Source organism: Patiria miniata, unplaced genomic scaffold (genome assembly GCF_015706575.1).
Source record: "Patiria miniata isolate m_02_andy unplaced genomic scaffold, ASM1570657v1 HiC_scaffold_20, whole genome shotgun sequence".
In the NCBI taxonomy this organism is placed as follows: Eukaryota; Metazoa; Echinodermata; class Asteroidea; order Valvatida; family Asterinidae; genus Patiria; species Patiria miniata.
Window position 1 is genome coordinate 29530528 of NW_024037059.1, and position 144179 is coordinate 29674706.

At 40.9% G+C, this 144179-nt stretch overlaps 6 protein-coding genes and 6 non-coding genes across 14 annotated transcripts; 4 read left to right on the plus strand and 8 right to left on the minus strand.

Moving 5' to 3' along the window:
• Positions 1–3061: 3061 nt before the first annotated feature.
• LOC119728543 (centromere protein W-like) lies at positions 3062–6547 on the minus strand. Its single transcript, XM_038200823.1, has 3 exons — positions 6358–6547; positions 4784–4897; positions 3062–3523 (listed from the first exon to the last, which is right to left on the minus strand). The coding sequence occupies exons 1-3, from the start codon at positions 6445–6447 to the stop codon at positions 3497–3499; spliced, it is 231 nt and encodes a 76-aa protein (XP_038056751.1). The 5' UTR covers positions 6448–6547; the 3' UTR covers positions 3062–3496.
• A 122-nt stretch (positions 6548–6669) lies between these two features.
• On the plus strand, positions 6670–26810 carry LOC119727993 (nucleolar GTP-binding protein 2-like). The gene is made up of 14 exons (XM_038200073.1): positions 6670–6879; positions 9506–9593; positions 10418–10512; positions 11631–11764; positions 12683–12781; positions 13159–13311; positions 14233–14391; positions 15218–15331; positions 15994–16227; positions 21453–21611; positions 22775–22873; positions 23063–23705; positions 25541–25689; positions 26667–26810. Exons 1-14 carry the CDS (start codon positions 6810–6812, stop codon positions 26808–26810), a joined length of 2340 nt encoding a protein of 779 aa, XP_038056001.1. The 5' UTR covers positions 6670–6809.
• Positions 26811–31213: 4403 nt separating this feature from the next.
• Positions 31214–34327, plus strand: LOC119728571 (zinc finger protein 420-like). 3 transcript variants are annotated; one of them, XM_038200861.1, is made up of 2 exons: positions 31214–32939; positions 32988–34327. In XM_038200861.1, the coding sequence occupies exons 1-2, from the start codon at positions 31369–31371 to the stop codon at positions 34162–34164; spliced, it is 2748 nt and encodes a 915-aa protein (XP_038056789.1). In that variant the 5' UTR covers positions 31214–31368; the 3' UTR covers positions 34165–34327. The 3 variants fall into 3 exon arrangements, with proteins under 3 accessions (XP_038056789.1, XP_038056788.1, XP_038056787.1); XM_038200860.1 differs by having other exon boundaries at positions 31214–32928; positions 32977–34327; XM_038200859.1 differs by having other exon boundaries at positions 31214–34326.
• A 9059-nt stretch (positions 34328–43386) lies between these two features.
• LOC119728544 (CAD protein-like) lies at positions 43387–93763 on the plus strand. Its single transcript, XM_038200825.1, has 39 exons — positions 43387–43931; positions 44809–45078; positions 46584–46642; positions 47071–47154; positions 48629–48770; positions 51217–51388; positions 52424–52717; positions 56536–56689; positions 57354–57485; positions 58151–58384; positions 59659–59880; positions 61038–61226; positions 62562–62795; positions 63261–63398; positions 64167–64411; positions 65948–66194; positions 67117–67317; positions 68281–68403; positions 69896–70078; positions 70527–70745; positions 71455–71625; positions 73682–73864; positions 75448–75552; positions 77221–77463; positions 78268–78516; positions 79401–79565; positions 80003–80134; positions 81134–81335; positions 82256–82371; positions 83259–83474; positions 84420–84654; positions 86066–86265; positions 86598–86675; positions 88362–88503; positions 89743–89939; positions 90952–91107; positions 91897–91998; positions 92325–92419; positions 93587–93763. The coding sequence occupies exons 1-39, from the start codon at positions 43847–43849 to the stop codon at positions 93687–93689; spliced, it is 6717 nt and encodes a 2238-aa protein (XP_038056753.1). The 5' UTR covers positions 43387–43846; the 3' UTR covers positions 93690–93763.
• A 5725-nt stretch (positions 93764–99488) lies between these two features.
• Positions 99489–99559, minus strand: Trnag-gcc. The gene has a single exon. It is a non-coding gene; the product is annotated as a tRNA-Gly (tRNA).
• Positions 99560–102133: 2574 nt separating this feature from the next.
• Positions 102134–102204, plus strand: Trnag-gcc. The gene has a single exon. It is a non-coding gene; the product is annotated as a tRNA-Gly (tRNA).
• Positions 102205–102799: 595 nt separating this feature from the next.
• Trnag-gcc lies at positions 102800–102870 on the minus strand. The gene has a single exon. It is a non-coding gene; the product is annotated as a tRNA-Gly (tRNA).
• Positions 102871–104247: 1377 nt separating this feature from the next.
• Trnag-gcc lies at positions 104248–104318 on the minus strand. The gene has a single exon. It is a non-coding gene; the product is annotated as a tRNA-Gly (tRNA).
• A 1166-nt stretch (positions 104319–105484) lies between these two features.
• Positions 105485–105555, minus strand: Trnag-gcc. The gene has a single exon. It is a non-coding gene; the product is annotated as a tRNA-Gly (tRNA).
• A 2917-nt stretch (positions 105556–108472) lies between these two features.
• LOC119727312 (lactose-binding lectin l-2-like) lies at positions 108473–110047 on the minus strand. The gene has a single exon (XM_038199165.1). The coding sequence runs from the start codon at positions 109917–109919 to the stop codon at positions 109122–109124; it is 798 nt and encodes a 265-aa protein (XP_038055093.1). The 5' UTR covers positions 109920–110047; the 3' UTR covers positions 108473–109121.
• A 3740-nt stretch (positions 110048–113787) lies between these two features.
• On the minus strand, positions 113788–123440 carry LOC119728618. The gene is made up of 2 exons (XM_038200921.1): positions 123219–123440; positions 113788–118031 (listed from the first exon to the last, which is right to left on the minus strand). The coding sequence occupies exon 2, from the start codon at positions 117949–117951 to the stop codon at positions 116089–116091; it is 1863 nt and encodes a 620-aa protein (XP_038056849.1). The 5' UTR covers positions 117952–118031; positions 123219–123440; the 3' UTR covers positions 113788–116088.
• A 15532-nt stretch (positions 123441–138972) lies between these two features.
• Trnay-gua lies at positions 138973–139061 on the minus strand. The gene is given in 2 exon segments: positions 138973–139008; positions 139025–139061. It is a non-coding gene; the product is annotated as a tRNA-Tyr (tRNA).
• Between the last annotated feature and the right edge of the window lie 5118 nt (positions 139062–144179).

Genomic DNA, 144179 nt, shown 5'->3' on the forward strand with positions numbered 1-144179 from the left:
TGGAGTTTTGTTTTATTGGTGCACTTAATGTTGTTAAGAGCTGTTCAGTTTATCCACAATGCTTGCTTCTAAAAACACAATAGAAACCTTGGTTTCTAAGAAGCCAGTTCAGTATCTTGGAAAAGTCCAGGCCAAAGGTCAGTTGGGATAAAATCGCTGACCAATGTTACGCAATGTTTATGTAAACGCCCTTTCAGCTCGTAACTAACACGCGAGCGTCGTGTGACTGTCTCTTTGCGCGTTCATGCGCCTTCGATGAGCGTTCGATTATCCCGAATGACATGTGACCCAAATCATTGTGCGCATGCGCAGTTGAAATACCGAGCTGGCTTATAGCTATGCCATTGTTTTTAGTTTTCTATTGGTTTAAGCATAACTATGGATGGACCATGTAGATTTTGTTCGATTCCATGCATTGTATAGTTAATATAGCTCTTGAAAAGGATGCATGCATGCTGTGTTACCATAAAAGACGTGGTGTTATTGCAAAACATCTGTACATAAGCGAACAGTTTAAGAGAAATCTTTTTGTTTCAACAAGGAAAAAGAAATGACCCAAAACATGCATAACTTAGCTGCAAGAATAGGATTAAGCTTGCGTACATTGATAGACAAAAAAAAGTGTTTTTTTTTCCGCGAAAATTTACAAGAATGATCCACTGTAAAGCTTTCAGAATTTGGATGTTTTAGTTTTTTTCTATGCAAAGAGTGCACAGAATTGCATGTACCGTTGATGAAAGTGGAACCGGTGGTAATTTTGACTTTTTTTCATCACATCTGCATTTTCCGTTTTCGTTATGGCATTCCAATCGTGGTTTCAAATGGCTTCAAAAAAGTCAGTTTAATTTCTACATCACCAGAAAAAACTCTGAGCAAACTTTTCCCTATGTACATCCTTTGCACTATCATTGTTTTGACGTGCTTTTGACATAAACCATAATCATATCGGTGTATGTAATTATAAAATGACGAAGAAAGTTCACTTTTGTATTCCTGAAGTTCACAAGAATAAAAAAAGGTCTGTTCGAAGCCTATAATTTCTTATGTCTTTCATCATGCTTCTGCTTCTTGTGTCGGGAGCTGAACCTAGTTCTTTAGAAATTTAAAGGGAATGTACAGGGAAATAACATTTGAATTTAAAGGGAAATAACATTTGCTTTTGCTGCAATTTTCAGAAATAATCCAAGTCCTGAGTTCAAGTTTTTGCCTGGCAGGGCCTTAGCTAGCCTGATAGAAGGGGAGGGTCGTTTTAACCATGAAGTGGACCTTTTCATGTCTACTAAACAGTTGATTACGCATCGAGATACATGTACACATTTGAGTAAAACTCAAAACTTCAAATTAAAACTCAAATGTTCAATCGCGGGGAAAAATTGGATCTGTGGCCGGGGTTGGGGGTGGAGGTGGGTGGTCGTAAAGTTTTGAAACCACATTCCGCATTGGTCAGCGTAATAACATACACAAATTACCAACAAGTTGAATTGAAATACAGAAGCAAACTCAAAACGTGTAACTTCTGAAATCAAAATCATTTTTATTAAAAAACAAGTATTACAATCATGCTAAAATCTGGTTTGAATAGTTGTAATTTTGGCCGGATTGTCTTGTACGAACTCACAAAAGCAACCCGAATCCTGCACAATTTTGCCAACGATATAGCTGTACATAACAACATTTGTAGCTGTTCTGTTCAATATAATGTACAAATTTAACACTTGTATTTTGCAAGTTAAAAATGGCTTTTTCGTATTTACATTGAACACAAATCCTGTATATACATTATTTCAGGAGGAAAAATCACATGACAAAACTCAATTTGTGAATATTTGATTCAATTATTCGAAAAAGAAATCTGATATTCTACATAAGGCAAAAAAAAAAACCGGGTTCCGGTTTCTGGTCTGCGCGCGTGTCGCCGTAGCCATGCGCGTCGGCAAAATTAAAAAGGTTTTTTTCAATGTAAGATGATGTCTCAAAACTGCCAAACTCAGTGGTTTGACTGGTGTTTTAAGATGGGGTTATGATCGAGTTTAAGCTTTATGTGGCCTCTCTGGGCTCCCATACATTTTGCACTAAATTTAGTCGGGCACCATTTGCAGTCATCAGGCGAAATTTGAAGAAAAAGTAAGTAAGAAAAAAAAAAAAGCCGCGACGACGCACCACTTTTGGTGCAAGCTCCATACCAGAAACTGGAGACTTTTTTTTTTCGGCCTAATATTCACGGCATTGCAGATGCATTCAACGGCCCTTATTCTTATCTTTTTTTTTCAACCCAATCTTACCACAAGCACAGTTACCCATGGTCAATAGAAACAGTCAACACTGTAGCCAACATTACACCTGTATTTAAATAAACAGGGAAACTGACTAGTTGCATAATAGGGGTGTGCATTTACGGGTAGAGCAGGAACCGGGTATCCGATTAAACCGATTAAAAAAAAAACACGGGTACCCGTTAAAGAAACCCAACGCCAAACATGCCAACATTCAACGGAAGTTGCTGTTGAGATTGTTTACAAAGGTCCGCACGATAATACTACCACATCGGTGCGGCAATACCGCACGATACAAGTGTGTACAGTAAGCTTTACAGCTTTACGGTGTAAACTCTAGCTTTCGCGAGCATCATAAATGTGAAATATGTTTTGTTTTCCCATGTGGCCTGGTTTTTATTTTGAAAATTCCCCACAAATGACTGCAAAACCTTTCTTTTGAATTGTCTGAGAAGTTACTAAGTAATTTGTAAAGCTGGTTACTGGTACCCGATCCCATAATCTTGAACTGGTTCCTGACATTAACGGTCGGGTACTCGGGTACTCTGTTCTGATTCACAGCCCTACATGATAATAATGTTTTTTAATTGACTGTGCGGGGTTTGAACCTGCGACCTCCGGATTGCCATTCCTGTGCTCTACCAACTGAGCCATCCAGCCCTATGTTGGCGGTTCCCCATTTTGTCAATGTCTTTGTTCAAGGGGCTCCAGCAGAAGCCACAAATCCGTATATGCCATGTAGCCAGGGATCACACCCAAAGTCACGATGCTAGCAACATTAACAATACTGCAAACCTGGGAAATAGCAAACAACGATCACTCAAAGCCTTCACCTGCATATATTTGACTGATAAATCAAAACAAGGAACAGAGTACTCTCCTTCTATTGCAAATCCAAACCGAGAAAAAGATTTGCTTAGGACTCATTTCGAAGGATCCAGTCACGCTTACAGCAGTGCGCAAACAGGTTGTTGTCGAAGTGGCTTCTCTGATTCCCTCTAAGATAGTATCCAGATATATTGCCTGCAAAAAAAACTCCTGTTCAAAGGCGTTTCTGATGATGCGATTTTCAGAACGAAGACCACTTTTCTACAAATGTCACACTTCTCGGCAGGAGAGATCCAGTGGTGCCTTGTTAGATTTCCCGTTGCCTCCTGCCCGTCTCATTATGAGATACCACATCTACGCCAGAAGACGTCAACGTGCAGAGTGTGGATTGTATGCTATCCTCGCATTCCTTTCAGTACGTCCTGATGAAAACAAAGAAAACAAAAGTCTCAATCAACAAATTGGCAGTTTAGCTTCTTTCAATTTAGTTTGTCTACACTCGGGCTCACTCAACCGACACAGCCTCAAAAAGTACTCAAAATTCAACTGGGCATTTCACACTAATGGGTACAATTGACGGCAAATTTGGATTTGAGAGGGGGCACTGGAGGTACAGCAAAGCAAGATAGTTTGATCAGTTTTTTTTTCCTGTACATTCCAAAGCCGTAATGATCATGCGTAGAAAAATATTGAGGACTCCCTCTGTACTTAAGAAATTGCAGGGGTCATTGTAAATAATTACGTAACATGGGCAGAAGTTTTGCTATAAATTGACAGGACACGAATTATCACGTGCATGAATTTACCCAAATGTCATCTCATTCATTCATAGCCTATTTAGGATTGGTAACGGCCAAAACAAACACAATTTTCTTGGTCTTTAAAACCCTAACAGAACTCAACCCATCAAACCCCAACAGCATGTTTTGTTGGAATCTGTCGGGATGGGTGCAGTACCCCTAAACTGACAGTCTTTTACATTGGGTTGGCACACCTCCAGAATCAAAGTCAGAAATATGTGTGTGCAGTTTCACATATGGTGTTGGAATTTGCCAGGATGGGTATGGTTCCTAGTAAATCATGCTAACAGTAATAGTGTTAAGACACTTATATGTGACGTACGTAACATGGACAAAAATTTTGTGACAAATTTCTGTCTCTGTAATACGTGCATAATATTCTGAACATAATACCAAATACACAGTACATTGTCTTGGTTTTTCAAGGTAACAATGCTGTAGTTCACGTTGGATGACGTGTATACACGCAAAGATTTGCGGTACTCAGAACGGATGACAGATAAACACACAACGAGCGAGGTCAGAAATATCTGTCAGTGACCCGCTTGCAGCGCATGAGGCCGGAAATATTAGGATGTGCTACCCGCAGATGACGGCCTGAACCCGTCTGGCATCGAGGTTCGTGAAAACAATCCCGCGCCTGGGTCCGGTCATGTCAAAATAATCCCAGCACAAACTGGTTATCAAACTTTCTGTCCATGCTACGTATGTAACATTCCGAGCATACATATCTTGTTTGCCTGGAAAGTTTTACATTCTTGATGGGGTGGGAATGTACGAGAAAAAAAAAAAAAAATGGTTTGCAATTATGCAAGTGCCTATGGAAGAGGCTGATCTATTAGACATGCATGCTATCGCCAGCAATTTGGATGCGCCTTTTACCTTGAGAACAGAATTGACGTGGGCTGCAGTGAGCGTGTTCTCTTTCTGCTCCTGGGCTGCGATGTTAGCTTCCGTCGCCAGCCGTTTTATAAACATCATGTAGTCCAGAAAGATCTGCCGCAAATGTGATATGAATAAAAAGGTTGATCAATAAAACCAGGCATTAAAACTTAATTTCATGAGAAAGTCGAATTGTCACATAGGTGAACTCTACGAGGAAACGAGTCGAATACTAACCATGTTTGTTTTTTTTGTTTTTTTCTGTAAAAAAGTAAATTCAAACAAAAATCGGAGAGATTCCCATATCTGGCCATCACTTGTCACCCTGTGCACAAACCCCATGAGACTGGTCTGAAATTTTTAAGTGTTTTCTCAGTAAACACGTCAATATTTTCCCTCAGGCATGCAACTGGGAAATCACAAAAAAGAGGAAATTCAAATTTGTCCCAGATTTTGTACAGTGTTTTTCTATTTTCAATGGCACACATGGGAAGTAAAAAAAGAGGAAATCAACTGATCCGAGGAAAAGTTGCATGCCTGTTCCCTGCTAATTTTGAATTTTTAGGACATATTATCACTTTCTGATGGCTGATAGGTCACTCAAGGGAAAAATTAGTCATGGCCAGATATGGAAATCTTACCCAAAAAGCTACAAACAAGAATAAAAATTCAATCAATGAAGCTACATCTAAATTCTAATACTACTGACACTAGCATTATGTTGATAATGGACCGATCCAGTAAGCACCGCCCCACGGTATTCTGACCAATTACAGCCGTGATTTATGTCCGACATGCGTGCACAAAAGTCCGACATGCGTGCACGCACGTATGACGCGCGGCAGGAAAATGCAGTGTGGCATTGGAGAGGAGCACGTGCTATTTTGCCCACGTGCGCATTAGGAGGGGCTTACTGGATCGGTCCATTGTATGAGTAGGCCCTATGTGATCCACAATAACCCCTGTTAGTTTACAAAGTTACACATTTTTTTCAAAGTTGAACAACAAAATAGGCTGGAGAGGGGTTTGAACCTACGACCTCCACTTGTGGTGTATTTGAAAATTCGGAAAATGTTACACTACGCTCCAACAAAAGCAATGGTCCCAACGGACCAACTATAGATGGGACGATGCTACCATTTTTAATACAGCTATGATGGAGCATTTAACACATAAAACATAAACACCTGACGAAGTCTAGACAGAAGCATTTTTTTTATGAACTGTTTTATCCTCTATCCTCCATAACGCTTTGCAACACGCGCGCATTGCCAATGCAAATTAAAGGCGAGTGCGTACAAACAGGATCGCGTAAATTTAAGGGGTCAGACGATATACCGATAGGTCCTAGGCCTACATGTATACCAGAATTGCCAATAATGTCTGATTCCCACTGTTACCATCTGAATACGAAGTGACAACGAAAGCGTAAGCGCGGAACAACACGAAGATTCGCCAAGGCAACCATTTCCAAAACATTCAATGTAGTGCAATGTTCAGCATGTTCAGTGCAGTGCCGGCAAACAGTGTAAACAATCGGGGACCGGTTCACGGTCAAATATAAAACTGCCTACCAATAAATCTGCATTTTTGCCCAAACGAACATTCGGCTGGGTCTTTTTGATGATTGTCTTCACCTTCGACCTCGGAAATTTTCTCTTCATCTTGATTTACAGACAAATTTTCGCAAAATTTTCAGCACTTCCGAACTGCACTTCCACTGTTTTGATTTTCGTTCGGTTTTGGTACATAGTCAGATCCCCGTCCCCTACGGACGAAAAGTATAGGTGAGGTGAGTCTGGGTGCCTGACGAACTTTTCGCAACTTTTTTTCGTTGGTACCCACTGTTCATTTTTGGTGGTTAATGATCACAAACTACAGAGCACCAGTGAGCTATTGGACATGCTGCACGTGTTGTGTACGTAGTGCATTTAATGCTGTGCAGTATTTCGTAGGCAACTGTTGACGGACTCGGTAGCTTTTTCTGCTTCAACTTTCCACCAGATCGAACTGCCAGAACTCCAAAATGGCAAAAACAATTAAAAAACAGAAACGGAAGGACAAGATCAGTACATCTGGATCCAGTTCCAATCCGGGTAAGATTAAGATAAGAATCATTTAAGAAGTGGCTATAGTTACGGCAGTCGTATTGAATAACGTTAAATTACATAGGCATAGCCGTCGAACTTAGACAGCTAGGCTAGGGTTTCACATTATTCATTACAAACTGCCGTAACTACTAGTAGTAGTATGGAACGCCGTATTATCGCGGTACTTATCACGTTTCTCGTTCGGAATAGAGATTGCCCACTAACCTTCCAGAATTGTCCTGTCTTATGTGTAGTATAACTCTTCCTTTTTATATTAATATAAAAAAATCTGACGGGTGGTGTGGTTTATTCCGTGTACGATGCCTGTGAAAATAGACATGCGCGGCGTGTGTGAACGGAGGTGGACTCCCTATTATCGCGGTATGCGGGAAGTGGTTTTTATAATGATCCCAACTTTTTTGTTCATAGTTTATCTTTGACCAAAACACCTACTCCTAGAACTATGAGGCTCCACGTAGTGGAGCCTCATAGGTTCAGAAGCCCGCAAAATTGTTGTCAGCACAAAACACTAATTAAGTACAAAAACGTCCATCCCAAGCAGGCCGTTTTCCACAGAACCGCTGCACAGTTTGCCCCTAAACTCCATACAATACCTCATGACATACTCACGTTATGTGCACCCAACAAACATCGGTGGATTCTGTCTGTTTTTCGGCAAAAATGATGAAAAATATGCCCTTTCTGCACTGAGCCAACCTAACACTTGAAACGAGCACGCGTGCAGAATGATCGCAGTTATTTTCGGTTCGATCGCTCGGAGCGCGCCGCGGGGGGTATGGTGTAGGAGCGGAACGATAGTATGCACATGCGTACAAGTGCAAGTACGTACCCCCCGCGGCGCGCTCCGAGCGATCGAACCGAAAATGACTGCGATCATTCTGCACGCGTGCTCGTTTCAAGTGTTAGGTTGGCTCAGTGCAGAAAGGGCATATTTTTCATCATTTTTGCCGAAAAACAGACAGAATCCACCGATGTTTGTTGGGTGCACATAACGTGAGTATGTCATGAGGTATTGTATGGAGTTTAGGGGCAAACTGTGCAGCGGTTCTGTGGAAAACGGCCTGCTTGGGATGGACGTTTTTGTACTTAATTAGTGTTTTGTGCTGACAACAATTTTGCGGGCTTCTGAACCTATGAGGCTCCACTACGTGGAGCCTCATAGTTCTAGGAGTACAAAACACCCCCTGAATAAAGTCTGATATTTTCCCTGTAACGTTCAAGTTGATTAAAGACAAAATGTCTGCAGGATGATTTCTTAAGACCCTGCCCTTCCCCCGAAAGGAGAACACAAATCCCTGAGGCAAGTCTACTGATCTGCGATTGAGGGCGCCATTCACTTTACATGGTGTGCCGTTTTATTTTCGCTAAAGCGCGGTGCTTATTTTGATCCCGTAAAAGTTGTTACGATTTCGCGCTGCAAATATCGTCGTTCGACTTCATTTTACATTTGCAGCTGAAGAATGGGAACCAGACAATGGAACTTTCATGGACAGAGCGCATTTAAAGAGTTATGTTAAAATATAAACGGTACCTTTTAGCAGACACGGTGAGGGAAAATTTTGCAAGTTTTGGAAAACGTTAATATTTATTAAAATCGTTAAAAGTCCCGAAAGACACAACATTTTTTAATCATTCTTTTTATACAACTCGGTAGAAAATCCTTGATGACTGGTGAACTGGATAAAAATCGCCACTTGAAGGAGTTTTGACACTGTAAAAAGAGAAATTTCCCATGCCGCGATAATAGGGATGCCGCGATAATAGGGAGTCCGACTATACTAAGCCGTCGTCCGAAAGAATGAAGTTGTTGGGCACAATTGGTCGATCTGCGTGTTTGGTCAATTGCGTTGCACGGTGGGTCGATTCTGAAGGATATCGCAGACTTAACTTAGTTTAAACAAAATCCCAGAATGACCAATCGCACCCAACACTTCTTTCTAGCATTGTTCCTACTATAGTCATAGTTGGCTCTGTGCGGCCCCCGCCCCTCCCCCACCAACCCCCTCCGAGTGTGAAGAAGCCCGAAGCCACCAACCATTTCTGTTTCGGTTAAAAAACCCATTGACTGTCTTCTTTCAGAAAATCAATCTCCCTAAATCATGTCCACCCCCCCCCCCCCCCCCCCCCCCCCGGCAGGTGACAGTACAGCTTGTGTGTAATCATCTGTAGACAATTGACTCTCGGCATTGTGAGAATGTCACGCGAGGAGGGCACGGCATCGGGCAACGGGGCAGTTTTCTAAGCCTTGACTTTATCTCATTTCTATAGTCAGTTCCAAACCTTTACTGTCACAACCAACATGAAGTTATACATGTACTTCAAACTTTGGGGTTGTGTTCCTGATGTTTGTCGATGTGTTCTTGATGTTTGTCGAGATATTTATATCTGAACACCAAGTGAAGTTTTCCTCAACAATTCTTTTCATTCGTTTGTGGTCTGCTTGTCTTTGAAAAAAAAAAGGTTTCAAAAATGTCATTTTTTTTTAGGCTACATGTCCAAAAGATGTTCAGATTATACCCCTTTGGCTGAAACCTTGCTTTTGATGTGTTTTTTTGTTAAAAAATTACAATTTTCAACAAAAAATGACATGTTAAGTCTGTATTTGTCGTAGATCGGCTGAAGGGGGCTGGAGGCCACAACATGCGTGACAGAGCGACAATCAAACGCCTGAAGATGTATAAAGGCGGCAAACCAACCAGGTAATACTGCATTGAAGTTTAGGTTTAGAGTAGATCATTTTTCATTTGTGCATTAGTTTCGTTTGAAGCAACAAAAGTGCTCAAAAGAATAAAGACAGGTGCTTAACAACTAACCTGATGATTTTTTATCTCAGTTAATGTTGTATATTCTTAGAAAACAATATTCTAGGATCTCAATTTCAATTCAAGAGTTGCCGAGTCGTGTTTTGAATTGCTCCCAAAATCAGCGTCCGGGACACGTTCTCATTCAGCCGATCGTCACGCACATCGTCACGCACTGAACCGATGAATAGCAACTGCGTGTGCGTCGTGCCAACGTTTGCCGCACCCATTCACGGATTTGCCCAATTACAAACCAACTACTAACAGAAATTTCCAAAAATGACTCATCTTTGCAAATTACCTTCTTTTATTGGTTTCTTCAAAATGACAGCATGCCAGAAGGAATAATTTCACAGAGAGTTTAGTACCGTTAACCCTAACCTCCCAACTATCAAAATCCATCCCCCATTTTGGTGGATTTTGGGGGACTTGGTCCTGCAGGCCTGGTGTGACTAAATATTGATGGAGTATGATGGACTTGGGCCTGGAGGCCTAAAGCAAAGCATGCATTGGAAGCAGTGTGATTGATGGATTTTGGCGGACTTGGTCCGGTTCTTAGTAAAATAGAGTAGGGAGTAATCTTTAAACCAAGTAAGAATTTTAACAATAATTTGGAAGGTTACTTTTTGGATAGCTGCAAGTGATCTATTCTACCTTTAATACTTATACTTTATCAAATATTTATTACTAATCATTGTTCCGAATTCATGATTGTCTTTTAGGAATGCCGCAGGGAAGATCATCAAGCCAGCTATATTTCAGTCCCGATTGCCGTCGGGATCTGTCGCCAGGGTGGATCCTAATCGCCGATGGTTTGGTAAGAACGGAGACATAGTTTGCGTTCAGCATTTTTACGCCTCATGCATATTTATAGGCCAAGTCTGCTTCTTTCATTGGTCGATGTTCCAACAGGTCGGGAAAGTAGCTAGATCCCAAACGCTCGAAGCATGTACTATCGCCCAACTGGTCAGCAGCTGATTTCATGAAACAGTGCGTAATTTACGCCCTGTGTAAGACTTGCGTAACCAATTTGTTGCGAAGCTGTGCAATCAACTAACGATTGATTTCACGAAAAGTGGCGAAGCTGCGTAACATTTTAAATAATATAAACATCTTGGATGAGGGTAATAACAGCATTTATGACAGCTGTTTGTGTATGAGTTTGTTAGGTCATGAAATAGTCGTTGAATCACCTCCGCTCGCCATTTTGAAAAGAGTTTTGCCACACTTTCTTTGGAATCGTGCAGCAGATCTGAAAATTCTGTCAAGAGCACAAAAGCGATTCGTTTATCGCAAACACAAAGCTATGAGTGTCTTGTATCAACCTTGATAACTTGTGTAATGACAGGCTCCACGACGATCGCGATTTGCTAGTAAAATAGTTCATTTTCAGTCGCTACACTACAACTAAAATGATTGCGATAAATTGAGGTGTAGTAAAACTAGTCTGCATGGGGCGTTCCTTTTCCCTCGGTTACTGCTTGGGCAAAACAGAACGCTCCAAGGATCACCTCGGGAGGCTAGTTTTACTACACCACTTGAAGCAGTCAATATGTGGATATTGTCATGACTATTAAACATCACAGAGGGAGTGTGGCATAGTGGTTAGGGTTCGTGACTCACGATCAGAGGGTCAGGGGTTCGAATCCAGCTGCTGGTCATATGTTGTGTCCTTGGGCAAGCCACTTCACCCCCCTCTCTCCACCCAGGAGTATAAATGGGTACTGGCATCAGCTGGGAGTAACCTGCGATGGACTAGCATCCCATCCAGGGGGAGTAGAAATATTCTCAGTCGTCTGATGTTACTGAAACTGGAGATAACGCTGGCCTGATGGGCCATTAGCTTGTGACATACTTTACTTTTTATTAATAAACATCACACAAATATTAGAAATCCTTGCATTTTTCTTACTTTGCATTTTGTTTTTGTCAAAGGCAACACCCGAGTCATCACACAGTCAGCATTGCAGACTTTTCAAGATGAGATGGGCAAAGTATTGAAGGATCCATATCGAGTTGTGATGAGACAAACCAAGCTTCCTATCACACTGCTACAGGAAAAAGCAAAGGTACTTCCAACCTGACCTGTGCGGGTGCAGACCAGTTAATCAATTCCCATAGGCACCAATGATAAATACCCCTTCTTTAAAAATTGAAAAAAAAATCAGGAAACATTTTCACAACTGTCTCAGGTGCACAAGTCATTCATCAAAGTAGTTTGTGGGGGTTTAACCCTAAAAGAGCCGGGCCAGGGGGATCCCTCAACTTTTTCGGCGATACCCTTGCAAAAAACTTCTTCACTTTTTAGCCTCGAGTCTTGCGCATCTTTTGATACCAAAAACATAAAATTCCGACCATGGGTTGGCGCGCAGCGAAAAAGTAAAATTGAATGTCCCCATAATATGTAGTGTACACAAAGCAGAATTACCATTGGTGCATATGAATAATTAATTAGTCGTAATTCCAGAACCCTTTAACCTATAGTCCTGAAATTTCTTGGGTATGTTTCATATTAAGTTGTTCTATGCATGCGCCGAGTTTCATAATTGTTCGTCACTCGATGGCTGAGATCTAAGTGGGGAATCCCCCTCCCCCCCCCAACAAAACTCCTTGTGAGAGAAATTTTTAGTATCTAATTTGGATTTGATCGGCTTAGGCAATTTTGGGCCTATTTCAGTGGTCTGCAACTGTATAGTGGTATATACCATTTGCTATTGCACCAAGTAACTGTAAGCCTTTGTGCCTTTGCTATTTAAGTGAAGTGTGACTTGCTATGTATAACACACTAAGCATCAGCAGTGGTTCAATGTGACCCGCGTCATCGAAAGTGATTCTTCTTTCTATTCATGTTGGGAAATCATTTTCATTTGTGGACTTACACATTCGTTAGTCACAGTAAATTTAGTATTGTAGTTCGTTGTGTTGAATACCTAGTCTGGAATCATTGCTGCTACATTTTTCATTTCATTTCTTTCTCTTCCGTGCAGAATGCAAGAGTTCACCTTCTAGACACAGAGAGCTTTGAATCAACATTTGGTCCCAAGAAACAAAGAAAGCGGCCCAATCTGAAAGTGTCAGATATGGAGGTACAAAGATCCCACATTTCTAAAGAAACTCTGTGTGGTTGTATATCTATTATGTCTACTAGTCCTACTAGTCTTTTGCACTCAAAAGTCATTTCAGTAGCATGAAACGACTGAGGATATTTCTATTCCCCCTGGATGGGATGGTAGTCCATCGCAGGTTACTCACCAGCTAATGCCGGTACCCATTTATACTTGCGGGTGGCGAGAGGCAAGTAGGGTGAAGTGGCTTGCCCAAGGACACATGTGGCCAGCAGCTGGATTCGAACCCCTGACCCTCTGATCATGAGTCACGAACCCTACCCACTACGCCACACTCCCCCAAATTACACCAAAAGAGCTAGCGCTAAACCACATCCATTTCTTTTTTTTTTGTGAAGGGTCTTCTCAAAACCGTGGAAGACTCAACTGATAAATATGACGAGGAGAAAGACAAAGACCTAGTAACGGAGGACGAAGGAATCAGGCCGGAGGTCAGAGAGTGGATCTTCGGAGCCGGACAGTCTAAGAGAATATGGAATGAGCTGTATAAGGTATAGTCCAGGGTGGCAGTGTAGCCACGCAAGGTTAAGATGTCTTTGGTAATGTGTAAAACCACAGCCATAAATCCTGCAGCCAATTCATGAAACAGTTCATGGCTGTGCGATGAACTTGCGATTGATTTTTTAGGGTAGGCAGCTTTGTCGCCAGTTGCCAGCATCGCGGGGGAGAGATGGCTCCGCTAGCCTTGGTCAAGTTTTTTCCAGCGACAACCTTGTATGCGAATAAACATGAGATGATTATGCAGTACTTGGCCATGGAGGCTCATGTTTTTGGACAGAGACCTGGATAGTGTAGCTACATTCTCCAACAAGTTTGGAGTCAGCAGACCAACTATAAGTGGATATAAATCCAGTGACAAAATAACAAAAATTGCCCATGGAAGTAATACAAAGCCGACTGTTAACTAAAGTACACTCAACCAAAAAAGAAAGTCCCCCCCCTTCCAATACTTTTTTGTCTAACTCGAAAACTACTGAGCACCTCTCGCTCAAATAACGACTAATCTGTACAGAAATTCCTTAGCAATCCAGCCATACTCTTTATTGGCCCAAAACAGTGATAATGTGTACGAATTTATGCAATTTATGACAAATGATACCGAAAACAGTTGCACTTTTGTATACGTGCAAGTTGTGGTTCACACTCACCTTGCACGAACACAAAAGTGAAACTTTTTTTTCGATACCCCTTGTCCTAAATTGCATAATTGTGTACACATTATCACTGTTTTAGGCCAAACAAAGAGTATGGCTGGATTGCTAAGGAATTTCTGTACTGATCAGTCGTAATTTGAGCAAGATGTGCCCAGTAGTTTTTTGAGTTAGACAAAAAAGTATTAAGGGGGACTTTCTTTGTTGGTTGAGTGTAGTTTGAACTGTCATGAAGATGTGTATAAATTCTATCTTGATCAGGTGATTGACTCGTCTGATATCTTGGTGCAAGTGCTGGACGCCAGGGACCCCATGGGTACCAGATCCAAGTTTGTGGAGACTTACTTGAAGAAAGAGAAGCCACATAAGCACCTGGTCTTCGCAATGAACAAGGTGGATCTTGTGCCGACATGGGTCACAGTAAGTTAAATATTACAATCTTGCATTACAGGTTTTCCTTTGTCTACAGGGTGAGTCAAAAAAAAAGTGACCTGGATTAATGATTTTTTTCCCCTTAAAAAGCATTCAAATTGAATACACAAATGAAGTATGTCTTAAAAGAACACTCTTCCACTCATTGGAAAAAAAATATAATTACTGAAATTGATCCATGCTATCAGAAGTCATGCATGTTTTACTAAAAGAATTTATTTTTAAAGCTGTCTATGTAATGCCATTGGAAGCTATAAGTGAGATTTTAATCATTTGAGTCAAGACCGAAACATTGTTTTTACTGTCAGATTTTGTGTTTTGAATATGAGGAACAAGTCATTTCTGTTTTTCTGAAATACTGATGGCAATTTTTGTCTGTTTTCCTTTGCAAGTTTTCATTCATTCATGGAGGTGGGAAAACATTTACGTATTTGATGGGTATTCATCAGTTCGTAGAACGATAAATGATCAGTGGTGGATAGCTGAAGTTTGTGATCTTTTTATTAAAATAGACATAACTTGGGAATAGAGTATGCAAATAAAGTGATATTTTCACAGTTACAAGTCAATAACATGTACTTTAACTTTGTTATTTTTATGTCACCTTCTTTTTGACTCTCCCTGTAGTGCTAATATATTTTTAACAAGTTGTTACATCATCTTCATTATAATCATACATTTTTTGCCAAATTTAAAAAAAAAAATTCTGATCTTTAATTATGTGTTACTACCACCGACAGCTTTACATATGCGAATTCTTTTCCCTAATTATTTTTTTAATAAAAACGAAATATTTGAATCGTTTTTCCCACAGAAACGTTGGGTGGCCATCCTCTCTGCCGAATATCCTACGCTTGCGTTTCACGCAAGCGTCAAGAACCCATTTGGCAAAGGCGCACTCATACAACTCCTGCGACAGTTTGGCAAGGTAGATATACATTTTTATCCCCCTGGCTTGCAAGCCAGGGTTGACTGGAATCCTGCTGCTGCACAATTTTAACGTGTTTTTAGATGGGGTTAAGATCGAGTATAAGCTTTATGTTGCCTCTCTGGGCTCCCATATATTTTTGCACTAAATTAAGTCGGGCACCATTTGTAGACGGTGTTGTAATTTTGTAATTGTGCGTCTCGAAGCCAAACTGACGGAGCGATGGTCGTGTATCTGGAACCTGTAAACGCTTTTTAATTAGCTCAGTATGCTTCTCAAGCCTTATGGTTTTACAGAGGTCACCTCAAGCTGCACTCTGAAGGATATTTTGAGAGTTTTAAGGGATCAACATTTTTTTTTTACCGACGCACATGGCTACAACTACGCGCACGCAGACCAGAAACCGGAGCGCTTTTTTTGGCCTTACATGGTTAAATTGTTTTTGTTATTGTAAACATGAATTTCACATTCAAGAATTGTTTCAAATGGAAAATGTGTGTTCAGTTTGTGAAATGGATACTACAATCTTATTGAGAATAGATATATGTTTTTCTGTTTAATACACAGACCTTTAAAAGACAAACTTTACATTTTTGGGATCTCCAGACAGATGTGTAACTTCAATGTCCTATTTATTTTATCTTTCAATTTGTCTTCAACAGCTCCATATTGACAAGAAACAGATCAGCGTGGGCTTCATCGGTTACCCAAACGTCGGCAAGAGCTCTGTTATCAACACACTGCGGGCCAAGAAGGTCTGCAAGGTAGCGCCGGTACCCGGCGAGACCAAAGTCTGGCAGTACATCACACTGATGAAGCGTATCTTTCTGATCGATTGCCCCGGGGTGGTCTATCCGACGGGGGACACCGATGCGGAGATTGTCTTGAAAGGAGTGGTGAGTTCCAGATGGCCGTTAATTATCCCCCTGGCGCCTGTTCTATGCGCACTACTTGCGCTAGCTATAATTCCTTTCACCACTCAATAATTATACATGCAAACATCACAATTAGTTGCATGTAGCCTGTCGCCATGGCTAGCGTCGGCTGATTTATTTTCAGTTCATTAATACAGTTCAAAAATCACATGTTTACATTCAAAATGCTGTATACATTGTTATAACAAAAACATTCGATGGAAGCTCTTTTTCCACGATTGAGGTCTTCGTATATGGCTCACTTTCAATGACGCTGCTGTAACTTAAATTTTAATTAATACTGTATTAGTATAGATCTACGATTTCGCTCTATAACCGACTTTGCCCAGGGTGAAAAACCAGATGTGAGGGGCCTTCTCTTGCGGGGACTTCAGGGAAGGGGGGCTCTGGTCTGGTTCTGGAGTAAGGGAAGAGGGGGGCACGCAGGTTCTTTGTTGGAGTGAGTGCTGACACGGAAACTGGATCTCCCTTGCTCTGACTGTTTATTCAGACTGAATCGGCCCAGGTGGGGCCACCTGTAAAGATCGGGCAGGCACTCATAAGTTTCATTTCAAAATACAAACAATGTACAAGTGTAACTCATGAAATAATAAGCGTACATGTATTAGAAAGATGTACACACATTACCCAGTTAATTACCAAGAGTGAAAAGCCTATATGCAAGTATGGTGACCGCATCGAGCACCCAAGGATGGAATCACAAACAGACAGGCCGGCCCTGCGCACTGACTGACCAACACTCGCACACACTACCACACACCGCAAGCACCCACATCCGTCCCTAAAATGCACAATATGATCACCAACTTACATGAACTTTCCAAAACTATATGACAGTGACAGTTGTAAGCATTTCTATAAACTGATCTCCAGACAATTAAGTGCCCAATAATGCAATATAGGCCTACGTCCAAATAAAATCACTCTTAAACCACAAACTACTGTAAGTTACATATCACAATACATGTACTGCTCACGCACGCGCACTGCACATGGTCACACTGTGTGTGCCATCAGTGCAAACATGGGTTGCTAACCCTCGTGCATTTGGTCACAGTGCTCCCTAAATCTTACAGCAAAAATCTCTCCAAAAACTTCATTACATTCTCCAAAACTACCACCATATTAATCTATAATAATTTGCTGATACAATAAAGGGCACATAGGTAATAATCATCTGGATTTTTGGTGAAATAATTGCATTCAAAAATGACCTAAAAAGTACAATACATTTACCTGTAAAGATCGGGCAGGCACTGCCTAGCCTAGGCCTTGCCGCGACCGCATGGTTTGGGAGCTGTGAATTAACAACGTGCAGTTCACGTCAAGTGAACAATCCACAAAAGTGATCTAAAGCCAAACCTATGATGACAAATAATTTGATAATACACATTTCTAATCAAGATAAGCATAATTCTTCTTTAAAATCTAAACATAATGTTCATTTTCCTTGACTAAGAAATATTCACAAAATACAAGTTCAAAATCACAGCTCCATAAATCAATACTATTTTTGGCTCCACTAGAAAAATCAATACTTTGTATTGCCTTGTCTCGAGTCACACTGAGTAGACTTCACTCAAGTCACATGAATAAGGTAAATGCAAGGTTTGTAGTGAATAAACAACCAGAGAAAGGGGTCATTATAGAGGAACAAGAAATACAATCAACACAACCATTACAACTCTTCCACGCCTAGTCATCATCGTCCTCGATGATGGGGATCTGAACAGAAGGGTCAGTAACCAAAGGCCAGAGAACCTGGATCAAACAGTGGACCACTAAGCTCTCCTTGGGGATGCACAGCATCAATAATCGAACAAGAGAAAATGCGAAAACGCTTTCCAACATAGCAACAAATTACTAAAAACGATCTGGCAACACTCCTCGTGTGCTCCGAACAGGATACCGCCTGGGCAGAGCTGCAGAAGTAGACCCATTCTGGGCAGTATCTACTGCTGAAGGTTCGGGACTCTCCTCTGGTACCACCTCTTCCTCCTCTTTAACCTGTGGTTGGGGTCGATCAGACTCATCGGAGGAAGGAGCATTTTCCACACCGATTGGCAGCTGACCTGGCTTGATGGTAGTAGCACGGGGACGGAGCATATAGGCCCTGGGGCAGGACGAAGAGTCGGTCTCAGAATCACTTGCTCTGTCTGATGACGACTCAACAGGTCGGTTTTCAGGGAGCCAAGGACAGTGTTTGAGCGCTGTTCTGTGTACGACTCTTTCTTGACCAAGGTGGCTCCGCACCACATACACTGGGCGATCTGGGAATGGCCGTTTGATTACCAGGTGTGGTTCGTCGAGCCAATGATCTGCAATCTTGGATCGGCCTCTGAGTCCATGTTGGCGCACCAGAACATAATGGCCCACTTCGAGTGGTTTCTCAAAACTGTGGCGAGCTTGTCGGGCCTGTCGAGCTGCCGCTGCAAGTTCAGTGTTGCGACTTGCAATTCTCCGAGCTTCCTTTAGGACCTTCTGGTGTCTTGAGACATAAGATCCAAGGGTTCTACCACTCTTGGGGGAGGCTTCCACGCCTAAGACCAAGCCATGTGGAAAACGGCCATTTCTACCGAACATCAAGAAAAATTGGCTCCACCCCTGTAGTGGAATTCTTAGAATTGTTGTAGGCATATACGAGCGCAGGCAGATACTCTGGCCACTTTTTCTTCTTCTTCTCAGGCAGGGCAGCAAGCATGTTGTGTAAGGTTCTGTTGAATCTCTCACATTAGAGCAAGGGAGATCCAGTAGCTCTCCTCAGTCTTATCAGGTGCTCAGCATGGGCTCAACTCCAACCATCCTGCCGACTACGCTTGTGAGGGGCCTTCTAACGCGGGGACTTCAGGGAAGGGGGGCTCTGGTCTGGTTCTGGAGTAAGGGAAGAGGGGGGCACGCAGGTTCTTTGTTGGAGTGAGTGCTGACACGGAAACTGGATCTCCCTTGCTCTGACTGTTTATTTAGACTGAATCGGCCCAGGTGGGGCCACCTGTAAAGATCGGGCAGGCACTCATAAGTTTCATTTCAAAATACAAACAATGTACATGTGTAACTCATGAAATAATAAGCGTACATGTATTAAAAAGATGTACACACATTACCCAGTTAATTACCAAGAGTGAAAAGCCTATATGCAAGTATGGTGACCGCATCGAGCACCCAAGGATGGAATCACAAACAGACAGGCCGGCCCTGCGCACTGACTGACCAACACTCGCACACACTACCACACACCGCAAGCACCCACATCCGTCCCTAAAATGCACAATATGATCACCAACTTACATGAACTTTCCAAAACTATATGACAGTGACAGTTGTAAGCATTTCTATAAACTGATCTCCAGACAATTAAGTGCCCAATAATGCAATATAGGCCTACGTCCAAATAAAATCACTCTTAAACCACAAACTACTGTAAGTTACATATCACAATACATGTACTGCTCACGCACGCGCACTGCACATGGTCACACTGTGTGTGCCATCAGTGCAAACATGGGTTGCTAACCCTCGTGCATTTGGTCACAGTGCTCCCTAAATCTTACAGCAAAAATCTCTCCAAAAACTTCATTACATTCTCCAAAACTACCACCATATTAATCTATAATAATTTGCTGATACAATAAAGGGCACATAGGTAATAATCATCTGGATTTTTGGTGAAATAATTGCATTCAAAAATGACCTAAAAAGTACAATACATTTACCTGTAAAGATCGGGCAGGCACTGCCTAGCCTGGGCCTTGCCGCGACCGCATGGTTTGGGAGCTGTGAATTAACAACGTGCAGTTCACGTCAAGTGAACAATCCACAAAAGTGATCTAAAGCCAAACCTATGATGACAAATAATTTGATAATACACATTTCTAATCAAGATAAGCATAATTCTTCTTTAAAATCTAAACATAATGTTCATTTTCCTTGACTAAGAAATATTCACAAAATACAAGTTCAAAATCACAGCTCCATAAATCAATACTATTTTTGGCTCCACTAGAAAAATCAATACTTTGTATAGCCTTGTCTCGAGTCACACTGAGTAGACTTCACTCAAGTCACATGAATAAATAACAAGGTAAATGCAAGGTTTGTAGTGAATAAACAACCAGAGAAAGGGGTCATTATAGAGGAACAAGAAATACAATCAACACAACCATTACACAGAGATAAAACTCTATGAGGTAAAACTCTGGAAAACCTTGTGGCCGGTCCCTTATACATTGTGTAATCCTTGAATGCATAACTTACTGGTACGTATACATACTCAAAGTGTCTCATCTTCTTTTAAATGAAATGTACCATGTATTATGGTCGTTATGAAAAATACCGACCTAGCGCATGGTGGACGCAGGCTAGAATGGCCATACCACGGCCACACACACGCCCTTTACTCTAGTACGTGCTCAATAACATTCTATTCAAATTAACCCTATTCTTCATCCTGTTCACTCAAGCGTCAAGCTTGTGAGTAACATACAGACAAATTTTTCCTGCTATACTTCGTACCGCAGGAAAATAAACTTCCAACCAGACAGGGGATAGTGCCATCACGTATTTCTGTGTTTGTCCGTGTGTGTGTGTTCCATTTGACTGTAAATCTCAACCAAACTTGAAAGATGGTCTGTGGAGAGAAGGCCGACGTCAAAAAAATCCTTTCCAATATGGATATTTACGAGGTCTCTGGAGAGCTCAGGTCTAGTACAATCTCAAACAAACTTGAAAGGTGGTCTGTGGAGAGAAAGCCTACATCAAAAAAATCCTTTCCAATATGGATATTTACGAGGTCTCTGGAGAGCTCAGCTCCAGTACAATCTCAACCAAACGTTAAAGGTGGTCTGGGGAGAGAAAGCCGATGTCTAAAAAAAAATCCTTTCCAATATGGATATTTACGAGGTCTCTGGGAGCTTAGCTCCAGTAGAATTAGGTCTACTATTGATGATTATACTTGCTGCAGTGGCTAGAGGAATGCATCAAGACTAGGCCCGCGTCTCATCCAAACTCCCCATTGAACCCAAACTCCCCATTCAACTGAGAACTGCCAGATGGACAATCAAGGCCGTCACTGAAAATTGTCCTTACTAACTGCCTGTACATGAATACAAACTGCCAGCATGCGTTAGTATTGTTATGTCTATTTTTGTACTTGAATCCTGAATAAAAATGCAGTCTCAATTTTTCCCAAGGTTCGTGTTGAGCGGTGCGAGTCCCCTGAAGATTACATCCCCGTCCTTCTCGATCGGGTCAAACTAGACTACATCAGGAAGACCTACCGACTGACCGACTGGACCGATCCCACCGACTTCCTGGAAAAAGTTGCCCAGAGAACTGGCAAGCTTCTAAAGGTCAGAACCCTGGGGTCGATTTCACGAAGCACTACGGTCGATCATAACTCAAGTTACGAAGAATTACCCATCGCAACTTACAATGCTTCTTAAATTCGATTTCACGAAACTTACGATGAGTTGAACTCATCGTAAGTACCTTGACAACGGCGTGTTAGTTAAGACGTGTCTGTGGGTCATCGTAAGTTATGAAGTGTCTTTTCGAAGTCAGTTTTATGGCATGACAAGTGAAAAAAAAAGACCAACATCATGTGATAATGTTTGTTAAATTATCTATGTAAATTACTGTTACGTTCATGTCACGTACCTTGACAATTAAGCAGAATCAAGTAGGGATCTCCTAAACGTATCAAATTCTTGAATATTTGATCATCAATACAGAGTGAGTCAACAAAAAGATAAAACCCAAATGTCGGGACTATTGTTTCAGTGAAGTTCTGCATGTAGCACTTTCAACATCTAGGATATGAAAGCCCAATTCACAAGTCTTCTTTTAGTGCAAGAATCATTCAAATCACTCATATAATTTTCAAGTTGCGGGATTTTAAACACAACCACCATTTTAAATTTCTGTCCACGGATCACAAAAAAGGTGCCTTTTTTCAGCAAAACGAAAACAATTCACACACATCCCTATGTTATTTGTTATCGTTTTGCTGAAAGAATGCTTAGCTTTCAGCCTGTGAAGTTGATGCAGTTTCCATGATGTTTTTGTTTGCATTATTTTAAGAAATTACACTGTCAAGTTTCATTATTGTCAATGATTTGACTTTTAAACCTTTGTAAGCCTTTAACAAGCTGAAAAAAAGTTGTGGATATGATACAATTTTGTGTGTTTTGTTTGGTCTTAAAGTTTTATCCTCCAATCGAATGACAAAGATCTACTTGGATGTTATATAAAACAAATAATGAATGTTTTGCATTCGTACAATGGTGAGAAATATTTCTATTCGTTGAAAGATGGAATGTTCCATTCAACTCAGCTTCGCCTCGTTGAATGGAACATTCAATCTTTCAACTCATGAAAATATTCTCACCAATGCACTCATAAACAGTCATTATTTGTAAATGGTTCAATTTAGATTGTGTAATTAGAGAGAAAAGGCATCACACAGCCTTTGTGCATCAATCATGATTTTTGTTATTTTCTTGCACGTTCCTAGGGTGCAGAGCCTGACATCCGTACCGTTGCCAAAATGGTTTTGAACGACTGGCAGCGAGGGAAAATCCCGTTCTTCGTCAAACCTCCAAATTGTGAAGTGGTGAGTATTCCAAAATCTGAGCCGTAAGACTTAGAGAGCCATGCAATGTTATTTTTGTAATGAAGTCCTTCAAAATGCACGTTTGTGTCCCAATTCTCCCTTTATAACCATTGAGGGCATGCAAGTGCAACGAGTCCAAACTTGAAGATGTAGGGACATATTGCTGATGATTTGTCTTTATTTTTACAGGATCCAGAAGTTGAGAAGAAAGAAGTGATTGATAAGGCTAAGGTGCAAGACGCCGATGATGCCTACAAGACTGTTGGACCTCCGGAAACGTACTCCAGCACAGAACCTACTTCAGGCGTGACAGTGAATGAAAACACCACAGCCGAACAATCCAAAGACATCACGGATAGTCAAACAGTCTCGTCAGTCCAGCAAGATTTCAGTGGCATCAGTGTAGGGGTCGACTTCACCGGCGACGATCTGCAGCCCGATGGCAGCAGAGCAGAGAGCCCTCTTGTGGCAGGTAGCGGAGAGGAGGCTGAGAGCCCCCTAGAGGCCAGCAGTGAAGAGGCTGACACGGAACATTCCGAACACGACCCGAGTGTCAAAGACTCCGAAGCGACTCCCTTGAACGACAGGAAAAAAGCTAAAGTGAGGAGCCGGAAACTCAAAATTCCCTCCATGGAGAAAATGATAGCCAAGTATAAGTCGAACGCGCCGAGCTCGGAGGCAGCGAATATCGGAGTGACCGCGTTCGGAGTGAATGCTTTCCTCAGCCGGGACAATCAAAGGATGCTGGCCAGCGTGCAGGCCGCGAAGAAACGCAAGGAGTCCGGAAAAGCAGGAGGGAGCGCCGAGAAAAAGACAAAGAAACGGAAACCAGGTAAACAGAATTGTGTTGTAATCAAAGTTTCGATAAGACTGGATTTTGGATGTTTACACGTTTAAAGGCATCTAGGATCCTTTGCTTTTCATGCATTTTGTGCGTTTCCAATAATGTCGCCACTCACAATCCAAAAGAAGAATGTTCAAAACCTAACCTGTTGAAGTTTCAGCTCAGTGGATATTACACTTTGTGACGTGAAAATCCATGCACACCCTTTGATCATGATCAATAGAAGTCCAAAAATCAGTCGACCGACTGATCATTAGCAATCCCCAACATTTCTTGATTTGTTTTAAATGACAGCAAGCCAGATGGAATAATTTCATGTGGTGTTTAGTACCAGTGCGATCTTTAATCTTAGTAAGCCTTTGATAATAAGTTGGTTGGTTACTTTTGGGATAAATGCAAATCATCGCGTCAGTACAACAAGGTCGTAACTCCATTCTGCAACAAAGTCGTATCTTGCACTAATACGCTCCATGCAACAAGGTTGTATCTTGCGTATCGCGATGTCCATTGACTTTGTGTGTACGTCCGGGTTATTTTAAGCAAGATACGACCTTTTGACATTGAAAACTCGCACATCACGCAGATGACGTCACACGCCATTTTAGGAGATACGACCTTGTTGTACGGACACGACAAAATGATCTATATGCCTTTAAATTAAACAGAAAAAAACCCAGAAAATCCGCTTGCAATTTTCCCAAAATATCAGAACACAAACTTTAAAATGAGACTTTGTTTTACTTTACAATGGTTGAGGATGCAAACTGTTTAATCTACAAATCCAGTTATTTCAATATTTGCCAAAAACGCGACTTACCAGTACCTATTTTTTTTTTTCACTGCCTTCCAATATCTACCACCGTGCCAAGTCTTATGTCCCGAACTCGCTGGCAGTAAACAGTTTAAAGTAAACAATTCTGAAGTGAGATCTACAGGCCCTCCCTTTCCCAAGTCAGTACCAATGCTGACTGGCAGATAAGATTTTAGTTGTGACAATTTCATGATAGTTTCATAGTGTATAAGTCTGTGACTTGCGCAATAAATTATGGCGTAACTTGCGCAATCATTTTAGGTGGTGTAAGTTGTGGCATAGCGCCTGAAAATGACCCATTTTACCAGCAAATCGTGATTGTCGTGGAGCCTGTAATTGCACAACTTATCAAGATTGATACAAGACACTCAGCTTTTTGGTTCAAGTAAATGAATTGCTAGTTTACCTGTGACAAAATTCCTTAGAATTGCCGCATGATTCTAAAGAAAGTCAGACAAAATTAATTTCAAAATGGCGGACGGAGGTGATTCAACGAGTGTTTCGTGAATGAACGAAATAGTAGACAAACAGCTGTTGAAAAAGCTGTTATTATCCTCATCCAAGACCTTTAAATTATGTAAAACATTGCGCGGCTACGCCAAGTTTCGTGAAATTGATCGTAAGTTTATTGCGCAGCTGCGCAACAAATTTGTTGCATAAGTGCTACGCATGGCGTAAGCTACGCACTGTTTTGTGAAATCGGCTGCTGGCATCTTTGGTTGGCACAAAGTGAAACCCCAGCCCAAAGACACATTGCCTTCAGGAATCACTTATGGACACTTTTTCGGGACAGAGTAATGTGGAATGACCTCGCAAGTCACCAGATTTGACTCGGTTTAACTCTCTTGAGTGTGGGTTACCGTTTTTGGGGACAACCTGTATTGTGCGGAGTTGAAGCATCCTCAAATGCGCTCTGCTACAGTGCATTGGTAAATTAAACTGACTTGCAGAAAATTACACCCAAAAAAGCAGCGTTAAAAAAATAAGTGGACCATTTTGTCAACTATTTCAGCTGGACGCTCCTTCCTCAGACTCGACAAATTTGAGGAGACGGAACTGGACAAGAAAGCCAAGATGAGGAAACGATACTTTGAAACGGCAGATGATGACGAGGAAGAAGGAAGGAAAGCCAAGAAGAATAAGGGTCTCGGTTCCAAAGAGGTAAGAAACAGAATTGTACTCATCTCCTCAAACCTCAAGTCCGTCCAAGTCCTTAACCCTAACCTCACCAAAAACTTCAAGATACTACTAGTAGTAATCTGTAGTATGCAGTACTTCAGCATATACGTCCAATTTTTGGTGTACAATCATATGGAGGCGTCTGTGTGTAGTCAAGGGTAAAATTCAGTCATTTAATTGATGGTTTTGGGTGTTTGTTTCTCATTTTAGGGTAGGGGCTGTCAGAAAAGGGTATTTAGGGCAACCGGAAGCAGAATTGTTTTATTTTAATTTTTTGGGTACTGCATACATAATTTTTGTAGTACTGTGTAAGCCTTAGGGGGTTAGGGTTAATGTTGGGTCTGAGTCCAAGTGGAGTCCAAGTACGAGTCACAAATGTAGAGTCTGAGTTCTTAAAAATTCAAGAAAAAGTCTGATAAAATAATCAATTGGAAACAGTTTTACTGTTACGCACGTAGAGAGTGGCGTAGTGGTTTTGCCTTGGTTGTGTAACTACAGAAAACGACGCATCAAAACTTTATATGTAAAAAAAAGAAAAATTCACAAAAAATAGGAAGAAGTCTTTAAGTTTCAATTATAAAAGAGTCTGAGTTACTTGCCATGCTTACATTGAGTCAAAGTTGCACGTGCGAGTCCGAAGCATCAAGTTCCAGTCCGAGTCCCAAGTTCTAGTCCGAGCCACCAAAAATGTGATTCAAAGTAAAAGTACCTATTTGTCCTTTTTTGGGGAGACACAATGCATGCACGCTAAGCACCATCGATATCAGAATTTTCAAAAATTTGATGTATCGGAAAACTAATATGGAGGAATATTCGATACATCGAATATCGCAGGTTTTTTAGGTAGATCTACATGCTGTATTTGTGCTTAATAAATCTACCCATTTTTACCTGATAAATTTCCTTCTGATGTTCCAAGCACCACCAAAGAAATTCATTTCCCTCTTCTTTACCACCAGCGGAGGCGAACTGAGAGGAGTGCGCAGCCTAAGAAGACCGGCCAGCACTACTACGCAACGGCTAACGTCAAAAACAAGAACCGAAGCAGGAGTAAAGACTCCAACGCTAGACCAAGGAAAGGGGCAAAACAGAAGACTAAGTAAAGTCTGTCACGAGCCAATGTGGCCATCAGGCCGGTATTCATCTCCGGTTTCAGCAGCATGAAACCACTGAGAATATTTCTATTCCCCCTGGATGGGATGCCAGTCCATCGCAGGTTACTCCCCAGCTAATGCCGGTACCATTTTACTCCTGGGTGGAGAGAGGCAAGTGGGGTGAAGTGGCTTGCCCAAGGACACAATTGGTCAGTGGCAGGATTCGTAGGAATATTTCTATTCCCCCTGGATGGGATGCTAGTCCATCCCAGGTTACTACCCTGCTAATGTCGGTACCCATTTATACTCCTGGGTGGAGAGAGGCAAGTGAGGGTGAAGTGGCTTGCCCAAGGACACAACGTATGGCCAGCAGCTGGATTTGAACCTCTGACCCTCTGATCATGAGTCACAAACTAGGCCACACTCCCCCACGGAGATGATGAATAGTCGCATCTATTTATTAGTTATTATTCTTTGACCTTTTGAATTTCAAAGTGATCACTGTCTGATGGAAGATAGTCGCCAATAAAATTTATTGTATAATTGGATTAAAAGATACATAGGATCAGTTGGTTTTTGTGCCTTTTTTTTGTTTAGGGCAACAAATTTTCCAAAATCTTTAAAGGTAGGGTAGATCATTTGTCAGTTGTGCATTATTTTGTTTGTAGCAACAAAAGTGCTCAAAATCTGAAGACGGGTGCTGAACAACTAACCTGATGAAGTTTTAGCTCAGTGAATGCTGTATATTCCTAGAAAACAATATTCTAGGATCTTGGTTTTATTCCATAAGTTGCTGAGTCATGTTTTGAATTGCGCCCCAAATCAGCATCTGGGACACGTTCTCATTCAGCCGATTGCATCTATGCAATGTCAGGCACAGAACCGACGAAAAATAGCAACCATGCGTGCAGCAAAGTTTTCAAAAATGTGTCACTTGACACATCTTTGGAAATACCTTTTTTTTTTTTTTACCGTTTTCATCAAAATGACAGCATGCCAGAAGGAATAATTTCACAGGGAGTTTATTGCCATCCCCATCTTTAAACCAAAGTAAGGTTTCCAACAATAATTTTGTCAGTTACTTTTTGGATGTAGATGCAAATGATCTATGTACACGTACTCTACCTTTCAGTAGCATGTTGCAGAACAACTAATCAGTGTGAAATATTTCGCTCAGTGATAACTATACATTTTGAGAAAACAGAAAACATAGGGTGAGGAAAAAACTTTTTTTTTTATTACAGTCAATTTTATCAGAAATAAAATAAGGGTGGTCGAGATGTATTTTATCACAATCATGTCATGGCTAATCTGAATAGATCATGCAAACTTCATTAACCCTTACTCTCTGAGGGTAGTTTACTGCATGTCAGTTGGTTATGCCAATGCCCTCCAGCTGCAGTTTATTGGCAGATAGTTTGTCTTAACAGTGAAGGCTCCAATTGGCAGGAGTTGGAGGCCCTGGAGGGTGCCTGATACTGACCAGCTGGGGGCACTCACTTTGTTATCAGAGGACTCTCATTGTTCTCTGTGGCATGTATTGGAGTGCCTGTCCAGTTGCCCTTGAAATGACATGGCAGATATTGGAGGGCCATGCAAAAAACATAGGAGATTTTCTTGAGGCACATATTGGCATGCGTTGGAGGGTCTAGTAGGGTAAGGGTTAATGTGGAGCTACCTAAGCATTGCGATTATGTAAGCACTTGTTCATGGTGTCCTCAATTTATTACCGTTCCAAGCTTTGGAATATACAATAACCAGCACAGCTCCTTCCTTGCATCCTGGTTGCCTGAAATCATTGCCTGGCTGCTCTTCCTTCAACTTGAAAGCCATGGATATGAGACAACAGGCCGAATTGTGTCTTCACCTCAAATGGCCTTCAAGTTGAAGGAAGTGCAGCCAGGCAATGATTTCAGGCAACCAGGATGCAAGGAGGTATAGCTGTGCTGGTTATTGTCTATTGCAAGAGCTTGGAACCTTAATAATTTGAGAACTTATCTTACTTGCGAGCTGGACACTCCATTTAGCTGGAGGGGTGTTTAGAAAAACAGACAGTAAAAGTGAACAAAATCATTGGTTTTTTTTAATTTTTGATTTGTTTTGACTTTTGGACTGAGCAGTTTTGATTTTTCTGACCAAAACGTATTTATGGATGGAATAAATATGTGCATGGTCAGTATTAAACACTGTGTTTAAGACCGGTTGGAGTATGGAATGCTGATAATTACCCTCAGCTTCGCCTTGGCTAATTATCAGCATTCCAGACCTCAACCAGTCTTAAACATGGTGTTTAACACCTCCCAATTAAGCACACATTTATTCCCTTTATAATTTCATTTTAGATTTTGTTGCAGAAAACAATATCCCAAATTTCTAACTCGGAAATAAAGTCAACCTAATTTAAGTAAAGCCTTTGTCAAACTGCACTTGTATCTTCCACATTAAGAAAAAAAAAATGTTTAATTAATCCTAAATCATTTATTCCTTTGAATTTCAAATAAATATTTTGAAGTCATTAAGAAATTATATTTGGAATCATTATTTTTCTTTGGTGTTTCTGTTTTACTATATTTGTTCAGATTCCTGTTTTTGTGTTAGAGTTTTTTGTTTTTGTTACATCATGTGTGAAAATATTAATTAATTTGCATGTGGTAGTGTGTTTTGTTTTGTTTGTTTTGATATGTATTATTTTGAAGTGTAAAAAAAGGTCATTTTTTTGGGGGGTGTCTTTTTAACACATTGTTTTTTATGGGAAGGAAAATAGAACTGTTCCAAGTTATTTGAAGCAACACCTTTAGTAAAACCCCAGGGATTTTGAAGTCCGTGACAAAAATACTGAATTAGGAAATTCGACAAAAATTGTACATTTGAAAAATTGATGAGACAACCATAGCCTGTTGAGAAATGAAAAATAGCGCCCTCAGTCGACAGCCAACGATGACGGAACAGAAGGACGGTACTAAATATTTCTGTGAACCAGGCCGGGTGAGCGAAATTGTTGTTTATTTCACCACATTGAGTGACATCTCTGGGATTTTCAACCAGCACCTAGGTACCTGATCATGTCAAGATAATACATATGAAATACTGGGGTGAAATGTTCGTGGCATTAATGTAAGGAATTACAAACGAAATTAAACCTTTTCCCACCGCCGTGTTCAACATCATGTTCAAGTTCAATGACAAGGCGGCCTTTGTGAGCTATTGTGTAGTTACGGCCGGACGGGCCCTGCAGCCAATTTCACGAAAAAGTGCGTTGCTTGCGCCATGCGTAAGACTTACGCAACAAAAAATGTTATAAGAACTTACGATGGATTTCACGAAACTTGGCGTAGCTGCACAACGTTTTAAGTATAAACACCTTGGACGAGAAAAACAATATTTACGATGGCTGTTTGTGTGTGAATTTGTTCTTTCACAAAACAGTCGTTGGATCACCTCAGCCCGCCATTTTGGAAATTATTTTGTCCGACTTTCTTCGGAATCATTCGGTAACTCTAAAAATTATGTTATGAGTAAAATAGAAATTCATTTACTTCAAACATAAAGTTGAGACTCTGTCTTGTATCAACCTTGATAAGTTGTGCAATAACGGGCCCCACGACAGTTCCGATTTGCTGCTAAAATATGTCATTTTCAGTTGCTACGCCACAACTTACCGGTACGCCACCTAATTTTAACATGTTTACCGTCCAGGTTTTTGAAAACAAAGGAGGAGGCGGGGCTTTTTTATTTTCAAGATAGCCGACAACCATTTTTTACACTGTTCAAAGGAAAGATACAAAAAATGAAACGGACATGCTGGACAAGAGAATTAAACATATTAGCAGTGTTTTTAACAGTTTTCAAGCACGGTTTTACAAGAATTACAAAACAAGGTTTAGCGTGCAAGTATTTGTTTTTGCGATGGATCGGTCAACATTTTTGCTTTTTTAAAAAAAACCCACTAAATCCAGCAACCGCCAAAATGGAAGCAGGTGGGGATGCTTAACATGTTATTTTTTTTACTGCGCCTAACAGAACAAACATCCACTTTTAGGCCCTCTTTAAAGTGATGGAAAAGTCCCACCTTTCTCAGATGTGTATTTTTCGGTTTTTGGTTGAAAAAGTCATTTTGGAATGATAAAAATGATAAAATACACCCTTGACTCAATGTGATCAAAACTAAAGAGGGGCCCTACACTACACAATCACCAAATAATTTAACCCTAATTTCACAGGACTCAAAAGTCTGCCAGCCAAATTTTGTTTCTAAATATTCTCGTCTGTAAATTTTTAGTTTTACTGATAATACTGATTCATTACAAAGTTAGAGGAATTTTTTTTATTTTACTCCAATTTTGTTGCAGTGATTTTTAAAAATGTTATTTGAATTCTGTCTCAGATTTTATTGTTTATATTTTTTTTGCAGAGAGTTATTGGATGATCTACCGACAGTTTGACTTGAGCCAGCAACCGACCGATTGAAATTTAGAGTGTCCCATTGAAGAACAAGCCAAACATTTCGTGAGTCTGCACAGCATTCTTCAGCCCAGACGAATGGTCCATACCTGAGAAGGACAACAACATGGCATCTCTTCCCGAAGGCAACTCGCAACAGAAGCAGCTGAACTCAAATGAAGGTAGTTCAACAGATGACAAGCAAACAACACATCAGAACGAGAGGGCAGCCGACGGCCAGCACCAAAAGAAACCCAGTGCCCAATCTAAGAAACGACTTTTCCTTTGCGAAGTGTGCTCCAAGTCCTTCAAGACACCCAGCCACCTCAAGTCGCACGAGACCAGCCACAGCGACGAACGACCATTTGCCTGCGACTTCTGTGATAAAAAATTTAAACTCAACAGTGCCTTGAAGACGCACAGTAGAATCCACACAGGCGAGAAGCCATTTGAGTGTGACATTTGCGATGAAACATTTAGATTTCGATCTACGCTTCGGAGGCATAAGATGGACCATGACAATGTCCGACCATTTCGCTGCGAAACTTGCAACAAAGGCTTCTACAATGCCGGTCATCTGAGAGAGCATGAACGAACTCATACAGGAGAGAGACCGTTTGTTTGCGACATTTGCGACAAAGCCTTCGCTGCCAAAAGCACGTTAACATGGCACAAGAGGGTCCACACCGGAGAGAAAAGTTTTGTCTGTGACATTTGCCAAAAAGGCTTCTGGCAAAGAAAGGACCTCACCAAACACGAAGGTTCTTGCAAAGTGACCAGCGAAACAAAACAAGGGATCAAGAAAGTTTGTTTGAGGGTGGGACACACAGAGAGATCAAACGTCTGCGATGGACCTGTTGGAGACTTCTCCAAGCAAGTCAGTCTAGATGGGAAGAAAGTTGACAATGAAGAACCAAGCTCGACATCTTCCTCGGGTGGTCTTGATGGAGACTTACCAAATAAGGAGTTGGAGAACTGCAGTGAAGATCGGGCACTGGATGATCTGGAAATGACATGCAAGCAAGAGAAGGACACAGACACTAACCAGCAAGCAGCAAATTCAAGAGTGCATTCTAAGGACAACGCATGGATTTGCAAATATTGCTCCAAGTCCTTCAAGACCGCAAGTCACCTCGAGTTGCACGAGCGAAGTCATACCGGTGAAAGACCATTTGCTTGTGACCTCTGCGATAACAAATTCAAGAGCAAACATACCTTGAAGACCCATCGGACTATCCACACGGGAGAGAAACCATACTCCTGCGATAGTTGTGATGAAAAGTTCAGATTTCGATCCACGCTTCGGGTGCATAAAATGCACCACGATAATATCATACCATACGTATGCAAATTTTGCAGCAAGGGTTTCTACATTTCAGGTCATCTCAGAGATCATGAGCGAACCCACACCAGAGAAAAACCTTTTGTTTGCACAGCTTGCGGTAAAGCTTTTGCCACGAACAGCTCTTTAACTTTGCACAAGAGGATCCACACTACAGAGAAAAGTTTTGTCTGTGACATTTGCCACAAGGGCTTCTCGCAAAGAAATGATCTCACTAAGCACGAATGTTCTTGCAAAGGGACCAGCGTAACAAAACAAGGGATCAGGAAAGTTTGTTTGAGGGTGGGACATACAGAGAGATCAAACGTCTGCGATGGACGTGTTGGAGACTCTTCTAAGCAAGTCAGTCTTGATGGGGAGAACGTTGACAATGAACAACCAAGCTCCTCCACTAGTCTTGATGGAGACTTACCAAGTAACGAGTTGAAGAACTGGAGTGAAGATCGAGCACTGGATGACCTTGAAATGACATGCAAGCAAGAGAGGGACACAGACACTAACCAGCAAGCAGCAAATTCAAGAGTGCATTCCAAGGACAATACATCGGCTTGCAAATATTGCTCCAAATTCTTCAAGACGGCTAGTCGCCTCGAGTTGCACGAGCGAAGCCATACCCGTGAAAGACCCTTTGCCTGTGACCTCTGCGATAAGAAATTCAAGACCAAGCAGACTTTGAAGACCCATCGGACAATCCACACAGGGGAGAATTTATTCTCCTGCGATATCTGTCATGAAAAGTTCAGATTTCGTTCTAGGCTTCGGGTGCATAAGATGCGCCACGATAACATCGTACCCTTCGTATGCAAAGTGTGCAACAAGGGCTTCTACAGTTCCGGTCATCTCCGAGAGCACGAGCGAACCCATACAGGAGAGAGACCGTTTCTTTGCATAACTTGCGGTAAAGCTTTCACTACGAAAAGCATTTTAACATTGCACAAGAGGGTACACACAGGGGTCAACAGGAGGGTCCGCAGAACCTCATTTCAGTGCGACAAATGTAACATAACCTTCCCCGGTAAAATTGAGTTCCGGGTTCATCAAGTGATCCACGCTAAACCTAAACAGTACGTCTGCAAAGATTGCTATGAGGTCCGCTCCAGCAGGGAGGCTTTGAAGGAACACCGGGCTGTTCATGAAGCATCAGCGAAGGTTCACAAACAAAAGACTTATTGTTGCGAGACCTGTGGCCGAACCTTTGCTCAGTTCAGCCACCTGTATGAACACCGAGTGATTCACACAAATCAAAAGTCTTCACTGTGCCACATCTGCGGCAGTGCCTTCCATAAGAGATCCCAGTTGACACGGCATCAGCTAGTTCACACTAAGGAGAAACTGCACCCCTGTGGAACTTGCGGCAAAGCGTTTGGTCTTCCTCAAACCCTGAAGACGCATTATCTTGAGGTCCACACCAAGCAAAGACCATTCAAGTGTGACTCTTGCGACAAAGGCTTTGTCACAAAATACAAATTGTCGTGTCATCAACGGGTGCACACAGGAGAGAAACCGTACGCCTGTAATGTTTGTTATAGAGCCTTCTCTCACAAAATCACATTAAGGAGGCACAACTGCGATACCTCATAAATTACTGTGTTACCAAGGGAATAAATGTCTGATTGGGTGGTGTTAAACACTGTTTAAGACTGGTTGTAGTCTGGAATGCCAATAATTACCCAAGGCGAAACCAAGGGTAATTATCAGCATTCCAGACTCCAACCAGTCTTAAACATAGTGTTTAATACCGACCAAACACATATTGATTCCCATTCATAAATACCTGTTCGGTAAAAAAATCGAAACTTTTTGATCCAAAAGTCAAAAATTTCGATCCAAAAGTCAAAACAAGTCAAAAATTTTAATTTTTCATCAATTTTGTTCAACAATTTTACTTTCCGTTTTGCGAAACCTCCCTCTAGCTATACGATTGAGTGTCCAGCTTGTGAGTTAGACATAAACAACTCCTTTTATGGAGATTGGTGGCGTGTGGTGTGTACTGTGCAATGACGTGCAGATGCAACTGTGGTGAGTGCGTTTTGAATTGAGGACTATGAAATACTGACTCACTGGTAGTATTGCGCATGCCAACGTGAGGATTGTGAACATTCAACTAATAAAACAGTAAAAGGCACTGGATTTCTTAAAGGGAATATACAACATTTGCAAACATCTAAAAACAAAACTACCAAATTTTTACAAAATACCTAACTAGGATGTTGGTAAATGACAGTCTAAAGCATCCTGTAAAATTATGGCACCTGTTGTGAAGTCGTTTTCAAGAAAAGTGGTATTTTTGTATGAATTTCCAACGGTGGTCGGACGACCACCGTTGGAAAAACCTGACTATTTTTTCAACTACTGCTCCAATTTACCATTTTTTTTTTCAGTCCAAATTTTGTTTACTATTGGTTATATGTTCATGAACGGGTGCAGGCCAGCTAGACTGGTTCCTTTACCATACAATTTTCCGGCATCTATAAATTGATCCATTTCATCTTTAGTGGAGTCAGGGAACAAGACTACTTGAACAATTTTGTTTTTCTTGGTTTTTCCAGCATTTTCGAACACAAAACTTTAAACATGTCAGTGTAACAATATTTGATCTATTATACTAACCCCTCATAAAGTTAATTTCTGAAAATTACAGCAAAAGCCAATGATGTACATTCCCTTTAAGGGTCCAAATTTCATGTGACACTGGAAAAGTATTTAAGACCAGCCAGCCAGTTTTTGTCATCCGTTTAAGACTGGCCATGTGACGGGCTCTTGACCAATGGGAACGGGTAAACTGTCTTAGGTATTTATTAGTAATTATTTAGCTGTAATAAATGTTTAACATGAACGTAGAAGAACGAAACATGGCTGTACCACTATAGAGCCTGAAAGTTTACCCCTGGTGGCGCGCTACCAGACCCCTCGAATAGGAAAGTTAGCGTGTAAAAGTCAAGAGTTTTTGAAATTATTTTTGGTAGATTGATTTCACCCTCGGAAAAGGCCTTTGTAAAATTGTTACTAGCATCGCAATTTATGGAAACTGAAAAAAAATGCATGACATGGAAGAGACATATCGTGCCAAAAATTGACCTCTCACTTCCAAAAAACTAAAATACATATGGACTACTGGAACAAAGAATACTAGAAAGATGAACATTTATGAAATCATTTTGTGGTGATCATACATTTGGTAAAAACTTAAACTTAATTTTTTTGAATACACTTGAAGGACTATACTCATAAAACAAATAAATTTAAATTAATTGGTGATAATAACTATATTAAAGTATGATTCAAACAAGCCTAGGTAGGTAAATCTTAAAAAGATCAAAACATAAATGTCTCAAAAGTTGATTAGTTTGTCAATTCATATGTGTACAAAATATAGAATAGATTTTCAAAATGGCTGTCATTTGGACAGTCAAAATGGCAAACCGAGGGGCGTTGGAAAAATGAAACCAAGCGATTTTGTTGGACTTGTTGAGTTGTCCATAGGTGATCCTCGAGTTTCAAAGAATGTATACATTGTACCTGCAATTATTAATGCATTATTAGCTCCCACAGCCTACTCTTGGAATATGCCACCTTTTGATGAAAAAGTGTGACACACCCCCAAAGGGGAACAGTTGTTATTTGATGATTTGACAGGTTAGCGTTAGCCCGTTTACTGTACTGATTGGAAACAAAAACCAAAAACACCATAAAATGTCCGTTACAGCTCGATTTTCTGTTAATTACATTTGCCCCCCACTTTTATAAAATGTGGCCCCACCCCCAAAGAGGTACAATTCTGGAAATTGTGTTTTCTCGAGATGTAGCTCTTGGTGGAGCTGTCGAAAATGCTGGAAAGAAAAGTGAAATTAATCAGTTTTGCAAAGGAGCCCCCACTTTTTAATGTCATGACCCCGCCCATAAAAGGGTCAGTAAAATTGGCATCAAGTGGTTTTCAACCCCTTTTGGTATCTATAAGTAAGGCCAAATGAAAAAAAGAAACATGTTTAGCATCCTGCCTGTTTGAGAAAAAAGAGGCCCATTTTCCAAAACGACCGGCTGGGCTATTTTTTAAAAGCCGCCACTTGGACTCGGGGGAAATAACATACCAGCTTTATATATATGGGCTAGATGCAATAGACAAAGAGGCCAAAATGATTTCGCTTTTTTTTAATTAAAAAAAAAGGAGGCCTCCAAAAAGGAAGCGGGCGGGGACGCTAAAAAAACTTTTTTTGGCCAAAACCTGACAGTTTCAAAGAATGTATCCCAAATGCATATGGCTACCACAATCCCATAGTTTGATGAGATATCTATTTACTTTAATGGTCAAATAAGCTCAATAAAACTTGCTACGAAGACCTTTTAAATAATTTTAGTGTCAAATACGCCTGTCTGAAAGTCAAAAAGTTGTCTTGGCCCTCTTTAAACCAACATGGGCGGCAGAACCGGGGGGGGGGGTAGATTTTCCCAGGCTAACCAAAATACCCCTCTCGCGATGGCCCCCTCTAGATGAAAGCGGAACTGGGGGGGGGGGGGGGGGGGGCACTAGCCCCCCCCCCCCCACCCCGATTTACCCAAGTGCCCTTCTTGCTGACATAGCCTAATGTGCCCCCTCGAGCATAAATTTGCCCCCTCGAGATGAAAACAAAACTGGCCCAAAAATTTCGGATAATTAGTTTTCAGTAACCATTTCCCAAAATGGTATAGAGAGGATCTGATATGAATGAAAACCAAGCCCCAAAACCCCAACATCGTCCCCAGGGTGTCGAGCAGTACGCGCCCACCACTACCTGCTCTTGGAAACGCGGTTGGAAATAAAGTAAGCACTGGGGACGAGGTTGCCAAAACCCTTACAATGCGCTCCGAGCCTCAGACTGGTTTTGAAGAGCGCCCCCGATTTTGGAAGGTAGTACCAGCCCCCCCCCCCCCCCCCCCCCCCACCCCCCACCCGACCACTGTTTGATGCCAAGTGTCCGGTGAAAAAAAAGTGTCGACATTTCAGCACGGATGTGCCCCCCCCCCAAAAAAAAAGCTGGATACGCTGCCGCACCGACAGAAGATGCCCATGAGCAAGTGCCCCTTTTTAGTGATTCTCCCCCCCCCCCTCCCCCAGTTTGAAAAAACCGTTCCGCCGCCGCTGCTTACAAGTACACGCATGCAAGCAGAATCGCAACAAATACAATTGTCTCCTCTCTTGTGAAATTGTAACTCCCTTGGGAAAACTGCCCCTCAAAAACACAAGTTTTACCCTCACATTAACAAGACTGTGCACCTCGAGATGGAAAACTACCCCTTAGCACAAACCCCTCTCGCAATACTAAATTCTGCCCCTCTCGAGATGGAAAATTATTGACCATCAAAAACGAAAGAGCGTCCCATAATAACATCTCGATATATCGAGATTGAAAACTGCGACCCTCGATGCTCAAGGCGGCTTATTCGGTGCCCTACGACCCGCTCGCAACATTAAAATTGTGCCCCTCTATGGAAAACTGCATCAGAAACGGTGCTAGTCAAATTCTTTGGCGGAGGGGTTAGGGCCCGTAAGATGCTCTGTGGTGCGATCTGAAGCAATTTCTGAAATTTATTTTGAGTGAAAGATGCCTGTGTACGCAGTGTCCGTCTTTATTACGACGTTACTGAAAACAAAATGGGTTCTTTTTTATGGGGGGGGGGGCATGGCCAGGTGCCCCGTTTTGGTGTTGCCCCCTAGTTTGAAAAGCTTCCTGCCGCCCCTGCGAAGTTGAACAAAATCCCAAATGATGATCGGAATAGTCGATCGTTAAAGTTGACAGAGCTAGGGCCTCAAGTTTTATATCCAATCGCCATATCCAACTACGTGTTTGTATTGAGAAAAAAAAAACACCATTTTTCTAGGGCAAATAAAAGTAACTAATAATTGAGTTTTCGTCAAAAATAACCTTTCTCTCAACTTGAGCTATGTTAAAGTTGGTTAATTTTCTGTTCCGATTGAAATTGAAAGGAATATAATGTCATGTAACAGTTACATTTGCTTGTTTGTTTTGGCAGGCCTTCTTACATTTTAAAAATTTGTTTTAAATGGCGCGCTCTGGTTCAAAAAATGGAGACTAACGGTTAATACTGATAAAACTAATGTTATGATCTTTAATAGTGATCTGTACCAAAAAAGTGATTCTAAGACTGATTTTTATTTTAATGGTGAGTGTGTCAATGTTGTTGATTTGCAATCATACTTGGGCATTATTTTCCAAACATCCGGATCGTTTAAATCCTCCATCAATAATCTGGTTAATAAGGCCTCCAAGGTTGCAGGTTTATATCGTAAGAGTGTTGGTTACGATTTAGCTCCTAAATTATTGTTGACAGTATTCGACATTTTGTTTAAACCTATTATTTCTTATGGTTCTGAAATTATATGGAAAGGAGCTTGTAGGCGAGCTGAGGTTTTTCAATTGAAATGGTTTAAATTTGTTTTAAACGTTAACAGACGAACTTCGAATGATGCTGTGTTAGCAGAAGTAGGTCGATTCCCCTTATATATTGAGCACAGTGTTAATACTCTTAGATATTGGTTTCACTTGTCTGAAAAACCCGAGAGTTCTATTTTATACAATGCGTTTTGTGAAGACTCAGCGTTAGGAATTCGCCGTAAAACCTCGCTCTCCTTAAGGTTACGTAAGTGTTTTGACACAGTTCATTGGAATGTTCCAATAACAAGTACTTGCGGTAGTAATAAAAGGTCTGTATTGAGCACTCTTACTAATCTTATGCAAGACAGCTATATTAAACAGTGGAACGACAGACTGCATTGTGACCTTAGAAAATAGTAACCAGAAAAACAAACTTCGTACTTACCGTATGTTTAAACAATTATATGAGAACAAGAGACAAGCAACAAACCAGTAGAGACCACCGACTAGAACACGAGGACTACAAATTTGTCTGAAGTCTAGCGGGACCTCTCCAACAAATGGTTTCAAAGCGAGTCTCCCTGAACAAACAAATCAACCTGCTAGAGAACGCCGTCAGAAACAAGAACCCACCGAAGTACCTCCTCAGCCAAGTTCCAGTACCTACTCCACCCAAAGGCCACCGAATTCAATCGAATTTGGCGACCGTGTGGAAGGAGGTAGCCGTGTCGGCTGCACTCGGGCGAGCCCGACTCAGCCTACGGCAACTACAGGACTGGAAGGAGCAAAACAACCGTTCTTTCGAAAGACAGCACCTCGAGGCCCTGGACCAGATCAAGGGCCATCTCCTGACCAAGGGGAACATCAACACAGCCAAGAAACTGCTCACCCACTTCCTACGTGAGCGGTCTACCAAGCAGCCAACCAAGCGGCGCCGCTAAAGCACCTCCGGTCTCCAATAAACACAAACGGCTCTTTTCAGAGCCACCACATCTTCCAAAAAGAGATTGATCAATGTGTTTACTCTTTATTTAGTATAATAATTAACAATTATTATTATTAAATAACCATGACTAGGAGAAACATTAGTACATTCCACAAAAAAGGAAAACTAAAGCATAAAGCCAAACGATTTGCCCATTCATGTTCAAATCTCCAACAGCTGTCCCAAGCAAACCAACGGAAAAAATTAGCCAACCAAAATGAACAATTCATAACCAACCTCTCAAAGCTATCACTCTCCCCTACCGAGAAAATAGCTTTAGGCAAAGGTTTAAACTTTGTTCCCAACCCGTCTCTCACTTATCCAAGATATAAACAAATATCAAAGACGAATGAGAATTGCATTCTTGATGCACAAAAAAGTTCTAAAGAAGAGGCCCTTCAAACCTCCATCCACCTGGCAACCCAAATCCACTCAAAACCCCACACTTGAGAATTATTTGGAAGCTATCAAGATGGAACTCGCCCATGTCAGACTGAGGAAACCTCAGACAAACATGTCCCAAGCTGAATTATCAGCAATACGCAAACTCAAAAACAACATCTGTTGTTATCAAGCCTTACGACAAAGGCCGAGGCATTTGCATCATGAACCGTGAGGACTACCTAAACGTTGGTTTCAAACACCTCAGCTCCCACCACTATGAAAAAGTGGACAGAGATTTGACTCACGAAACCGCACTCAAGGTACACAGCGCCCTCACCGACATGATAAGAAACAAACACATCGACAAACATACTTTTGCCTATCTTGACCCACTTGAACAACCCACGAACTGCCCTACCATGTATTTTCTTCCGAAAATACACAAGACTCCCCCACCGGGTGAGCCTTTTGTCGGTAGACCCATCATCAGCGGTTGCACGAGTCCAACAGCCAAGATATCTGAGTATGTGGATTACTTTCTCCTTCCAATAGTATCCGCCCAACCCACTTATGTCCGTGACACCACAGACATTTTGCGGAAACTAGAAAAGGAAACCTTCCCACCAAACTCACTCCTTGCAAGCATCGATGTAGTTTCCATGATACCAACATTCACCAGGCAGAAGCCATTGAATCAGTATGCAAAGCCTACGAAAAAAACAACCACAACTACGCCATATAACCAAACCCCCTTCAAAACACATCCGCACTCTCCTGGAACTCGTTCTGGGCCGCAACTATTTCCAGTTCGGAGGAAAATTCTTCCGACAAAAAATAGAATGTGCAATGGGATCTGTGGCTAGTCCAGAAATTTGCGACATTACGTTACATGATTTTGAGTTACAAATCTCAGCCCTCACAGACAGAATCCTGCTCTGGGCAAGATTTAGAGATGATATACTTATCGTCTACAACGGCCAACTCGAATCCTTCACCCAATTTGTTCACCAGTTGAGTCAATTGCATCCCACCCTCAAATTCACATTTGAGGCATCTGAAACTTCCATCACATACCTGGACCTTACCATCTTTAAAGGCCCGCGTTTCCTCTCCACGGGTACCCTAGACACACGAGTGTTCACGAAACCTACGGAAACATATCAGTACTTGGAAAGAACATCATCCCATCCAAACCATGTGTTCCACGGTTTTATCAAAGGAGAAATCCTATGCCAGAAACACAAACAATGAGGACGACTTCTTACAAAAAGTACAAAGTTTCGAAGAAAAACTACTGACTAAGAGAGGCTACAATCAAGCCGATATTCACAAGTGCAAGCAATCCATCGATTTCTCACAAAGGAAATCTATGATTCACACAGAACAAGTGAAAACCCAAAAAGAACTTCCCCTCGTCTTCACCACGACTTACAACCCCCATGTAACACATGGACATCAAGCGTGCTCTCTCCAGACACTGGCATCTTATCTCAAGCAACCCAACTTTGAAGGAAGTTTTCCCTAAACCTCCTCTAGTTGCCTATAAGATAGCTGAGAACATCAAGAAGAGACTTGTCAGAGCCAAACTCAGCCATACGGAAGACAACCAATCCTCCACAACTGAGAACGAAGATAACACACTTGATATCCTAATTTCACTATTGGATGAACAAATCCCATCCGAATGAAGTTGTAATCACAAATACCGGATAACTTAGACGCAATCGTTTCCGCAAAGTGAGCTCCATTCAACTCACTAACCCATAGGCCTACCTACAGATTCTTGGAATCTAGCGGCTGATGAGTCCCCGAAGGGACGAAATGCATTCCCGCAATTGCCCTCAGGTAAAACCTAACCCACCCCACTGCCTGGGTAAACTTGGCTACGGTCAAAACTTCCATTGATTTCTCCCTCTTATTTCTACCCAATTTTTAAGACCCCTTCATGTGTCTTAATTGAAGAAATGAACCACACAATATCACACCATCGAATAACTCAATGTGTTGTTCTTAATTACGCACATTCTTTATTCACAAGCCAATCTATAGGAGAGGCGTCTCTGAATGGGATAGAGCCATCATTTCTCTTATCAATTTAGATGTTCATCTCACAAGTTAATGATTGAAGTTGGTAGATACACTGGTTTAGCTCTACATGAAAGGTTATGTCCACATTGTCTACTTGATGTTAAAACAGAAATGCATTTTCTTTTAGAATGTCCATTATATAATGATCTTCGATCTAACTTTCTTACTGACATTTGTAAAATGGAGCCTGGCTTTAACGGTTTAACAAAATATGATAAATTCATTTTTCTGATGTCGTCGGCAGATAAACACACTATTATATGTGTGGCTAAATTTATTTCCCAATGTACAAATCTTAAAAAGAGGCAAAGCATGACGTAATTTCAAAGCATATTCTTTGTTAACCCACCCGCCAAATAATTCAATGTTTAATTTCACTGTTGTAACCCTTCCCCAGGGTCATGGGGTTTGTTCCTATTTGTGGAATAAAACATAACATAACATAACTATTCAGATGCAGAATTAAATGATCATCCCGCTCTTAATTCAATTCAATTTAAAAAGTTGTAATTAACTAATGGATTACTTGTTGTGGGCGTTTCTTTTCGTGCGAGCTTATTGGAAAGCGTATAACTAGTGTAATTCTAGAAAGTTATCAATTCAATTTGAAAATCTATGTTTTTCAAGGTGCCACACCCGAAAAGCACATAGGCCTACACCATCTTTAACTCAAGATTTGAAATGCAGGGAAGTGCGTATAGATAGATCCGAAAAAAAGCGCCGATTCGGGAGTGTCGGGTATCAAATGATTTATGGAATAAAACATTTTTTCACTTTCATACTAAATTTATGACGGCCGGGGGTTCAAAAAAGTGCTCAAAAAAGTTGTTGTCCCATTTAAATTCGGCGCCTTAGCTATAACGATCTTAGCTTTTGTTGTGACGCATGGAGTTCTGTCTTTTTTGGATGAGTTAATAATGACTGGTACCCAACCAACAGTTCGTAAATCCCACCGTACGGAACCAATGAAACCAACATGTATGGCGGCCTGCCAACCTGTCGCGTGTTTCTTCTAAGAGGTCCTAAAACTCATCGTTATTTCGGTCTTTAAATGCGGCGATTCTCTTCAGACTATTGCCAACTTGGAACAGAACAAATCGTCTTCATTTTGTGAAGTTTTGACAGTGTGTTGTTCTTGAGTTATCGAGTGAAACGCCAGAATCCGACGAGCTTTCTTTGTGCGTAGGCCACGTGTGTGCTGGGAGTTTCGTCATAGGATTAGGATTGTGCATGAGGATCAAGGTCATTCGGCAGTGGCAGTTTCGCGCGTGTTGATTCACCGCACGATCATCCCGCGGGAAATTCGACAGGCAGGCCGCGGTGACTCAGAACAACGTAATCAGCTGGTTTGATGGTCCTGTTTGCATACAAGAACTAGTCCACTCTAGCTCTCAGATCACCTTCACAGAAGACTGAGTGATAATCAGTTACTGCCATGGCTGCTACACTTTATTTGGAAGATGGAACTAGCTTTAGTGGAAAGCTTTTCGGGGCGAGTGTCAGCGTTCCTGGTGAAGTCGGTAAGCATGTTGCATGGCGTTGCCATTTGTAATTTGTCCATGATGAAGTCACTGAGAAATGAGTGAGTGATTATTTTTTTGAAATGTGGAATAATGTTTAGGAACCTTTTATCTGGGAAGAAGGAAAGAATGTTGCAACCTGACGCCACTTCAGCGGTTGTGTACAAAATCTATGGAGAGTCAAGAAAATGTTTCTTTATTTCCTAATTAAACAAAATTGGAAATGTTTCTCAGTCATGTCACTCTGTCAGTCTGTCAGTTCCAGATTCATGTTTTTTCCCCAACATCTTTGCAATGACTGACCTTCATTGAGATAATGTATGATTAACAAAAGTGGTGTCAGGATGCAACATTCTGAAAAGAATGTTGCAACCTGACGCTAAGTTCAGCGGCTGTGTACAAAGTCTATGGAGAGTCAAGAAAAGTATTTCTTAACAAAATTGGAAATATTTCTCAGCCCCAGATTCATGTCTTATCGTCATTTTTGCAATGACTGTCCTACATTGAGATGATACATGAAGAAAAATGCGGCGTCAGGTTGCATTATTCTTTCCAACATTCTTTCTCTAAAATCATCTGGCTACGTGGCCAAGTCCAAACCAGGTAGGCCTACACTGTTGCTGACTATGCATGGGAATCGGGGAAAAAAATTGAAGTCCGAACTAATTACCATGTTGCGCAGGTTTGGAGTGGGAATGCAGAGGAGTGTGACACGTGTACATACTGGTAGCGCTGAGAAGGTTTATTGAGGGCAATCAACCGTGACTCTGTAGCCGGCTACGAGGTGGATAGATGAGTTGCGGGGTATTCTGCAATTTGAATTAATCTCTGTACTAAATTTTACCCTCTTTTTCTCTTTTTAACCACCTTTTCCTAGTGTTCCAGACTGGAATGGTTGGCTATCCTGAATCCCTGACGGACCCGTCGTACAAGTCGCAGATTCTTGTCCTGACCTACCCGCTGATCGGCAACTACGGCGTCCCACCCCACGAGCGCGATGAGCTGGGCTTGCCCAAGTGGTTCGAGTCGGAGAAGGTCCACGTCTCGGCGTTGGTTGTGGGGGAGTTGTCGGACAAGTACAGCCACTGGGCAGCTCAGAAGTCGCTCAGCGATTGGCTGAAGGAGTACAACGTCCCAGGGATATCAGGTATCAGTCACATGTCCAGTCACATGTAAATCACAAGTCCATTTACAAGTAAGGCCGAGTAAAAAAATATGGAAAGAGTTCCATACTGGGCCACCACTCATATTATACAAATATTGAGTGGCTCAGCATGGAATGGGAGGAATATTATTGCAAGGTAAAATCGGGACTTTTCCATCTTACGAGGCGAAGCCGAGTGAACTGGAAAAGTCCAGATTTTACTGAGCGATAATATTCCTCCCATTTCACAATCAAAAGCCACTCAATATTTGTTTTATATAACTGACATATAGATCCTTGTCATTTGATATTTAAACTTTTTATTTCAAGACAAAATTGGTGGAAAATGTATTTCTCTCTTCCAAACCACCCCTTCACAAAAATGTTTGAACCCAATGCTGTAGCGCTGGCTCTTTTGAACAATACGCGCTACGCGCAACACTGAACGCGCACACCAGCATGCATTTGCACACAAATACCGCGTTATGGAACAAGAACGACCCTAACTGTTCAATAGTATTTCCCATTCCCTATGGGCGGATAGTACTTTTTGAGCCTCGGTGTGAATGGCAGTAATAACGATGTGAGTTCAACCAATCAAATGACAAGGATGTGTATGTCGGCTATATAATTCTTAATATGACCTGAAAGGTACGAAAAGTTGTAAATCTGATGAGGAAACACTATTTAATGAGTGCAAAAATTCTTTTATATACTTGAACTTTTTCTGTCATGGCCCATAGACTTTGTGCAGGAAGTCTGAGTGGTGGCCCAGTATGGAACTCTTTCCAAAATGAACTTGTCTCTCGTCTGGGCTTTTTGAAAACATGAAGGAGACAAGGGCTAGTTTTTTTTCTGTCAAGATGGCGGATGGATTCTTCAATTCTCTGGACTCTTTTGCTGATACAAAATATGTCCGAAGGAGCCTCAACCCTTCCTACACATCTACAATTTTGTTGGAAACAAATAATAAAAAGACAATATCTTGACAATGTACTGCAAAATAACGTAACTTTCCAAAAATGCGTCACTTGACTCATCTTTGGAAATGAACTTCTGTATATGTTTTCTTCAAAATGGCAGCTTGCCAGAAGGAACAATTTCACAGGGAGTTTTGTGCCATTACTATCTTTGAACCAAGTAAGCTTGTTAACAATGTGGTCAGTTACTTGTTATTGTATTTCTTTCTGGTAATGGAACCAAGGATTCCTTAAAAGTACCCTAAGCACTGTAGCTAGCTCGAAAGCCTGAAAAAACCTTTAGAGAGAAGACAATGAGAAGAAATTACAGTTTTAGAGGTCGGAGGAAAAGCCCAGAGGAATATTCTGGGGAAAACCCACTGAATCAGGCAGGGACTGAAAACCCAACCCACATATTGGCCCCTGCGGGATTTGAACCCGGGTCACAGCGGTGGAAGGCGAGGAAAGTACCGCTACGCCAACCTGACCCTCCTAAATGTTGGATAGCTACCAATGATCTTTTCTACTATTTCCATTTTTCATTTGAAGGTATTGACACGAGGGCGCTGACGAAAAAGATCCGGGAAAGCGGAACAATGCTTGGAAAGGTAATGCATCAAACGTTGTCTACCAAAGATTGTTACACGTGTGGCAATTGTGTAGTGTAGGGCCCCTCTGAGGCACTCGCCGGACGTCAAGTTGGCAGCCATGTTTATTGCATGGCCTTATGGGATACTTACCCAAGTAACCGGCTCCGCGAGTCCGTTACTTGGGCCAGGCTCGAGTAAGCGCGAGAAGTCACGTGAGAGGTAAATCGAACACTGTCGCACTTGCACGAGTAAGCGCGGGGGAAGTAATCGAGCGCACTCATAGAGTTATGTTGTTAACAGACAAACAAGCTAACCAACCGACCAACACACAAACCAACGCCAGTGAAAACATAACTCGTTGGCAGAGGTGATTCCTAACTTCGCACTCTTATAAAAAAAAAAGTTAAAGTTTTCATATTTTATTTCATTATTTACCTTTTTTCCAGATTGTTGTGGAAGGAACGAACCCAGAGTCAGTTCCTTTTGAAGATCCAAATCTTCGTAACTTGGTTGCTGAAGTTTCCTCAAAGGTAAACAAATAAAAGATCATTTTACAGACTTGAGAAAGTGAGATTTTCCCCAAGTTTTCACTGAACACTAATCTGAGTTTGCAGCTACGGTTTTGCCTTTGTCTGCCTTTACTGGGTTACTTTAGCCAATAGCACCCATTGCTTGTAGATTCTCTAAAGCTCTGAACATGTCATCACTAACGGTGCGAAATACAGTGGAATGCCGCTATAACGAACATCGTTGGATCCACAGAAAGTGTTTGTAATAACGATTGTTCGGTATAGCGATTTTGAACTGCCGGTACCTCTTTTGACCAATAGTGAACTGGCATTTCTCACGAGTGGTTTTCCCTTCTATTCCTTGGGGAAATAATAGCCAGCTATCGCTCTTCAACATTCAAACACGATGTAACTATGGGTCGTTTGATGCTCGGAAATTAAAAGTGGCCCAAATAGTGTTCAATACATGTACAACCGGTAGATTTTTTTGTTATGTTGACTTTTTTCAATAACATGTTCGGTACATTTTGTACATTAAAACCGGGAGCCAAGGATGATGTTCGGTATAGCCGAATGTTCGGTATAGCGGTGTTCGGTATAGCGGCGTTCCAATGTACCGCAGCAAGCTTTGGAGCGTCCCACTACTAGTGGAAAACTTGTCCAGTAACTACAAAAAGTGGGACATTTTATGTCATTTTATCTCACCAGTGAGCAGTTTCATTCACTCCCTAACTCCCATATCCATCAAAATCCATCACTCACTCTGCTTCACATAATGCTTCAGGACCAAATCCCTCAAAATCCACCACTGGTGCTGGTGGATTCTGATGGACTTGGTACACATGGCTTATCTGCCAACATCCCCGCAAATCCCCCCAAATTGGTGTTGGGTGGATTTTGATGGAGTTTAGGTTAACCCTAACCTTCCCAACTCCATCAAAATCCAGCCACCATTTTGGTGGATTTTGGGGGACTTGGTCCAGGAGGCCTGGGGTGACTAAATATTGATAGAGTATGATGGACTTGGGCCTAATGGCCTGAAGCAGTGCTAGGGGTATCCGATCGATTTTGCCTAGCTTCCTGTAATGCTATTGTGATAAAAGCCATGTGTAGCAAGTCCATGAATGTCAACCAGTGCGTCAGTGGTGGGTTCCATTATGTCGTGTACAGTTTTGTATTGGACACACAGTGATTGATGGATTTTGATGGAGTTGGTCCGGTTCCTAGTGAAAGACGCTAGGGACTTAGGGTTAAGGTTACAAAAAAACCTTTTCATAGCAAACATACTCCGCATGTTTTTTTTCGTTTAGCAAAAATCATCTTTGTACGGCAGTCTGTGAAATGTTCGCACAGCAAACAGTTAAAATAGCTCACCAGTTTCCTATACGTCAAGGAAAGTTGGTCAATGCACATACCTAAAAACTTCATCCCGTGTTGATTTCTTGACTGACATCTTACAGAGTACATCTTGGGATACTTGTTTCTTCCCTTTCAGGAGCCGAGAGTCTTGAATCCAAAGGGCACGGTCAAAATTGTTGCCTTGGACACTGGTATCAAGTTCAACCAGCTCCGACTGTTGGCCGAGTGTGGAGCATGCATCGAAGTTGTGCCGTGGAATCACGCACTCAAGAGTCAAGGTAGATGCTGTACATAGATTAATCCGATGAAAACAAAATTTCGAACCCATTACTGAGTAGGGGGAGTGGACTAGTGGTTAGGGTTCATGACTCTTGATCAGAGGGTCGGGGGTTCGAATCCAGCTGTCTTCTTCTGATAGCAAAGCAAGGTTGTTTAGTACGAACAGATAATATATTTTAACCCTTCTTTTGTTTGATAAGTCACAGACAGTCAAAAATTCAATCCTGTTCCCCTGCCATGCCTTTTACATAAGCTAGTCACCACCAGTCAGATCATATTTCAATAGGCATCGTGACTAGTTAAATTCCATCAACAGCCAAAACGAAGTAACTGGTAGGCACAGCTGGCTAAGGTCCCCTTTACACAGGGCTGCGACCTTTGTACTAACTACGAGCGACCAAAAAATGGCCAGGACGCTCAATGGTCGCCTAAACCAAGAAAATCCTGTTTCTATGTAACTGCTCCAGTGATCCTTGTGCCTCCCTTGAACCACCAAAACTGCAATTTTCGGGCATTTTCATTTCGAGCTACGAGCGACCTGTGTGCCACTGAGCCACTTGCCTGCCTCCCCTGTGCTTCACCTGTGCAACCTACGGCAACAAACACAATTATAGGCAACATAGGCGACCACCATGGGCATCGCCAGGATTTTTTCTAGAGGGGGACAAAAAAAATTTTTGCCAAAAAATGCTTGTATTTCTCAACACATTCTCGATTTATCAGTTTTAGAGGGGGGCAGGGACATTTTGCCCCCCCCCCCCCCAACTCATTAAATTTACACCACTTTGTCTTCGCGCCTCTTTTTCTTTTTTTTTCTTTTCTTTTTTTTCTTCCTTTTTTTTTTTATGCCCCGCGGCGAAGCCGAAGGGGCATACTGTTTCCGCCTTGTCCTTCCGTGGGTGGGTGGGTGGGTGGGTGGGTGGGTGGGTGGGTGTGTGGGTGTGTGTGTGGGTGGGTGGGTGAGTTTGTCTTACATACGCAGTGTGGACTTCCGAACAAAAGACGTCCACATAATGTAGGTAGCACCGACGTTGTGTGGACTTACCCCACGTCCACACAGTGTTTCCCCATTTCTGGAAAACAGGTTTAGAGGCATTTTTGGGTTAGGTTTATCTGTAGCAGAATGAAGAGAAACACTAAAGGGAATCATAGAAAAAAAATTGGGTTGAAAGAGTTTTCACAGTTTGAGAAAAATGAGTTTTTTCACTGGTTTTTCTTAACTACACGAAAGCAATGGAAAGTCCACACTAGTCATGTGAAACAAGTAGGTGTGTGTGGGTGTGTGTGTCCGGATAAATCTTGTCAGCGCGATAACTTGAGAAATACTTAACATATGAACTTCAAATTTGGTTTGTGGATTGTTCTTGGTAATCCTAAGAAGCCTATTGCATTTCGGGCCAAAAGGTCGAGGGTCAAGTTCACAGTGGCTAAAACAATAGAAATCTTGTCAGCGCGATAACTTGAGAAATACTTTACATGTGAACTTCAAATTTGGTTTGTGGATTGTTCTTGGCAATCCTAAGAAGCCTATTGCATTTGGGGCCAAAAGGTCAAGGGTCAAGTTCACAGTGGCTAAAACAATAGAAATCTTGTCAGCGCGATAACTTGAGAAATACTTTACATGTGAACTTCAAATTTGGTTTGTGGATTGTTCTTGGCAATCCTAAGAAGCCTATTGCATTTGGGGTCAACGGTCAAGTTCACAGTGGCTAAAACAATAGAAATCTTGTCAGCGCGATAACTTGAGAAATACTTAACATGTGAACTTCAAATTTGGTTTGTGGATTGTTCTTGGCAATCCTAAGAAGCCTATTGCATTTGGGGCCAAAAGGTCAAGGGTCAAGTTCACAGTGGCTAAAACAATAGAAATCTTGTCAGCGCGATAACTTGAGAAATACTTAACATGTGAACTTCAAATTTGGTTTGTGGATTGTTCTTGGTAATCCTAAGAAGCCTATTGCATTTGGGGCCAAAAGGTCAAGGGTCAAGTTCACAGTGGCTAAAACAATAGAAATCTTGTATTTATTTTGAGATCATAGGGATTAGGGATTAATTCATATAAAACCTACAGAAGACACTAATGCTGTCAATGAACGTTCCATGTGACCAAGGTACATGTAAGTTGATGTTAGAGTGGTGTTATGTCATGGAAACAGTCACGGTTGCGGGGCATTTGTGTTTGTAAACACACCTGACTTGTTTTTTTTTTTTTTTTGCTTTTCCAGGGGGGGGGGGCAAGTGCCCCCCCTTGCCCCCCCCCCCTCGCGACGCCCATGGCGACCACCGAGCAATGTTTGGGCAACCATTGAGCCTCCTCTGTGCCATCATCGGGGACCATAACCTGCACTGTTAGCTAAAAGTAGTTTTACCAATTGTTTTTGTTGTTTCACATTTGTATCATTACAACTCTCTGAAATCTTTGTACCACAATTTGTTTTTATCCAGACTACGATGGCCTTTTTCTGAGCAACGGACCTGGTAACCCTCAGATGTGCGCCGAGTCCATCCAGCACATCCGACGCATTCTCAACGAGCCGAATCCCAAACCGGTATTCGGCATCTGCTTAGGGCACCAGCTTATCTCCTTGGCTCTGGGAACCGGCTCCTTCAAGATGAAGTAAGGCCAGACTGGAAAGAAACGATAAAAAATGTTTTTTTGCCAAACTGTAGTAGCTTTTAGCCTGATGGACTTGAACATTTCAACAACAGTAATGGTTCAATCTTAAAGCCACATAGAATCATTTGCAATAATCTACCCATCTAGAGACATACATCTTGCTCAAAGTGAAGAAAGGACTGGTATCAAATACCCTGTGAAATTATTCTGCCTGAAATAGTGTCATTAGAAAGTAAACAGTCATTGAAGACATTGAAGGTTTTAACCCAAACAGAACTCAACCCATCAAACCCCAACAGCATGTTTTGTTGGAATCTGTCAGGATGGGTACAGTACCCCAAAACTGACAGTCTTTTACATTGGGCTGGCACAGCTCCAAAATCAAAAGTCAGAAATATGTGTGTGCAGTTTCCCATGGTGTTGGAATTTGCCAGGATGGCTATGGTTCCTAGTAAATCATGCTGGGGAGTTGGGGTTAAAAACATTAAACAGTTTTAATTATTTGTTTTCTGAATGTTGCACTTTTTTGGCACACTCTGTAGTGCGTAACTTTTCTCCTTTTTCTATAGCGTTAACCCTAACCGCCCTGAATCCTTCAAAATCCTTTTTGCCAAAGTGGAGGAATTTGGAGGATTGAGGTTACATGGCAAAAGTGCGTTACTGATTTTGTAGGATGCACTTTGTCAAGGCCTTGGGCCGGACATTGTGTTGTTTTTGCTTAGCCATGCATAAATATAGGCCTGGATTATGCTTGAAATCCTCCGTACTGCTCCATGATGTCACTGGCCAAGCCTCAACATATTGACTGTCACTGCTGCAGGATTTTGCAGGATTCAGGCAGTGGTCACCCCTCCACGGACCATATTCAAGAAATAATGGAGGAATTTGCAGGATTGAGGTTAAATGCTATTTTCCATGAGGCCCATTGGAGGATTTTGCAGGATTGAAGCTTCATCCCAGCAAAAAGGCCTAGGGAGTTAGGGTTAAAGAGATTTATGAATCACAATATTTATTTGTTTGACCTACCCCTCACAGATATGGCAATCGGGGCCACAATCAACCCTGCACGCACAGTGGTACAGACCGCTGCTACATCACGACCCAGAACCACGGCTTTGCCATCGACCCATCTAAGCTGCCTCCTGATTGGTCCATTCTGTTCACCAACGCCAACGATGGGACCAATGAGGGAATCGTTCACAACGCCAAACCGCTGTTTGCTGTGCAGTTTCACCCGGAGAATATGGGTGGGCCACGGGACCTGGAGTTTCTCTTCAATGTCTTTGTCGACACGGTTCGAGATCACAAGCAGGGATTGGCAAGCCAAAAGTAAGTTGAGAATGTTTTTCGTATGAAATTAAAGCCAGAGTCCATCATTTGCAGCTATCCAAAAAGTAACTGGCGTATTTATTGTTGAAAAACATACTTGGTTGAAAGATAGTAAGGGGACTAAACTCCCATTGAAATGATTCTTTCTGGCAAGCTGGCATTTTGAAGAAATCAACAAAAGAAGGCCTTTCCAATGGTGCTTCTTAAGAAGCACCGCAGGAAAATCAAATTAGTAGTTCGTTTTGTTATTCGGCGAAGCGCGCGTAAGCATTGGCACGATGCACACACATGCGCGGTTACTATAATTCGTTGGATCAGTGCGCGACATCGCGTAGCTGCGATCGGCTCAGTGAGAATGTGTCTCGGACGCTGAATTCAGGCCCAATTCAAAACATTTGAAATCGAGATCCTAGAATGTCGTTTTTCTCAAAATATACAGCTAAAGCTGAGCCGAAACTTCATCAGGTTAGTTGTTCAGCACCCTTCTTTAGATCTTGAGCACTTTTGTTGCTTCAAACGAACAAAATACACAAATTACAAATGATGGACTATACCTTTAAAATACATTATAACTAGTCAGGGTAATAAATAATAAACTGGCAGTAGGTATCGATCATCAAAACTTACATGAAATCTTTAGAATATTAAAACACCTTTTGAAAAATTGATAATGAGCTAAATGAAATATTAAGATCATCATGAGCTAAATAAAATATGCTGTAGCATATGTGAACTTAAAATAACATGAGACTAACATCAATGTTGATAATAAGCAGGACAAGTTCTTCTCAGAACTAATATCTTCTAAGCAGTAGTTATTACCACATGGTGTTACCGCAAACCGAAACGATATCAATGTTTTTCCTCATCTTGCTGATACCGCTCAGGTTGCTTATAAGAAAATCACAATTTTGCGTGGTCGTTTCATCTGACACACTCTTGATAATTTCGTATCAATATATGAAGATGCATAAAATACCCGCTCTGCAAAAATGAGTCTGATGTCGCATTATTTGAATTCAAGCTTTCGACATTTTGAAATGAAAAAAGTGAAAATTTTATCAAAATTTTGATTTTCGTGTTTGTTTTATTTCGGTTGTCTGATAGTTTTAGTTCAAATGTCTTACAAAGAAATTTAAATGTTGCACGAAAAAGACTGACAAAATTAGGATGTTTGTACTTTCCTTGGTTAGTTACAGCATATTTGTCATTTTTCAAACTTTTTTTCTCTATTGAGACGTTTCTAGCTTTGTAAAATATTTACTGATTGAAACAAGCACAACAAAGCAACCAAATTTCCTAGAAAGGTCTGTGATATATCAAATGAAAGCTTATTTCATTCCAATTTCATTGATGTAGTTAACTCAAAATGTGAGTTTTGCCATAACAGATTCATTTTTGCAGAGCGGTCACATATATATATATGGGTTAGGTGAAATATCACCCAAAACAATAATACAACAAGCTACCTTTTTTTCGTGTCACGTGCCCACACCATTTTTAATGGTTCCTACTTGAAATCAACCAGCACTGCAGGGCGAATAATTTTGCATTATTTTAAGTCATTATTACTATAAATACCGTTCCTTTTGAAGCATTCTTGTTAATGTAATCACTAGCAGCTGCTTAACCACGACTCAACAGCAAAATGAGTGACTCCTCATGGTGACGAAGAAGCCTAATTAGGCCTTGGATGATGGACGCGATCGTGTACATTGTACGGTTAATAAGTAAACATCGCTAACCAACATCATCTGTGTCGTGCCTTACTCATAATGCAACTTTTATGGTATTCCACTTTAATGTACTTTGGCATTTTGCCAGGAAAAAAGGAATTGTTTCTCTGTGAACAATCTTCTTTTCTGCGAACCCTAACAAATTTTTGATAGTTTGCTTTCTGATGAAATTTTTTGTGGTAAACGCAGTTTATATTTAATATCTGTATTTGTCTTACAAGAATTCAAACATTACTTCTTGTTATTTGTCAGTTTATATTTCTTGAGTTGTACACATTCTGAATTGAAAGAATGAAAAATGAAAATGAAAGGTAAGTTAAAGATAATATACAGCCTTTCCAAACACCCCCCCCCAAAAAAAAAACCACACACAAAACTACCACATTATTATGAAATTACCTTACTTGACTGTAAGTAAATTATAGTCTCAATCATCCTGTGAAAAGTGGAAGTTTTGTATCAATTTCCAACAATGGTTTGCTGACCATTGTTGGAAAAACTGACTTTATTTCAAACACTGCCCCCAATTTCCCAAATTTAGTTAGGCCACTTTTTGATTTGCATGAGAAACAACACTTTTCATTTGTGAGGCCAAAACTGGTTGTTACACATGGGGGACTTCCCATTTCAGTAGGGTTAGTGATCTAATTGCAGCCAGTCTCGTCAATTACTATCAGCAAAAGACACCCCCCCAAATGGTCCAGCTTTTGAATTGAATGAAAGCGGGCAGAATTGGTCACGAGAAACAACGTTTTTCATTGATGTGGCACAAATTAGTCATTTCTCATCGGGGGAGTTCTCATTTCTCATTGGGGGAGTTCCCTGCAAAGTTCTGTCTGTTTTCAATAAATTTGAAAGCTGGACCATTTATTTGGTGTGTTGCAGCTAGTAGATAGAGAACTGAATAAGGTGAGTATATTATTAGTCATCCTGCGAGCGCCACTTGAACATGTAATAATGTAGTGCATCTGTGTCCCACATACCACGAGGCCGAATTGCGATAAGTACTTTGGAAGCAAGACGCACTACATTTTCTTGTTCCACGAGCGTGAGTGGGAAACAATGTTAGCAGTAAAGTACATTATGTAGATAAGATTTAAAGTTTTGCATGGTTAACGATTAAGTAGACCATTGGTGCATTTCTTTTGTTTGAATCAACAAAAGCAGGGTTCGACTTCAGTGGTAGCCCGCTAGCCAAATGCTACTCAAAACAGTAGTCAAACTATTTCTTAAGTAGCCCAGCTGGCAAGTCAAAAATTGTTGAGAAACGGCAATGATGAAAGGACATGAAGAAATGAATCATTAAATTCAGAAAGCAAACCTGTATTAATTTGTGTCTAATTTTAATAAATTGTTCAGGATACATGTTTTGCATTTATGTGCATTGTTGTTTATAAGACACTCTTTAAGAGAAAAACATGCCAGCTAGTGAAAATGCCCACAGCTCGCTAGTCAAACAAAAAGATAATTTTGAACCCTGCAAAAGTGCTCAAAATCTAAAGACTAGTGTTTAACAAATAACTAGATGAACTTTCAGTTCAGTGAATGCTGTTATTCTGAGAAAATTGCAATATTCTGGATCTCGATTTTAAATCAAAAGTTGCTGAGTCATGACACAATCCCGAAATCAGCATTCGGGACATGATTCTCATTCAGCCAATTGTTGCTACGTGATGTCACACATTGAACCATCGATTCAATAATAGCAACCGCTTGTGTGTGTGCATCGTGCCAACGTGCTTGTACCATTCATGGATTCGCCCAACTACAAACCAACTGCCAACCGAAATTTCCAAAATTGTGTCAGTTGACGCATCTTTGGGAATGACCTTCTTTTAGTGGTTTCTTCAAAATAACAGCATGCCAGAAGGAATAATTTCACAGGGAGTTTAGTGCCAAAACTATCTTGAAACAAAGTAAGCTTTTTAACAATAATTTGGTCAGTTACTTTTTGGATAGATTTAAATGATCTACTCTACTTAGGTTAATAAGCGTATAGAATTTGAAAAATCTTCCCTTGGTCAAAAGAAGACAAAAATATGTCTTCAGTGCGTTTATAATTTGTTAATACTTCACATACAGGATGTCTGTTCGTGAACGCATCCACACGGCCATGATGTTCAAGCCAATGCCTGGTACCCCGACTGCTGATAACCCACCTAAGAAGGTCATGATCCTAGGCTCAGGGGGCCTGTCTATCGGCCAAGCAGGTGAATTTGACTACTCTGGGTCGCAGGTGAGCCGCAGTTTTTATCATAATTTGTTCATCTTTGGAAGACGGATTTCTTTGTACAATGTAATTTTGTTTTGGTTTGTGCCCTTTACTGAAAATTTGCAGTAAAGCACTCGTACTCGTACTCATGGAAAAAAATTGCCTTGTACTTGTACTCGTACTCAAGACAAAGTTCTCGAACTTATACTCGTACTCTTGGCATAGTGTTCGTACTCATGGCCATTTACTTGGCTACAACACTGCTGTAAAGACTGATTTATAGTCGGTTGCGCAGTGGTCGCGAGACTGAAACATTGAAGTGGATCATCTTACACACTGTTTATAGTGACTAGTCGCTGAATGACGCTGTCGACATCGCCACAGATTTCAAATAATTCAACTTTGATATTGTTGGTGTCTTGCTGACCTCGCTTTTCATTGGCAGACCATTGTACATGATTAATGCTGTGCATCATTTTTAAATATTCTAGTATTCGATTATTTGCATTTGGATTTGATCGAATTGTTAGATATTACAAAGAATGTTTGTCTGTTTACTATGTTATGCGATGTTACAACGTTCAACTATAAACTGCCCAGAAAGGCTTAGCGTTCAGTGATCATCAGACATTCATCATCGCGTCACTGACTATAAAAGCGGCTTTTTACTGTTGATTGATTTTTTCAGGCCATCAAAGCACTGAAGGAAGAAGGCGTACAGTCAGTGCTGATCAATCCTAACATTGCTACAGTGCAGACATCTAAAGGCATGGCCGACCGCGTCTATTTCCTGCCGATCACTCCAGAGTATGTCGAACAGGTAAGCAGCAACTTAAAGTAACTAGATGATTAAAGCAATTTGGAGAGGGGCGACAACAATGCATTGATACACCGAAACTCCCATAGTCCTGCACTTCACGACCCTTCAAGTTTGGCAGAACCACTTTTGTCCATAGAGTCTGCATGATACTTCAAATTCCTTTGAGGTAATCTTCTTTGGAGTTTGGATAACACCTCTAATTCCGTTGGATTTAAAGAAGCATTAGAACAAAACATTTGTCTTAAGACGCACCATTGGAAATTTCGTTAGTAGTTCGTTTTTTTATTTGGCCAAGCGCGCGCAAGCGTTGGCACGATGCACACCCGCGCGGTTTCTATTATTTGACGGTTCCGTGAGCGACATCACGTAGCTGCAATCGGCTCAGTGAGAACGTGTCTTGGACACTGAACTGAGGCCCAATTCAAAACATGATACACCAACTTTTGATTTGAAATTGAGATCCTAGAATGTTGTTTTTCTCGAAATATACAGCATTGACTGAGCTGAAACTTCATCAGGTTAGTTGTTCAGCACCCTTCTTTAGATTTTGAGCACTTTTGTTGCTTCAAACGAACAAAATGCACAAATTACAAATGATGGACAATACCTTTAACCTTAACTTTTAAGTTAACTGTTACCGTATGTAACAATTTAACAATTGACAGGTTATTGAGAGTGAACGGCCCGACGGTATTCTGTTGACATTTGGTGGTCAAACCGGCCTGAACTGTGGCGTCCAACTGACCAAGTCGGGCGTTCTGGACAAGTACAACGTCAAGGTCCTGGGCACGCCGGTCAAATCTATCATCAACACGGAGGACCGGAAGATATTTGCTGACAAGATGGAGGAAATTGGGGAACAAGTGGCGCCCAGCCAGGCGGCATATTCTGTGGATGAGGTAAGAAATTGCAAGAATTTTTATGGAATTTTTTTTTAGAAGTGAACAAAAGATTTTTATGGAAAATAGCTTTTGATTAATTTTGTTAAGGCGAGCCATCAGATAACAGACCGTTCGGGTACCGGGTCCGGTATGCTAATTTCTTTCACCCCAATCGGTACGAAGCCAGAAGCCACCCGGTCACTGAAGCGTGACACCCCAATCGGTCCAAACTGGTGACTCAGGGTTTTACAATAGGCAACATAAATTGAAGTCTGGCCATTGTTGGAGGATTATTCGGCCCGCTGGGATTACCAGCGGCAACTTCTATGAAGCTCATCACAGTCATTGTTGCCTACTGGAAGATTAGCGCGTCGCAAATTGGTTCCTTTGTGATGAGCCAGAGCCATGGTGCAGTAGCCTGGTGGAGTTAATCCAGGCAGATCGGTTCCATGCAAGGTCCCAATCCCTTCAACATACTGGGCGGGCTCAACCCCGAACGGTCCGGGGAGGGATTCTAATTTGAGGGCTCGCCTAAGACATTTTTGAACAAAGAAATGGACTGGAGCGGTGTTTGAACCTGCGACCTCCAGATTACCGTTCCGGTGCTCTACCAACTGAGCTATCCAGCCCTGTGTTGGCGGTTCTCCATTTTGTCAATATCTTTGTTCAAGGGGCGCTAGTCAGAAGCCATAAACCCGTATATGCCATGTAGCCTGGGATCACGCCCAAAGTCACAATGCTAGCAACATCAGCAATGATGCAAACCTGGGAAATAGCAAACAGGGATCACTCAGAAAGGATGCAACATTTTATTACAAATTTTCAAATGAACCACAAACGGAAACTGACTACGTGAATTCACGTAGTCAGTTGCCCTTTGTGGTTCATTTGAAAAATTTCAAATATTGCAAGATCAAATTTTTTGTGTACGGGGATGCAATTAAATACAGAGTTTTGGCTTACATGAAGTAATTCTATTATCATTATACTCAGTCCTGTCCAAAAGTTTTTGAGAAAAAAATAACAAGATTGTATGGATGGACTCAAACTCATGACTTCTTTAATGCTAGTGCGGATGTATTACACCTCGGCCGCAGAGCTTGCTGGGGTCAGCTGGCCAATTCGAATCCGATGTAGCAACAATAATCTTGTAAGATGGAATTGTGAGTTTGGGAAATGTAAATTAAATAGTGGGTTTTGCCCTTAACCAACGTTATTTTAAACACTTTACTGATCAAACTATCTACGCTATGTCTGTTTTACCTTTCTTTCTTCCTTTCAACTATTCACAGGCCGTTGAAGCAGCTGAAAAGATCGGCTATCCCGTCATGGTTCGTGCAGCATACGCCCTGGGTGGCCTCGGATCAGGCTTTGCTAACTCCAAGGCAGAGCTGGTCCCTCTAGTGACCGCCGCCTTTGCCCATACCAGCCAGGTACTCGTCGACAAGTCCATGCGCGGGTGGAAAGAGGTGGAATACGAAGTTGTCAGAGATGCCTTCGACAACTGCATCACGGTGAGTCACTGGACCGATCCTGTAGGCCTCCCCCACTGCGCACTCGGGCTAAAACATGCGCGCCTCTCTGGCTGTGCATGGCATTACATACGTTAATGTTATGGGCAATTCCATGGTTACTCATGTTACATTTTTGATGTACTTTTGAGTTTCCCTGGGCTGTAATTACCGTACTGAAGAGGTTTAATAATTGTTATCCCCATGGTAGATAGAGTTGACCTAGACCTACCTAAGCACCAAAGATGACATCCAGAAAAATGTGTTATGTATGATAAACAAGACGCACAAAACTGGTTACTCACATTACGAAAATGTAACGTGAGTAACCGATTCTGTGCGTCTTGTTTATCATACATAACACATTTTTCTGGATGTCATCTTTGGTGCTTAGGTAGGTCTAGGTCTACTCTACATACCACGGGGATATGTAACGTGATCAAAAATGTAACGTGAGTAACCGTGGAATTGCCCTTAAGCAAAGCTGAACCAAAACCAACCTGACCCAAAACCGACTTCAAAATAGGTTGGGTCAGTTTTTCCATCATTTCAGTCAAGTCGGGTCGGTTTCAGTTTTGCATTTTCGAAATTTCGGCTTGGGTCGGTTTAGCCATCTTGTGAAAAACCTGAAAATATACCAGAAAAAACTGAAACAGTCCGGAAATTCACGCGGTGCAATGTAATTGTAGAGTTACTGTGTCCAGTACGACCAACGTCAACCCACCACGCAAATGTGCATGTGGTTTGCGGTCTATCACGCACAGTCCACAATGTGTAGGCCCACCAGTAGGTAACATTATGAGTCTGCACCGTACCTTACGGTACGATTCTTTGCTGAGAGACGACAATTTTCACGTGACGCGGGTGAGTTTAGGCACAAAATGCAGACACAGTTGCCAAGCCAGATATTTGGAGGTTTTTCCAGTTTTGGTTTGGTTTTCGGGTCGGTTCACAGGTTTAAGGCTTCTGACTAGCGCCCCTTGAACAAGGATATTGACGAATTGGGAACTGCCAACATAGGGCTGGATAGCTCAGTTGGTAGAGCACTGAAACGGTACTCTGGAGATCGCAGGTTCAAACCCCGCTCCAGTCAATTTCTTCGTTCAACTTTTCAAAACTAATTTATATCCTTTCATATTTGGTGTTTTTTTTCTTCCCAGGTTTGTAACATGGAGAACGTGGACCCGTTGGGTATCCACACAGGTGAATCTATCGTGGTCGCCCCCAGCCAGACTCTGACAAACATCGAGTATAACATGCTGCGTACGGCGGCCATTAAAGTCATACGGCATCTGGGGGTGGTGGGAGAGTGCAACATACAGTACGCACTGAATCCGCAATCGCAGCAGGTGGGTTTTAGGAAGAACCATTCATACAGGGTGTCCCCAAAAAACTTTACCCTCAAAGCGCCCTCTGTTTAACAGCTTTTAAAAACATACATCACAAATATTGATACATATAGATACATAATTCATTAGCTTCTCAACAAAAAAAGACAAGTGCGACTTCACAATAAGCTCTGGCCATCTTGTATGAAAGTCTTGTATGAAATGATATAATTACTCACTTGGTCGTGATTGTCAATTAAAATAAGGATTTCCCATTTTGTTGAAAGTCACAATGCAAAATACTAGTGACCTTCATAATACAACTGTATCCTCACTCCTACGCCCTGAGACTCATTAAACTGACACAGGGCCAGAGGCAGGGGTGATGTATAGTGACAGGTGTGTAGAAGACCCCCAACTTCCTAAGTTCGTAGCAGACAGAAACACCACGTGACTAAAACATTACCACACATTATCTTGCCTCTACTCTGAAAAAATTTCATAAACATTGTCACGAATTGTATTCAATGTATTTTGTTTGTTCCTTTTTGGATAGTTACGATTTAGTACTTACAGTTTTATGGGTGAGTTAGGGGGTTCGTTTTTGGTCAGTTTTTGGGGGGGACGGACCAATGGACTGACACACAAATGATTTGAAGAAGCTCTGTTGCCAGAGCTTAAAAATGTCCAATCAGGTAGATATTTATTGAGTTACGGCCAATTAAAAAGTGCCGATTTCTCAATCTGTCCACGGTCTTAACTGTCACTTATTAGGAATGTAATGGATTTAGGGTGAGGGTAGTTTTGCTTTCTTCAATATTTAAATCTTTCTTTATTTGTTTTTTTTTCGCAAGAAAGGTAATTTCTCCTTTTAGAAGAAATGGTAGTCCTAAAAAGACTGATTGGTTTAACTTCTTAGATGTTTTCTGTGCTGCTCTGCCCTCTTTCACGGAAGTTTCGGTCCGTGTTCTTATTCTTGCAGTCAGATATCAGTCACCGTGGACAAAACGAAAAAGTGGCACTTGTTTTCTTTTGTCCATAACTCAATTAACAGTTATCAGATTGTAAAGATTTTGTTGTTGAAAAGCATGTGAACTATACTCTCCAAATATGTATCGATATTTGCCATCGAATTGAGTTTCTTGGCAATGGTTACAGTTAGTGCAGTACATAGGTCATCAGCTTATGTGGTCGTGTGACCACACAAGCTGATGAAAAAGCTGTTCAAAAAATGTGTTGGGTTATGTTGGTGATTATTTTTTCGATGAATGAAGAAGTCTCTTTAGTTTTGAGTTGTGCCCACCAACACTGAGAAACAACTGATAATTTTCATGAACATTCTTTCTGTCTTGACAGTATTACATCATCGAGGTCAACGCTCGTCTGTCGCGTAGCTCCGCCCTCGCCAGCAAGGCCACCGGTTACCCGCTGGCCTACATTGCCGCCAAGCTGGCGCTCGGTATCCCGCTTCCCAAACTGACCAACTCGGTGACGGACTCGACGACGGCGTGCTTTGAGCCCAGCTTGGATTACTTGGTGGTGAAAATCCCTCGTTGGGATCTCAAGAAATTCAGCAAAGTCAGCAAAAAGGTGAGAAGCTTTCCTAAAGAACTGTGTTTTGCCCGGTTCGATTCCCACCTAGGACTGCGTGATTGGGTTTTCTGTCCTTAACTTATTCCATGGGTTTCCCCAAGAATATTTCTTCATTGTTGTCCCTTTTTCTGAGCAAGTGCCCCTTTTTGTGTGTTGGCCCCCCCCCCCCCAGTTTGAAAAGCGTTCCCTCGCGGTATTTTCCTCACCTTTCACCACTGTGACCCAGGTTCGAATCCCGCCTGGGCCAATATGCGGATTGGGTTTTCAGTCCCTGCCTGATTCCTTGGGTTTTCCCTGGAATATCATTCAGGGGTTTTCCTCCCACCTCTACAACTGTAATTTCTTCTCATTGTCTTCTCTCTACGGGTTTCTTCAGGCTTGCAAGCTACAGTGCCTAGGGCTTTGTTTTAGGAATCCTTGGTCTCGTTACCAGAAATAAAATAATAACAATTGTAATTTCAGATTGGAAGCTCTATGAAGAGTGTAGGTGAGGTGATGGCGGTAGGACGTTGCTTCGAGGAAGCGTTCCAGAAAGCCCTGCGGATGGTGAATGAGAACGTCAATGGCTTCGATTGGGACATCCAACAAGTTTCAGATGAGGTAATTGCATTTTTAAAGAGCAATTTTAGTCAGATTTTATCAACATTTTCACGATTTTTAAAGAACCTTTTTTTTTTGGAGATGTACATTCTAAAGAGGTTTTAAAAATACGTGAAGATGTTACGTTTTCTGATGAAGTTAAAAAAAAAGAATTGTTTATTTAAGATGTAAAAGCTGAATAGATATATCTTAAATGGAAATTAAATTTTGAGCGTATGGGCGTTATGCACGAGTTGGTCATTTTTGTGACGTACCCTTGATTGACTTGTGATGGATTCGAACACAACACTAGCCCCAGCCACCGTTAGACACTGCGATACTCATTCCAGTTGACAAGTCAGAGTTGTAATAAGTTTATGATTTTTGTGACTCAAGTTGCGGCGAGTCATTTTAAAGAAGTGACTCGAGTTGAGTTGAGTCATTAGGTCAAGAAGGTCGAGTCGAGTTGAGTCGAGTCACAGTGTGTAGTCAAGTCGAGTCGAGTTGATTCAAGTATTTAGCTCGAGTCAATTTGAGTCACAAATATTTGAACATTATACAGTAAATAAACACAAGAGAGAAGGCTACTACATGTGGTGATTGACACCACATTTGACTCAATGCAAATAAAAAGGGGTGCCAGCTGATCGCCATTCAACTAATGGGAACACTCGATATTCGAGTTCTGATATTCGAGTCGAGTCACCAAAAATTGTGACTGGAGTCGGACTCGAGTCGAGTCATTGATTTGAGTTATTACTCTGGTTGACCTGTTTGATTTCTCATCAGATTCTACAAACTCCCACCGACGAGCGCATCTTCGTCTTGGCGGCTGCCCTCAAGGCAGGCTATTCCATCGACCGCCTCTACTCCCTCACCAAGATTGACCACTGGTTCCTGCACAAGTTCCGCAAGATCGTTGACTGCGGGGAGCGTCTTGAGTCTCTGAGGGGCGCAACGCTTACCCGCGACACACTCTTGGAAGCCAAGCAGTTAGGCTACTCGGACAAGCAGATTGCTAAGATCATTGAGATGTGAGTTTTTCCTCAGATTCAGATTGGAGAATGATTGTTCTTGAAATGAAGAAGGCCCGAAATTTGGGGAAATTGTTTTTAACCCTGAGGTGATTCCTTGTCAACTTAGGGAAAACAAGCAGCGTGGAAAATGTGAAGGGGGGGGGGGCCCTAGGTCAAGACGCTACCTTACTTCTAGGGGGCACTAATCAAACGTGAATATACATCCGTGGGCATGTTCGGTCAAGGACCATAATTAACCGTAGTTCGACTAACTCTGATTGAATGCACACTAGTCGATGATGGTTGGACTAGTCTAGTCGACTATTCAGGACCAGCCTACCGCGGCTGGTCACGCCACAAATTGTAGCTGGTTATTTTTTCATAGCACAGTGCAGAGGGGACCAACTATTAACAAATGGCTGAGAAAAAAACTGAGCGCCAAATTTCATTTTACATTGCAGACTTTCCATGTTAGTTTATGATTCTGTCACTTTTGTCACAATTGTACAATAATAATGGCGATTACGTAAAGTGTCCTAAACTATACAATAACTAATATTTGTGTAAGTGAACAGAAACATCAGTGTTGAATAATTGTGCGACCGCCATTTTCTGACGGTCGTTGACATGAGTGTAGTTCGACTAGAGTCGTTCGCACTTCAACTTCAGTGCGCATGCGCTAGGTACGTCACGAACCAACCACTAGTTAACCATTGGTCCTTGCTCCAACTTGCCCTATGTACGTACCTATGCACGTTGGTGCTTTCAATGTCAAAAAGAACTACGTAGTCTTAGGAAGTACCCAGAACTTAGTTTTGGTCAAGCGAACTTCATGTGTTATTTTTTCCAGTGACTAGACACTGAAATTGTTCCGAACTACAGTCGATCTTGTGCCATAGTCACTTGAAGCATTAACCTTAAGCTTCCTCAATCCTCCAAAGTCCTCCGGGTGGTTTAAGTGGATTTTGCAAGAATGAGGGTGAATGCAACATACAATTTTGGAGGATTGTGGAGGATTGAGGCTGAATGCATTTTGAGAGGCAGGACTGTTGGAGGATTTGGAAGGATTGAGGCAGTGGGCATTCTTCATTTGAATTACATACAGAGGATGATTTTAGAGGATTGAGGATGGTTACCAGCAAAAAGGGCCTAGGGGTTAGGGTTAAACCTTTGTCCATGTACTTAATTAAAATGTTTGGAATAAGGTGGCTTGGCATATTCTATTAATCATTTCTGGTACTGAAACCAAGCATTCCTCAAACGCGTCACAGGCACTGTAGCTCGCAAGCGTGAAGAAACCTGTGGAGAGAAGACAATGAGAAGAATTACAGTTTTAGAGGTGGGAGGAAAACCCCAGCAGAATATTTGGGGGGAAACCCATGGAATCAGGTAGGGACTGAAAACCCAATCCACATGTGGACCGGGACAGGAATCGAACCCGGGTCAAAGCGGTGGAAGGCGAGGAAAGTACCGCTACGCCAACCTGACTCCCTGATATGAGTCTTGAAGGCCAGTTTGAAATGAGTATTATCGTGCCAACCTCTCCTCCCTCAGAACCGAGTTGGCAGTACGGAGAGTCCGCCATTCCCTCGACATCCGACCTCACATCAAGCAGATTGACACCGTCGCTGCCGAGTGGCCGGCGACCACCAACTACTTGTACCTGACGTACAACGGGGACAGCCACGACTTGGACTTCCCAGGCGATTACGTCATGGTCATCGGATCAGGAGTCTATCGCATCGGCAGCAGCGTGGAGTTTGACTGGTGTGCTGTGGGCTGCATTACCGAGCTCAGAAGGGTACGTGATGTGTGTTATAATTCATCACCGTCACCACGTAGTGACCTTAACCCCGCAAAGTGGAAAATGTGTGTTTTGAGATTCAAGCAATTTAAGTTGACGATGTTTTGAAACGGTGATCTGAATATCGTTTTAGCCTCAAAATTCACATTTGGTTGCACTGTCTGAAAGCTGGGATCTTGAATGGCACGCTAATGTGTGATTTTTATTGAACAAACTAACTATTAATGAGTTATTAAACTAATTAACCACTAGTGCATTTCGTGAAAACTCAAAACTCAGATAACGCTGTGTTCAAGTTTTCACGAAGTAACGCTAATCGTGTGTATTAGCTATGGGATTAGCTTTACTTCGTGAAAACGCCAGAAGTAAGTCGCGCATATCAGGTGACGTGTTACTTCGCGAAAATGCAAAACCCGTTTTTGACGCATAGTGTGTAGGCAGTTTACACGTGAAAGAATGGTATAGTACACTTCATGAAAATGCATTTTCTGGTTTTGACCCATACATTAAATTAGGGGAAACAATTGAAATTACAAAATATTGATTTTTCGATGTTGGTGTCACTTTGTGGTGACGTCGACGAATTCAGAGCACATTACCATGAGGCCGACGGCCGAGTGGTATGTGGGGCTTAGACGCACCACATTTTTCGTGTTCCGCAAGCGCGATAACAATTTCACCTTCAAGCAAACTTGACTCACATTTAGAGATGGGGCCACACGTTGTGCACGAAAGTTACGGAATGGTGCGTGCATCTCATAGAATAGCGCAATATGCAGAGTGCGGTATGGACCGTGGCCGTGCTACATGGTTACATGTATCACGGCTTGTTGCCATGGATCGACCAATCAGGATCGATGATTCAAGTTTACTTGAAGATAATGTTCACTATAGCGACTTTTAACTCTGTTCTTCACAGCTCGGTCTGAAGACCATCATGGTCAACTACAACCCCGAGACGGTCAGCACGGACTATGACATGTGCGACCGTCTGTACTTTGACGAGATCTCTTTTGAGGTTGTCATGGATATCTACGAGATTGAGAACCCGCGAGGCGTCATCCTATCGATGGGAGGTCAGCTACCCAATAACATCGCCATGCAGCTGCATCGCCAACAGGTAGGTCTGGACAAAATTGATAAGCTGATCATGTAGTCATGTTGTAAGAGGGGTTGTTACAATGTTCAAGTGATGGCAAAACATAATACACCTCCATGAATACGAGTATGAATACTTTGTCATGAGTTCAAGCAGTAGGGCATTTTTCCCTACGAGTATGAGTAGCCAAAAATGTACAAGAGTATAAGTACAAACCTTTACATGAGTACATGTGTTCTGGCCTTTTTGTTGTCAAACTAAGCATTAAACGAATCGTCGTGTGACAAGGAAAATGTCGTAAGCAGCCTAGGCATGCAAAAAGCACTTTTGGAGATAATCAAGTTGACAGGTTTTGTGCTCTCATTTCTAAATTAAAAATCACACAAGGTTAAAAATTTGACTGTTGAAATTTGTTAGTATCATGCCTTTTTATGTCAAAATATTACTTAATTGTGTAGTCATTTCAATGTTTATTCTAAGGACCTTTTACTGGGAACTTCCCAAGCCTTAAATGTACGCTTAAGCAGCATGTTGAATCCTTACGACCTTTTGCCGGAAACAAAATTGCCTTTGCGGTGCACTTGAGTGGGACGTTAGCGCACTTGGAGCATTTTTTGTTACATTAGAATTGCAAAGTAACACCTTTTGCTGGGCACAAATGATGACAAACCACCTTACGACTTTCGTTTACTGTTCATAACGTCAGAATGACGTAGCCCCTTGAGACAATATGTATATCAAATTAAAGATATTTCGTAGCTCTATTGATTACCCGAAAAAATCCAAATTGGACCTTTTGACCCATTTTTCGCTCTTACGATCTTCTTCCAGTCATCGGACAAAATGCAGAAGCCTACCAAACAGTAAAACACTGTTCTTTTCCTTAAGATATTATTTTGTGAGAATAGAAAAACTACTAGCTTTTAAAGATGCTGATTTCTTTTGTAGTGTTGACATTGAATTGAAATGTTTGTTTTAATCAAGTGTCGCATTCTGGGCACGTCGCCAGAAAGCATCGATACAGCGGAGAATCGCTTCAAGTTTTCCCGTCTGCTAGACACCATCGGACTGAACCAGCCGCAGTGGAAGGAACTCACCAACTTAGAGGTACGACTTGGAATTTTGTGGACCTGCCCAAGTCCACACAACGTTTCCCCTCTCTGAAAAACAGTTTGAGAGGCATTTTGGGGTTAGGGTTATCTGTCGCAAAATGAAAAGGAACAGTCAAGAAAATCATGATAGAAAATTTGGGTTGAAAGGGTGTCCAAGCATTACATTCACTGTGTGGACTTCCGAACAAAAGATGTCCACATAAACCACGTAGCAGCGACGTTGTGTGGACTTGCCCACGTCCACACAAGGTTTTCCCGTCTCTGGAAAACAGGTTTAGAGGCATTTTGGGGTTACGTTTATTTGTGGCAAAACGAAGAGAAACACTAAAGGGAATCATAGACAAAAATTTGGGTTGAAAGAGTTTTCACAGTGTGAGTGAAATGAGTTTTTTCACAGGTTTTTCTTAAATACACCAAACAAAGGAATGTCCACACTAGGTGTGTTGTGTAAAATTGGTTGTTCACACTGCAAGTAAACTTAGTTTTGTTCTCCTTTTACATGTATACAAAGGAATGTCCACAGTAGGTATGGAGTCTAAGTGTGTGTGGGCGGGCCTCTCCTCGTTATGGGGAGGTTTTGTATTGTTAGGCAAATTAGGACCGAGTTATGGGGACTTTCTGCTGGCCACAAAGCGTGTGTTTGTCTTACAGTCAGTATGTGGACATGGGAACAAAAGATGTCCACATAATGCAGGTTGTGTTGACGTTATGTGGACTAAGCCGTGTCCACATAACGTTTCGCCCTCTCTGGAAAACAGGTTTAGAGGCATATTCGGGTTAGGGTTATCCATAGCAAAATAAAGAGAAACATTCAAGGAAATCCAAAAACAAATTTGGGGTTGCAAGAGTTTTCACAGTTTAAGTAAAGTTATTTTTTGTACCGAGTTTCTTAACTACACGAAAACAAAGGAATGTCCACATAGCGTATTTAAAACAAACATGACTGTTTGCATTTCGAATATTACACACCTCTTCTCACAATAACAATTGGCTGTGCTACATGTGCCTCTATTTTAAAAGATATGAAAATATTTCTCATGGAATTCTAGAAGATTCTTAGAGAAATATCAGGGAAAATTCGGGGAATTTTGTTTCAATAAAGTGTTGGGAACCCTGTATTCCTTATTGTATAGACAAATCTGGTGGCAGCTATTTTCTGCGGGGGCGCAAGGCTTGCGCGAGTTGCGCTCAGGTAATACGCACGCACTCCGGGCTCCTTCCGCCCATAGGAATACCAAAATGCGCGCACAAGTTGTCTTTAAGAACGTGTGCAGCATGTGCGTGAGCATGACACCACCGCAGTAAAAGCTTCTAATTCTGGTCGCCGGATTCCACTATAACTAATTCTCAAAAGCACTGAACATTATGAATACTCATGAGTTCAGAGACGGTGCTGTCTTTCGATCCTGCTGGAACCGTTTTGTGTAAGGGAATGATCATCTGGTGAGACCACCGTAGTGAAGTGTGAGCTTTATTTTTTGATCTAGGCTGCTAAAGAGTTTTGTGTGAGGGTGGGCTACCCATGTCTGGTGCGTCCGTCCTACGTGCTGAGCGGTGCAGCCATGAACGTCGCTCACACCCATCATGATCTGGAGGCTTACCTATCTGAGGCAGCCGCCGTCAGTAAAGACCGGCCGGTAGTCATCTCCAAGTTCATCTTGGAAGCAAAAGTAAGAAGACAATTTCTGCATGCTGATTGTATTATTTGATGCTTCTGTGATGTCTTAACCCTCCTGCTGTCTGAACAGTCACAGACAGTCAAACAAATCAATCCTCTTCCCTGCCATGCCTTTGACACAGGCTAGTCACCAACAGCCAGATCATACTTTAAGCCAGCATTCTGACTAGTCAAATTCAGTCAACAGACAAAAGTAGGCAACAGGTGGCACAGCTGGCTTATCAATCACCTACAGTCAAAGCATAGCTGTATCAAGTTACATAAACAGTCACAGCCAGTCAATCCTGCTTTATGTAGGTTGGGAGCTCTTTACTGGTAAAAATCGTCACTTAATTGATTTTGACTGAAAGGACAACTTTGCTCAGAATATATGTTTGCATAGGAGGGTTTTAATGGGAGGAATCCTGATGATATTTTGTATACATCCTCTGTTCTGTCAGGAAATTGATGTTGATGCAGTGGCCAGAGATGGCCAGATAGTTGCCATGGCGATCTCGGAGCACGTCGAAAATGCCGGCGTTCACTCTGGCGACGCAACCCTGGTCACCCCTCCGCAGGATCTGAACCAGGAAACCATCGACAAGATCTTCAGCATCACCACGGCGATTGGCCAGAATCTCGAGGTCAATGGGCCCTACAACTTACAGCTCATCGCTAAGGTAAAATGTGAGACGTTTTGGCAAAATGAGACAGAACTGGGCAGAGGTCGAAATGAGGGTTTGTGGGTATTAGGAAAGAGAATAAAATTCTTGTTACAATACTGTTTGTTGCTCTTCAATGGGGTATTGGGTTGACAAGTTATGGCTGTTTAAAGTTCGCATTTATCGATTCACACAAGTAAAATACTTACAAAAACCTTTTACATTTTTGAGTTTGGCATTCATGAAAATGAAATATGTCAATTTTTTTTGTTTAAGTACATTTTCATTTCATGATTTTACACTGTTTAAAATATGCGTAGTAGACATATCAAAGATTAAAGGAATTATACAACAGTTTCAAACATCAAAACACAAAACTATAAATAATCACAAAATACCTTACTGGACTAATAGTGAATGCTGTTAGTTTTTCTAAATATGAAAACTTAGGAGCAGTTTGTGAAAAAAAGAAGTTTTCTCCAATGCTGGTCGGCCGACCAGTGTTGGAAAAATACAATTTTTCCTGAAAATGTCAGCACACCAGGAGCCACGATTTTACAGGATGCTTGAGACTGTCATTCCCTAACAATCCAGTTCGATATTTCGTGATAATTTGATCATTTTGTTTTTTGATGTTGGCAAGTGTTGTATCTTCCCTTTAACTTAAATTTGACAGCGAAAACACTACTAATCCTAATGTTTTCCTCAAATTTTTTCTCGTTTCCAGGACAACCAACTCAAGGTGATAGAGTGCAACCTCCGCGTCTCTCGCTCCTTCCCATTCGTCTCCAAGACCTTGGATCTTGACTTTGTTGCCTTGGCCACCCAGGTTGCCATCGGCGAGCCGGTTGAAAGTGTCAGCGCCCTGGCTGCTGGCAAGGGGAAGGTTGGTGTGAAGGTAGGAATCAGAGTTGTTCTGCTCAATTTGTCATATGTGTTATAAATGTGTCATAAATATGTCATATGTGTCATAAATATGTCATAAATATGTCATGTGTCATAAATATGTCAAATTTGTCATATGTGTCAAATATGTCAAATATATTTTAAAAAAATACATAATGTAGTAATCGCATCTAGCATAGAAGACATAACACAACACAAATTGTTATACCACAGTAATAGATTGTGAAATTTTATTGGTCCATCATGGATCACGTGTCATGCCACAAACACGCATGTGCAGTCCTTTTTCTTTCCCCCTATTGAGAATGTAATTTCCGCCGCGTTCTTTTATATTTGTGTTTACAATATGTGCCATGGTGGACAGTGAATATTTCTGCTATGACTGCCATTATTGTTTACATCGTTCGGCACTGTTTTCGTCTGCTTTTTTTTACTCTTTAAACTTTGCTGCAATTTCACTTTCAACAGGTTGCTTGCTATTGACCTATCGCCGTTTGCGAGTTAGCCACGCCCCTTAGACAACCCAATGGAGTTTTTGTACACTAACTTTTGTTTGTCTCGGATTTTGCGCGTTCCGCGTCCATTTGTATATTATGAAATTGGACAATATTTCACAAGCTGTGTTGACAGGATTCTAATGCGATTCTACCGCGATAGGTCAATTAAAGAACAGGTTTCTCTCTCGTTCCAAAGACGAGATCAGAAATTTGATTTTTGAACAGGACGGCATCAGCTCGAAGAAAAATCCAAAATTTTGCCAATGCTGTACCGCAACAGGAAGAGACCCACAGTTTCAACAATTGTTGCCTACTGTGACAGGGTCCATGGGTTTTGTACACACTCTGGGTAAATGGCACCCTCGGCATTCGCCCCCTCTTGTGTACAAAACACTGTAGACCTTGCCACAGCAGGCAACAATTGTACAATGTATACATTGTATTAATGTGGTGACATCTATGAGAAGGACTAGTCTTTTATGGAAGGAGCACCAAAGATTACGGTGTAGCGTGAATTTAGGACTCTATGAAATACAGACTCATTGGTTGTATTGCAAATGCCTAAGTAAAGATAATTAGGAGAGTGACCAGTGTCACCAGTCACGTGAGAGGGTTTAACCAATAATAGGGTAAAGGAGTCCAGATTTAATAGGGGTCCAATTTTCATATGACACTGGTCTTAAAGGGGCACTAGGTCCTGAAATCCCCGAAAATTTCATGTTTGGTATTGTTTAATACTTAGTCTATTTCAAACATGTAGTTGAAAGGAAACCAACCTAATGTCTTACCTTTCCCGAGAAAAGACAACAAAAAAAACCGCTTGTTTACATCGGACATGACGGAGCACGAATACGTTTTCGTGTCGTTCTCAGTGTACGATATACACGTTGTGTGTCTCGGGAACAGCGGTGACCAATCACCAATGCAAAAAAAGTGGTTTCTTGAACGTCCGCAAAAGGCGAACACTTTACAAATAAAATCACAACTAGCATCCAAACAGCTCGAATTTATGGGGTCGCAAAAGTGGACCCCGAAATTCGCTCTCGCACGCATAATACAGGAATTACACAAAACGCCCAACTTTTAAAGGATAGTTGTGTGGATGTTTATATCCTACCTTTAAATGTTCTTTCCGATTAACATAATCTCGTTCAAACGCGTTTTGTAGCCCAGTTGGGCTGTTCCAGGACCTAGTATCCCTTTAACATAAATGAATAAATATGATTTTGAAAGTATGCATACAATTTCTTTCATGCAAAAAAATAAGACAAAGTCTGCTTATATTTTGCCTTATATTCTATTTACTCTTCGTGGGCCAATATTTTGTGTGTGTCATGCTTCATTGGGTGATAGTGGTTGTGTCCTTTGGCAGGACACTTTATAAAGTTTCTGCTTGCTTCTCCCAACCAGGGTGTAAAATGTTTATGTGTGAGGGCAGAGATGGTTGTTGTGTTCGACTTGGAAGAAAACAATCTGAAGCGTATTGATCTTTGTTAAAAGTTCTTCATGAATACCGATTATTTGTTTTGTTATTGTTATTGACATTTCTAGGTTCCGCAGTTTTCCTTTTCTCGTTTGGCCGGAGCCGACATGCTCCTTGGTGTGGAGATGGCGAGTACCGGTGAGGTGGCCTGCTTTGGCGAGGATCGCTACGAAGCCTATCTGAAAGCCATGCTGAGCACCGGTTTCAAGATACCCAAGAAGAACATTCTTCTATCTATTGGCAGTTACAAGGTAACATTTCAAATAGTCTAGGCATTGACCACAGTCAGTAAAAGTTTCACTGATAACCAGCCATGCTTAAAGATATAGTCCATCATTTGTAATTTGTGCATTTTGTTCGTTTGAAGCAACAAAAGTGTTCAAAATCTAAAGAAGGGTACTGAACAACTAACCTGATGAAGTTCCAGCTCAGCTTCAGCTGTATATTCCGAGAAAAACAGCATTCTATAGGATCTCAATTTCAAATCAAAAGTTGCTGAATCATGTTTTGAATTGCTTGAATTCAGCGTCCGAGACGCGTTCTCACCGAGCCGATTGCAGCTGTACGCGATGTCGCGCACTGATCCGACGAATTATAGCAACCGCCCTCGCGTGTGCGTCGTGCCAATGCTTGCGCGCGCTTCGCCGAATAACAAAACGAACTACTAATTTAGATTTTCCTACGGTGCGTCTTAAGACGCACCGTTGGAAAGGCCTTCTTTCGTTGATTACTTCAAAATGACAGCTTGCCAGAAAGAATAATTTCTCAGGGAGTTTAGTCTTCTTACTATCTTTCAACCAAGTATGTTTTTCAACAATAATTACGCCAGTTACTTTTCGGATGGTTGCAAATGATGGACTATAGCTTTAAAAGGATACAGGCCTTTCTTTGTGACTACCCCAAAACACCACCAACACAATTTTCAGAACAGGACTCTTGCTATGAACACAATGGCAACAATGGGCCTCTGGACAATGAAGGAAATAAAAGTAACAAAAGAACAGGAGATGAATGAAATGGAATCCATTGATTGAACTTGAAACTGAATTGACCTATCGCGGTAGAATTGCGTTAGAATCGCGTCAACGCAGCTTGTGAAATATTGTCCAATTACATGATAAACAAATGGACGCGGAACGTGCAAAATCTGAGACAAACAAAACTTAACGTACAAAGTTCCATAGGGTTGTTGTCTAAGGGGCGTGGCTAACTCGCAAACAGCGATAGGTCAATTACAGATAAGGTTCATGTTTTCACTGTCCTGCTGCTCGACCTTCCACATGTCTGTCATTCAGATCATTGCATAGCTGTGCCCGTGTCTTCAATAGCTATAGCTCTGCGGACCATCCGTGTTCTTCTGAGGGCTTGGATTTCACCAATTATTCATTGGCGAAGTTTCTGCAGGGTGTTTGGCACAATGCAGTACACCCAGACCTTAAGGTACCCCCAGACCTTAAGGTACCCCCATACCTTAAGGTACCCCAAAGGAAAAAAAATATCAAAGGAGCATAAGATCTGGAGATTTTGGGCATTCCTTGTTCAGGTTCTTGTTTGCGCCATTAAATAATGTTAAATACCCCCTTAACATTTTAAGATTGTGTTGGTAGTGTTTTGGGTAGTCACAAAAGAAAGAACTGTATGCTTTGCATGAATGGATGAATATCAGTGAAATTTGTACTGAATGTGGTCAAAACCCAGATCGAATGTTGGCTGAAAAGAAAAATTTGGTAACCTTTCCCGTTTTTGTGTGAGACAAGGAATTATCCAAATGGATGTTTTTTTTACTCACCCTGTAAATGTTCCATTAATTTGTTATTGTATTTCACTTTGACAGGGTAAAGTGGAGCTTTTGCCGGCAGTCCGTACCTTAGAGCTCATGAAGTATGAGTTGTATGCCAGCATAGGAACTGCCGACTTCTACAGCGAGCACGACATCAAGGTAACGAGATTGATCAATGATACCATAGTCTTAAATAGCGCAAGTATATACCAACAATTAGGCACTCAAGGCGCTGGAAATTATGTCTGTTTTTAAAGACAGGTAAATGAAGTTTATGAGAAATATGAGACCATTATGTAGCACCTTTGTCAGGGTTTACAAGGTGCTGCGGCGCACATTGCAGCCACTGCCAGAAACACCAGGGCAAACCCCTTCTCTTAGCGATAAGTGTTACTGGGTTCTTTAACGTGCACTACACAACACACGGGACCTACGGCTTTACATCCCATCTTATGGACAAAGCAATAATGGTAAAGTGCCTTGCTCAAGAGCACAAGCACCATGTTCCCATGGTCAGGATTCGAACCCATGTACTACTGCACACGAGTCGAACACCGTAACCATTGGACCACAGCACCCCATAGCACATTTTACAATTAGGTACTCAAGGCGCTGGTAATTATGTCAATTGAGTTGGAAAAAGCAAGATAGACCTTATGCATTGCAGGTATTGCAGAGGGTAATCTTTGTTATTCAAGGCCCCAAAAAACTTGGCAAAATCACAGAAATGTAGGAATTGAAAGCTATCGTGGAAAATCATGGACAAGTCGTGAAATTTTGTATTTTACAATGAGTCATAGAAAGTTGCTATTCCTAGAAAAAAAACAGAATCCTGCATAATCCATACGCGATGAGGCATTCGCTAGTATTTTGCTTTATATAACCGACATACAGATCCTTGTAATTTGATTGGTGGAACTCACATCACGTGTCATTCGTTATTACTGCCATTCTCGCCGGGGCTCAAAAAGCCCCATTCGCTCATGGGGAATGGGAAATACTATTGAACAGTTAGGATCATTCTTGTTCCATGACGCGGTATTTGTGTGCAAGTGCATGCTGGTGTGCGCGTTCAGCGTTGCGCGTACCGTGTATTGTTCCAAAGAGCCAGCACTACAGCGTTGGGTTCAAATATTTTCGTGAAGGGGTGGTTTGGAAGAGAGAAATACATTTTCCACCAATTCTGTATTGAAATAAAAGTTCAAATATATCAAATGACAAGGATCTATGCAAGTTATATAAAACAAGTATTGAGTGGCTTTAAATTGCGAAATGGGAGGAATATTATCGCTCGGTAAAATCTGGACTTTTCCAGTTCACTCGGCTTCGCCTTGTGAAATGGAAAAGTCCAGATTTTACCTTGCGATAATATTCCTCCCATCCCACGCTGATCCACTCAATATTTGTATAATGACAGTCTTCCAGTTTGCAATTAGTGGTGGGATTTAGATCCGGCTTTTGTAAAATTCAGTTTGAATTCCACTCTTCGGTTTTGATTTTGGTAACCGGATATTCGAAACCAACCTTAAAAAAATGAAGCCTTCTATTTTTTGTGACACAGGCTAAAGAAAACAACTGAACATCCCCTATTTGCTCCTTGGTCTCTGATTGTAACTGCACTCACTTGCTAGTGGTCTTCTCGGTATATGAATAGCCTGCCCATTTGACTTATCAGAGAGTTCCCACCACTTGTTTTCAATATCACAGATCTGGAGTGTTTTTGTCACATTATTTATGATAGAATTATTTAACAAGAATCGGTTTTGGTTCTTTAAAAGCTCTCATGATGTGAATTGAACCATTTAAATTGCTGATATTGGTTTTCAGATCAAGGCCGTTGATTGGCCGTTTGAGGACACCGGTGAACAGCGCAACAAGGACCAGGAGTTGCACATCGGCGACTACCTCGCCGAGAAACACTTTGACCTCGTCATTAACCTGCCCATGCGTAACGGCGGCACCCGTAGAGCGTCGTCGTTTATTACGCACGGCTACCGGACACGACGAATGGCCATTGATAAGTCTATCCCACTGATCACAGACGTGAAGAAGGTCAAGCTGTTTGTTGAGGTAAGGTGTGTTTTTTTGACACCTTATGCATATTCATGCACCAAATGGGCGTCTTTCATTGGTCAATGTTCCAACAAATGAATCGCTACGAAGTTCTCGGTCGGTGGTAGAACCAGAGAATTGGTATTCCAAGTTTAGTTGCTAGGCTGCCAAATCGTCACCGTTTTCATGGAGGAGTCAAACATGACAATTTTTTTTATTCATAGTTGCGGAAAAGCCTTTTTTTTGTTCTCATTTCTTTTCTTCCTTCTTCTTTTTGTCGCCTAAATCCCATAGACTTTGTGCACGTTTTTTCTCAGTACCACTTTTGGCATTAATATTTTGTCATACATCATTCAAAGTCAGCATAGGCATAGTCCCTATAGCAAAGTTGTGTCCCGAAGAGTGACGTCATCATGACATCACCATGGGTCATGTGACGTCATCACAACGTCATCGTGTGATTTATATATTTTTTTGAATTTTTGGACTTTTACGCCATATCTCACAAATGCAGCAAGCTAAATTCAAAATTCTTTTTGTATTTGATTTATTAGGTAATAGGTATATGCACTAAATTTTGAAAAATGTGTGACGTCACCATGACATCAAAAACGCAAATTTTGAAAACACATATAATGGAAACTTCGATTGTCATGAAACTTTGGTGGATAGCTAGATTATTGCACTAGTATTCAAAATGAATGAGTATGGGGGAAAAAATCACGTCCTTTTTTGGGTTGTATCTCAATTAAAGCATCTGGTTTTGACAGAACACTTCACATTAAACCTAGTTGGTTTCCTAACTGAAATTAATTTCCACAGGCCTTGCGGCGTATCGGCGGTGCCCCACGCCTCAAGACCAACGTGGACTGCATGACGTCCAATCGCATCGTGCGGTTGCCTGGCTTGATCGACGTCCACGTGCACCTGAGGGAGCCAGGCGCGACCCACAAGGAGGATTTCGCTTCGGGGACGGCCGCGGCGCTAGCTGGCGGTATCACCATGGTGGGGGTCATGCCCAACACCAGCCCCGCCATCACTGATCACCCATCATTCCTACTGGCACAAAAGGTAATTGAATGGTCTTGCCAAGTTTAGTGGTGTGCGTTTACGGGTAGTATGGGAACCGGATACCCGATTGAAAATAACACGGGTACCCGGGTACCCGTTAAAAACCTAACTGCACAATTTGAATCTCTGAAGTTGTTGTTCAGATTATTTTTGAAGGTCCGTACGATACATAGAGCTATATTATTACTAGAGCGCTAACTCATGTACAAAGTGATGCCTGCTGGGCGCATCCATGTTTGTGCACAAACCTATGGAGAACTAGAAATTTTGTACGTATTTTGTACGTCTATTTGCATATCTGCGTTTGTATTCCGTATCGGTGCGTCATCGAAGCCGATACGCCCAAAACCGAAAAGCACGATCAGCAAATGAGCGTTTCATTTTGCTCTACGCAAACAGCGCAACGTGTGCGCGTCCCTCCACTGCAGATGCTTTTCGCTGTGACGTTTTTTGAACCGTCATGACGCGCTTAAGTTGTTTGCGTATCTTCTACTTGCGCGTTGCATTTAGAATACACTTTTAAAATTCAATCCATCTATTTTGACGCACATCAATTCAAAATATCTGCGCCCAGAGCGGCTTCAAAGTTTTTCCGCGCGCAAGAATGAAGAGTTAGCGCTCTAGTAATTTAATATAGCTCTATGGTACGATAATACTACCACATCGGTGCGCTAATGAAGCAAGATACAAGTTTGTACAGTGAGCTTATAGCTTTGCAGTGAAAACTGGAAATGTTGCGAGCATAAACGTGAAGAATAAAAAAAACATAGAGTGCTGAGACAGTTTCCGGCGTTACAGTGAGTAATAGGCGGTGTTGTTTTGGGGCTACAGTGACTAAAAGGTAAAAAAAAAAACCCGAATTTTGATATTTTTCTTTTTTTCAGCTGGCTCGTTTAGGAGCTCGTTGCGACTATGGCCTGTATGTCGGAGCAGCCGCAGAGAATTCTATCGACCTGGCCAACATTGGCCCTATGGCCATGGGCCTCAAGATGTATCTAAACGATACCTTCACTACGCTGCGTATGGACAACGTCTGCATATGGCAAAAGGTCTGTACAATAGGGCTCGCTCAATAACGGCCATCTCTGTAGGAGAACTGCAACTGCGTATTTTAAGCAATCAAGCACGCATTACGCAGTGTTAAAAATGTTTCCAACATGCGCGCATGTTGCTCAAAATGTGTTCAAAATACGACGCGGCCGATGCGCGTTATGTAAGTTGACGCTCAAAATGTCAATGCACGTGGATGGTCTGTAGGAAATGAGGTCATTTGAACGAGACCTATTAGCTGTTTTACTACAATTTAATGTCGATTTATATAGTGGGAAAGTAAAGATTTCATTCCCTGTTTAAAATGCATACCTGTTCGCTTGTATGTTCATTATACAAGGTGCCCAAAAAAATATCCCTCGTAATTTATGAAAAAAAAAATCTCATATTCAATTATAGAATTGGTGAGCCAAACTTTTTGTTTCTTGTTCTATAGCATGTTGAGAACTGGCCCCATCACCTGCCCCTCGTCGCCCATGCAGAGGGCCGCACCACGGCGGCCATCTTGTTCCTGGCCAAGATGTTTGATCGCCCCATTCACATCTGCCATGTGGCACGGAAGGAAGAGGTGGGTGAATTTGATGGAAAACTTTATTTTTGATTTCTTGGTAAAGGTTGTCGTACGTTTCTAAAGAAACAAACTCTCTTTCTTCAAGTGGTCATATACTTTCATGTCTTTGCAAAATCAACTCTCACTTATTGAAAACATATTAAGAAATTAAATTTAATCGTATAAGATTAAATGCGATTGCGGATACAGTGTGTGTCAGTAAAAATGTAGCAATTAAAGGTATCTTTACAGCACCCTTGTATGGCCTACTCCAAAATATGCGTGCATAAGTACCATACAGCGTGTCCCAAAAAAAATGTCCCTCTGATAGACTGCTAAATTAATTTCAAAATCAAGTATTATTCTTAATTTAGTGTTTGCATTTAGAAAGCCCATATAATTTTGTAACTTCTGTGAAAATTTCATTGGTCTCGCTTCATTGGTTTTGAATACACAGTCTATTATGTAACAGCAGTGCTTTTCAGCCCATTCCAAGTTTGCAGGTGGAAGGATGTGCAGGGGGACAATAAAGGTTTACAAGCTGGACATTGAAGAACAAACCATAAGTGGAACACACCCTGTGAAAGCACACACGACCAGTGGAACTGAACTTTGATTAGTTTTCATTTAAACAAGTAAATGAACTTGACTTTAGTTACTTAATAACAAAAACAAGAACACAGTTGTTGAAATAAAAGTGAAGCATGGAATAAGGTATGGTATGTCTGTAGTGTGCATTTCTTTTTATCAAACTTGGAATGGGCCGGAAAGCACTGCTGTTACATAAGAGCCTGTGTATTCAAAACCAATGAAGCGAGACCTTTGACATTTTCACAGGAACTACAAAATTAAGTGGGCTTTCTAAATATGTAAACTTAATGGAGTATAAAACTTGATTTTGGTAATTATTCTGTGGTCCATGAGAGGGACATTTTTTGGGGGACATGCTGTATTGTCAATTATACTATTCATTAGAAAGATTGTCACGTATTTGTTATTTTCCCAACAAAATCTCAGATTGAAATGGTTCGTCTAGCCAAGGAGTCTGGCATGAGCGTGACCTGTGAGGTTGCGCCCCATCACCTCTTCCTGACCTCGGATGACCTGGAGGTCATAGGTCACGGCAAGGGTCAGGTCCGGCCTGTACTGTCCTCTCAGGAGGATCAGAATGCATTGTGGGAGAATATGGACATCATTGACTGCTTCGCGACTGATCATGGTAAGGAACATCAAATGTAAATGTCCGGAAAAAAATTTTTCCTTGTAAGGTCTGTATGGCTCATCAGTTCAGTGTTAATTTCTGTTCCCCCGCGCCCGATTTCAAGAAGTGCTCCATTTCACAAAACTTACGATGTGTTGACCACAACTTAAAACACGTCGCAAGTTACGATACATCTTGTCATCACAAAATAAGAAGCATCCTTTCCTTCGCCAGTTTTATGCCATAAAAGTAAATAAACTATACTACCGAGACAATGTGTGAAATTGTAAATTGAATATGCATTGAAGTAAATATGAATTAGCCTGGAATATTGCGGTTGTAATTTCAAAGTTGCTATCAGTCCACTGTGAGCTTGTTTTCCTTTGAAATTGCTTCATACGTCCGCCATTTTGTTTTACGTTTTAAGAACTGTTAATTTTCGAAGGGGATCCGATTATTCTTTGTTGAATATCAGACGACTATATACTGTACGTTGAATAAAAACATACAACAGTCACTGTGTTGTGCTATTAATACACCTACAATGCATCACACTTTATGGCGTGTTTTGTGAAATGAATCGCAGGGCGCGTGTAAGCTGCGGTGCATCGTAAGGATAGTACATGTCGCAGCGCTGCGATGCATCGTAAGTTAGGATGAGTTTCATGAAATCTGGGGCTGGACTAAATGCCAGCCCATCGTTGCAGGCTTTCAAGTATTCCTACTTTTCCCACTTTTTTCTTGAAATTCCTACTTTTTCCTATTTCTTTGTCCCACAACTCCGAAAAATCGGCAGTTTATGCAATGATGCTGATGGCTCAATGCAGCAAGGTCCCACAGACTTTTACATCTTTCGCGCCGTGTTGCGTCTGGCAGGGTTAGTATTAAACTTTATTTTTTTCTCAATTTTACTTTTTTTTTGTGATTTGCTTTTGTAGCCCCACACACTGTGGAGGAAAAGGAGAGTGCCAACCCTCCACCCGGCTTCCCGGGACTGGAGACCATGCTGCCGCTGCTTCTCACTGCAGTGAACGATGGACGACTGACCATGGAGGTAGGGAACCAGACCAACATTATCCACAGCTTTGAATTTAGGCTATATCCGAATCACGTGGCTATGGCTAAAAAATAACACAGGAGTCAGTGGGATGTGGTCACAGCCGCAATTATTATTATCGTTAATTATTTCTGGTAATGAAACCAAGGATTCCTCAAAAGCGCCCCAGGCACTGTAGCTCGCAAGCCTGAAGAAACCTGTGGAGAGAAGACAATGAGAAGAAGTTACAGTTTTAGAGGTGGGAGGAAAACCCCAGAAGAACATTCTGGGGAAAACCCACGGAATCAGGTAGGGACTGAAAACCCAATCCACATGTTGGCCTGGGCGGGATTCGAACCCGTGTCACAGCGGTGGAAGGCGAGGAAATACCGCTACGCCAACCTGACTCCCACAGCCAACCTGACTCCCAAAAATGTGGTATTCCCGGCTGTCGTCAAGTGATTCACACACACAGCCTTAAACTTTAGTGATAAAAGGTAACCCATTCTGTCAAAACCAGATGCTTCTGGGGGTGAAGTGTTTTGCAAATTTGTTATCCTAAATGGGTCGTAACTATACTGTAGTGTGTTCTTTCAGCAAAACGAAAAACAATTCACACACACCCTTATGTGATTTGTTTTCGTTTTACTTAACCTTTTTGTGATCCGTGGACAGAACCTTAAAACAGCGGTTGTGTTAAAAACTCTGTAACTTGAAAAGTATGTGATTTGACTGAGTGATTTGACTGATTCTTATACTAAAAGAAAGCTTTTGAATTGAGCTGTCATATCCTAGATTTTGAAAGTGCTACATGCAGAACTTAACTAAAACAATGGTCCCAACATTTGGGTTTCGTTTTTTTTTACTCACCCTGTATTTACTTTTTGTGTCCTCCCCTATCTCAGGACATTGTGGATCGTTTGTACAACAATCCTCGCCGCATCTTTGGCCTGCCAGAACAACGCGACACCTACATAGAGGTGGACATGGACCACGTCTGGACCCTGCCGAAAGCAATGACATTCACCAAGAGCAAGTGGACGCCGTTTGCGGGCCGAAAGGTCAAAGGTCAACTGCGGAGAGTGGTCCTCAGAGGAGGGGTGGCATTCATTGACGGTCAGGTAAATACATCAGCATTGTAATATAGGTTTTCCTGGCTATTTTAAAACATTTTTCGTTCGAATTCACCGATTCTTATATTCAAATTCGTCCAGCAACATCGATTTAGTGCACTTCCAATGTTTGATTTTGTCTTTTGTCAATTTCAATTTAGTCCAAACAAATTCAAACAATGAGCGCTCTTTTTCGACCCAGAATATTTGATTTCGTCTCGTCTACCCTGAAATTCGTCTAATTGATTTATATAAGACGAATTTGATCTCTGAATGCTGCCATTCGGCAACAGCTTAGACGAATTTGATCTGTAATGACGAATATTCCCGACCCAGTGACTAAAGAGGGTGACCAAACTTTATAATTGAATGGTAAATGACTAAATTGGTTTTGTTAAAAGCCTGTGAAAGTTTTCGTGGACGAAATTAATTGATAGAGTTGGTGAATTTGAGCATCTCTTAAAATAGCCAGGAAAACCTATAGTTTTGAAATTCAGTGTTACAGTGATGTAGTTGCACATCACAAGTCCATCCACAACTAAAAACCGTCCGCTGAGGGATTGTACGGTGTGCATCAGAATGATCTGGACCCAAATTAAAGAAAATATTTTAAAAATATGTAGCAATTATCAAAACAAGTGCAAATGAGATATGTTATGGGCTGGAAGTACGCACGACTCCTGAATGTGCAAAATCTATGGCCACCACGTCTTAGGTGCACAAATACGTTCGAATTCAACTTGCGATGGTCTCCGAGACTAACCCCTGCCTCCAATAACTTTGGATACATTTGAAATACGCTGTGGATGGACCGGGAACCAGTCTAGGTCACCCCAACTCTCCTTTTCTGGCCGTTGATGGGGTACCTGTGCACGGAGCCCATCGGCTGTTATTTTGGACATGTTTGGTGAAATAGATTTTAAATTCACAATAATTTTTGGTTTTGGTTTCTAGGTCCTGGTGCCACCGGGTTTCGGTCACGACATTCGCTCTATCCCAGAAGGCATCCTGTTTCCTGCTGCTACCAAGAAGCACGTCTCCAATGTTGGCCCAGTTCCTACCATCCGCCCCTTGGCCGTCCAAGTACCCCCCTCGTCAGCCCCACTCTCCGCCCCCTCCTCCCCTCAGAAGCTGAACATGGAACGCTTCAACTTGCCCCCACGGGTTCACAGAGTGTCGGAGCACGGTGGTAAGTACAATTCTACTCTCTGACTTTGCAAGCTTTGTGCATCTTACTCATAGTGTAGTAGTCATCAAGCTAATTTTAACCCTAACTCCCTAGGCCTTTTTGCTAGGTTGTAGTCTCAGTCCTGCAAAATCCTCCAATTGGCCTCATGGAAACATCTAGCATATAGCCTTGATCCTGCAAGTTACTCCATTATTTCTTGAATATGGTCAATGGAGGGGTGACCACTGCCTGAATCCTGCAAAATCCTGCGGCAGTGACTGTCAATATGTTGAGGCTTGGACACCTATGTACCAAGAAAAGCTTTTGTTTTTGTATAGTCAGGGTTCAAATATAGCAGAAACAATATCTTAATGTGATCTTAATGTGCATTTAATGGTATCAAAATCACTCAATGGAAGTGTGACATTTGGGGTTGACATGGTGTCAATGTTAATCCACAACCAAGCTATCATTTCTGCTCCATTTGATACCTGACTACCAAAACAAAAGTTTTTCTTAGTGCGTTGCATGTATAGCAAGAAGTCCATAAAGTGAATTTGGGTTATGTTTTACAGAAACTAAAGAAAAGTTACAAATATAATATTTGGACTTAAAAAAATGGCACAGTGTCAATGTTTATGTCCAAATGACATTTTTGCTCATATTTTGGGCCAAAAACATTCAAGTGATTTGAAACTTTCTGCAGTAGTAAAACACCCAACAACAAATATTATGTAGAGCAACTGCTAGCAAGGCATTCATACTTTTCATAATATGGTCATACATCACACATTGTTTCCCAACCCGGTGGAATGACCCATGTCTGTAAAACAACTTCAAACGCATGATAGAAAACATACTGAATCATGGTATTCTAAGTTGCGTGTGATATTTTCAGAAAATATAAACCTTTCTCTCTGCCTTACAAACAACAAACTCATAATAAAACTTCCATTTTGAATGTGAAAACGAGATGCCAAAATGACTACCTAAAACCTATAATTTAAACCTCAAAACCATTTTTGTCTTGAATATTTAACCAAATTCTATCTTACTGGCACACCACTCAAATAAAAGGCCTTGTTGTCCCCTTTCATTTGATACCACCTTTGAGGATGATGCTTGTAGTTCTGAAGATTTCATAAATATTCCACTTTTCACCCATGTCCACTTTTGCTCAGAATCGTCCCTATGGAGTACCGAAGTACAAAATGTGTGTGAAAGACATTAGCGCGTGATTCAGCCCATGAACCAACACTTGTGCGTACTCCATTTGTTTGCACTACACTTTCTGGTTCTAAATGACGTCACACTTCAGTACTCTATACTGAAAATAATACCATAAGTAGAAAGGCAATACTTTTTTTTTTTGTTGTTGCAATGTATACATGACAACTAAAAACATGTATTTCACTTCAAATTTCTTTTCTAGACATGGGTATATTATCTCCAAACATAGTAGGAGGAGGCGCCTCAAAGGCCCTGGTCTTTACCCCTCCCAGCCAGCCTCCCTCGGCTCAAGCCACGCCCCTAGTTGGGCAAGTAACCGCCTTAGAATTGCACCCGACAGCCGGCTCCAACTTACTGTACAACAAGCATATCCTCAGCGCCAGCCAATTCACCAGAGAACATGTGAGTAAAAGCAGAATGCTTGAAGGTCCCTTTACACAATCGTGAACAATTATGTCATTTCAATACAAAATGAGCTCAAAGACGGATGTTTATTTCTGGGTTCTGCAGACCAAAAGCTTTTTAAGGTATATAACACTTGGAGGAATTGAAATATACATGAACACCACTAATTTTATTGAACTTAATATAAGTTTTGGAGAAAAATGGCATTTTGACATTTACGGGCAAAGGACCACATGATGTCAACTGTTTTCCATAAAGCCGTAATTCCCTTTCCTCCGTTACAAGAACTGGTTATGATTTGAGTTCTTGATTCTTGTTCCTTACGATAGCTTCATCATCTGTTCAACGTTGCTCATTCTATGCGTGTGGCTGTGCAGAAGGAGAGAAGTCTGGATTATATACTCAAGGTACGTAGTTGCCTGACTACTGACTTTACCTTCTTGTGTCACGCTATGCACGAAGCATGTAGAAGTCGTGACTCGCGTTAAACCAAGAACTTTTTGGTATCAGACAAGTGAACTTTGCACATTAACTTTCTCCTTGACTACCACACAATTGCAACAGTCAATCTTTCAAGAAATGCCTTGTTCAGGAGTAAGCACAAACTTTCAAAACGTTTGGACAGAAATGTGTTTATTGGTGTTTTGTATGCCCCAACTTTGTGCGAACAAAGGCTTCAACCATCTTTTTGATCACATGAAAAATTGCAAGGCCAGATTACCACGTCCCCAATATACTTGCGTGCATTTATCTGCTGCGTTTATCCAAAGTAAAAATGATTGAATGCGCATTCGGAGTACCGAATTCGCTTGTTCACTTTGCACTGAAATTTGCGCGAGGTATGAAAATAGTGGTGGGATTTAAACTAGGATTTTTTAAAATTCCGTTTCAATTCCAATGTTCAATTTTGATTTTATGCTAGATATTGCAAACCAACCTTATAAACATCAATCCTTCCATTTTTTTGGGACACAGGCTAAAGAAAATAACTGAACATCCCCCAATTTGCTCCATGGTCTCTGATTGTAACTGCATTCACTTGCTAGTGGTCTTCTTGGTAAATGAATAGCATGTCCATTCGACTTTATCAGAGAGTTTCTACCCATTTTTGTCAACATTACAGCTCTGGAGTGTTTTTGTAAAGGCCCAGTGGTCATTGAATCCTGCAAACTATACCCAGTCATTGGGAGGGTATTGCATGCAGCACCTCAATCGTCACTTTTTGTTGGCATGACTGTGAGCTGGATGGGAACTTCCCGTGAAATCAGATAACCGTTATTCGGTTTGAAAGAACAGTAGGATAACCGGATTTTGATAATTCTGATTCTTCCCATCACCATATGAAACGGGTTTAAAGCCCCAGTCACACATTCACGATTTAGAGCTACGAATATCCACGGTTTAGCAAGATTCAATCGATCACGATTAACCGTTGAGATTCGTTGAGGAATCGACTCTCTAAGAATGCACTACGGTTTCAGGACGGATAGCCACGACTGTCCTAAGGTTTCTCTACGAATACACCACGGTTTGTCAAGAATATGGACAGATTGGTGAAGAGTATCGACGGTATTACTGAGAATAACGACGTTAATGCCATGGTTGTCTGCGATTGGGTCACGGATGACCAAGGTTCTCCTACGAATTGTCAAGAATACAGCCTTAGCAGAACCCTAGCACATCCAGGCATACCCATAGGACATTTGTAGCGAATTTGTAGATATTTCTACCACGAATAAGCTACGAATCTCCAAGAATATGTACGAATAGCCACGAATAACACTACGAATCAGTACGGTTGTCCTACGGATGTCCTACGTCTGCACTATGGAGTGACTTTCATGAGGTTTCACCGCGGAAGTTTTGAACAGTTTAAAACTTCCGTAGCCCCTCCACGAATACCCAAGGAAGATGACGGATAACCACGGATGTACTAAGGATGAATACGGTACTCCCACGGTTTATCACGAATTTCAAATCGTGGATATCCGTAGCTCCAAACCGTGAATGTGTGACTAAGGCTGAAAGCTGTGAAGTTCTTAAGAAAATCACAATTGTTTTGCGAATCTGTACACTTGTGTTTTGACACCCAGGGCAAAGTGATGGGCAGTATGTTCTATGAAGTTAGTACAAGAACTGCCTCCTCCTTCGCTGCCGGCATGCAACGTCTTGGAGGAAGCGTCATCTCCTTCACCGACAGCAATTCATCACACAAGAAAGGAGAGACACTCGCAGGTCAGTGTTTTTATAGTCCATATTTTTATAGTCTATAAGTATTTAACTTTCCTTTTTTGGTTAATTTTATTGGAAAGTGCACTTGAAACATTTAAACGTTGTCCATGCTTTTCCGGACAACTGAGGGCGCTGTTGCTGTGATGTCATTTCAGGAAGACACAGTTCAGTTTAGGGGTTTTCTGTTCAAATTGTGAACCTAAAATGCCATGTGCTGACACAACGACGAATCATCTAAAAAAGAAAATCTACCAAAGCAAAATATTCATACTTCTGGCAACCTTTTCCTGAAAAAGCTTATTTTTTTGTTAATCACTTCGCGCCGGTAATATTTCGACATTGATCAGACCCAGCCACAGGATTGTTTTTCACAAACCTTGATGCCAGATGGGTTCAAGCCATCATCTGCGGAAAGCACACGCTGATATTTCTGGCCTTGCTCGCTGCGAGCGGGTTGCTAACAGATATTTCCGGCCTCGCTTGTTGCATGTTTATCCGTCATCAGTTCCGAATTACCGCAAAACCTTTGCATGTATACACGTCATCCGACGTGAAATTGTAAAGTATTGGCCAAATGTTGAAAATATTCAATTGTCGCGTAAAAATCGGGTTAGCGTTTACCAAATCAAAACATGGACTCCTAACTGTAGACCATTATCATGTTGCAGCCATCTTTATATTTTCCCATTCAAATCAACGTAACCAAAGCGAGGCTGGAAGGAAAAATAGTTTGGTTCTTTTTACAAACACAAAATCATTCAGTTCTGTTATTGGATACAGGGAACATGACTAAAGTGGTGGAAGCATGAAAAAGGTGTATTGAAGGAAGTGCATGGTTTGGTTCATACATACTGAAATTTGTATCCTTGTGGAGACATTTCTTTCTTCTCATGTAGTAAAGTTTTCGAGTTTGAAAGTGTAGTTTCAAAATGCTCTTATTTTAACCAGAATTAATTTCCTTGGCTGAAATTCGAACTAAATATCCCTTTTCTAAAACTCTACCATTTGCGACGGATCAACATACCTTGGAAATTCCTAGTTTTTGAGTAAAATCCATATATCTATTTCATGAAACCTTGTGGAGACGTATTCATCTGTAGAAATTGCCCTGTGGAGACGTATACAATCTTTTGTTCCCTATTGTGTGCATGTCTCCAGAGGGCATGATGTATCAGATCATTTTTACCGATGTGTGAAATTTATAAACAATGTAATGTTTTGGCCCCCCCCCCACCCCACCAGACTCAGCACAGATGATGGCAGGCTACTGCGATGTTATCGTCCTACGTCACCCGGACCAGGATGCTGCCAACACTGTGGCAAACGTCTGCCGCAAACCGGTCCTGAACGCTGGCAACGGTGTCGGGGAGCATCCAACCCAAGCCCTGCTGGACGTCTTCACCATCCGAGAGGAGATTGGAACAGTCAACGATCTCACGGTAACAGAAAAAAGCTACTCGACTTCGGGATGTTGAAAAAATAGACTGTAAAATGATAGAGATTTTTGTGGTGAATGAGTTATTGGTCATTCCCTTGTTTTGTAACATGTATAGGGTGGTCCAAAGAAAACTTGATGCTTTTTCAGAGGCAGGTTTCTCAAAATTGAAGAGACATGTTGAAGTTGTTTTAAGATATTCCTTAACTACAAGATCGTGGTCGTCTATGATGAAAACGGCGTTGAAAATAAAGCTCAAGTTAAGAAATAGCGGCCATTTACAGAAGAATAGTCAAAAACTAGTTTGTCCACGTCTATGACAGTCATGTAGGCCTAATTACAATTATTGTAGTTATTTGTGAATTGAGTGCTATAGCACTCCGCACTAATGTTAAAATAGAAGCAAGAACCCGGATGTCAGACAAGCATGCTGTACGAACTTCTCGTGTGAAGATTACGCGCACGCTTGCAGTACTGTTTCTATGCAAATGTATGTGGCCAGGTGTACATGTATGTGCGCGCATGTTTGTTCGTAAGTTAGTCTGACATCCAGGGTATGCGTTGGTTATGTTAGTTTTTCACATGCAGTATTGAGCGCATAATTCACCGTTCCTTTTTAGTTTGACATCTGAATATGAAATGGCGTTCAATTTTGGTCATCGTCGTGGATTTTCTGCACATCTTCCAAAACCTGATTTCCTGTAGAATGCCATGGTCCATTGGTTACGGTGTTTGACTCATGTACGATGGTGCATGGGTTCGAACCGTACCAGGAACATGGTGTTTGTGCCCTTGGGCAAGACACTTAACTACAATTGCCTCTCTCCACCCAGGAGTATGAATGGGTACCTGTGAGGGTCGGGGGGGGGGGGGGGGGGGGCAATAGAGCGCCGATATCCACTGCCGCGTGGTCTCGTGGCCTTTAAGGGGTAATAAATATAAAGCGCTTTGAGATTGTTAATATGATGGTAAGCCCTATATAAGCACTACGATTTAATATTATTATTATTCTACAGATAACAATGGTAGGAGACTTGAAACATGGCCGCACCGTACATTCCCTCGCCCGCTTACTGACACTGTACCGAGTCAACCTACGCTACGTCTCCACCAAGGACCTACAGATGCCAAAATCTGTCAAGGATTTCGTCAGCGAGCGAGGCATTCCTCAAGTAAGTTTCCCTTGGCAGCACAAATCGTCGTGTCCGTGAAACAAGGTCGTATCTCCTAACAAGGGCTGTAAGTGAAACGCGAGTTTCAGAATGTTAAAAGGTTGTATCTCACTTAAAATAACCCAGATGTACACAAAAAGTCAATGGACGTCGAGATACGACCTTGTTGCACGGAGCGTATTTGCGCGAGATACAACTTTGTTGCAGAATGGAGTTATGACCTTGTTGCACTGACGCAACAAAATGTGACATACGCTATCCAAACCTGATACTTCTGGTTAGAGATTAAACTTTACGCGTTCGATTACTTCCCACACTCTTACTCGTGCAAGTGCGACTGCGTTCAATTTAACTCGCACGTGACTTTGTACTTACTCGAGCCTGGCCCAAGTAACCGACCCGCCGAACCGGTTACTTGGGAAGGTATCCCACAATGCAATGCCACAACATGGCGTCTAAGTCTAACCCGAGATCATTCGTTTATTGCGTCAGATTCACATGTGCATCTATTATACCCAAGACGAAAGTACGGCTAAGCGCGAGGGAAGTAATCGAATGCGTTTACTAGAGATAAGACATGTGGATGATTTTTCCCAAATTCTTTTTTTTGTTTTTTGTGCAAGCTTGTGAGCTGAAATATATATTTAAAAACACTCTACAAGTTTACAACCATAATTTTGCATTGGGGAAGCAAAAGAAATTGTATAAAATCAGTGGACAATTCGAAGTTGCTCTAGCACTCAACAACTTTGACCAAATTGTTGGATTTTTCTTTTCTTGTGAATACAGGAAGAGTTTGGGAGCATTGAAGAAGCCATATCAGATACTGATGTGCTGTACATGACACGGATCCAACAGGAACGCTTCGCAAGCAAAGAGGAGTATGAACAGGTAACAATTTCTAGAGAAACTTGCAGATTTTCTGCAATTTTTCCTACCTGTCAACCATTAGAAAAAAAGTTCTAATAATTACAAATTCATGAATTTAATATGAAAATAGAACTGTACAGGGTGAGCTAAAAAAAACGAAACCCAGGTGTGCGTTCTTTCAGCAAAACAAAAACAATTCACACACATCCCTTTGAAATAGAAGAAACTTCTCTTGCGATTATCTCAAAAACACTTTTTCTGCAAAATCCACATATATGGCTCTTCGTGAAAATGGTGACAGAGTGACAAATTGAATAAGCATACTTTCATTTTTGTCCTGTATACAGCAATGTGGTAACTTCATCCTGACCCCACGCACCATGACCAGAGCCAAAGAGAAGATGGTAGTGCTTCATCCTCTGCCTAGGATCAATGAAATCAGGTCAGTCTCTTGCACAATTCATACTTCACTGAGAGCCGTTTATAGCAAGAACTGTGATGTGAGAGGTACAGTGGAACGTCGCTATACCGAACACCGCTATACCGAACATTCGGCTATACCAAACATCAGCCTTGGCTCCCATTTTTTGTGTACAAAACGTACCGAACATTGTTGTTGGATATGTCAACAGAAGACAAATGGCTATTATTTCCCCAACGAATAGCAGGAAAAAGCCTTCCATGTAAGCTCCAAAACTGTAATTTACATGATTCAATAGTCGCACGTGCTCGAAGAAGTCTTTCATACTACCAAGGCGTACTTGGTGAAGTTTTGCCACGGAAATGAAAATATTAATGGACACATTTGTCGTTTTGCAACTCCGCGCATGGTTTGTAAATGCAACTTCACGCACAATAACAATTACCAACAGAGGGTGACACTAAAATGTGAAAACAGCTATACCAAACGATCGCTATTAAGAACAATTTCTGTGGATCACACAATGTTCGTTATAGCGACGTTCCACTGTACTAGTTTAAGATGATTTTTTTTGGTCCAAGATACGGGATATTCAACTTTCTCAGTCATCCAGGCGTGCAACTTTTCCTCAGATCCGCTGATTTCCTCGTTTTTTACTTCTCATGAATGCATTGCAAATTGAGAAACACTGTACGAAGTCTTGTGTGGTTTGGAGTTTCTGTGTTTTTTCTAAAATGGCAGTTGCATGCCTGGTCATTGGTTTTTGTAAGGGCATGTTTTATTGTGCATGTTTGTGGTGTAAATCGAGGACACACACGAGCAACATCATCGATGAATTGAGGACAGGAACCAAATCGAGGACGACCTCGATTAGAAAACGTGCACAAAACCAATGAGAGCTGTTGCGAAAAAGTTACAAAGAAAGGAAAAGGGAAGAGGAACAAAAAAAATCTTTGATTTACACCATAAACAAACGTGTGTGAGTGTGTGTATGTCACAAAGATATCACATATTGATTTACAAAATGTTGTACAAAGGCACCAAAATACCCTTGAAAATGGCAAAACAAAAATGTGAAAATAAGGTAAAATTGGACACAAAGGTGCATTTTCAAGGATTGCATTACAATTACAAAACATGGGCCCTTTTAAGTGGGGTATTTATTTTTGTTTCTTTTTATTTTTTCAGCCGTGACGTTGATAGTGACCCTAGGGCTGCCTACTTCCGTCAGGCCGAGTGTGGCATGTATGTACGGATGGCACTCCTAGCGACGGTCCTGGGAAAATGTTGATCAGCTGGGAAGATAAGATGTATGTAAGGAGCATAGAGCTATATTAAATTACTAGAGCGCTAACTCCTCATTCTTGCGCGCGGAGACGCTTTGAAGCCGTCCTGGGCGCAGATATTGTGAATTCATGTGCGTGTTTGTTGAACATAATGAAATTAGATCGATTGAATTTTGAAAGTGTATTCCAAATGCAACGCGCAAGTAGAACGTACGTAAACAACTTAAGCGCGTCGTGACGTTTTATAAAAACACGTCGCGGCTAATCATCTGCAGTGGATACGCGCACGCGTTGCGCTGTTTGCGTAGAGCAAAATGAAACGCTCATTTGCTGATCGTGCGTTTCGGTTTTGGGTGTATCATTGTCGGTTACGCACCTGTATAGAATACAAACGCAGATATGCAAATAGATGTACACAAAAACTGTACAAAATGTCGAGTTTTCCATAGGTTTGTGCACAAACATGGATGCGCCCAGCAGGCATCACTTTGTACATGAGTCAGCGCTCTGGTAATTTAATATAGCCCTATGGTAAGGAGTCATCTCAACAAAATATCTGGGATAAGCAGAAGAAAAGTTTAACCACAATCCACCTATTGTCTGGGGGTGTTTTTAGGATTCTTAACATCTGTAGAAGTTTCCCGCATTGAAGCTATCAGTTTGTAATCAATGCTGATAACTTCAAAATAGGAAGATTTTAGGGAAAGTTGTTTAGAATCCTGCAAATTGTACAAATACAGGGTGAGTAAAAAAAAAGGGTACCCAAATGTCTGAACTATTGTTTTAGTGAAGTTCTGCATGTAGCACTTCAAAATCTAGGATATGAAAGCCCAATTCATAAGCCTTCTTTTAGTACAAGAATCATTCAAATCACTCATGTGCTTTTCAAGTTACAGAATTTTAAACACAACCACCGTTTTAAAGGTTCTGTCCACGAATCACAAAAAGGGAAGTGTTCTTTCAGCAAAACAAATCACATGTGCGTGAATTGTTTTCGTTTTGCTTAAAGAACGCACACTTTTTTTGTGATCTGTGGACAGAACGTTAAAACAGTGGTTGTGTTTAAAATTCCGTAACTTGAAAATTACATGACTGATTTGAATGATTCTTGTACTAAAAGAAAGCTTATGAATTGGGCTTTCATATCCTAGATTTTGAAAGTGCTACATGCAGAACTTCACTAAAACAATAGTCCTGACATTTGGGTTTCATTTTTTTACTCACCCTGTACAATAGGATTATTGCGGATAAAGGGGTCGACAACTTGTCCCCAGATATTTAATGAGCTGGCTTTCCAGAGATGACTGATGATGTTTGTTATGACAGGTATGGAGTACCGAAGTGAATACGTCACGCTCACAAAATGTGTGTGAAAGACATTACAGCGCGTGATTCAGCCCGTGAACCAACACACGCGCGTACTCCATTCGTTTGCGCTACACTTTCTGGTTCTAAATGACGTCACACTTCGGTACTCCTTGCCAGCTGTGTAAAAAGGCCAGTTATGCACTCTTATTTAAATGCCTTTGAATCATTCACTTTATCTGGGGTTTCAACAGTCTGTGGCCTTATAAATCTCTAAATGTGTTATTTAGAATTAGTGATGTAACTCAAAAACTGAAATGAATGACAATGGGATAGTATACAAATATTGAGTGGCTCAGAGTGAAATGGGAGGAATATTATCGCAAGGTAAAATCTGGACGTTTCCATTTCCAAGGCGAAGCCGAGTGCACTGGAAAAGTCCAGATTTTACCAAGCGATAATATTCCTCCCATTTCACAATTTAAAGCCATTCAATATTTGTTTGATATAACTGACATTTAGATCCTTGTCATTTGATATATTTGAACTTTTATTTCAACATAAAATTGGTGGAAAATGTATTTCTGTCTTCCAAACCACCCTTCACAAAAATGTTTGAACCCAACCCTGTAGCGCTGGTTCTTTGGAACAATACGCACTACGCGCAACGCGCAACGCTGAATGTGCACACCAGCTTGCATTTGCAAACAAATACCGCGTCATGGAACAAGAATGATTTGAACTGTTGAATAGTATTTCCCATTCCCCATGTGCGAATGGGACTTTTTGAGCCGCGGCGTGAATGGGAGCAATAACGAAAGTCACGTGATGTGAGTTCCACCAATCAAATGACAAGGATCTGTATGTCAGTTATATAATACAAACTAATGTCACTTTAAGGTATGCTGTTTGACAAGTATGCCTTAATATTGCACATTATTCAGGGTGGTAAAAAACAAAAAAAAAACAGCATACTTCCACTACCCTGAGAGTCGAACCACATGTACCAATGCATGGAGAATCTTTTTAGCAGAAAAATGAAACCAAGATCGCCCGATTTGGTCCAGTAGTTTTTGTTCGAGAGCCTATTTTGTGAAGCAAGGTGGGGGTCATTTTTGTCCCGATGAATTACTAAACCGCACCCGGGAATTTGACTTACATTGTAATTGATAGAGGGATTGTTATGTAATAATACCCACATGAAAGAAGTGTGCTTCACAAAATAGGCGCTGCAGCAAAAGCCACTGGACCGAATCGGGAGATTTTGGTATCATAATTCTTCTAAAAGGATTCTCCATCCATTGGTACAGGTAGTTTGAGTCTCAAGGTAGTGGAAGTATGTCGTTTCGTATTTTTTGGACCAACTTATCAAAGTGGGCTTCAATTCATTGCTTCCAATTTTTCTTCAGTGACCAAAAATATAACTGTGTACGCATAAAGAATATACTCGTGTGTAAAAACTATAACTCAATTAGCAGTTGCAATTAGGGTAAAGATGGCGCCTAAGGAACAATTTGAATTGAAGAACAATCTTTTTTGAATTTGATGTATCAGGTTAAAGCTGTTGTATGATATTCTTACAGGATAACGCATTAGATAAAAAATAATGGTTTTGCCTATAGAATATTTTAAGTGCCTTGTTTTTGCTTAAAAATAAGTACATGTGTATGCTTCAACCCAAACACATGAATATGATAATACAGATTTTGCAGGGATATATTCCTTTCAAATTCATCGTATTCCATTATTAGAATTCTTAAAAGTAAAATAGTTCGAAGCTGAAATGGTTTTCGTTTAAACTCGTTTTGACCAAAAAGATCGTGATTTTGAAGTGACTTTCATCTTGAACATGTCCCATTTGGGCTCTGAAATGCATTTTCATAAAACAGTTGGAAGCGTCGTTAAAAAAGAGAATTTAAAAGTGCACATGACTATACAATTAAAATTTGTGTATCTCGTTCAACTGTAATGCGAAGCAATTCCGGGCTATAGTGTTTTGGTCTTCAAAATTGAGCCTTTTGAGTGCTAGTCTTGATTTCAGTTTTGTTAATCATGGCTACAAATCTTTGTTTTAGTCGTTGTTGGACCCCTGGTGAATAAGTAAGTTTCGGTATTTCAACTACGCATGCGCACAATGATATGGGCGATGGGTCATTCGGGATAATCGCACGCGCATCGAAGACGCACACAGGGAAATGGGCGTGTGACGCTTGTGCGTTAATTACAAGCAGAATGGACGTTCACGAAACATCGCGTAACATCACGTCAGCGATTTTAATCCTGAAAGACTTTTGACCTGGACTGCATTGACATACCAAACTGGCCTATTGTCACTTTTTTGGTATGTGTTATGCGGCAAAACTCTGATGTGGACAGCTTTAGGTCATGATTTATGGGCGAGGCAAAAAAAAAAACCTGCAAAAAAAAAATAAAAATCTGAAAAAAATACAGGGTTTTTCAATGTTTTCTTTGTAAATGTAAGACATTACACCGATTAAAAGTGATTGACACCTTTGAAATATGGTCAGTCAGCAATCTTTGATGCTAAATTTGGGCAGTGTATGGATGGAAATCATCTTTAAACATTATGTAAACAATTGCCTGTTTAATACCAACCTGAAAACTGGTCTGGTCAGTTATCCCCTCTGGAAAGAGTTTGACGAAATAGAAGGCTGTGTTTCAATCATGACTTTTTTGGGGAAAGATACAAGTTTTAAATAAAAACTTATTCATATCTTTCAGTTTTGTAAGGTAAAACAATAATGGTTGAGAATTTAGTAGAATTCAGGTCTTTTTTTTGTTAACTTAAAAGTTAAAAGAAGCTATTAGAATAAATTGACTAAAGTTTAACTGTCTTAATAACTTTGAAAGTGACAGAAAAATGCATTCATTATTTGTATTGTACGTAAGTCTGAAATACTGAGGGGAATTTTGAGGAAAATAGTATTAGTTGCACCATTAAGTGATTAAAGGTATGAACTGTGTAGTTTTGTAAAAGTATATTTGAGGTTAGAAATTAATTTGTCAAAAGAAACTTCTACGTGTCAAAAAAAATGTCCTACGTTTGATCTTAAATAACTCTGTTGTTTACCAATGGAATTAAACCAAAATTTCAGATCACGTAAACAAGGCATGACAAATTTCGTGGAGCGAGTTTCATCAGCTTTGTGCAAGAGGGTGAGATTTAAACACCATTGAGAAAACTTCTCACTTTCAGAATGTTGATACAGCACTGGAGAGGGTGGCGGAAGACAAGTGCTGCGGCCGAAAGCTTCTGAAGGAATGCAGGATCAACCCTGGATGTCATTGCACACGGCCTTGAATGTGTGTTTCGCCAAACGATCGAGGAGGTGTGCAATAACATCAAGGGTGATCCTGCATTCCTTCAAAAGCTTTTGGCCACAGTACTCGCCTTCTGCCATCATCTCCAGCGCTGTATCGACATTCTGAAAGCGAGGGTTTTTTTGGTATGGCATTTAAATCTCACCCTCTTGCTAAAAGCTGATGAAATTTACATTTGAAGATTGCAGTTACTGTGATGTCTCAGACTATCAATTGCCTGAATCCGCTTTAAGTTTTTGTTTTTGTGGATAGTTCTATTATCACGACTCCCAGATTTCAAGGTTCCTCCAAGTTGCAGCATGCCAGACAGAATTATCTTACAAGATGTTCTAAAGGGCCATTTTTGACAGCAAGATTAATGTTTGTCTCAATATTTGGCTTGGTCTCCTTTCGTTAAATACTGACCGTTACTTGACTTAGCTTTATATATTTACTTGTAATGGACTTTGGACATCTGTTCTCAGGGTATTTGGATGTGTGAAATTCATTTGAGAATAAAAAGAACAAACAGTTCCAGCATTGTAAGCATAAAATACATTTGTCATTGTATTCTTCATCATTTTTGGTAGATCATTGATCAAGTTCCTTGTTTGAATGACATGCCTTTTTGCAACTTTGTTTTGATTGCTTGAAGCAGTATTAAAGCATCCACCAGCTCTTCTAGTCTATTGGCGTACTACTTCAGAAAGCTCCTCAGAATCCCAAGGACTGAGCACAAGTCTAACGCTAGAGTTGTACAAGTCACTGATTTTAAAGAAGTGACTCGAGTCGAGTCATTAATAAAGAAGTGAGTCGAAAGCGAAGAATTCAATCCAAATTAAAGTCAACTTTACTCAGAACAAAAACATCATACTCGTTGTGGGCACTATAACTCAAGAAATACTTCTCGAGATGACTGGAAATTGTGTTTATTGATCGTTCGTGGTGCCATAAAGAAAGATATTTAATTTCAAACAAAACTGTGAAGCACTGAATTTAAATACAGGAGGTCAGCGCGAAAAAATGCAGCCCGGAAAAAAAGTCAACTTTAATGAAAACATTGTCGTTTTCTAGACAATAACTCAAGAGATACCTGTTGTGAAGAAATGAAATAGGCCTATTGCTTGGTCGTGATGTCAAGAAGTTGGTTAAAATTAAATTAAAACAAAATTTGTTGTTGCATCGGCCGGGAATCGAACCCGGGTCTCCCGCGTGGCAGGCGAGAATTCTACCACTGAACCACCAATGCTTCGTATAAGTACATAATTCAAGGATATTATGTTTCAACGTAAGTTGAAAACCTTCAAATTTGTCTGCGTATAGAAGCGTTAATATATACCGTTGGGGGCGACAATAACGGTCGCCCCCAGCGGTACGAGCGTTTCAATATACCCGTTATTGTCGCCCCTAGCGGCATATATTAACGCGCGTACCGCTAGGGGCGACTGTTATTGTCGCCCCTAGCGGTATATATTAACGCAGTATGCGGCTGGGGGCGACTGTTATTGTCGCCCCTAGCGGTATATATTAACGCGGTATACGGCTGGGGGCGACAGCTTTTGTCGCCCCTAGCGGTATATATTAACGCGCGTACCGCTAGGGGCGACTGTTATTGTCGCCCCTAGTGGTATATATTAACGCGGTATACCGCTAGGGGCGACTGTTATTGTCGCCCCTAGCGGTATATATTAACGCGGTATACCGCTGGGGGCGACCGTTATTGTCGCCCCTAGCGGTATATATTCACGCGGTATACCGCTGGGGGCGACCGTTATTGTCGCCCCTAGCGGTATATATTAACGCGAGTACCGCTAGGGGCGACTGTTATTGTCGCCCCTAGCGGTATATACAAACACGCGCGTACCGCTGGGGGCGACTGTTATTGTCGCCCCTAGCGGTATATATATACGTGCGTACCGCTAGGGGCGACTGTTATTGTCGCCCCTAGCGGTATTTATTAACGCGAGTACCGCTAGGGGCGACTGTTATTGTCGCCCCTAGTGGTATATATTAACGCGCGTACTGCTAGGGGCGACTGCTATTGTCGCCCCTAGCGGTATATATTAACGCGGTAAACCACTGGGGGCGACCGTTATTGTCGCCTCTAGCGGTATATATTAACGCGCGTACCGCTAGGGGCGACTGTTATTGTCGCCTCTAGCGGTATATATTAACGCGGTATATACGGCTGGGGGCGACTGTTATTGTCGCCCCTAGCGGTATATATTCACGCGCGTACCGCTAGGGGCGACTGTTATTGTAGCCTCTAGCGGTATGTATTAACGCGGTATACCGCTGGGGGCGACTGTTATTGTCGCCCCTAGCGGTATATATTAACGCGCGTACCGCTGGGGGCGACTGTTATTGTCGCCCCTAGCGGTAAAGATTAACGGGCGTACCACTGGAGGCGACCGTTTTTGTCGCCCCTAGCGGTATATATTAACGCGCGTACCGCTAGGGGCGACTATTATTGTCGCCTCTAGCGGTATATATTAACGCGGTATACCGCTGGGGGCGACCGTTATTGTCGCCCCTAGCGATATATAATTATTAACGCGCGTACCGCTAGGGGCAACTGTTATTGTCGCCTCTAGCGGTATATATTAACGCGGTATACCGCTGGGGGCGACTGTTATTGTCGCCTCTAGCGGTATGTATTAACGCGGTATACTGGGGGCGACCGTTATTGTCGACCCTAGCGATATATAATTATTAACGCGCGTACCGCTAGGGGCGACTGTTATTGTCGCCTCTAGCGGTATATATTAACGCGGTATACCGCTGGGGGCGACCGTTATTGTCGCCTCTAGCGGTACAGATTAACGCGCATACCGCTGGAGGCGACTGTTATTGTCGCCTCTAGCGGTATATATTAACGCGGTATACCGCTGGGGGCGACTGTTATTGTCGCCTCTAGCGGTATGTATTAACGCAGTATACTGGGGGCGACCGTTATTGTCGCCCCTAGCGATATATAATTATTAACGCGCGTACCGCTAGGGGCAACTGTTATTGTCGCCTCTAGCGGTATATATTAACGCGGTATACCGCTGGGGGCGACCGTTATTGATCGCCCTTAGCGGTATAGATTAACGCGCGTACCGCTAGGGGCGACTGTTATTGTCGCCCCTACCGGTATGTATTAACGCGGTATACCGCTGGGGGCGACTGTTATTGTCGCCCCTAGCGGTATAGATTAACGCGCGTACCGCTGGGGGCGACCGTTATTGTCGCCCCTAGCGGTATAGATTAACGCGCGTACCGCTAGAGGTGACCGTTATTGATCGCCTCTAGCGGTATACAGAAACGCGCTTACCGGTAGGGGCGACCGTTATTGATCGTCCCTAGCCGTTTACAGAAACGCGCGTTCCTGTAGGGGCGACCATAAGATCGCCCCTAGCGGTACTGATGACGATAAAAAAAAAAAATTTAAAAACAATCGCCTATATTTTCATGGAAATTCGTCCAACAGAAAGAAAATGAGATCGAAACAATAAACTTGAAAAATAAAATCCAAATGAAAGCAATTAACGTTCATGGCAAAAAAACCCCCAAAACACGCCTTTTTGTGCAATTACCGGAAAAATTCGAAAGACGTTCATTTGTTTCACTTTTTTCAAGGGAATTTATTTTTACCCCAACACTTCTCCCAACAAACACTTTGTTTTGTGGACTTATTTTTGGCGCACGGAGACAAACGTACAAAAAAGCCGTTTTTCATAGAGGGCGCGCCACATGCATTAGACCGGCTGAGTGTATTACACTTCGGAGTGTCCTTAAAGGACACTCCGTATTTTCTCTTGGGGGAAACATCGCACAAGAAGCATTGGTGGTTCAGTGGTAGAATTCTCGCCTGCCACGCGGGAGACCCGGGTTCGATTCCCGGCCGATGCAAACTATATTTTTGTTGTTAAATTCTTCATTAAAGCTATGTTTTTGCAAACCTTTTCTCGATATCTTAACTTGTATTTTGCATCTTTAAAGATGCAATCCCAATTGCAGGAGTTGGCTCGAAAAAACTTTCAACAATTCATTGCTAAGCGCCTGGTAATTTATTAAAAACATTTCAACATGCCTAGATCTAGGGGCGACCATAAAAGTGCAATAATTGTATTCGCTCTCCAAAAAAACCTGTTGTAAAGAACTGAAAATATAGCACATTACTTGGTTTTGATGTAGTTACAAACCTGTATAATTTCAAAAGAATCTGTTATTTATTTACACCAACCGAAACAATTGAGTAAAGTCAGGCGAAATACAATCAAATTAAAGTCAACTTTACTGAGAACAAAACATCGCACTAGCTCATTGTGGGCACTATAACTCAAACAACACTTCTACATGGCAAATTTGAGTCAACATTTATGGAACACAAAAAAACACACACTCGTTGTGCAGACGATAACTCAAGGAATTGTTGTATTAAAGTGAAATTATATCTAACGATTGGTCGTTATAAATAACACAAATAGCTTTAATGAAAAAAAGTTGCATCGGCCGGGAATTGAACCCGGGTCTCCCGCGTGGCAGGCGAGAATTCTACCACTGAACCACCGATGCTTCTTGTATTATATCGCCCCGAAGTCAGGGTTTTATGCATTGAAAAACGTTAATGTTATCGTTATCTATCAAGCAATTGTTGTATTCTCATCGATAGAAGTATCTGTCAACGGGAATTAACAGACAAACTTGATTCGTCCTCGTTACGTGTCAAGAATTTAGTGATAATCGTTTAACACATTGTTGCACAGGTAATTTGGAATCTAATTACTGAAAAAAACTTTTGTTTGAAATAAATTCTAATTAAAGTCAACTTTACTGAGAACAAAACATCGCACTAGCTCATTGTGGGCACTATAACTCAAACATCACTTCTTTAGCGTAATTGAAATTTAGTTTAGTGATTGCTCATGTTTTGTGAAAGAAGGCTATTTAATTTCAATCCAAACAAAAGAGTGAGTTTAAAGGGAAGAATTGAATCCGAAGTATAGACAACTTTAATTAAAAATATTTAACACCACATAGATAACACAAATCTGTTGAATTGGAGAAGAATCATTTATCTATACAAATATTATGACCAAAAGCACGCGCGTGTTAAGCGCGAAAAATACATGGCAAATTTGAGTCAACTTTTATGGAACACAAAAACACACACTCGTTGTGGAGACAATAACTCAAGGAATATTTGTTGTATTGGAGTGACATTATATCTAGTGATTGGTCGTTACAGGTAACACAAATCTATTGAATTTGAGGAGGAACCATTAATCAATAACAATATTATAACCAAAACAATGTAGCGTGTTAAGCGCGAAAAATACGAAGCAAATTTGATTAAACTTTCATGGAACGAAAACAACACACTCGTTGTGGAGACGATAACTCCAGGAATATTTGTTGTATTAAAATGAAATTATATCTAGTGATTGGTCGTTATCGGTAACACAAATCTATGGAATTTGACGAGGAATAATTAATCAATAAAAATGTTATAACCAAAACAATGTAGCGTGTTAAGCGCGAAAAATACAAGGCGAATTTGAGTCAACCTTCATGGAACAAAAACAACACACTCCTTGTGGAGACGATAACTCTAGGAGTATTTGTTGTATTGAGGTGAAATTATATCTAGTGATTGGTCGTTATAGGTTACATAAAGTGTTCTAAATTGAATAGGAATCGTCAAACTATAAAATTAATATAACCAAAGCAATGCAGCGTGTTAAGTAGTTAACCCAGAACGAAGCCGAGATATGGGAAATTGCCCAAATAATGCTACAATCGTAAACATTATTGTCATGTCCACTTGTTTTGAATAAATCACGTGGCGATCAGCAAGGAAATGTTCAAAGTTACGTCCAGCCTTTTCTCAAATTATTGAGAAAAGGGAGGCAATAAAAATAGCTTTAATGAAGAATTAAAAAAAAAAAACCTTGCATCGGCCGGGAATTGAACCCGGGTCTCCCGCGTGGCAGGCGAGAATTCTACCACTGAACCACAGATGCTTCTTACATAATACTTTCCCCAAGTTAGGGTTTTATGCATTAACACACGTTAATGTTATCGTTATCTATCAAGCAATTGAAGTTCTCATCGATAGAAGTATCTGTCAACGGAAATTAACAGTCAAACTTGATTTGTCCTTGTTACGTGTCAAGAATTTAGTGATAATCGTTGAACACATTGTTGCACAGGTAATTTGGAATCTAATTACTGAAAAAAAACCTCATGTTTGAAATAAATTCAAATTAAAGTCAACTTTACTGAGAACAAAACATCGCACTAGCTCATTGTGGGCACTATAACTCGAACAAAACTTCTTGAGCGTAATTGAAATGTAGTTTAGTGGTTGGTCATGTTTTGTGAAAGAAGGCTATTTAATTTGAATCCAAACAAAAGAGTGAGTTTAGAGCGAAGAATTTAATCCGAAATAAAGAAAACTTTAATTAAAATAATTAACACCACATAGATAACACAAATCTGTTGAATTGGAGAAGAATCATTAATCAATACAAATATTATGACCAAAACAACGCGCGTGTTAAGCGCGAAAAATACATGGCAAATTTGAGTCAACTTTCATGGAACAAAAACAACACACTCGTTGTGGAGACGATAACTCCACGAATATTTGTTTTATTAAAAAGAAAATAAATCTAATGATTGGTCGTGATAGGTAACACAAATCTGTTGAATTTGAGGAGGAATCATCAACCAATAAAAATGTTATAACCAAAACAATGTAGCGTGTTAAGCGCGAAAAATACAAGGCGAATTTGAGTCAACATTCATGGAACAAAAGCAACACACTCGTTGTGGAGACGATAACTCTAGGAGTATTTGTTGTAATGAGGTGAAATTATATCTAGTGATTGGTCGTTATAGGTTACATAAAGTGTTCTAAATTGAATAGGAATCGTCAAACTATAAAATTAATATAACCAAAGCAATGCAGCGTGTTAAGTAGTTAACCCAGAACGAAGCCGAGGTATGGGAAATTGCCCAAATAATGCTACAATTGTGAAAATTATTGTCATGTCCACTTGTTTTGAATAAATCACGAGGCGATCAGCAAGGAAATGTTTAAAGTTATACGTCAAGCATTTTCTCAAATGTTTGAGAAAAAGGTGGTAAAAAATAGCTTTAATGAAGAATTAATAAAAAAAAAACTTGCATCGGCCGGGAATTGAACCCGGGTCTCCCGCGTGGCAGGCGAGAATTCTACCACTGAACCACCGATGCTTCTTGTATAATATCTCCCTAAGTCAGGGTTTTGTGATTAACAAGCGTTAATGTCATCGTTATCTATCAAGCAGCCGTTGTATTCTCATCGATAGAATTATCTGTCAACGGGAATTTACCGAACAAACTTGATTCTTCCTCGTTACGTGTCAAGAATTTAGTGATAATCGATTCACTCATTGTTGCATGGTTAATTTGGAATCTAATGACTGAAAAAAAACCTCACGTTTTAAAAGCTTATCAAATATTGGAATGAAGAAAGTTTTCGGCATCCCTTTTATAGATACCAGTTTCATTATACGTTAATATGAGTATTATGACCCTGCCAATATTGGCCAATCAGTATCGAGATTTCAAGCCAACGCCTCCAAACACTGACCAATCGCAGTTGTTCCTTCGGGACTGCTGTGGCACCCTGAAAGAAATTCCAACATTATTTCTTCTTTTGTTTCTAAAGTTTAAAATGTTGATGTTATTGACAAAAATAACTCTCATTTTTACGTACATTCATATGCAAATCGATGGTCAGATATTATTTGAATAAATACTGAAGACATTTTTTTTAAAGTTGACTGGTTGACCACACCCATAGGTTTGTGCATAAACTGCCTGGATTGTTTGTTATCCATATATTTAAGATGTATTGTGAATATCGAAAAGGTTTATTATCACAATGGAAAATTAATGTTCAACAATACATTGTTTTTAAATTACAATCCTTACTCACAAGTCGAGAAGTTCGAGTTATAATATACTAAAAAAATACCCCACGAACTGTACCCTTTATAATAGGGCAATGCAATGTAAGTTGTTAATGCCATCCTTCATAAATCTTTGTGTCCTATTTAACCTTATTTTCAATTCTCATTTTGCCATTTTCAAGGGTATTTTGGTGCTTTCTCGGTTTTTATGCTTATGTAAATTTACATATTCATAAGCAAAAGTGTGATGTCATTTCAGGCAGAAACCTCAATGTTTCAGCTATTTCAGCGCCAAAAATTGCCGGAATTTTGGATATATTGCTGTCATACATTTTATTTACTTTGATGATTCGTAGTTGTGTCAATACATGGCAGTAAGCCAATGAGCAAACTTTTCTCACAAATGTTTTCAATGAGCACATTTTTGGGTTCACAATTTTAACAAGAAATCCCCTAAACTGAACAGTGTCTTCCTGAAATGACATCAAAGCAACAACGCCCTCTCTCATCAGGAAAAGCATGGACATTGTTAAATGATGAACGAAGTGCACTTTTAGATTAACTTAACTAAAAAGGGATGTCACATAGTTCTAATACATTTCAGAGGAGCAAAAGTGCATTAGAAATGTTCCTCAGAAAAATTCATGTCATGAACACTTTAACCCTTATTGCAGCCCTCGCAAAATAAAATTGTCTGAGCTAAAAAATTCATTATGGGACCTTTTTGGCAGCGATAGAAATAAACAGACAGTTATGACGATTGCGTTTCAAGTTGCAGATGCTATTTAGATATAAATAATCGATTTTATTATTACAATGGGAGAAACTCTTATAGTAATGAAAGGCCGCGATCAAGTGAGATTTGCAATAATAATGCCGTTGCTGATATTTGACTTAGCGAGCCATATAATAACCAAGGCCTCCGGTGCAAATGTAAACAAAAATGTAAAAAAAGAAAAGAAGTGGGAGTTTTCAAGCTTCGGCATTTTTATTATTTGATGTGGTCTCTTCAAGAGCTATAAACAGACCGCAGGTGCAGGCCATTATATTTCCATTGTAATATCTTCAATTCATTTTACCGCAATTGTCTACTTTGTCAAGCGCCAGATGCGATTAGCAGTGAATAATACATGTCGTAATCATAATAATGCGTAGGAATAAAACTTAATGAATAATATAGTAACACATGAACACTGCAAAAAAGAAAAAGAAAAAAAAGAGAAAAAAAAAACACACACCACTGGCAGCTAGGGTCATAATTTTGAATCTGATCCCTTACAACCAGAAGACGAGTGGGTACAGGCAAGTTGGGATTGGTTTTGGGGTCCAAAGGTCAAGGGTGAAGGTCATTATGGTGAGTTAAATGTAAATGGATTCCGGATGATAACTTGAGTTAGAAATGAGATTTTGGTGTCAAACTTTGGTAGGGGGTTGCCCTTGGGTAAAGACAAGTTGGGATTGGTTTTGGGGTCAAAATGGTCAAAGGTAAATGGTTTCCGGATGATAACTTCAGTTAGAAATGACATTTTGATGTCAAACTTTGGTAGGGGGTTGCCCTTGGGTAAAGGCAAGTTGGAATTGGTTGGGGTCAAAGGTCAAAGGTCAAGTTAACCGTGGTGAGTTAAAGGTTATTGGTTTTCGGATGATAAATTGAGTTAGAAATGGGATTTGGGTGTCTAACTGTGGTAGGGGGTTGCCCTTGGATACAGGCAAGTTGGGATTGGTTTTGGGGTCAAAAGGTCAAAGGTCAGTGTCACAGTGGTGTGTTAAATGTGAATGGTTTCTGCATGATAACTTGAGTTAGAAATGTGACTTGGGTTTCTAACTTTAGAAGGGGATTGCCCTTGGGTTCAGGCAAGTTGGCATTGTTTTGGGGGTGAAAAGGTCAAAGGTTAAGGTCACCGTGGTGACCGTGGTGAGTTAAAGGTAAATGGTCTCCGGATGTTAGAAATGGGATTTGGGTGTCTAACTGTGGTAGGGGGTTGCCCTTGGGTACAGGCAAGTGTGGATTGGTTTTGGGTCAAAAGGTCAAAGGTGAAGGTCACAATGAGGGGTTTGAACAGCATCGCTGTTATTTTCAAACTTACTATAAAGTTGCAATAAGTTCATCACAAACAATAACATGTTATAAGAGCTATGATGTCCTTTGCCTACAACAACAATAATTAATTTATTCCAAAATAGGTTCTTACAAAGCAACAGGGCTGTGTAAACTTATGTAAAATCTAATGAATTAATTGTATTCATGTTATCATGCCAACGATTTCAAATTTTCAAAAAACGTGATTTGTACATATCGACCAACTTGAGAAATTGTAATTTGTTTCCAAAGCGATAAAATCCAGTTTTCAAAACCATTATTGAAAGGACTGTTATATAATACACGTGAGTGATTAAAACCAACTCTTTATTTGTAAGTAAAGAAAATGACGATGGTAATAATTTAAGAAACATTAAATCAACGATACAATTGATCTAACGCAATATTTGTTTTTGCTGTTTTGACAAATGCCAACATTGCAAAAACTAGAGCTACTTGCGAATGTACAATGCATTAGCGTTTGAAAACTGTTATGCAATCTGTTGGGAAAAAAAATCCAACGATTTTCATCAGTTCAAAATGTTTTCATTCCAATCATTTTCTTGTTCGCAAAAAGAGCTAAATATTTACAAGTATATTTTTTACTTCAAAGTACATCAGAAGCTGTTTTTTCTCTCTTCAGAACGAACGAAACATGAAATAGTTGCTACGCGATGTAAATATTAAGAGCAAATGTCTCACGAAGGTTTTAATCATCTAGGAACCAAATCCGAATTCACAAGTTTGTAGAGTGCATCTTTGAAATTGTTCCAAAGTTGTCATGACTAGCCGATACACACTTCTGAGTACATACAGAAGTAATCGGTCTTCTGAAACTTGTCCTTATCTTCGGAGCTTGTGCTGTTGTTCAGCTGGCATATCTTCCTCCCTCCTTCGGTTTTCTTGATGTTGAAGGAGCGACATCCGGACTCTTCGGCGCAGGCTGAGCCACAGGCGACCACGCCCTCGGTGATAAACTCCCGGATGCTGTGGTCGAGGAGGCAGGTTGAGACGAGGATGCGGCCGTTGGTGTCGGTAGAGAGGCAGTATTGACGGGGTTGGGTTGGGAGATGAGTGCAAGCTGCCTGACGAACACAAAAAGCCCTGTTTGAACCATCACAGTGACCATCATCCATCATGTGATTGTGTTGTTCGGCTATTACAACACAATCTTGATTGCCGTGTGTACCCCCATCATCAGGTTGCCCATTATCCCATACCAAGAAGGGCTCGCCTCCTTCCTGACCGTCACACTCCCAAGTTCCTTCAACTTCTGTGTCATTGCAAGCAATCCAGGCGTAGTAGTTACTGTCCACCTTTCGTGCCAGTTCCGCCATGAAGTTCATTTCCTCGAGCGAGCGAGGAGCGGCCATCTTGCCTCCCATATCTTGGCAAGCTGTCTTGGCGCCATCCCAGGTGCGTTTTGAAGGAGTGAGGCGATAACACGCGCTCCCCCACAATTGCCACTCTAGCGGGCAAGAGCATTCGACAGGGGACCGAGAGGGGCAGAAATCTGACTCAGAGAGGGCCCTCATCGATAAAACGGCAACCACAATGGCAAAGAATTCGGACATAAACGCCATGATGAGCGGACAATTCAAAACGTTCGCTTTTCAGTCACTCAAGTTTACAAAGTGTCAATATTTGTGAGACCGGAATTGACTGTGAAACGGCGAGAATCACTGGCTGGCTCGAAATGACAACTCCGAGCGGCGGCAAAGCAATATGAGCGCTATGCCACACACTCGTCAACAATGTTTCAGTTCGTTGCCATGGCTCAATGATCCGTTGCCATAGCCACACATAATGTACGGAGCTCTGGCGGTGCCATCCAAGATGTTGAGATCCTAACATAACTTTTCACGGGATGACCGCAAATAAGTCAGTATCTGAACAAGTCGGATGGCACTTCCAGAGCTCCGTACTTACGTGATGTAAGATGCCTAAATGAAATCCCAACCTACAAAAATCTTCCTGACTATTGAACACGCAGAAACAACACACATGTTGCTTGAAGAGTGAGTTGTTAAACAGTAGTTATACTGAAAAAATTGTACCTAGTTATTGGCCATGACTAGTTGAACAAGCCTTCAAATTATTACAACGAACAAATGTCACGGTTGTCATTGAAAAACATATTTTTTCCCCAGAGAAAAACCTGCCTAAATGAAGTCCCAATCTACAAAAAAAAATCTTCCTGACTATTGAACACGCAAAAACAACACCCAAGTTGCTTGAATAGTAAATTATTAAAAAAGTAGGTGTACTATATTGAAATTTAGACAAGTTATTGGCCATGACTTGTTAAACAAGCCTATAAATTATTATAACGAACAAATGTTGGTGTCATTGAAAAACCTACTTTTTTTGTCATGGAGAAAAACCTGCCTAAATGAAGTCCTAATCGTTACAGAAAATCTTCCTGACTACTGAACAATGAGAAACAACATCCATATTGCTTGAACAGTTAGTCGTTTAATAGTATCTGTACTGAATTGAAATTGCGCCTAGTTATTAGTAATGACTAGTTAAACAAGCCTATAAATTATTATAGCGAGAAAATGTTTGTGTTATTGAAAATATATTATTTGTCATTCAGGAGAAAAACCTGCCTAAATGAAGTCCAAATCAACAGAAAATCTTCCTGACTATTGAACATGCACAAACAACACCCATGTTGCTTGAACAGTAAAATGTTAAATAGTAGTTGTAATGGATTGAAATTGCGCCTAGTTATTGGTCATGACTAGTTAAACAAGCCTATAAATTATTATAACGAACAAATGTTGGTGTCATTGACAAACGTATTTTTTTCATCATGGAAAAAATCTGCCTAAATGAAGTCCAAATCTACAGAAAATCTTCCTGACTATTGAACATGCACACGTGTTGTTTCTGCGTGTTCAATAGTCAGGAAGATTTTCTGTAGATTGGGACCAAATTTAACATTATTTTTAGGAATATACTGTGGATGTAGATCACGATTTGCCCATTAAACAAAAACAATCTTGTTTGTGGAGACAATAACTCCAGGAAAACACAATGCATCGAATTGAAATTTCGTCAAATTATTAGCCGTGATAATTGGCACTAGACGTTTGAAAATTGACGGGAACCCTGGAAGAATAAATTTAATATGATTTGAAAAAAAAATTGTGTGTAAATCGCGAAAAATTCATGCAGAATTCAAGTTACTTTTAATTGAACAAAAATAAACCACTCTTTATGGAGACAATAACTCAAGAAATACTTCTTGTATCGAATTGAAATTTCGTCTAGTGATTGGTCGTGATATATGACACGACTGGTTTAAAAATTAACGGGCACCGCTGGAAGAATAAATGTAATATGATTTATAAATTAAAGGAAAAAACAGTGTTAATCGCAAAAATTCGTTCCGAATTCAAGTTACTTTTATTGAACAAAAATAAACCACGCTTTGTGGAGACGATAACTCAAGAAAAACACTGAATTGAAATTTTGTTCAATAATCGGTCGTGAAATTATGATATACAAAGTATAAAAAAATGACGGGAACCGTGAAAGAAAAATTAAATACGATCAATAAAAACTACAGTGCGTAAGGACAGTCCGTACTTTTGCTGCACTATCAATTCTCCAACAGAGGGCGCACTACACAAACGCTTGTCACTACACTTCTGTCAATGCGGATCACGGCGTCCATTCAACAAAAATAACCCACCCTTTGTGGAGACGATAACTTAAGAAATAGTCCTTTTATTGAATTGAATTTTCGTTAAGTGATTGGTCGTGACATATGACAAGACTGGTTTTAAAAAAAATGACGGGAACCATTGAAGTATAAATTTAATATGATGTAAAGAAATACAGTGAGTTAATCTCGCAAACCTCATTCCGAATTCAAGTTACTTTTAATTGAACCAAAAAAACACACTCTTTGTGGAGACGATAACTCAAAAAACAATTCTTGTATTTAATTGATATTTCGTCTATTTATTGGTCGTGATATATGACATGACTGGTTTAAAAATTGACGGGAACCGTTGAAGTATAAATTTAATACGACAATAAAAACTTCACTGTGTATAAAAAGGACACTCCGTACTTTTTGCTGCACTATCAATTTCTTCAAAAGAGGGCGCACTACACAAACGCTGGTCACCACACTTCGGTCACGAGGATCACGATCTGCCCATTCAACAAAAATAAACCACTCTTTGTGGAGACAATAACTCAAGGAAAACACATTGCATTGAATTGAAATTCCGTCCAATAATTGGCGTTGATATTTGACACTAGAAATTTGAAAATTGACGGGAATCGTGGAAGAATAAATTTAATATGATATAAAGAAAAACCAGTGTTATTCGCGAAAATTCCTTCCGAATTCAGTTCACTTTTAATTGAACAAAAATAATCGACTCTTTGTGGAGACGATAACTCCAGAAATACTTGTTGTATTGAATTGAAATTTCGTCTAGTGATTGGTCATGATGGGTCGCATTAGGAGATTTAATGGCATGATAAATCGTCAAACAATGCAAATAAAATGACCAAAGTAATATAGTGTTTTAAACGCGAAATATAATATCCGAATGAAAGTCAACTTTCATCGACCAAAAGAAACGTATTCGTTGTGCGAAGGAAGAAATCCCTGTTTCATTAAATTGAAATTTCGGTTTGTCGCACTTTTTTGCAAGGGTATTTTACCCGCACACTTTTGTCAACCACAAGTCTTTGTCGAAAAAGGAGGGCGCGATAAACAAAATAGTGGTCTCGCAATGGTTGCACACCGGTAAATAGGCCTAAATCCATCCGCCGAGCTCATGAATACAAGTTATACCGGCCCTCAAAAAATTCGATATTAGAGACTTCTGACTGGAGAGCCGTGAACTTAGGGAATTGAAGTGATATGGCAATGAACCTCTGGCCCGGTCTTGGGCTTCCAATGCTAAGCATTTTGGATGCAATTGGGCTCAAAAGTGGCGCTATTTTGCCATGTTGTGGGGAAAATAGGGGTCGTCTTCTTTGGGTGAGAATTTTTCGAAAAGTCAATGGTCAACCCACCAAAAAATGAAAAGAAAATGAAAGATGACATGTTGATCATCATTTTTCTGTGCAGCTTAAATACCTGTGAGAGTTCTGATTATTTGTAAAAGAATTTTGAAGTATGGGCATTTAGCACTAGTGTCTATGGGAATTTTATTGCAGGGTTGCACCCCAATGAGACAAACAGTCTACTTTAATTTTCTTTCAATAGAGGGCGCGCTTCATTAATAGCGATCACCACCACAAAGCATTTTTATCAACGCGGATAAAAAGCTACCTGATGACTGAAGTGAACTTTTCTGGTTGCGAATTTGGGATTTTGATTTGGGTTTTTTTTATTATTACATTTGTCAAATTGAATAGGGCCACAGAATTCTAAGCTACGGGTCTGACTGAAACAAAGAAACCAAAGTCAACATGAAGGCGTCCCATCTAGCATAAACATTCTTTAATAGTTCTTGCTATAAAATATTTTATTTCAAATTATGCAAATAAATCTCTACAAATACCACGTTTACTTACATAATTCAAAGCAACAAAATCTGTTATATCTTTTCTTTATACATTGATTAAGAGTTGCATATAATTTGTGCGTACTGGTAACATAATAAAAAGGAAATTGGGCTGAGCTTCATCCACGATAAACAGAACACTACCATTTTGTATGAATATGTATAAATATCCTACCCTCTAGTTTACTGGAAACTTATCCTGTAACCGGTGGTCGTCGCTTTCAGCTTGAAAACGTTTCTAAATTTTCAGGCGTGTTCAAAGCATCAATGCCTGCATGATACACGGACTTGTTTTCAGGTAAACTCTGCCAAGAGTTAACCGTATAATTTCGATTCTGGTGTGAATGGTTCTTAAACGCACAGAACCGAAGAGCCTTAATGGCAGATACTTCGGTGTTAACCCACCCGATCCAACCTTGAACATTATTGCATAGTTTTATTGAGTTCTTCAACATGTTTTTCTCTTGAGGGCTTATTTTTTTTAGTTCGGGATCATCTCTGGGGTAGAAACGATGTACAGGCACTGTGAAGCCAATCAAACTTGGACTTTCAATTGAGAAATATTAGGTGACGTCACAGGTCTGTGGTCGGGGCCACGAGCGCCATATTAAACGTCTACGGTTGCAGACTAGTAAAATAAACTGCCATAGACCCCAATGATGAATCGGCTACGCCCACTTCCGAAATTAAGGAAAAATACTCACAATTCTCCAAGGTGTTTGAGAGACACATCAAATCAAAGCTTATTTCATCATCTTTCATTTTCTGTTCAATTTGTTTGGGTTAACCAATTACTTTTTGGAGAAAAGTCCATCCAGAGATGATCCATGCAATTAATCACAATGCAGTGCACATGCACTGTACGATCAATCAATCAAGAGACGCGCCAGACGCCCAAAAAGGCGGATCTATCACCGTTCACGTAATAAGGTCTGCAAAACCTCGATAGCTATAATTCGTGCTTTAACGAATGGTGTAAAAAAAAATGTGTGTGAAATAATGACATTTTACCAAACATTTTATCAAACAATCGAGGTCACTATAGGCGGCGTCGTAGAGATCTGCAAAAAAATTTAAATGTATTTTGTTTTAATTATGAATCTCATTACAGTCATATTACAAACCTAGTTCCTAGTTCCAATTGCCAAGTTCAAGTTCAAAAGCCACATACAGTATAACCGCCATATTGTCAATAAGATCAATAATTGACCATGTTGGTCTCTGGTGAGGTAACTGACACAACGTAAATCCTGGAGCAAGTTCGATCAAGGACCAGTGGTTAACTACAGGTTGGTTCGTGACGTAACTTGCGCATGCGCACTGAAGTTGAATTGCGAACGACTCTATAGCCGTGCTATTGTCGTGTCAACAACCGTAAGAAAATGGCGGTCGCAAAATTTTTCAACACTGATGTTTCTGTTTACCTATACACATATAATGGTGATTGCGTAGTTAAGGACACCTACATTATCGCCATTATTATTATACAGTGGTGACAAAGTGACAGAATCGTAAGCTAACATGGAAAAACTATGTAATGAAAATGAAATTTAGCACTCACAGTTTGTTTTCCCGCCATTTTTGTTGATGTTGGTCCCCTCTGCACTTTGCTATGAAAATTGCTATAAGGAAGCAGCTATACGTTGTATAGGCTGGTCCTGAATAGTCGACTAGACTAGTCCAACCGTCGTCGACTAGCGTGCGTTCCACCAGAGTTAGTCGAACTATGGTATGGTCCTTGATTGAACTTGCCCCTAGATGATGCACTCGCGTGATGCCTGAAAGCCATAATGTATGTCTATACCATGAGCCCTGCACCTGGGCCAACACAATGGGAACTGGCATGGTAAGCGCAGATATTATCTAAGCACACAAAGTGATCATTGGAACACAGCTTACGAGCCAATACTATTACTGGGCTTAGACTGTGCTAGCAAAAATATTCAGCTGGGGAGATGGACAATGATGTTCTAGTACCACACTTGGTTTGGGTGAGTTATTACTTAAAGTTGGGAATTAGGCCTGTCAATTGGGTACTTAATCGGAACAGAGAAAGAAGGATTATTTAGCCGTGTTGAAACACCTTTGTAATGAAGTGACGTGAATAAGTAAATTGATAGGGATAGGCCTACTTACGGGAATGCAAGTTCGCCGTGGTACGTAGGACAACGTAGCGGATCCCGTCGGCGCCATTTTGGGATTAGCTATTTTACTTAACAATAACACCACCTTTTGCCTGCCCACTATTGGGGGCGCCCTTTCCCGGTGCATCCTGCCGTTTGGAAGACACTTTGATGTTGGAGTTTCTGTCCTTTATGGCCAGTGCCTCTGCATTTGTCTCGTCTGTGGTCACCTTTTCCCCACCCAGAGCTGAACGCTCCTTGTCACTATCTACCTGCCGAGCTGGAGATGCAGCTCCCTTGGGTGGGGTAGCGTCCCTCAATGTATCTTTGTCACTATTTGTTATCTGGTTTACACCATGTGGATTTTTGTAATGTGTATCCAAACAGGTGTCTTTGTGTTTATTAGTAGATTTTTCCCGATCAGCTGCGACAAGTTCCCCTATACTCTTTGGTTTTAACTCAATGCTTTGTATCGGCACACAGTCTGAATTCAAAGGCTGCAGCAATGGAATATTGGACTTGCCACCAGTCGCTACTAAACCCGCTAAAGGATCGTCCGTGTTTTTAGCATTCGTCGATACTGATTTATCCAGTTGACAGTTGCTGCCCCAGCAGCAGTCCGGCTGCAGGCAGCAGCAGGAGTCTAGCTGTCTGTCCTGAGATCGTGGTGTGGACATGGACGGGTCTGATAAGCAGCGGCACTGGCCCAAGCTAGCCTGCAAGCTGCCTGCTGACTTCTTCTTTTTGCCCCGCTTCACCCGTCCCGATGTTGAGCCCGGACTACGAGGCTGGGGTATGCACTCAGCAGATTTGGACGCATTCGACGGCGCGAAGGGAGACAGTTCTGTCGGCGAGTCATCCAGCCGGACCCTGATGGGTCCATTCACACTCCGAATAGGCGAGAGTTTGAGCGGCTGCACGAGAATCGATTTCGGAATGGCTCCCCCTGCACGTGATATCCCATTGCTGCCTCGCGGAGAATCAATTTTGGGTAGAACCGGGCTAATCGGGAAGGCCAGCTCGCTCTTCGCATCCTCAATGCTGGAAGGTCTGACGGCGTTGTGTTTCTTGGAGTTACGAGACGGACTGCTACTTTTGTGGTCTGGACTGTTGTGGTTTGATTTTGAATGAATATCACTCATTCCGTTTTCGTTAGTCTGTTGGTGTTCATCGCTAACAGCACACTGCGCTGGTTCTATGATGGTTGGTCCATGAACAAGTACAACAGGCGAGCCGGAAACACCACTTGCTCCGTCACTTTCTGCAGCAGACGAGGCCAAGGGTTTGACTTGCGTTATGGCGCTGTTTCTGACATTTTCAGACTCTAAGCATGAGGTGCACTCATTGGACGAGGCTTTAGGGTTCCGGTAGTCCACCGTGTTAGACTCAACCAATAACACATTTCGGTTCTCGTTGTAGAATCGTTCTCTTGCCTCTTGCATGATTCGCTCGTGCTCGCTCAGCAGATTCTCGCCCGCGTGGGTGCGAGATTTGTGTTTTTTGTCTTTCTCCTCGCATAGCAACACGCATGCGCACATGATGAGGAAGCTGCCGAAGCCGATCATGACCGGCCCGAAAGTCCGGAACTTGTACAGGTTCTCGTGGAGCTGCTCGTCTAGCACCACCGCGGTCTTGTTCCCTGACTGCACTGTCTGGCTGGCAATGTTCATGGCGAAATATCCACAGACTGTCATTGCTACGCTGCCCAGGGTGATCATAACCCCAACTGCGAGACAGGCTAGGACGGTGCTGCAATACTTCCGGCAGGCTAGTTGCTTCTGGCGGAGCCTTGATGTGGGTGAAGAGTGGCTCGAGTGTGCGCTGCTGTGAGATGTGGAGGACTGCTGGCTGATGGCAGAGCCGTGAGGAGAACTAGGCACCTCCGTTTGACCTTCGACATCTGCTACCGGGCCAGACAGCTGATCCTCCTGGCTGGTAGGCCTATCCATCGCTGGTCTTCAATCACGACTGCGGCTCGCTCTGGCCGTCATTAAGCCGTATTTACAGCGACCTTTCAGGCAAGCATCATCTGAAAATATACGGAAAAAAATGTGAATGAGACTCAAATGCTGACTGTCCACAGCAGTGAAAAAAAAGAGTGTTAAATCGCTTGCAGAATCGCCCGAGTAAATGGGCCCAAAATTAACATCGCGTGCCATTCGTTGGTGAGAGAAACTCTATTAAGGAACTGTGAAAACGAATCCCAAATTATAATTAAGCAGGTGTTATGGCAGGTGTCTTTATGTAACGGAGAAATGAGGGTGGTACAAGCAAGCTTCATTTTGCTTATGATACACATCCAATTAAAGGGCCATGCAATGTATTTTTAATGCAATCCTTGAAAATGCACCTTTGTCTCCCATTTAACCTTATTTTTAATTCTCTTTTTGCCATTTTTAAAGGGTGTTTTGGTGCCTTCTTGGTTTTATGCTGATGCAAATTTCTATATTCATGAGCAAAATTGTGATGTCATTTCAGGCAGAAACCTTAATGTTACTGCTATTTCAGCACCAAATGTGGCCAGATTTTTTAATAATTTTGCTGTTGTAAATTTTCTTTTCTTTAGTGATTCGTTGTTGTGTCAGTACATGGCAGTAAGCCAATCAGCAACCTTTTCTCACAAAATAATGTTTTACGGCGTTTTTCGTACACAGGCTCGGTCAATGTGGGCTTTACGGGACATTGGTCGTAAATGAAATGTCGTAATATGGGTGCACACCAGAGGCTCAAAAGTGCCTACGCGGGCCAAAACACGATTTGTATGCCCTTATTTTTGTTTGGTATTGGAGCATTTTGTGGGTCATGAACTTGAAGGTTTATGAAAAACATTGGTGGAAGCCGTGCACATGCACAGGACTGCGAGCTCGTATTTCTGTGAAATTCGGATGAAATTGGGCCCAATATTGCTCTTTTTTTGCAATGAAGCACAGACACCATTTTTCAAAAGGGCGATGGGCCATAGGAATACTTTTAGGGGTGATCATCTTTTCATGAAATTTTCTCCCAAAAGTCATCGAATTACCACCCAAAATATTGAACAAAAAAATGAAAGATGATGTAATACGCTTTAATTTGATGGGTGTTTCAAACACCTTGGAGAGTTGTGAGTATATTTAATAATTTTTGGAAGTGCGCGTAATTATCACTGAGGTCTATTGGAGTCGATTTACTGGTCTGCACCCTATGCATTCAAATGGCAGACACAAGGGATACTCCTTGATCCGACTCCAGGTACACAAACAACACACTAAGACTTGGTCCCAGACCAATGACAAACCAAAACAAACACTCATCCTAAAAGGGAAAAACCTTAAGTAGTGCTTGGAGCTCTAAACAAACCCCATCTGATCACTTCTATTTCCGAGTCTACAAGCTTTACCCTCCCTTCTCCCTTCTCTCCCCCCCCCCCGCCCCCATGCCGGAACAGGACAAGCAAGAATCTGTGCCGGCTTCTCAAGATTTATCGAGCTGTTTTGCGTTGGGATTTCTCATTACTGAACCATTAAAACGCCGCGCGGGCTACCGTTCTCTTGTTCTTCAATCAATATTTCATCGGGGACAGAGCTGCAATTTCCCCACGGGAGCTCGGGAGTGAGTGCCGTGACACGCCGCGCAAAATGCAGATTTTGAAAATTTCCTACGAGGAACCGTCGTCCAAAAAAGGACCAGCATATTATGCTGGTCCTTGCTTTTGTGTTATGTCTCTTGACTCAAATTTCGACAGCGGAATTGGGATTCGATGTTTGGCATGACCAGTGGCGGCGGCGGAGGGGTGGGGTGGGGACTGAACCGCCCATCCCCCCTTCTCATTGACACCCCCCCCCCAAAAAAAAGGGGGGGGGGGTTGAAAAAGACGAAAAGGAAGAAGCAAACCGAAAATTTGAGGTATTCAATGTTAGTGAAGTAAAAAGAGCGTGTGGAAAGGACCCAGAATTAATGCGGCATACTGGCAGTACAGATTATACATACAATGTAATGAACAGCGCCCTCAAGCTTCAAATGATGTGTAGCCCCCCCCCCCCCTTAATAATAATAACAACAGGTATATTTATATAGCACTGTACTAAGATCAAAGCGCTTTACATTATTGTTGCCCCTGATCACTGGGCCAATGAAACATTCCAAATACCATCAGCTCCCTGGGGAGTAAAAAAAAAAAGAAGCTCGATGCTGACATTTCAGCACAAGGCAGCTAAAATCAATCACAACTACAAAGCACTCAGAGAGCGCACACCTCCGCCAAGGCTGAACAATTCATTGCCATGTTGTTAGTACAGTCGGTTAACCCTAATAAGAAAAACACTGTTAATACAAGATTCTGCTTTGTTTTCCTTTGTTTTCCATTAAGGTTATAATACAAGACACCTGTTATAACAAGGTAATACGTAAAGTCACAAGGACCTTGTCATAATAGGTGTTTGACTGTATACACCCATACAGCCTTGCATATCCATTGGACTTTCATATTTTATTGCACATTTAATACATCCTTAAACTCAAACATTTGGTATGTATATGCCTGTGTCCGTCTATCTCTCCACTCCCCCATTGTATATAATGGTCTAGTCCATTGACCTGTGTGGTTAGATTAGGTGGGTGATGAGGCATACAGAATCACTGGGTCAGTGGTCTCTACACATAGCATATTCGAACATACAACTCTCTAAATTCCAAAGAGTGAAAATTCACTCCATTCGAGTGAAGATTCACTCCCACAGTCGGAAACTAGGGACTAGACGTTTTAGAGTGAAATTTCTTCAATCGTAAAGATCGAGTTTTCAATCGAGCTTCGACCTAAGTGGTTCTTTTTTCAGACTATTTCAATCGAAAATGACAGTGATTTTCACTCTTAAACGTCTAGTCCTTAATTTCACTCTTTGGAATTTAGGGAGAAAATGGTGAAAAACCCTTTAAAAAATTTTGCATCCGGACCCAGATCCGGATCTCTTCCACAATCTAATCGATTTGTACTTGAACTATAAGGACCAGCCCTAAAAACCAAAAATCATGAAAACCATCCATAACTTTTTGAGTTATCCTGTTCCCAAACAAACCAACCAACCAACCAACAAACAAACCAACGCCGATGAGAACGTAACCTCCTTGGCGGAGGTAACGTCACAGAGTCAAGTACATGTATCGGTATACGGCACTGGTGAAACATGTTTAATTCTTTGACATACGTCGCACAGTCTAATTAGCGTTCTTAGTTACTTAGAACTCAGAACGGAATAAACCTTTGTGAGGATGAGCACTTTGATGAAATAAAAACGTTATGACAAAAACTCAATTTGGCCAAAAATCGGGATACGACGGTTCGTGGTGCGACTGGATCCTCCATCCAAAATAGCCATTTTAGTGGCAATGTTATTTGTTAGTGAAACATTCAAAAAAGACTGATATTCAACTAACAATTCATGAATACAGTCCACAGCATAGATCATAACAGCAGCAGCTGATCCCGACAATTCCTTAAGACCATCCTGCGCCAAAACCGGCCACTCTGTATAATCTCCAAGAGATTTCCATCACCTGAAGCCACAACAACAGCGTCTGGCTGCTTTGCGAATCCAAAACAGGCCGGCCGCTGGAAGCCTCCTGCCGCGCCTTATGACGTCACCACTGACGCAAAAGACGCGCCAAAAACGGAAACAAGCTCCCAGTGGCTGGGTGGGCAGTGGGCCAGACAGGATATTGCTATCGGTGTTATTGCATATACGTTTCACCGCGCGATTGTTTTTGGCCCAGTCGTGCCTGTATGAATATGCAACGCCTGCAGGATATCAATTTGTCGGTCTGCATCTCCCTAGGCCGATTGAAGAAAGAAAACAACCCCTGATATCTGATGTTTTCTTCCATGTGTGTCTTTCAAACACTTCTTCATGTAAGCTGTAATCAGGCCTCAGAAGACTGAGTCTCACCAAAATAGCATCACATTATGTTCTTAAAGAAAGAAGTTACCATCAACACAACGATCAATGCAAAACGGCAAACGTGCCTAAGCGGGCTTTAGGGTAAACCTCCAACAAAAACAATGTGTCCGCCAAAAATAGCTTCCCAACAAAACACCAGAACAAATTTGAATCACACCTTTCAAAAAATGTCTGAATATCACTACAATAATCAGGGTTCTACTTTAGCAGTAGCCCGCTAGCCAAATGCTTGTCAAAACAGCGGCGGGATATAGTCAAACTATTCCTTATTATTAGTAGCCCGGCTGGCGGCAAAGATGAAAGGACAGGAAGAAATAAATCATAAAGTCAGAAAGTCAACCAGATGTATCAATTTGTGTCTTATTTTATTAGCTGCTAAGGGTTAAATTATTGGATCTGTTTATTAAAAACACTGACATTATTGCCTCAGGATACACGTTTTACATGTATGCGCACTGTTGATTATGAGACACTCTATATGAAAGAAAAACATGCAGAATGCCCGCGGGCTAGTTAAGAATCTGTTTCAGTAGCCCGGCTGGCTAGTAAAGAAAAATAAGTTAAGATGCAGACACGCTGAAATCGAGTCTCTTGCAGCGAAATTGGGGAATGGCTTTCTTAAATGATTCGCTACAGTAGCATGCTCATCTTAAACTCGTCTTCAGTAGAGACTAATGTTCAGAATGAATATCCTCATCAATAACGACAAGTTTCCGTCTCGATCTCCAGCGAGTTTAAAGGGGCACTACGGCCTGAAATCACCAAAATTTGTATGTTTTGGATTGTTTACTTATCACACTTCAAAGGTCTGGTTGAAAGGAAACTCACCGAATGTCTTACCGTTTCCGAGAAAAGACGGGAAAACACCCGGTTGTTTACATTGAAAATGGTGGACATTTTGTAGCATACGCATACGTATTTCCAGCTGTGTCCATACAATGTACGGTACACGTTGTGTGTCACATAATACACACAACACCAATACACAAATGATGTTTGTCGCACGTCCGCAGAATGCACACAAATGTCGTTTCTCGCACGTCCGCAGAATGCCATGCACTTTGCGGCAGGATTCATAACTAACATCACTCGCTCAACAGCTCGATTTTTTGGGTAAATATTTCTGACCAACGAAATTCGCTCTCGCAAGAGCAACACAAAAAGCCTAGTTTTTAAAGGAACGTTGTGTGGACGTTATATCCTACTATAATTGATTTTTCCAATTAACATCATTTCGTTTAAAACGCGTTGTTTTAGCCCAATTGGGCGCATTACAAACTCACCTCGCGAATCGCCTAATAAACACTGGTCAACACCAACGTAATACCTCATGGAAGAGCAACTCATTTCCGACACTCCGTGCATCTTCGGCTCACAGTACGACTTCTATTTCACAACTGTAGTTTTCAACTGTAGTTTTCAACAGTAATTGCCTTCACCGTAGTCTGATAAATATTATTTTCCAATTAATGTTTCGTGCGACAGAAGGTGCTTTCCCGACCATTCGAGGTGCATGCAGCGCAAAATTCGAGATTTCCATGCAAAGACCAAACGCATCACTGCTCACCACCAACACGATTAAAATGGTAATCGAACTTATATGACACGGGTGATTTAGAAGGCTAACAATCCAGGCAGTGTTGATATAAAAGCGGTAGGCCTACTTTCTTTCACAATAGGCGTTTATCCATACGGGATTTAGTCAAACAAATCTAAGGATTATAGCCAGATGTAGCCTATATATACGGAGTCGGGCTACACATTGACCAGAATGCATTATTACAGTGGCACAAAATGTAATGCAGGTTACAGACCAGTAAATAGACTGCCATATACCTCAGGGATTACGCGCATTTCCCCAAAAATACAAATACTCACAACTCTCCAAGGCGTGCGAGACACAAATCAAACTAAAGCTTATTTCATCAGCTTTCATTTTCCGTTCAATTTTCTGGGGGTTAACAAATGACTTTTTGGAGAAAATTCCATCCAAAGATGATCACCTCTAAAAGTAGTCCTGAAGCCTGATATGAAGTTGCATATGTCATTTTTGGAATGATTAAAACTGTTTTAGAACTAAGGAGATGGAGAGGCCCTAAACTATTACCGAAGCTTTATTTAATTTCACAAAGATTTAGACTTCTCGGTGTGGCTAAAGACAACACAGGACAACACGTCTATCTAAACAGTGCACCTTTAATCAATGCTTGCTCTGTTTGATTTCAAGCGCGAGAAACGAAAATCAATTTCACATCATGCTACTGTTTGATTAAAACGGCGCTATTTTGCCGGAATGTAGGTCGCAGTGGTTCGAATCTTTACGTCATCTTGTGTGTTTTTGTAAGAGTATGGCATGATTATTTGTGTGTACAAATATCCACTCCTCTGAAATGTACGAAAACTATGAGATCCTTTTTGGTTAATTTTGTTTCAAAGTGCACCTGCTTTTTTTTACTAAAAACGGTCCATACTTTTCTTGACAATTGAAGGAGCTGTTGCTGTGATTCTATTTAAGGCACACACTCTTTAGAACGTTCATAATACATGTATAGTGGTTAAAGGGCACATGCAATGTACATTTTTAGTGCGGTCCTTGAAAATGCACCTTAGTATCCCATTTATCCTTATTTTCAATTTTTGTTTACCCACTTTTAAGGGTATTTTGGTGCCTTTTTGGTTTTATGCTAATGCAAATTTCTATATTCATGAGCTAAAGTGTGATGTCATTTCAGGCAGAAACCTCAATGTTACAGTTATTTCAGCACCAAAAGTTGCCAAACTGTTGGATGCTTTGCTATTGTAAATGTTCTGTTCCTTGTTGATTCGTTGTTGAGTCAGTAGGCCTACACGGTGAGCAACCATTTCTCACAGATGTTTTCATGAGCAAATTGTTGGGTTCACAATTGGAACAGAAAACCCCTAAACTTAACAGTGTCTTCCTGAAATGATATCACAGCAACAGCGCCCTCCGTTGTCTGGAAAAGCATGGCACATTTCAAATGTTTAAAGAAGCGCACTATTCAATAAAATTAACACATTTAATCACAGGCCCCCTCAGATCTCGGCCATCGAGAGACGAAACATTTGAAACTCGGTACATACATGAACAACTCAATGTGAACATACCCGATAAATTTCATGACTATAGGTTTAAGGGTTTTGGAATTATGGCTAATTAAGTATTCGAATGCATCAATGGTAATTCTACTTTGTGTACACTACATACATTGGGAAATTCAGTTTTCACCGAAAAAAAAAATCTTCGCTGAGCGGCAACCCATTGTCGGAATTTTAAGTTTCTGGTATCAAGAGATGCGCAAGACTCGAGACTAAAAATTCAGGAAAGCTCGGGTCGGGAAATTTGTTTTTGCAAGGGTATCGCGGAAAAAGTTGGGGGGGGGGGCGGATTCCGCCTCCGGCCCTTTTAGGGCTAAGAGGAGTAGAAAGTTGCACAAATGTGTTCCTAAGAAATAATCATTTCAATGCCCTTTAATGATTATGACAAATATGTTTTTTTGACGTCAGAGACTCGTCCTAGGTGTTCAATGACGCGTTGGCTGAATGGGAAGAGGAGATAATTGAATTGAGATTGATCGCAATCACAGTCTCAAGCTAACATTCAGATGGGTCGGCCAATAGGTGCGGGGTTTCAAAACGGAAGCCACACATTCGTAAATTCTGGGAAAAGTAGTTTGTGAATTTAAGTTTTTTTAGTGGGGGGGGGGGGGCTGAAGTCTGACGCGATCAATACGTGCTCCTCGATTTGATAAAAGGGAATTTGGGATTTTGTTGTGTTAAGATGATTTCCTCCAAAATCCATAAAATTCCAGAACTGTATTTTTTTGGGGTAAAGAAAAAATCACTAGTCATGATATCCACTTCACATAGAGCAAACATTTGACAATCACGTCATGTTTGGAAAACAGAAATGGCACTGAAAAGTAAGAATATTTTGGTTTTAAACCTTCACATCTTTTGTCAATGCTGTGACTTATTGAAGTTTTAAGGAGAAAAAGGGGGGGGGGGCGGTTACGGGTCAGTTTGAGTATAGTGCATGGATTGCCAAGCTTAAAGGGCCCATAACACGAATTTTACCTGGGAGCATATTTTGTGCAACTTTCTACTCCTCTTAAAATGTATGGAAACAACTTAAGATCCCTTTTGGGTTAATCTTGTTGAAAAGTGCGCTTCAATTCTTTAAACATGCTTTTCCTGACAAATGAGGGCGCTGTTGCTGCGATGTCATTTCAGGAGTACACTGTTTAGTTGAAAGGTTTTCTGTCTAAATTGTGAACCCAAAACTTGCTCACTGAAAATGTTTTGTAAGAAAACTTTGCTCATTGGCCTATTGTCATGTACTGAAACAACAACGAAACACCAAAGAAACGAACATTTATACAGGAAAATATCCAAAATTCTGGCGAATGTTTGGTGCTGAAATATCTGTAACGTTTAGTTTTCTGTCTGAAATTACATCACACTTTTGCTCATGAATATGCAAATTTCATTAGCATAAAAAAGGCACTAAAATGCCCTTAAAAATTGCAAAATATAAGGTAAATTAATATAAGGTAAAATGGGACACAAAAATGCATTTACGAGGACTACATTAGAAAAATTACATTACATGGGCCCTTTAAGTTTGCGAATACCATGTAAAAACGCAGAAATTTCTGCAAAAATGCACAAATAAAGACATTGTCAAGTTCCCAGACCAAAGTTATCTGACTAATATTTACAAATCTAAGGTCAGGTAGTCGCCACACTCAAAAATAGAGCATGGCGCAGCCATGTTGGCCCCTCGTTCAAGTACAAGTGCATACTTGAGCCACCACGTCTAAATGGGCCAAAGTTAATATAGGCCTACTGGATAATGCACCGGGCATTGGAATTTAAAATGTAGGTAATGAAGTTATGAACTCAAAAGTTTCATAACTAGTCAACACCCGGAAATACCCGAGCTATTGCAAGCATACCCGAGTGCCAACGAAATGTATTCGGTAACCTTCAGACATTTTGTCAGAAAAGTCTGCCTCTGCTGGTCTGGGAACCAGACTCAAAAAAAGATTGGCCTACGGCTTCACAGCCGATGTCAATGTAACTGACTATTGATTTGTACTTTAAAGTTCAGGAGACGTGTTTATTCCACCGACAGACTGATTTTGCCTTGAAGTGATCATTTCTTTTATCCTTTCCCTTCACGATTTCATATCAAGTGTCAACAATGTATATACATCTGCGGTACAAAAATGTATAGCTGCCGCAAGTCTCTGAATGCTAAACACACTAAATCAAATTCAACTTTGTTACTGCAGTTCTACTGCTTCAAACAACGCAGGACGCAATTATCGATCCGCCCCAAGAGGCCATGAAAGTGTAAATAATTGTAAGGGGAATGGCCGGCTATAACATAGGCCTGTCATTGGGTGATTTTGGACTTCCGATGCACTTTCTAAACAGCGCCCTCTTTTGATATTTTGCGCGTATGCAATACAGATGGCTGAAAGACCAATTACATTTTCAAAAAAAAAGTAACTAATTTCTTTAAAATGACGGCATACTGAACCGAGTCTACGTGGTGTTGAATACCAATTCGACATTTACATCAAGTATCCTGGGTAATAATAGAAGAAAAGCCGAAAGGAAGAACGAAACATTTTTCTTCACCTATTTTCTTTAGCGACATCTCCACAAAAGAAACAATGGTCTGACAGGAAATGTAATTTTAAATCCACTGAAATCCAAATTAATTAAAAGAGAAAAGTATGATCTGCACATGTTTAAGCATGATTTATAAATTGTTCTCCATAGTTCCCTGGCTACACAGGTGCAGAACGGGAAACGTTTTCTGTTAATGCGCTTCACGTTTTTGTGTGCAATATCTTTCATAATTGGATGTACATTAAAATAATATTACAGTCATCCGGGTACTTTTACTGACAAATATTGCTTTCAATACGGAATCATACAAAACGCTGATTTATCTTTACCACTGGAAGCCTGATCTAAATAATAATATGTAAAATTATATTACTGAGCTTGGTAGCGGAATTGAAAGATAATAAAATAATAATAATTCCAAAACCATTGTTATATAGCGCATATGCGCTCTCATGAAATCAAGAATTATACAAATCGAACAGATATGTTTTGACCCAGGTTTTGAATAATTGTTCTATTGTTTCGGCCTGTTTGACAACATCTGGTAAGTTGTTCCATAACTGAACTGCAGCTGACTGGAAGGAGCGGGAACCATATGACTTAGTTTTCCAAAACCATTGTTATATAGCGCATATGCGCTCTCATGAAATCAAGAATTATACAAATCGAACAGATATGTTTTGACCCAGGTTTTGAATAATTGTTCTGTTGTTTTGGCCTGTTTGACAACATCTGGTAAGTTGTTCCATAACTGAACTGCAGCTGACTGGAAGGAGCGGGAACCATATGACTTAGTTTTCCAAAACCATTGTTATATAGCGCATATGCGCTCTCATGAAATCAAGAATTATACAAATCGAACAGATATGTTTTGACCCAGGTTTTGAATAATTGTTCTGTTGTTTCGGCCTGTTTGACAACATCTGGTAAGTTGTTCTATAACTGAACTGCAGCTGACTGGAAGGAGCGGGAACCATATGACTTAGTTTTCCAAAACCATTGTTATATAGCGCATATGCGCTCTCATGAAATCAAGAATTATACAAATCGAACAGATATGTTTTGACCCAGGTTTTGAATAATTGTTCTGTTGTTTCGGCCTGTTTGACAACATCTGGTAAGTTGTTCCATAACTGAACTGCAGCTGACTGGAAGGAGCGGGAACCATTGGACTTAGTTTTAATGACTGGGGGTGACAACAGAGATTCATGGATAGAACACAGATATAGCTGCTTGGTACTCCTGAACTAAACTTCAAAAATAAACAGGGGCTTTACCATGGATATATAAGTACCTTAACTTTAAAATCTATTATTACCCGCATCGGCAACCAGTGCAAAGCATGGAGAATAGGCCTTGATTCACGTGTGCGTGTCCTGGTGACAAGTATATATAGGCCTATTTCACTTGGGTCTGCCCCCCCCCCCCCCGCCCACAATTAACATTTTACAGCCACCAACGAAAGAGACAGATAATTTTCAAAACAAGTTTATGCTTCTTTACGTGTCAGTTGTCAATCAGTTTTGCTCCGGGTCTAAACTCAGTTGCTAGGTGCAGCTGGCTTCCGGGTTTTGACCAGTGATGTAATTTCCCGCGCGTAAAAGTGCTGATAATTGTTATCTTAGGTCGGGCAAATTCGGTTACGTGGTCCACGACCCGACGATCGATATTGCATTAGCAACGACCGCCCTTCCCAAGAAAACGTGTCCCCCCCCCCCCTTTCCCGCCAAAAATAACAACAGAACAAACCCAAAGTAATTTGTGTGACAACATCTCCATGGCAACCGTGACCGAGCAGTGTGATAATTACGACGAGAAAACCAATCACTGAACTGGCATGTGAACGAGGTGATTTTTTTAATTGCGTTTATCGGTCCTCTTGAGGGCCCTTTCGCTCAAAGGTCGATTGGGATATCGAATTCATCAAAGTCTTATACATCATTTTTACCCTGACTAGAGAAGAGACAAGAGGACCTCCGGGTTCCCTACACTATTCCGGCTGTTGTGTAGAGGTACTGCACTAAAGGATAAGGTAGCAGGGGCGGAGCTAACTTTCAGGAAAGGGGGAGGGGTGGTATAAAGGGGGGGGGGGGAGTCTAATAAGGCGTGCCCTGCTAGGGGGGTCGGGGGAATGCCCCCGAAAAATGTTGAAATATACTATGATAATTCACCTGCAAGTCAGGAAAAAATAGGAACTTTAGCATTCCTTCTATTAAATTTGGCCCATTTTACTGGTTTGATATAGTCAGCAGTGTCTTCCTGAAATGACATCACCGCAACAGTGGACTCGCTTGTCAATAAGATTAACCAACGAGGGATGTCAAGTAGATTTTATGCATTTAAGAGGAGTACAAAGCTGCACAAAATGGCTGCCATTGCTTGTTGCTCTACCAACATTCTTTAAGGAAAAATCTGCGATGGTCCTATATAGGTAAATGTCTTTCTCATAGCATACTTTGACTGTGTGCCAAATGTCATGCTGGTATCATCAAAGGCACAATCCCATCACCTATCTGCCGTACTAACACTTAATATATCGGGCCCTAAGATGTCACTGCAACCATACTAGCTGGAATACTGATCAAAAGCTGGAATACTGATCAAAAGCTTTCTTGATTTAACAACAGTGAAGTTTTATAATTATGAATGTCCCGGCACGGTGGCTTTCATTACTTTGCAGAAAATCTGAAATTTACCTCAAAAAAGACAAAAGAACCGACAAAATAATCCATTTAAAACTTAATATATTGGGCCCTAATTAGATGTCACTGCAGTCATACTAGCTGGAATACTGATCAAAAGCTTTCTTGATTTACCAAAAGTGAAGTTTCATAATTATGAATGTCCCGGAACGGTGGCTTTCATTACTTTGCAGAAAATCCGAATTTTACCTCAAAAAAGGAAAAAGAACCGACAAAATAATCCATTTAGGCAATTTCAGTGCTTGCTTGTAATTTCTGTTGGTGTGTTTCGTGGCCTTTGACGTATCCGTCAATTACGCCGAGGCTTATGTGACAGCTATTTTGAGCCACGTATTAGCATTTGCAATTACCCACGAACGTAGCTACCGATTTAACGAGAAAATCCTTGTTCAAAGTAAACAGGACAAATGCCCTGTGGAATTCCTCCTGATACGGCATCTTTCGGAGGAAAACAATAATTGAAGCGTGGAGGAAGGACAAAAGAAGGTATTTTAAAGAAATGTGCCCGCGGCACACTTTTATCTTCACTTTTTTTCACGCGCGTTAACAACGGAATCCAGTTACGCGACCCCAAAAATCGCACATACGTTTCTCAGTTTTCTTTAGAATGTACATGTAGGCCCTATACAGGGTGGTGCAAAAAAGAAGGAAACCCACTTTTTACAGCAATTTTCACCTACTTGTTGAGCAGATTTCAAAAATTCTTTGAATGGTCTTAAGATATTGATCTTTAAACATATTTAAATGACGAAAAGCATATTTTTTCTCTGAGATGTGGTAGTTTAAAAATGTCATGTGCCAAACCTGTTTGTCCACGGACGGCTTTATTCCATCCGCTTGACTGAGCTCCGGAGCTTGATTTGAAGGGGAAAAAAACACTATACACTTGACTTACACGTGGACAACAGTGATTTTTGGAGACTTGTATTCAAATTAGCACAATAACTCTATTCTTGGCTTATGAAACTATGGTTGAAAAGCTATACTTCACTACATTATAAAGAAAAACAGCTCAAATAAGTTAAGTAGGTTGGTTTGAATTCCTGTCAAAAGTGAGTTTCCTTCTTTTTACACCACCCTGCAGTATCCACTGAGCTGAAACTTCAACAAGTTCGTTGCTACGCACCCTTCTCAAGATTTTTTAGCAATTATTTTGTTGCTTCAAACGGAAAAAAATTCTCAAACAAATAAATAATCCTATGTACCTTTAAATGTAGAGTAGATCATTTGCAGCTATCCAAAAAGTAACTGACGAAATTATTGTTAAAAAATACTAGTTTAAATATAGCAATGGCACTAAGCTCTCTGTGAAATTATTCTTTCTGGCATGCTGTCATTTTGAGGAAAACAACAAAAGAAGGTCATTTCCAAAGATGCGTCTAAAATGATCCTGGAATATTGTTTTCTCGGAATTTACAGTATTCACTGAGCTAACACTTCATCAGGGTTAGTTGTCAAGCACCCTTCTTTAGATTTTGAGTGCTTTTGGAGCTTCAAACGAAAAAAAATGCACAAATGACAAATGATGGACGCTACCTTTCAAGCACCCAAAACAAATCTGTGCTCAATTCTCTGATCTGCGTGCGTTTCCTTAATAGGTAAAAATCAATTTAAAAACCCCCCATAATTTAGCCAATTGTAGAGTATGTGCCTAAACAGACATCACAGTAACAGCGTAGTCATGCATGCAGGTGTTAGAAATGGTAATTATTTATTTCTATAAAAATATAAGATTTGCAGCCATATACGACTGGCTCATATCCTAATTAGTATGTACATCTGATGGCATTTTGTAAGGGGAGATGGGCAAGTAGCAGCAGTAACGACTGGAATAAAGCCTAAATCCTGCCAGTAATGGTTGCTAAAATACTGCTATACATTACTCACCATGCAAGACAGCTCGTCCTCATGTGAATGGAATCTTCATTTTCCATGTTTGTTCAGTAATCGCTCCCGTGGTCCAACGCTCTATTTTCCACACTGTCTGCGTACAAATAAGAGGTTCACATTTCACACTAACGGCAAGGATAAAACATCACACACGAGACCATCTCGCCGAGCGAGAATCTCAATCCAACCATACACACAAAACCCCGGCACGCGCGTGCAATTGAAAAGGCGGGAAAGGATATGCTTTACGACGAAAAGGTCAACATCCGGGAACCTCCGCGTTCACCATAGTAACGCCTTCATATAAAGTGCCCGGTGAGGCATGATGGCGCATCTGACGCAAAAGACTTACATTCACTCTTCAAATACAGTTAGGTCTTCATGAGCTGGGCCCATGTCGTAAACAATGTTTTCACCTTCACTCTGGGAAATCAGCCGATCTCCATTTATTACCCGATAAATATTTGGGTGGCCATGATGAATGAAACGTCATGCTCAATCAAATATCACGGGTGTAATGATGCCTGACTACCGTCATTTTTTTACCCAACATAAAACAAGGGTTATGTAACCCGTCGTAACTGTGACACGTTCCGGGCAATAACAACAAATCACTGTGCATAAACATCTATAAAATCCTGGGGTATCGCCAATGACAATAACTTACTAAACAGGTGTACCGAAATCTGCAGACACATTGAGAAGATCAAGTGTGCACAATAAATGGAATTTTCCTGGAAAATGGAAAGTAGAAATTTCCCCCAGAATTATGTCACGGAACCATTTCTAACAACATGTACCACATATTTCAAGATGTCACAAACGTAACATTTGATGGAAACAATGCAACAGATGTGTATTCCATTCCTGGTTAATTCCTTTAATAATAATAATAATGATTACCGATATTAAATATTGGGTCATTTGGGAGACATTCACATAGACTTGCGTACACGATTTTTCTACTTTTAATGACCTCTGACCCTTATTATACCTTATCCTTATACCCCAAGAAGTTTGGTATATTTATGTTTTGGACCACAATTTAGCCTAATTGCGACAGTAAAATGTTGCCTCTAAATAGGAGTTGTGGCATTAGGGAGACATTGAAATGTCTTCCTATTTAATGTCCGGTGACTCTATAAGGTATAATTGATGATGTGTAATAACAGCAGGTGTAATGATAGCAGGTACTTATATAGAACTTAACTAATACCAAAGCGATTTACATTATTACCCCTGATCATTGTGCCAATGAAACATTCCAAAACACAATCTCAGCTCACTGGGGAGTATACAGCTCGATGCTGCCATTTCGGCGCAAGGCGGCTAAAATCAATCACAATAACCATCTCTGCCCTCACAGGTACCAATTTACTCCTGAGTGGGGGGAAGCAGTGAGTGACAAAGTGCCTTGCCCAAGGGCACACGCACCATAACCCCAGGCTGGACTCGAACCCACAACCTGCAGAATTACCCACAGACCATGAGTTCAATGCTCCAGACTACGAGGCCACGGCACTCCGCACAGAATTTACTGAGGGATCTTCCAGCCAAGTTAAAAATTGCCAGAATCAGGAAAAGAACGTTAAAACACAATCGCTATTCGAGCATGCATCCAACCCAGGGGTAAACCATGAATTTAATTGACTTCACCATCTTTAGCATGTAACATAAACGAGCTATTCACGACTGAAAAACAATGCGAAAATTTACACAAAAATAGCATGGGTCGTGATCCGAAGATAATGAGGGCAAGTTATTTTCAGACTCGCCCCCATTGTTTTGTAATAATGTTATATTACTATCACATGTCAAAAACAGAAAACATTTGTGAGGCTTTGTCTGAACGGGAGGAGGGTTATTGTACGAGGATATTTATCTAAAAAGGAAGTGTCCGTCGGTATTAATGTTACATATTTTAAAAAAATCCCAGCATGTTCCAAAAACACAATTAGTGCATATTGTAGCTTCATTTGACCTTTAAGCATTTAATTATTTCAAGAATTCGCCCTTTTAAAGGCGTATCATCATTTTTGCTTTTCATGCATAATGTTCGTTTCCGACAACACCACTCAAAATCTAAAGAAGAATGTTCAAAACCTAACCTGTTGAAGTTTCAGCTCAGTGGATACTACACACTTGTTGAGAAAACATTGAAAAACCATGCATAACCGTTTGATCACGAAACGCAATTTTGTCAAATAGCACTGGAAATCACCTACATTTCTTTATTTCTTCTAAATGACAATCATGACAGGCGGAATAATTTGACGGGGTGTTTAGCAACAGTACGATCTTTAATACAAGTAAGCTTTTTGATAATCATTCGATAGCTTATATGTTTGGGATAAATGCATATTATCCTATATGCCTTAAAGAAATGATACTCGATGTTCATTGCACGCGTATGGGAATCAACTTGAAAAAAATATTTTACTCCTTGTTTCACGAAGCCTTTTAAAACTGTGCCAGGTCATCAGATCATTATTCGGGCTGTTACGCGATTCATATGACACTTTCAATACATGTACCACACTTTCAATACCACAAAACCATTAAATGGAACATCTACTTGATATGTGCAACCACGAAAACCAATAGTCATCAACTAGTTCTACCTCCAATTTATCATCGTAAGCATGTCCTTGTGACTAGCGAAACACCGTGAATCAAATTGTTCGATTTGTCTGAACAGAATAACACATAGAATGCTAACTATCTGATAAAACCCTTGAAAATTGTAAAAGGGCCCGGCTGGTCTCTTTTCAAGACTCTCAAATTACTCCTGGTGACTTTCAAAAAGGCACTGCCATAAGAATCGGAGCAGGCTAGACACGACATCTTGTTTTTTTGTCTACGAATTTTGACGTGATATTACAGGACAACCATAATTACTGGAATTATTTTTACGACGTCTGCCAAAGGGACTAAACTCCGTCATAATTATATTGTGTTTTCATAATTATACGTAGACTGTGTTTTTCTGAAACTATCTCGAACGCAATGGAATTTAACTCTGTGTATCTCATGGAAGTACAGATGGAGGACATTTTACAAAATTAGATTCCATTTACACCTCATTGTCATGTTATTAACATGACAATGAGGTGTAAATGGAATCTAATCATGACAATGAGGTGTAAATGGAACACTAATGCTTTATCTTACAGAAAAGGGTTTTTCGCCTAATATTTAGTGTTTGCCTGAAACGTGATTTTGAAGTTGGTGTATACGTGCTTTTAGGGTGTGGCACCTTGAAAAAATAGATTTTCAAATGGAATTGATAATTTTCTAGCACAACATTAGTTATGAGCTTTCCAATGAGACATCGCACGAAAACATCAGCCCATGACAAGTAATCAATTAATTAATTTCAACTTTTGAATTAAGAGCGGGACGCTCCTAATTCGTTCTGAATAGTGTGCGCAATTTCTGAACTGGAGTGCGCCAATTAAAACCAATTTCTTTTTTAAAACTGTATAAAGGCATGCAAAGACAAAAAGGAAATTTATTTGTTACAGGACATTATATTCCTTTAAATTTCGTTCGGAAAAGAAAATCGAAATTTTGAAAAGGCACGTATATATACCAACTTAAAAAAACAAACGCAAAATAACATTCGAACAGTCGTCTTCAGAGGCGCGTGGATAATGGTTTGGTCTTTACACAAAGCCTGTCTATTGGACCCGCACCATTAGACATAAAAACGTCATAAAATACATCTTGAATGTCAGAATAACATGTCCAAATTAAATGGAGTGAGTCTATCTGGTATGTGCTTAATGCCAAAGGCCCAACTTGAAAAAGTCTAGCGAGCGAAACTGTCTCCATTATTTTACATTATGTTTTACCGTGTTTTTTACGAGTTGTCAACCAGCGATCGATATCCTTGATTTCCCATCTGTTTCCCGCCTTCGTGCATTATTTAAAGACAAAAACCAAGTGCTGCGGATTCTCTCTACAGTCAAGTTGACGACCTCCATTTCCTTAGCTCGATCAATGACCCTGGCAATCTCACACGTCTCTTTCCCAAGAATGAGACATGATGTTGAACGAGCATTTTTTTCTTCAATTTCTAAGGTGTGAGATGTACATTTTTGGACAATTCAACAGTGTGTGTAATGAAAGTTATAACCACAAGGTGAATGTTAATTCTAATAAAAACGCATTAGTTAGTTACGACAGTGATTCAAAGAGATACTATTCATCCAACTGTTTTGTTGTACCGTCGTAGGAATCGGATGGAAACACCATGGTGTCGGACTTTCTTTTTTATATGCAAATAACCCATCACAAGGCCAACGGCCACCCGAGGTGTGGGCTTCAAAGGAAAGTGTGGAAGAACCAGCCCTCACACTGAAACAAGACAAGATAATCTAATCTCTTCACAGTATGAGACTGAGTAGCGTTGGGATGGACAACAAGTCCACTGCAATAATGCCTCTACCCATACTGAATGTACCCAGACAAGTTGATTTTTTTGTGTACATATAAATTAAATCTTCAGTAAAAAGTTGCAGCTGAACTGTTGAACATTGTTAACAATCAACTATATTTCAATTAAAAATGCGGATAATAAGCTTCAAAAGATAAACATGTTTCATTTGTGGCTTTTTGATTTTTTGGAAGTTTTGGCATTGAGTTTTATAATCCCATAGAATTGCCCAAATAAAGACTCATAATACTGACCAAAATTGTATTCATTGTCCGTTGTAATTGATCGATCGCCAAATTTCTCAAAGGCATTAATTTGTACATTTCACGTAAATCTAGTCAGTGATTCGTTTTCAGCGGTAGTTGTGGTCGTGGTTGTGGTCGTGGTTGTGGTTGTGGTCGTGGTTGTTGTTGTGGTTGTTGTGGTTGTGGCGGTTGTGGCGTTTGTTGTGGTGGTTGTGGTTGCTGTGGTGGTGGTTATGGTGGTTGTGGTTGCTGTGGTGGTGGTTAAGGATGTTGTGGTGGTTGTAGTGGTTGTGGTGATTGTGGTGATTGTGGTGGTTGTTGTTGATGTTGTTGCTGTTAATGCTGTTGTTGCTGTTGTTGCTGTTGTTGTGATTGTTGTGGTTGTTGTGATTGTTGTTGTTTTTAATAAATGCTGGTAGGTTTGCACGGTGGACATGAACAAAGTATTGAGTCTGACAGTCTCCTGGTGACGAGCAGAGCACACTGTTCGAAACGTCGAGTTAAACCAACTGGCCCCTTTCAGAACCACACAACTCACAAAGAGATAATATTCACATTGTGTTACCGCAAACCTTCCATCTTTTTTCTTTCTTTTTAAAATAATTTTAACAAACGTTTGTGGAACACCTTTCCACTGGAAGCAAAAGACTGTGAGATGTAAATCCACAATCAGTAGTAATAATCATAATCCACTGTCCTATAGGAGTGTCAAGTGCATTTAATTTCCGGGCAGTACTAGGAACTAGTCTGTCTTGGGATTCCATGTAAATTGTTCCACAGATGCTCGGAATGTGAGATCATCATGGAGTTGTTTTGTGAGCTTTTGATGAGAAAACTTAGCAATTAGTTGCAGAGATCTCCATAATGGTTACAGTGAATGACACGTTGCTTTGTGTGAGAACAGCGCAACAGACAATCCTCTTGTTAATTTTAAAAGAAAATAGTATGTAGACCTAATCTAAAATTGAACAGATTAATGTATCTCTGTCTAAATGTAAGGTAAAAGGCCTGTTGCAAAACTTGCTAGATTCATTGAGCGAAACTGTGTCGCATTAATTATATCACTCACCCATTGTAATCTCTGCAAAAATAATTAACTGCAAAAGCTAATTAACATAAAAACTAATTAGGTCAACAATTGTCTTGTTATATCGTGCCAACAAGTCAAAAACATAAAGGGTTGTAACTATTCACGACATAAATTAAATCATTGCGGTGTAACCTTTGATAATTTTAGGCTCTCTGGCTTCTGCCGGACATGAGCGGTTGTAGTTCTCAGGCGCGATCTCGAGCGCGACGCGTGCAATTATATGCAGCGCAGTGTATATACGTGTCTTTACATGGAACGCAGTGTATATGAGATATAGTTTATATGCAACGATGAAAGATGATAAAAGTAGCTTGCATTTGATGTGTGCCTCAAACACATAGGAGAGTTGTGAGTATTTTCCCTGAATTTCGCCAGTGGGCGTATTCATATCACTAGTGCCTATGGCAGATTGATTACTAGTCTGTATCCTATCATAATACGGATTGCTTTCGATTTCTTTTATTCCTGAAGTTAAGTTGACCGTGGGTGATAAATGCCACTAGGTGTTCAGCCAGACAGACAGCGTGTGTCTGGTATATATTATAGATCTTTCGTTTGCTTATCACATTATAACCAAAGTAGTTACCCTTATAAGCAGCAATCTTTTGATCTGATGATGCCTCACATTGAGGCAGGTGTTATCTGCGGGGCCATCGGACTAGACGACCGTTCCATGAGAGCTTTATCTGTCATTTTACACAGTTAAATAAAAATCGTTATTCCCAGATCACAATTGAAACAGAAGTTTCAATTTCAATAATGATATATATACAATTAATTGCATATTTCTTTTCCTCGAGATGTCATATTTTGAAAGTTTGTGTAAAATATATGAAAAGTGAATTTGCTTTCAAAACCTATTCACAAAATATTGCCAGTTAAAAGCCCAAATAAATTTGAACACACAGCAGAAATAAATCGGTCGAGAAATCTGCTTTTTATTGTTTGCCCTTTATTGTCCAAGATGAGAAGAAATAAATTAATACATTTTGGGACAAAAATAAATACCTCTCCTTCGAGCCGGATTCGAACCAGCGACCTATGGATTTCAATGATTCAACTTCTACAGTCCACCGCTCTACCAACTGAGCTATCGAAGGGATGTTGAAGACAGTGAATTTTATCAGCGTATATGAAAAGCGAGCTTGCATCGTCCGGAGTGCATCGTCTTATTTCATCGTCTTATTTCATAATGACTGAACAAGTAGACATTTTGGAGTTGGTGGCCGGGGCTTAGGGTACACTCAAGCAAACAAATTCCCATAGCCACCAGTGTCAAATCGCAATATTTCCAAAATCTTTTTAAAATACTCAGAACTCTAACATGTATTCGAGCTGCACAGAAAAATGATGATCAACATGCCATCTTTCATTTTCTTTTCAATTTTTGGTGGGTTGATGGATGACTTTTCGAGAAATTCTCACCCAAAGAAGACGACCCCTAAAACGAGTGATGTTTTTCAAAGTGGAAAAGCATGCCATCTTGAAAAAAAGATCCCTCCACAATATGGCTAAATAGCGCCACTTTCGGGCCCAATTGCATCCAAAATTCTCGGAATTGGAAGCCCCAAGTCCAGGCCAGAGGTGCATAGCCATATCGCTTCAATTTCCCTAATTCCATGGCTCTCAGAACTCTCTAATATAGAAGAGTTTGAGTGTATAACTTTTATTTATGGGCTCGGCGGACGGATGTTTGGCCTATTTACTGGTTTGTACCCTTAGTCCGAAAACTTAAGATAGTAAAAACATGTAAACACAAAAAAATAGACTGGCACATGAAAAAATCAGCCCAACACCCCTTTAGTACTGCATCAACAATTTCCTTGCTCTATGGTCAAAAGAAACATCTGGTACCTGGCTATATTTCTACATATACTATGCCACCAGACTACTGAAAGTTCAATCTTTTCAAAAAGTTGGACATGTACAAGTCTAGTCTTAGGCTTCAAATTGAAATCACTTGGCTTCAGTTTATGTATGCTGAATGAAACAAAAAATAACGGATAACACTTTATTAAAAGAACTAACAGGAAACCTCAAAATGGCTATACAAACTAATAGTGGACCAGTCTTCAATCTTGTGAAGTCTCATTGCTTATCTAGATCAACAATTATTTAAGCCCGCTGTTTTTCAGCGTAAGAGCGATTCTTTCGGATCACCGTCGTTTTTCCGGGATCCAAAATCCTGTTTAGTTCATGACACGTAAGAGTCGTCGGCAAGCGACATACAGATACAGTACCGTAAAATGAACAGCCTTGAAATTGGCATCGGTAAAGATCAGGTGAACTCCTCATAATTCTGAGGATACAGAAACGGCTAATTGCTTGTGCGAGGATAAGGACCAATTTTTCTGATTACTATCTCAAATTGTGATTGCCATTGCAGAACGAAGGACACTCGCAAGTAATTTTACTCGTAGCTACTATTGAGGTGTTTCACGTGACGTCACAGGTCAGTGGTCACTCACACGCCCGCCATATTGGACGTCTACGGTAACAGACTAGTAAATAAATTGCCATAGACCCCAGTGATCATATACGGCCACTTCTTAAAATTCAGGAACAATACTTATACCACTCTCCAAGGTGTTTGAGACACATATCAAATGAAGACTTATTTCATTATCTTTCATATTTGTTGAATGTTCGGGGGTTATCAAATGAATTTTGGGACAAAAATCAGATATTGACCGTGGCAAATACCGCAGAACATTTTTTATAGACAATGTTTATTTTTTGGATATTTTTGGTTAGAAAAAAAAAGGACAAGGTACCCTACTATAAAGCTAGTCCCAGAGCGTGAAAAAAAATCGTTAAAATAAGCTGTAAATGGCCTATGGACACTTGACTAATTGCCAACATACGTACCATGAAGGTACATGAAACAATCGGCGCCTGGTGGCAACTCCTGGTTTTCTTACAGCCTATAACTGGGATTGATTGTAGAAATATTTATGAAAATCAAACATTTTGTGACTTGGGCTTCAAACTCGGGCGATTTTGTTCGGATAAACCCCCAACTTGTGCGTCTATTTCGAATAGAGGCGGGGGGGGGGGTAACATTTAGACCTTGGCCCTGGGATTGGCAACCGTTTTAGAGGTGGTTTTAAGAGAGGGGAATATAAAAAAATTGTCTTGGCTACCTCGGTAAAATTGAATAGAACATTGCCCTAGAGGTCGTAATCTTTAATTTCCAGTGAAAAACATTGCCTCCTTGCGCCTGAGCGTCACAAGGAGGCGCTCTTTGTGTCCGATTTTGCGTTGTTTCCTATGAGCACGTAGGCTAATTAGTGTAGTGAATCCACAAGCTATAAGAACTTATTCCGAATCTGGTGACCCTTGTTCAGACTCGTGGTGGCAGCAGATTCCACTGCAATTATCGTGACCCTTCCCGTGACCCCTTTTAAGAAATAAATTACACATTCGAAAAAAAAACTCTATTACAAACATAATAGTGCACTTATAAAATGTTTTCCTCACCCCTTTTCCTCATCCCTTCTTCAGAGGTGGAGACAGTGACCAAATGCAAACCTCGGGGCTCTTAAAGACGTGACCAAACCCACCTTCATGTTATTTATACGGGCTTTACTTCGTAGAGCTATTAATCGAGAATGTCCTCTCAATAGCTACCGTAAATGGTACCATTGGGTGACACCTTAGCGTCAGAAACATATACCTTAGGGAGACACCAGACATTAGGGAGACATTTAAATGTCTCCCTAATGCCTGAACTCCTATTTAGAAGCAACACATTAATCTCGCAAATAAGCTAGATCGATTGCTCGTGGTCCAATTAGTAAAAGCACAAACATTAGTGGGGATAGGATAAGGTAATATTGGGGTTAGGGGTAATTAAAGTCAGGAAAAGTTTTGTGCACAAGTCAATGGGATTTTCTCCTTATTAAGGTCCCATTGTTGTCGGTTAACAGTATAACGGTTCACGGTTGGTCTCATGCTGATGTTGTATGCATGTTCGTATACAAAGGTATACCTTTCTACAAGCATTGTCACTTCGACGGTTATAAATCTGTGCCAATTTTGGGGAGCCTCATTTGCAGAGTTATCGCTGTCCGTGCGCTGTGATCGTTTAGAAAAAAGTATGGAATGCTGTAGAAATTTATTTAACTGGAATTCGACGTTGACAAAAGTAAGGAGGGGATGACGTGTTGGTTCAGGAATAGCAGTTTAAGTTCGAGACGGACTTTGGTTGCAGATCCACGATGTATATGGTGCTGCCATTGAATGCAAAGAATGTTTGTGTTTTTTCGAAGAAAACAGCGACACAAAAACATGTCCATCAGTTCAACGGACACAGACATACAGTCGTGAATTTCTATACGCCCGAGGACAATGCTTTGTGTCTCCTTTATCCCTGTAATATAACACTCTCACATAGACTAAGCACATAACCGTACGATCGAGGACGTTTTCAACAAAAGACCCAACGCTCGAGGGCTGAAAGAATCTTTTGTTCTCCTTTTGTGTGTCTGTCTTTTATCGTAAAGCCATTCATGTACAAGTAAACAAGTACATACAGTCGTGTTTTACTTAAGTCCCGAGGACAGGCCATTGTCTTTTCCTTTGTCCCTGTACTTTAACACTCTCCCATAGCCTAAGCACATAAACGCACGACCGAGGACCGTTTTCAACAAAAGATAAACGATCGTGGTCAACAAAGAATATTTTGTTCTCCCTTTGTCTGTCGGTCCTTGGCGTGCATGTAGTGTTCGCCCCCACACAACACACACCAAATAATAATAATACAACTGCTTCAACAAACGTATTCCATGTTGTATAGAAAGCGCAAGGGACCGTCTGAAGTCCTTCCTTAGTTGACGGAGTGACCATGAGTAGATTTATATTCACAATGGTAACATTCGAAGAGCCATGTGTGAAGTGTAAAACGTCGGACAGCCCTGTCATTTGCGAAGAGAGAGCATGTCGTTCTCATGCGTGGGCACGTCAAGATTGCAAGGATGCTGCGAAAAGGTCATATTGGGCAAGCTCCACCACTTATACACTCGAAAAAGGAAATATTTTTGGATATAATCAAGGCTGATTTGCACGTCGACGTTTCAAGTGTTGTGCAAATATCGTTTCGTGGGCAATATACGCGGGCCTACGTTCCGATGCTGGCAATGCACTGCATCCAATGAGTGATGCCATGATCGTGAAGCTAAATTTAAGAATGATCAAAGCAGTCATCCATCCCAACGGTATTTTTTCCCAAATCCTCAAATTAGAGACTACACGATTTCGACTGAAAGATCACACTCATTACAGATTGAAGTACTTTGGCTAAGACATCCTTTGGTCGAAGATGGAGTGAAAACTTGATCTTTTTGATGGAATGACTTTCCCTCTAAAATCTCCTTGTCCCTATTTTCAGTAAGTCTATGGAATTGACCCTTGCACAGCAAGGCTCCATGGTATGCGAGTAGTTCGGCGATTAATTACACAAAACAAGAGGGGCGAGCTTTGCTGCGTCATGTACTATTTTGAATTTGACGACTGTTACAAAACTCGGCGTCGTCTCCATTTCGACTTCGCCTGCTATCTGGGTCCCTAACTTAAAAGATTCCAACTCAACATCAGTCAATGTTTTGTTACAAAAATATCAAACTGTTTAATATATGAAGCAAGTGATTTTTTTTTAAATTTGATCGCAACATGAAAAAGCCAAACAGGAAACGAAGCCGAGCTTTGAAAAGGGCCATCATGTTTATTTTTAGCCCGGTGGCGGCTGCCTGACCTACAATTTAGAAGTCAGGGCGTCAGGGAATTGTCAGGTCAGGGACCCAGACTAATCTGACCCTGTCTCCGGGTTCCATTTGACGCGAAGCATTTTCAGGATCAAACTTGACACTTTCCTATGTCAAAATGGCATATGTCTGGGTCAATATGACATTTTTGCCAATGTTTGCATGTCAAATGACCGAGTAAACGAATCAGGAGAAGTGGCATATCGATCTCGAAAAGGGTCAAATTGACTCTGAAAGTATCGGGGTCAAACAGACCCCGGATTGCGAGTCAAGTCTGTCCCGGATTTATACAGTTTGTCCCAAAAAAGTGTATGTCTGACTGTTTTTAAAACATATACAAAACCATGAGGACAATTCTGAAAATTGTTGGTTGAGCAGATACTCCTAAGCCTTGACCTCAACCCCTATGAGTTTCATTCAATGTCAGTCACGCATCACTGCACAATGGTCAATTGA

Excerpts from the sequence above, each read along its gene's own strand:
- LOC119728543 (XM_038200823.1), bottom strand. The coding sequence starts at position 6,447 with ATGAAGAGAAAATTTCCGAGGTCGAAGGTGAAGACAATCATCAAAAAG. Across the intron at positions 4,898-6,357 it reads GCAAAAATGCAGATTTATTG|ATCTTTCTGGACTACATGAT; the intron begins GTAGGCAGTTTT and ends CATTTGCGGCAG. Across the intron at positions 3,524-4,783 it reads ACGTCAATTCTGTTCTCAAG|GACGTACTGAAAGGAATGCG; the intron begins GTAAAAGGCGCA and ends TGTTTTCATCAG.
- LOC119727993 (XM_038200073.1), top strand. The coding sequence starts at position 6,810 with ATGGCAAAAACAATTAAAAAACAGAAACGGAAGGACAAGATCAGTACA. Across the intron at positions 11,765-12,682 it reads TGCTACAGGAAAAAGCAAAG|AATGCAAGAGTTCACCTTCT; the intron begins GTACTTCCAACC and ends TCTTCCGTGCAG. Across the intron at positions 13,312-14,232 it reads TATGGAATGAGCTGTATAAG|GTGATTGACTCGTCTGATAT; the intron begins GTATAGTCCAGG and ends TATCTTGATCAG.
- LOC119728571 (XM_038200859.1), top strand. The coding sequence starts at position 31,369 with ATGGCATCTCTTCCCGAAGGCAACTCGCAACAGAAGCAGCTGAACTCA.
- LOC119728544 (XM_038200825.1), top strand. The coding sequence starts at position 43,847 with ATGGCTGCTACACTTTATTTGGAAGATGGAACTAGCTTTAGTGGAAAG. Across the intron at positions 47,155-48,628 it reads TTGCTGAAGTTTCCTCAAAG|GAGCCGAGAGTCTTGAATCC; the intron begins GTAAACAAATAA and ends CTTCCCTTTCAG. Across the intron at positions 57,486-58,150 it reads CTCCAGAGTATGTCGAACAG|GTTATTGAGAGTGAACGGCC; the intron begins GTAAGCAGCAAC and ends AACAATTGACAG.
- LOC119727312 (XM_038199165.1), bottom strand. The coding sequence starts at position 109,919 with ATGGCGTTTATGTCCGAATTCTTTGCCATTGTGGTTGCCGTTTTATCG.
- LOC119728618 (XM_038200921.1), bottom strand. The coding sequence starts at position 117,951 with ATGGATAGGCCTACCAGCCAGGAGGATCAGCTGTCTGGCCCGGTAGCA.